Here is a 121896-nt window from a genome sequence, read left to right on the forward strand (position 1 = left end):
TGCTGCTAAGCAATTGTTCAAAGTACTTGTACCAGGTCAGACTCCCACGGCAGCTTGTGAGAATCCCTGTTGCTTCACATCACTGGTAGTACTTGTATATAATAATTTTTGTCCCATTATATCCATTCTGTTGGTTACTAGCAATATGTTATTGAGACTTTAATTTGCACAACTGTTTCTCATTTAATAAACTGCTATCCACTAAGCTTACTAAATTCAGTTATTAATTCTAGTACTCTGCCTGTAAATCCTTTTGTTTTTTTCCCCACATACACCATCCTATCTGAAAATAATGGTAGTTTTATTTCTTCCTTTCACTACTACATGCTTTTAAATTTTTTTCTTGCTAGAACTCCTTGTTCAGTGATGGGAGAAGTGGTGACAGCTGGTCCACGGTCTCATTCGCAGTCACAGAAGGAAAGCCTTCGGTACTTCAGCGGGAAGTATGGTGGATGCTGGGAGCTTTTTGTAGACGCTTTCTTTGAGATTAAGAAGTTTTCGTTCTATTCCTAGTTTCCAACAGTTTGTTTAATCATGAATAGGTGTTACTTGTTATCAAATGTGCTTTTCTAGATCATACAACCATGAGATGATCATACAACTATTCTCCTCCCCAGCATTAAACATTCCTGGAATAAAACCCATTTAGACATAACGTATGCCCTTGTCGTGCATAACTTGATATGCTGTTATTTTGTCTCCTTCAATTCCCTATTGAATTTTTAAGAGTGAATTCATATGTTATGTTTAAGTCTCTTTGAATGTTCTTTTTTATGCACTTATGCTGGAGTTACCATCTGGGCCTGTTTAGAAATAGCTCTCCGTCACTAGGCCCTGCAAGCTCAGTGCGTTCTGTTGCATCCATAGTGTCCTCTTTTGCTCCTTTGTGGCTCTCATCATCCCAAGGGGCTCAGACCCAGCCCCCAATGTGCCATAAGCAACAGTTCTGTGCAGGAGCTGGAGTAACTTCTTCCCTGGTGGCAAATTGGCCGTTCCCTGTGCACATGGAGATGTCTATTTTCTCCTAGTCTTCTCAGCTGCAAGGTCATTGCTTTCCCAGCTTTGGAATTTGGGCGGGTTCAGCCCAACTCTGCTCTTTCTCTGGAGGTTCTTAGCAGAAGAATCACGAGCAGGTAATCCTAAGAAAAGCCACGTGTCTTCCGCCTCACGGGTCTGTGGATCTGCTCAAGCCATACTCTTTCCATGAGCCCGTTTTTCCAGACCATCTCGCACTCTCCCCTATTGGCCCTCAGACTGTCTTGTAGACCAGTGGTGGGGGAAAGCTGGCACAGTTCCCAGCCCTGTGCTGCCTGGCAGATCCCAAGGCCCTTTCAGCATATCAAGGCAAACCATGGAAGTCTGGACAACCAGCAGCTATTTTGCTCAAAAGAAGTCTTAGGAGAGGAGGGTGTCAGGGCTGCATTTAGGTCACCATCTTCCCAGAACGCATCCTACCAGCATGTTTTTTTTTTTTTTCCTACCAGCATGTTTTAATGCAACTGCTGAATTTTTTATTTTAAAAAGATTTTATTTATTTACTTGAAAGAAGAGAAAGAGCATGAGCAGAGGGAGAGCGAGAAGCAGATTCCCTGTGCAGTGCTGAGCCTGACGTGGGGCTCGATTCCAAGACTCTGGGCTCTTGACCTGAGCCCAAGGTAGAAGCTTAACCTACTGAACCATCCAGGCGCCCTGGACCTACTGAGTCATGAAGGATTCAGACGAATCACCCTCCCAGATGACTTTCCCTATTCATATCCCATAAATAATACACAGTAGCATTTTCTTCCAGATCACATCACAACATTTCTTCGCCATGATCACGTACCGTCAAATCTCTTAAATTTTTTCCATCTAATGAATGTTAAATGGTATCTCATTGTATCTCTCCTTATTTATTTTTTTTAATTAATTTCTTTTATTTTAATAAACATATAATGTATTTTTATCCCCAGGGGTACAGGTCTGTGAATTGCCAGGTTTACACATTTCACAGCACTCATCATAGCACATACCCTCCCCAATGTCCATTTCCCCACCACCCTCTCCCGTCCCCCCTCCCCCCAGCAATCCTCAGTCTGTTTTTTGAGATTGAGTCTTTTATGGTTTGTCTCCCTCCCAATCCCATCTTTTCATTTTTTCTTTTCCTACCTCCTCCCAAACCCCCCCACCTTGCATCTCCACTTCCTCATATCAAAGAGATCATATGATAGTTGTCTTTCTCCGATTGACTTATTTCACTAAGCATGATACCCTCTAGTTCCATCCACGTCGTCGCAAATGGCAAGATTTCATGTCTTTTGATGGCTGCATAGTATTCCATTGTGTATATATACCACCTCTTCTTTATCCATTCATCTGTTGATGGACATCTAGGCTCTTTCCACAGTTTGGCTATTGTGGACATTGCTGCTATAAACATTCGGGTGCACGTGCCCCTTCGGAGTACCACGTTTGTATCTTTAGGATATATACCCAGTAGTGCAATTGCTGGGTCGTAGGGTAGCTCTATTTTCAGTTTTTTGAGGAACCTCCACACTGTTTTCCAGAGTGGTTGCACCAGCTTGCATTCCCACCAGCAGTGTAGGAGGGTTCCCCTCTCTCCGCATCCTCGCCAGCATCTGTCATTTCTTGACTTGTTAATTTTAGCCATTCTGACTGGTGTGAGGTGGTATCTCATTGTGGTTTTGATTTGTATTTCCCTGATGCCGAGTGATGTGGAGCATTTTTTCATGTGTCTGTTGGCCATCTGGATGTCTTCTTTGCAGAAATGTTTGTTCATGTCCTCTGCCCATTTCTTGACTGGATTATTTGTTCTTTGGGTATTGAGTTTGCTAAGCTCTTTATAGATTTTGGATACTAGCCCTTTATCTGATATGTCGTTTGCAAAAATCTTCTCCCATTCTGTCAGTTGTCTTTTGGTTTTGTTAACTGTTTCCTTTGCTGTGCAAAAGCTTTTGATCTTGATGAAATCCCAATAGTTCATTTTTGCCCTTGCTTCTGTTGCCTTTGGCGATGTTCCTAGGAAGAAGTTGCTGCGGTTGAGGTCAAAGAGGTTGCTGCCTGCATTCTCCTCAAGGATTTTGATAGATTCCTTTCTCACATTGAGGTCCTTCATCCATTTTGAGTCTATTTTCGTGTGTGGTGTAAGGAAATAGTCCAATTTCATTTTTCTGCATGTGGCTGTCCAATTTTCCCAGCACCATTTGTTGAAGAGGCTGTCTTTTTTCCATTGGATATTCTTTCCTGCTTTGTCGACAATTAGTTGACCATAGAGTTGAGGGTCTATTTCTGGGCTCTCTATTCTGTTCCATTGGTCTATATGTCTGTTTTTGTGCCAGTACCATACTGTCTTGATGATGACAGCTTTGTAATAGAGCTTGAAATCTGGAATTGTGATGCCACCGACTTTGGCTTTCTTTGTCAATATTCCTTTGGCTATTCGAGGTCTTTTCTGGTTCCATATAAATTTTAGGATTATTTGTTCTATTTCTTTAAAAAAATGGATGGGATTTTGATAGGGATTGCATTAAATGTGTAGATTGCTTTAGGTAGAATAGACATTTTCACAATATTTGTTCTTCCAATCCATGAGCATGGAATATTTTTCCATTTCTTTGTGTCTTCCTCAATTTCTTTCATGAGGACTTTATAGTTTTCTGAGTATAGATTCTTTGCCTCTTTGGTTAGATTTATTCCTAGGTATCTTATGGTTTTGGGTGCTATTGTAAATGGGATTGATTCCTCAATTTCTCTTTCTTCTGTCTTGTTGTTAGTGTAAAGAAATGCGACTGATTTCTGTGCATTGACTTTATATCCTGACACTTTACTGAATTCCTGTATAAGTTCTAGCAGTTTTGGAGTGGAGCCTTTTGGGTTTTCCACATATAGTATCATATCATCTGCAAAGAGTGATAGTTTGACTTCTTCTTTGCCAATTTGGATGCCTTTAATTTCTTTTTGTTGTCTGATTGCTGAGGCTAGGACTTCTAGTACTATGTTGAACAGCAGTGGTGATAACGGACATCCCTGCCGTGTTCCTGACCTTAGCGGAAAAGCTTTCAGCTTTTCTCCATTGAGAATGATATTTGCGGTGGGTTTTTCATGGATGGCTTTGATAATATTGAGGTATGTGACTTTTATCCCTACACTTTGAAGAGTTTTAATCAGGAAGGGATGCTGCACTTTGTCAAACGCTTTTTCGGCATCTATTGAGAGTATCATATGGTTCTTACTCTTTCTTTTATTAATGTATTGTATCACATTGATGGATTTGCGGATGTTGAACCAAACTTGCGGCCCTGGAATAAATCCCACTTGGTCGTGGTGAATAATCCTTTTAATGTACTGTTGGATCCTATTGGCCAGTATTTTGGTGAGAATTTTCGCATCTGTGTTCATCAGGGATGTTGGTCTGTAATTCTCTTTTTCTGTGGGATCCTTGTCTGGTTTTGGGATCAAGGTGATGCTGGCTTCATAGAATGAGTTTGGAAGTCTTCCTTCCATTTCTATTTTTTGGAACAGTTTCAGGAGAATAGGAATTAATTCTTCTTTAAATGTTTGGTAGAATTCCCCTGGGAAGCCATCTGGTCCTGGACTTTTGTTTGTTTGGAGATTTTTTTTTTTAAAGATTTTATTTATTTATTTGACAGACAGAAATCACAAGCAGGCAGAGGCAGGCAGAGAGAGGAGGAAGCAGGCTCCCCACTGAGCAGAGAGCCCGATGCGGGGCTCGATCCCAGGACCCTGGGATCATGACCCGAGCCGAAGGCAGAGGCCTTAACCCACTGAGCCACCCAGGTGCCCCTGTTTGGAGATTTTTGATGACTGTTTCAATCTCCTTACTGGTTATGGGTCTGTTCAGGTTATCTATTTCTTCCTGGTTCAGTTGTGGTAGTTTATATATCTCTAGAAATGTATCCATTTCTTCCAGATTGTCAAATTTGTTGGCGTAGAGTTGCTCGTAGTATGTTCTTATAATTGTTTGTATTTCTTTGGTGTTGGTTGTGATCTCTCCTCTTTCATTCATGATTTTATTTATTTGGGTCCTTTCTCTTTTCTTTTTGATAAGTCTTGCCAGGGGTTTGTCAATCTTATTAACTCTTTCAAAGAACCAGCTCCTAGTTTCATTGATTTGTTCTATTGTTTTTTTAGTTTCTATTTCATTGATTTCTGCTCTGATCTTTATGATTTCTCTTCTCCTGCTGGGTTTAGGCTTTCTTTGTTGTTCTCTCTCCAGCTCCTTTAGGTGTAGGATTAGGTTGTGTATTTGAGACCTTTCTTGTTTCTTGAGAAAGGCTTGCACCGCTATATATTTTCCTCTCAGGACTGCCTTTGTTGTGTCCCACAGATTTTGAACCGTTGTGTTTTCATTATCATTTGTTTCCATGAATTTTTTCAATTCTTCTTTAATTTCCTGGTTGACCCACTCATTTTTTAGAAGGATGCTGTTTAGTCTCCATGTATTTGCGTTCTTTCCAAATTTCCTCCTGTGATTGAATTCTAGCTTCAGAGCATTATGGTCTGAAAATATGCAGGGAATGATCTCAGTCTTTTGGTACCGATTGAGACCTGATTTATGACCCAGGATGTGGTCTATTCTGGAGAATGTTCCATGTGCACTAGAGAAGAATGTATATTCTGTTGCTTTGGGATGGAATGTTCTGAATATATCTGTGAAGTCCATCTGGTCCAGTGTGTCATTTAAGGCCTTTATTTCCTTGTTGATCTTTTGCTTAGATGATCTGTCCATTTCAGTGAGGGGAGTGTTAAAGTCCCCTGCTATTATTGTATTACTGTCGATGTATTTCTTTGATTTTGTTATTAATTGGTTTATATAGTTGGCTGCTCCCATGTTAGGGGCATAGATATTTAAGATTGTTAGGTCTTCTTGTTGGACAGACCCTTTGAGTATGATATAGTGTCCTTTGTCATCTCTTATTATAGTCTTTGGCTTAAAATCTAATTGATCTGATATAAGGATTGCCACCCCAGCTTTCTTCTGATGTCCATTAGCATGGTACATTGTTTTCCATCCCCTCACTTTAAATCTGGAGGTGTCTTCGGGTCTAAAATGAGTTTCTTGTAGGCAGCATATTGATGGGTTTTGTTTTTTTATCCATTCTGATACCCTGTGTTTTTTGATTGGGGCATTTAGCCCATTAACATTCAGGGTAACTATTGAGAGATATGAATTTAGTGCCATTGTATTGCCTGTAAGGTGACTGTTACTGTATATTGTCTCTGTTTCTTTCTGATCTACTACTTTTAGGGTCTATCTTTGCTTAGAGGACCCCTTTCAATATTTCCTGTAGAGCTGGTTTGGTGTTTGCAAATTCTTTCAGCTTCTGTTTGTCCTGGAAGCTCTTTATCTCTCCTATTTTCAATGATAGCCTAGCCAGATATAGTATTCTTGGCTGCATGTTTTTCTCGTTTAGTGCTCTGAATATATCATGCCAGTTCTTTCTGGCCTGCCAGGTCTCTGTGGATAGGTCCACTGCCAATCTAATGTTTTTACCCTTGTATGTTACAGACTTCTTTTCCCGGGCTGCTTTCAGGATTTTCTCTTTGTCACTAAGACTTGTAAATTTTACTATCAGGTGACGGGGTGTGGACCTATTTTTATTGATTTTGAGGGGCGTTCCTAGCATCTCCTGGATTTTGATGTTTGTTCCCTTTGCCATATTAGGGAAATTCTCTCCAATAATTGTCTCCAATATACCTTCTGCTCCCCTCTCTCTTTCTTCTTCTTCTGGAATCCCAATTATTCTAATGTTGTGTCGTCTTATGGTGTCGCTTATCTCTCAAATTCTCTCCTCGTGGTCCAGTATTTGTTTGTCTCTCTTTTGCTCAGCTTCTTTATTCTCTGTCATTTGGTCTTCTATGTCACTAATTCTTTCTTCTGCCTCATTTATCCTAGCAGTGAAAGCTTCCATTTTTTATTGCACCTCATTAATAGCTTTTTTGATTTCAACTTGGTTAGATTTTAGTTCTTTTATTTCTCCAGAAAGGGCTTTTATCTCTCCGGAGAGGTTTTCTCTAATATCTTCTATGCCTTTTTCGAGCCCGGCTAGAACCTTGAGAATTGTCATTCTGAACTCTAGATCTGTCATGTTACCAATGTCCGTATTGATTAGGTCTCCAGCCTTCGGTACGGCCTCCTGTTCTTTTTTTTGAGGTGAGTTTTTCCGCCTTGTCATTTTGTCCAGGTAGGATTTGCTTTCTCCTGCTGTGGAATTCCGCTGTTCTTGGTGAGCGAAGTTGGTTTTGGATCGGTTTCTTGTTGATCTTCTGGGGGAGGGGCCTGTTGTAGTGATTCTCAAGTGTCTTTGCCGCAGGCGGAATTGCACCGCCCTTGCCAGGGGCCGGGCTAAGGAATCCGCTCGGGTTTGCTTTCGGGAGCTTTTGTTCCCTGAGCGCTTTCCGTAGAGTTCCGGAGGACGGGAATGAAGATGGCGGCCTCCCAATCTCTCGGCCCAGAGGAGCCGAGAGCTTGGGGTTCCGCTCCTCAGTGCGCTCTCAGAGCAAAGCGCCCACCGCCCCGCCTCCCTGGCTTGCGGTCGCGCCTCGAGGAAAGCAGTCAATTGCTGGAACCTGGAGAAAAGCGCCGGGTCGCTTCCGTCTCCGTGGCCTCCGGCCGCGCTCCGAGCCCACCCAGCCTGCGACCGGCACAAGGTAACCCCGGGCTTAGAGCTCACTCCTCGGCTTTGTCACTGTAGCCGGCTTCCCCGCTCTAATACCTGCGAGCTCTGCGGCACTCAGACACCCCCGGTCCTTCTGTGACCCCACGGGACCTGGGATTATGCTGACCCCACCGGGGTTTCCCCCCGGTTTAGCCTCTGCAGCGATGTCTCCCAGTGGAGCCGACTTTTAAAAGTCCCGATTTTGTGCTCCGTCGCTCCGCCGCTTGCCGGGTGCCGGCCCCTCCCCCCGGGGACTATCTTCCCGTCGCTTTGGATTCACTTCTCCGCAGGTCCTACCTTTCAGAAAGTGATCGATTTTCTGTTTCTGGAATTGTTGCTCTTCTTCTCTTCGATTTCCCGTTGGATTTGTAGGTGTTCGCAATGGTTAGATAAGCTGTCTAGCTGATCTCCTGCCACCCGCTGTCGTCTCAGCTGCTACTTCTCCGCCATCTTGACTCCTCCCCCTGTATCTCTCTTTAAATAGCTGTATTGAAATACAGTTGAAGACAATAAACCACCTAACCTTAAAGGGTATAGTTTTCTAAGTTTGACTTATTTATGCACAAACATGATAACGAGCATATGCATCACTCCCAAAGTTCCCTTGTGCTGCTCTCTGACCGCCTCCCCCGCCATGTCCTCCTCAGCCACCTGGGCCCCATTCTGCAGAGAACTGCTGATCTGCTCTCTGATACTATAGACTGGTCTGGTTTTTGTAAGAGTTTTATATAAATAAATGGCACAATTATTTTGAGAATCGTTCATGATGTAACATGTATCAGTCACTCACTCCTTATTGCTAAGCCATACTCTGTTGTATAGATATACCATGATTTGTTTATCCACCTACCATTTCTAGATCCATGTTATGTTCAGTTTTTGGCAATATGAACAAAATTGCTATGAGCATTCATGTACAAATCTTTGTATGGACATATTCTTTCATTCCACTTACATAAATACCTAAGTGAATGGCTGGGCCTTACGATAGGCCTATGTTAAACATTTTAAGAAATTGCCAAATTATTTTCTAAAGTAATTGTATATTTTATATTCCCATCAGCAATGTGTGAGAATTCCAGCTCCCCCACATACTCAGCAACACTTGGTACTATCAGTCTTAAATTTTAGCCGTTATAATAAGTGCTTAGTGGTATTTCTTGGTTTGAGTTTTGCTTAATTAATGACAAATGATTTTGAGCAAAATTTCATGTGCTTATTTGCTATCAGTTTATCTTCTTTGGTAAAATGTGTTCAAGTCTTTTGTGCATTTTTTACTTCATTGTTTTCCTATTATTGAGTTTTGAGAGTTGCATTTTATAGAACATTTTGCAGAACTGGATATGTCTTTTATCACATGCTTGCTTTGCTAATATGTTCTTTCATTCCAGGCTTGTATCTAATTATTCTAGTGTCTTACAAAGAACAGAACACTGAGAGTTGCATCTCTTAAGATTTTAACCTTCCTTTTTATCATAATTGGTCCCAGGTTTTGGTTCTAGATAGAGATATGTGTAAAGATCTCTTTTGACAGATGTAATGTGCCAATCTTGGACTTTCTGCCTCTTAGCTCCAAATTCAGCCTTTCTTGACTGCTGTGAAAATGTATGTGAGTCCTCTATAAAATTTTCCTTTGTCCGCTGGGCTAGTACTGAGGTTTGTCAGTAGAGAGTGCAGGAGGAAAGGGTTTTACCCCCTCATTCAGGTGCGGCCTGGCAGTCCAGCGGACTTCCCCGGGGCCCAGCTCCCACACAGCCTGCAGCTTCTCCTGTGCTCTGCAGGCAGGGCATGTACTGGGAGGTCTGGCACCAGCGGCATCCAACAGAAGCTCCCCCTAGAACACTTGGGCAGTTTTGTGGCTCAGTCCTTCCCTCCAAACAGCTTTCTGCGGCACCCTCTAGGGCAGATTTCCAACGAATACGACCAGTAGGACAACATTAGGACAACTCTTCTGCTGTCCAGTAAACCACAGTCAGCTGTGTCTTCTCATAAAAATCTGGACCTCAGCCCTGTGGGTGTGTGGGTGAGGAGCATGGGAGGGAGTCTCATCCCAGCTCTCAGTGTCATGGCTGCTCCTTATATTTGCTGTTTCTATATTCTTCAGGGTTCTTTTCTTGGTAGCCAGTGCTGTATTATTCCAATCCCCTGTGATAGTTATTAATTCCTTACATTTAACTTTTCCTTGTTAAATTACTGTATGGTTTCTTTCTTTTTTTTGGACCCAAGTGGAAACAGGGACCAGCAAATGTCCCTTTCAAAAAGTATCTTAAATTTATATTTTTCTAATAATGTATAATTAATGTTGCTGGTGTGGCTGCTTTTACATCTGGATGTCCGGTAGGGATTTCTGTGTTCTGTGCTTGTATTTCCCATCCCATAAGAGCCAAAGGGGATGGTTCTGGTCAGGAAGAGGTGATATAGAGAAGTGACGGTGCTCTTGGGGACTCACACACCCAACTCCTATGAACTGTATGTCACTGTGACCAATGGTTATGTCCAATGGGCAAAGGGACACAGCCTCCACTTCAATGCACAACCTAAGGTGTGGGACTTATGACTTCTCTGATGTGACCAACAAGTACACCCCTTTTGAAAACTGCTATTAATTACTCTTGGGCTCTGATTGAATGCACACCTAACTCATGAAGGCTGTGTGACCTGATATCCCCGTCACAGGGTGGGTAAACTCAGACTCAGTGACTAACACAGCGGGAAGAACCCAACAAATCTCACTTGAAAAATGGCATCTGGCCAGCCTGACCCCAGCAGCACCTTGGCTTTATAGGAAAAGGTGGCTTCTAGTCCCCTGAGTAAAATGTTATCGCCCACTTCACCACTGAAGCAAGCCTTCTGGCTCTGTAGGGCCCTCAACTCACAAAGGGGCACAATTAGGGGGATAAGAAGCATAAAATCATTTAATTCACTCAATGAATTGAATATATGAGAGAGCTAGAGAGAGAGACTTAGGTCATTGGACATCACTGGAAGTACCAGAGCCCCAATTTCTTCATCTGAAAATTGGCAATTAGAAGGAAAGAATTAAGCACTCACTTTCAGAATAATCACATAGCCCTAGTCGAAGAGAGAAAGTTCTTGCTTACAGAAATTTCAGCTAATAATTGTAAGAAATGATAAAATCAGAAAATCATCATCACTTTGTCACCCTTAATGAAATAACTGAGTCATGCAACAATCATCAAAAGATATTATCACATGATCAAAGATTGGTAGAAAGCTATAATGGAGAGATCAGGCTGTTACCACCCGAACCCTTTGATCAATCTTAACATCACTAAAAATAGAAACCAGGTGCCTCCTGGTGTAATTCAATATGAAAAACACAGCACCAACTGTCATATATTCTTGCCAAAAAAAAAAAAAAAAAAAGTTAAACCTGATCTAGTCAATTCTCCTCGGTGAGCAGGAGGAAACACAGGGGATGGAGAAGAAAGTCAAGTAAAATCACAAGGCAGCAAAGAAATGAATCGGAATGTGGGACATTCCATGGGGCAACTGATCTAACTTACTGAATAAGCTGTGGCAGGAGAAAGGGCAGAGAGGGGGATCTCCGTTTGATTAAAAGAGACTAAGAAAGCACAATAACCAAGTAAAACGAGTGGACCTTGATTCCGTCCTCATTTGAATAAACAATCTGTACAAATATTTTTGAGACAATTGGAAGAATCTGATCGTGGTCTTATTATAAAATGATTCTGAAGAATTATTGCTAATTTTATTAAACGTGATAATAACATTGGGGTTAAGGAAGATAAAGTTCTTATATATTAGAGACTGAAATATGTGGGATGGAAACGACATGTTGCCTAGAATTTTCTTGAAAATAACAAAGAAAGAGGAAAATGGAAATAACATGAGACAAAAGTGGGAAATCTCAGTGGCTGCTGAACCTGGGTGAATGCTACGTAGGGATTCATCGTACCGTTCTCTGTAATTTTGTGCATATTTTATGACAAAATGATTCAAAGCCTTTTAGACACTAGATTAAAAAACATTACAAAATAGAAATTAGAAACCATGAAAATGAACAGCAAGGGAACCAAATGTCAAAATTTGGGGGGATGTGGAAAATAGTCACAGGAAACCTTGTGGCCTTAAATGCTACAGTTATGAAAAAAAAAAGCAAATAGTGAGAAAAATAAATAGGCAATTAAATGAAAAACTTAGGAAAAGGCATTCTTCTGCAGCTGGCCAAGACCGAGTAACAAGGAGCTGGATTTGCCCTTCTGCCTGAAACAATGAGTGGCTGCCAAAATATTGAGCATCAGGCCATAAAAAATAGTAATCCCAGAGAGACAGCAACCAAAGACATGAGCGCTGTGATTAACCCAGCTCACTTCCTGCATCCGACTTCTAGGCTGTAGGGAAGGGAGAGGGACCTGGGAGGAACAGTGCTCCCCCCCCCCCACACACACCCCATCACCCAGTCTCCATGAGTTGAAGAGACAGTTGTCATTGTTGCAGACAAGATAGCCAAAGCTCAAAGAACAGAGAGCCAAGAGAGAAGAGAGTGCTGCTTGGAGCTGGCGGGGAACAAATAAAGCACCCACATCCGTTCTCTCAGAGCAGGCAAAAGAGGGTGAATTTGAAGCCAAGAGGCAGAAAGTCCATGATCCACACAACGTATCTGCTGAAAGGGATCTTTTCTTGTATCTCTATCTTCAAAAAGTACGCAGGAACAAATATCATAAAAGGTTAAGTTAACATTCTAAGTGGTGGGACTTTTGGTGTTTGTGATATCAGCCTTGTAACTTTCCATATATTTCAAGTTAAGCAAGGAAGTCTTGGTGAAAAAAAGGGATTGATATATTATTTAAGCTTGAGAAAAGCTGAGCTGGTAGTTCAATCCCCCTACCTCTAAAGAAAGTGATCTACCTCGACTGTTTACACTTGTGTGATCTGAAATGTGTTGAAGAAATAAGAAAGTTCTTTCCAGCGTTCACACATACATTCATTTACTCATCAAACAGGGAATGAGTATCTTCTCAACGCCAATGATCAGACCAAGTACAGCCTCTCTACCCTCAAGTTCCTCACAGTCTAGTGGACAAGACAAAAATCGCAGACAGTTGAACTAGACCATAACCAAAGAGAATGTAAGTGAGATATTTACTGGGAAGGGGTTCTAGAAGTCTTCCTGGTTCAGGGATTTCTGAGCTGTGCTGAAGGAGAGAGGTAGATAGACGCAGGAATGATTTTTCAGAGACAAAAACTGTTTGAAAAAATAAAAAGTCGAGTTCAATTTTCACCTATCAAATAATTAAACCAAGAGAATGGAAAAAGTGAGACCCTATGTAAGAAATGTCTGTAAGAAAAAGCTATCTTCTAAATAAAGAATTTTGATGGAGTTAAGGCATTTATAAATAACCTGTAATCCTACACTTCTCCCTGTGCCCACAGAGTTTTTAAAAAACCTGTATTGGGGGCACAGTTAATTTTCTGGCTCTCTGCGATGCTGAAGGTTTTAAGCGGTCAGTATAACTCGGCATGCGTTTCAGACTGGAATCAACGTATTCTGGGACAGGTGACACAGATATTGTTCATGAAATGTACATTTCAGCACCTTCGTTTTTTCTTAACTAAAAATAGTACAATCCTTGCGTGTTCTCTCCTGTTTATCCTGGGATTTTCGAAGAGATACTGCAACATAAGTTGTTGTTTTCCATGTATGTGCAACTGAGTATTTCTGATCTCATTGTCTATGTGTTAAGGCATGCTGCAACTCTCTCCTTTGGGAGAAGTCACTGTGTTGTTCCAATACCTGAAGTGATTCACATGGCTGGAATGACAAGATGATCCCGTATTGGTGCCACCGATAATGCCATCGTGATTGCTGTGCTGGGCAGACAACCAAGCCGGTAACTAAATCAGCTAACCTTTGACAAATGTGTAAAGCACTTAAGCTACCCTGCAATTCAGGGTTTCAACTTGCACTGACCTGACGACTGAATTCTGATTTCCACTCAGGGTTTTCTATTAACGTTGTGAGAAGCAATTGTAAAAGACTGACTCGTTAAATGTTTTCTCATGAAACTAACATGGAACCCACCCTAGTGATCATAATTAAAGTCTCTTAACTCATGTTATATCTGGAGGATTTCTGCTGCCATTTACTTTTACTAATTAGTAATTTGGGGGGTACTTTTAGGTTCACAGCAAAATTAAATGGCAAGTACATGGAGTTCCCATATACTCCTGTCCCCACAGGTGCGTTGACTCTCCTACTGTTACCATCCCCACAGAGGGTTATGTCTGCTACAATGGACGAGTCTACATCCACCCATCATTACCACCCAAAGCCCACAGTTTACATGCTTGCTGTTGCACATCCCATGGGTTCCAACAAACATATCGTGGCATGTACCCATCATTGTAGCATCATACAGAATAGTCCCATTGTCCTAAAAATCCTCTGCCCTCAGCCTTGTCCTCCAACCCCTGGCAACCAGTGTTTTTTTTTTTGTTGTTGTTGTTGTTGTTGTTGTTGTTGTTTTTTTTACTGTCTCTATAGTTTTGCCTTTTCTAGAATTCATGTAGTGGGAATCATGATAAGTAGCCTTTCAGACTTTCAGCTTCCTTTACTAAGGAATAAACATTTAATGTTCCTCCATGGCTTTTTATGGCTTTGTTCACAGGTCATTTTTCTTTACTGCTGAATAATATTCCATTGTCTGGATGTTTGTCCATTCACCTACGGAAGGACACCTAGGATGCTTCCAGGTTTCAGCAATAATGAGTTTATGAGTAAAATTTCTATATGTACCTGCAGGTTTTGTGTGGACACGTGTTCAACACCTTTGGGTAAATACCAGGGAGCACTAGCAGATGGTTAGCATGGTAAGAATACGTTTTGTAAGAAACACCACACTGTCTTCCAAAGTGGCTGCACCATTTTGCATTCCCAGGGCTCCTGTTGTTCCACAGTCTGTCCAGCACGTGGATTTTGGCCCTTCTCATTGATGTGTGGTGATATCTCATGCATAGTGGTTCTAGTGATCATTTCCCTGATGACATCTGGTGTGGAGTGTCTTGTCATATGCTCATTTGCCATCTATATATCTTCTTTGGTGAGGTGACTGTTTAAACTCTTTGGCTCATTTTTAATCGAGTTGGGTTTTTTGGTTGTTTTGATTGTTAAGAGTTTTTTTGAATATTTTGGGTAACAGTCCTTTATCAGATATGTCTTTTCCAAATATTTGCTTCAGTCTATCATCTGTCATATTTCTTGACATATATTTGTCTTTTGCAGGGTAGAATTTTTAATTTTAGTGAACTCCGGCTTATTAATTATTTCATTCATGTTTGGAATTTGTCTTTATTTGACTAGTTATTTTCCTTTTTACTCTAACAAAGATTACTGCCCTGTAAGTATCCTGCTGCCCTCACAGAGATGACTAACTGAAAATTTCCTCCTCTTCTTTCCCCTAGTATCAATGCTGATGCCTTTTCTGTAGATCCAACAAAATTGTTCTTAGCATTAGCTGAGAGGTTTATGAATAGATTTTGAAAAATGAAAGGAGCTGTACACATCAGGCGGCATGAGCTGTCTCTTGAAAAGGCACACACACTGACACGCAGGTACACACATGCACACACAAGCACACACACACATTTTTTCCTTTCATGGCACCAATTAAAAAGAGACTGGCTTCTGGGGGTGGGTAGGTCCAAGATGGCAGAGTAGAAGAACTAAATTTCATCTGGTCCCAGGAATTCAGCTAGATAGTTATCAAACCATTCTGAATACCTACAAACTCAACAGGAGATAGAAGCAAAGAATAGCAACAATTCTATGAACAGAAAAGCAGCCACTTTCTAGAAGGTAGGACATGTGGAGAAGTGAATAGGAGGCAATATATGGGAAGATAGACCACAGTGGGAGGGCACCTTGGTCTGCTGGCTCCCAGCAAGCGGAAGAGCAGTGGAGCACAAAAACAGAACTTTTAGAACTTGGCTCCATGGAGTGACATTGCTCCAGAGGCTAGGCAGGGGGTGGAATCCCTGCTGGGACAGTGTGGTCTCAGGACCCTCAGGGGTTACAGAAAGGCTGGGGGTGCCAGAGTGTGCCAGAGTTCCTAGGTATTGGAGCAGGGAAGCAGGCTGCAGACACAGAGCTGAGGAGTGGGCTCTCAGCTTGGGTTTGCCTTAAATCATGAACTGAGGCACAGTTGGGCCACTGCTCTTTGAGCAGGGACCCCACAAGCAGCAGATCTGGGAAGACCCCATCCCCCGTTTCTCCACCAGGAAGAGCAGCAGGGGAGCACACCACAGGAATCTGCTGGGTTTGGAGACTCCAAATGGGACCAGGCGCCAGAGACAGAGACACTTGATCACAGGCCAGGAGAGCACAGAGTGTGGCCAGAGACCAGGGAGACAGGAGTGATTGACTGCTTTTCTCTGAGGGCTTACTGAGGAGGGGGGCTCCCAAGCTCTCAGCTCCTCTGGGGCCAGAAATTGGGAAGCCACCATTTTCACTCCCATCCTCCAAAGCTGTATGGAAAGTGTTCAGGGAACAAAAGCTACCGAGAGCAAACCCTAGCAGATTACTTAGCCTGGCCCCTGGCAAGGGTGGTGCAATTCCACCTCAAGCAAAGACACTTAAGAATCACTGCAACAGGCCCCTCCCCCAGAAGATCAACAAGAACATCCAGCCCAGGCCAAGTTTACTATAAATGAAAACTCCAAAACTCCTGTGTAAGGGAATATAGCACACGGAATTCATAGCTTTCCCCCATGATTTTTTAGTCTTTCAAAGTTAATTTTTTAAATTTTATTTTTTTCTTTGAATTTTTCTTCTTTCCTATTTTAACCAACATCCTATCTTATCAATTCCTTTTTAAAAACCTTTTTAAATTTTCATTTTTAACTTATATTCCATCTCTTCATTGTATTTAACCTATTTTTGTATATATGTTTTTTATTTCAAAAATTTGGGAGGCAGTTCCCTCTAACAGACCAAAATATGCCCAAAGTCTAGTGTATCTGTTTTATTCACCAGCCTGATCATATTCTTTTTTTTTTCTTTTTCTTTCCCCCTAGTTTCAGCTCTCTTCTGATCTGTTTAATGTATATTTCTCAGGGGTCATTATTACCCTTTCAGCATTTTGTTCTCTCATTCATCTATTCCTCCCTGGACAAAATGACAAAACAGAAAAACTCACCTGAAAAAAAAGAACAAGAGGCAGTACCAACTGCCAGGGACCTAATCAATATGGACATTAACAGGATGTCAAAACTAGAGTTCAGAATAATGATTATAAAGATACTAGCTGGGCTTGGAAAAAAGCACAGAAGACACTAGAGAATACTTTTCTGGAGAAGTAAAATCTAACCAAGTTGAAATCTAAAAGGTTATTAATGAGGTATAATAAAAAATGGAGGCTCTAACTGCAGGATAAATGAGACAGAAGAGAGAGTTAGTGATATAGAAGTCCAAATGATGGAGAATAGGCAAGCTGAGAAAAAGAGAGATAAACAACTACTGGATCATGATGGGGAGAATTCAAGAGATAAATCATAGCATAAAGTGAAACAATATTAGAATAATTGGGATCCCAGAAAAGGAAGAAAGAGAGATAGGGGCAGATGTACATTGGAGCAAATTATAGCAGAGAACTTCCCTTATTTGGGGAAGGAAACAGGCATCAAAATCCAGGAGGTACAGAGAACCCCCCTCAAAATCAATAAAAATAGGTCAACACCCTGTCATCTAACAGTAAAGCATACAAATCTCAGAGACAAAGAGAAAATCCTGAAAGCAGCTCAGGACAAGAGGTACGTTCCCTATAATGGTAGAAACAGATTGGCAGCAGACCTATCTAGAGAGACCTGGCAGACCAGAAAGAATCAAAGTAATATATTCAAAGTACTAAATGAGAAAAATATGCAGCCAAGAATACTGTATCCAGCTAGGCTGTCAATGAAAACAGAAGGAGAAATAAAAAGCTTCCAGGACAAACAGAAACTAAAAGAACCTGTGATCACCAAACCAGCCCTACAAGAAATATGGAGAGGGGTCCTTTAAGCAAAGAGAGAACCTAAAAATAACATAGACCAGAAAGGAACAGAGACAATATACAGTAACAGTCACCTTACAGGCAATACAATAGCACTGAATTCATATCTTTCAATAGTTACCCTGAATGTAAATGGGCTAAACGTAAAAAGGCTAAATGCCCCAATCAAAAGACACAGGGTATAATACTGGATAAAAAAAGCAAGACCCATCGATACTCTGTCTGCAAGAGACTCATTTTAGACCCAAAGATGCCTCCAGATTTAAAGTTAGGGTGTGGAAAACCATTTACCATGCTAATGGCCATCAAAAGAAAGCTGGGTGGCAATCCTTATATCAGACAAATTAGATTCTAAACCAAGGACTGCAATAAGAGATGAGGAAGGACACTATATCATACCTAAAGGGTCTAATCAACAAGATCTAACAATAGTAAATATCTATGCCCCTAACATGGGACCAGCCAATTATATAAGCCAATTAATAACAAAATCAAAGAAACACATCAACAATAATACAATAATAGTAGGGGACTTTAACATCCCCTTCACTGAAATGGACAGAGCATCTAAGCAATATATCAACAAGGAAATAAGGGCTTTATTTTTTTATTTTTTTTTTAAAGATTTTATTTATTTGACAGAGATCACAAGTAGGCAGAGAGGCAGACAGAGAGAGAGAGAGGGAAGCAGGCTCCCCGCTGAGCAGAGAGCCCGATGCGGGACTCGATCCCAGGACCCTGAGACCATGACCTGAGCCGAAGACAGCGGCCCAACCCACTGAGCCACCCAGGCACCCAGGAAATAAGGGCTTTAAATGTCACACTTGGACCAGATGGACTTCACAGATATATTCAGAACATTCCATCCCAAAGCAACAGAATACACATTCTTCTCTAATGCACATGGAACATTCTCCAGAATAGATCACATCCTAGGTCACAAATCAGGTCTCTACTGGTACGAAAGGATTGGGATCATTCCCTGCATATATTCAGATCACAATGCTTTGAAACTGGAACTCAGTCACAAGAGAAAACTTGGAAAAAACTCAAATACACGGAGGCTAAAGAACATCCTACTAAAGAATGAATGGGTTAACCAGGAAATTGAAGAATTTATATAATTCATGGAAACATATGAAAATGAAAACACAACTGTTCAAAATCTTTGGGATGCAGCAAAGGCAGTCCTAAGAGGGAAGTATACAGCAATACAAACCTTTCTCTAGAAACAAGAAAGATCTCAAATACACAACCTAACCCTATACCTAAAGGAGCTGGAAAAAGAACAACAAATAAAGCCTAAACCCAGTAGGAGAAGAGAAATAATAAAGATCAGCGCAGAAATCAATGAAATAGAAACCAAAAGAACAGTAGAACAGATCAATGAAACTAGGAGTTGGTTCCTTGAAAGAACTAGCAAGATTGATAAACCCTTGGCCAGACTTATCAAAAAGAAAAGAGAAAGGACCCAAATAAATAAAATCATGAATGAAAGAGGAGAGATCACAACCAACACCAAAGAAATACAAATAATTTTAAGAACATATTATGAGCAACTAAATGCCAACAAATTAGACAATCTGGAAGAAATGGATGCATTCCTAAAGATGATAGACTACCAAAACTGAACCAGGAAGAAACAGAAAACCTGAGCAGACCCATAACCAGCAAGGAAAATTAAACAGTAATCAAAAATCCCCCAACAAACAAGAACCAAGGGCCAGATGACCTCCCAGCAGAACTCTACCAAACATTTGAAGAATTAATACCAATTCTTCTGAAACTGTTCCAAAAATAAAAATGGAAGGAAAACTTCCAAACTCATTTTATAAGCCCAGCATTATCTTGATTCCAAAACCAGACAATGACCCCACCAAAAGGTGAGTTATACACCAATATCCCTGATGAACATGAATGCAGAAGTTCTCTACAAAATACTAGCCAATAGGATCCAACAGTACAATAATTAAAAGGATTATTCATCATGACCAAGTGGGATTTATTCCTGGGCTGCAAGGTTGGTTCAACATCCACAAATCAATCAATGTGACACACTACATTAATAAAAGAAAGGACAAGAACCATATGGTACTCTCATAGTTGCAGAAAAAGCATTTTACAAAGTATAGCATCCTTTCTTGACTAAAACTCTTCACAGTGTAGGGAATAGAGGGTACATACCTCAAAATCATAAAAGCCACCTATGAAAAACCCACAGTGAATATCCTTCTCAATGTGAAAAACTGAGAACTTTTCCCCTAAGGTCAGGAACATGGTAGGGATGTCCACGATCACCACTCCTGTTCAACATACATATTCATAGAAGTCCTAGCCTCAGCCATCAGACAACAAAATAAATAAAAGGCATCTGAATTGGCAAAGAATAAGTCAAAGTCTCACTCTTCACATATGATCTGATACTTTATGTGGACAACCCAAAAGACTCCACCCCAAAACTGCTAGAACTCATAAAGGAATTCAGTAAAGTGGCAGGATATAAAATCAATGCACAGAAATCAGTTGCATTTCTATACACATTACAAATTATGGGTTGTAAAGATAAAGAAAGTTCATCAAAGTATCACTAGTTACAATAAATTTAAATTAACCATGACAATAGAAAAAAACTTCATTTATGGTTTATCTTTCCTACAGAAATAGGATAATATGTTGTTTCCATATAAAGTAATCAAAAAGTAGGGGGCCAGTATTTTAGGAAATAATATTTTTAAAGCACTGCAGAAAGTTAATTGATACAACATTTAAAATACTATTATAGGGGCACCTGGGTGGCTCAGTGGGTTAAAGCCTCTGCCTTCGGCTCGGGTCATGATCCCAGGGTCCTGGGATCGAGCCCTACGTCGGGCTCTCTGCTCGGCGGGGAGAGCCTGCTTCCTCCTCTCTCTGCCTGCCTCTCTGCTGACTTGTGATCTCTGTCTGTCAAATGAATAAATAAAATCTTTTAAAAAAATAATAAAATACTATTATATAATAATTGTTATATTGTAATAATCATGTGATACAGCTATAATAATTATTTGGTAATATGTTATTAACATTATTTTTAAAATATAATTTTGTATCTTTCAAAATTTTATTTTTTATTATTTCTCATCTTAAATAAATATTACTTGTGTATCCAATTCTGCACTTGTAATTTAATTTTTTTTCTTTAAAGAGGATACTCCCTGCAGGTTTATATAAATTTCAGACTTCCCAAACCTGAATTAACTTTGGCCCTAGATCTCATGTCCTGTCAACCCAAGGACGTATCTTTTGTCCTCCAAGTGCACCAAAATCCCAAAGACTTTGGATTCCAGAGCCCCAACCCAAATCTAATACACCCCAGGCTTGTGGTGACATGAACTCATTCACTCACTAATGTGGCTCTAATTCTCTCTTCTTTCATGGTACCTAGGGCCTTCCCTCCTTTCAAGACTGGACAAATATTTTTTTATGTCAATTTATTTTTTAAATTTCTTTTTTAATATAAACTCAGTTAACATATAATGTATTATTAGCTTCAGAGGTAGAGGTCAGTGATTCGTCAGTCTTATCTAATATCCAGTGCTCATTACACCACGTGCCCTCCTTAATGTCCATCACCCTACCCTTCTTACCCTATTCCCCCACCTCCCTCCTCCAGCAACCCTCAGTTTATTTCCTGTGCTTTAGAGTCTCCTATGGTTTGTCTCCCTCTATGATTTTGTCTTGTTTTGTTTTTTCCTCTCTTCCCCTATGATCTGTTTTATTTCTTAAATTCCAGATATGAGTGAGATTATATAATAATTGTCTCTCTGATTGACTTATTTCACTTAGCCTTATACCCTCTAGTTCCATCCTTGTCGTTGCAAATGGCAAGAGTTTATTTTTTTTATGGCTGAGTCATATTCCATTGTGTATACATACCACATCTTCTTTATCCATTCATCTGTCAATGGACATCTAGGACATCTTTCCATAGTTTGGCTATTATAGACATTGCTGCTATAAACACTGGGGTGCAGGCACCCCTTTGGATCACTACATTTGTATCTTTGGGGTAAATACCCAGTAGTGCAATTGCTGGGTCATAGTGTAGCTCTATTTTCAACTTTTTGAAGAACCTCCATACCGTCTTCCAGAGTGGCTGCACCAGCTGGCATTCCCACTCGCAGTGTAAGAGGTTTCCCCTTTCTCTACATCCTCGCCAACATCTCTCCATTCCTGACTTGTTAATTTTAGCCATTCTGACTGGTGTGAGGTGGTATCTTGTTGTGGTTTTGATTTGTATTTTCCTGACGCCGAGTGATATGGAGCACCTTTTCATGTGTCTGTTGGCCATCTGGATGTCTTCTTTACAGACATGTCTGTCCATGTCTTCTGTCCACTTCTTGATTGGATTATTTGTTCCTTGGGTGTTGAGCTGGATAAGTTCTTTATAGATTTTGGATACTAGCCCTTTATCTGATAAGACATTTGCAAGTATCTTCTCCTGTGCTGGACATGCATTTTTAAAGCATATTTGAAAACACTTTACCCAGTACCTTATGTGTTCAGAGTGGGAAGGAACATCTGTATCAGCTTTGTCAGCAAACATGGATGGAGTGAACTTTTATTTTCTTCTGTAACTTTATGGATGCACACATATCCTAGGGTCCAAATTCCTCTCAGATGAACTAATGATAACGTCAACACGGTCCCTGTAATGTCCAAAAGCGTTTCATGTGCTCTGCCTCACGTGACCTTTAAGAGAACCTGGGGCATGGTAGAGGTGTTCTCACCTCCCCCCCAACAGACCAAGGCAACAGAGCCTGGAGATGTGGCTTCCGTGCGATCCCCCAACTGGAGCCCAAGAGGGCGGGTTTCCCATGGAGCTGCCCTGCCCTCTCTGCTGCTTTCTACCCGGACTGAGACTGAGATACTTCCACATGTTTTCCCCCATCCATGACACCACAGCTGCAGATGAAAACACGCATTTCTCAGATGAGCCCGCCCTGGAATGGGGGGAAAGAATGAAAGGAATTCCCCCTTTGTGCTGCATCCCAGAATAGGGCCACCAGGTAAACATTCTTTCCTAATAGAAATCTGTTGGGGAAACATTATTACCTTCCTGAATGCCAGTCAACTGCTGTTGCTAAAATCGGAGCATGATTCGTTACCACTAAGTCCCTCTAAAAAGTGCCATTTCCAAGCAGCTGATGGCCATGTGGAAGGGACAGCTGGCGTTGGAGGCGCCGGCCTCTGGGGGAGGGCAGCTGTCAGGCTCCTCTCGGTCACCACTGGTGCCTGGTGGGCCTGACTGGGACCCTGGAACCGAGGGGCTGCTTCTCGCCCTCGCTCTCCAAGTTCAATCACTGTGAGACTGGTTTTCTATACAGATAGATTCATTTGGTTCCCTAAGCCGTTATTTATTACATTTTAAATTAGGAGGAATGTTATTCGCCAACTAGCCCCAAATTCCTAGACGTTCCAATGTCAGAATCCGTTATCTAAGCCCGTTTCCCAAGTGTGACATTCCTCCCTGTAATTAATATCACAGGCTTATTACTCAGCTCCAAGGCGTTCTTGGCTGTGTTGACGACATGACCCCTGGCCATTACCAATTGTGATTTACACATGGCGGCAGGGAAAGATGCTTCGAAAATAACAAGACGTTTTCTTTGAGGGTGAAATCTGGTTTGAGAACTGGCTTGGGAAAAAATTAAAAATAGCAACAAATAACTAAGTTCACCTGCTCTCCAAAAGGCAGGTAAGGCCCTGGAGGCTGTTCCCAGGCATCCAGTGAGAGCCGCTCTATAAGGCAGGTGATTTATGGACCGCTGCGTCTCTCCGTGTGGCTGGTGTGGGGAGCAGCCATGTGCTATTTTTAAGATGAAATGACTACAACCTCACTTGCTCTTTCCAAACAGGTTGGATTCTTCCACTCGTGTTCTCCTCCCTCCCTGGTAACGTGGATCATTATGTAGAAGGTGTTTAAAAGGAAAAGGAAGGAAATTCTTCTATGTCCACAAGACTGGCAAAACTTAAGTGGTGCTTGAATGGTTTCTGAACACCGACTATAAAATTTCTGATGGTGGTCTTTCTTTAGCACGAGGGGAAGCCATCGTGTTCACAGCCCAGCCAAACCCCGACAAGAAGAGTTGCATTCTATGCCACCACACGGGCAGGCTGTCCGTGTGCGCGCGCCCGCGCTGCCGGGGGCTCTAAGTCCTTTCATCCCCCTGGCAGCACTGGTGGACGCTCTCCCCTGGCATCTCAGGGGCGGCCCCCGGTGTCTGGCCAAGGAGGGGTGTTGAAGCAGCCTAAAATCATTTGACAGAAAGGATTATGAACTTGGAGCCGCTGTGTTAGCAGAGAGTTGAGGGACCATAAATTAAGGAATTAGGTTTCACTCTGACCAAACACACGGGAAATCCCACGCATCCCTGAGTGCTGGTTACCAGGGTGTTTAGAAAACATCCAGTTCTGCAATGAATCCCCAGCCCCCCGGAAGGGAGTCCTCACACCGTCTCCCCCGTAAGTAAGTACGGTGGACACATCTTCTATTTGCCCGACCAGCAATCTTTCCTTTGTAGAATTTTGGTGACAGTCATGTGAAAAGCAGTGCGCCTCCCCTTCCCGGTCCCGGGGAGCAGCCAATTAGGTTCTTGTCCGCGGTCACCTGGGAGCACGTGCCCACTGAGGGGGAGGCATGAACCTCGGCTGGTGCTTCCGAGTTAGAGAGCAGTAGCTCCGCTCCCTCCAGAGGCGATGGCCAGTAAGACTTAGGCCACCCTCCATCCTAGAGAGGACGGGCGTCCCTTTTGAAATTGTGTTGATGGAAATAAGAATGTACACACGGGGTGGCCAGGATGGGGAAGAAAGCCATCCAGTACGCTGGCTCGTTGTGGGGCCAGCACTCCTCCTTCAGCTCCCAACCCTATTCCTCATGATTTGGTGGGTCTCACATGCTCCAGCCCTACCTAGAGGATCTTGAAGCCGTTGGGCATCGCTCACCCCTCTCGGACGCATCGCCATCCTCCAGCTGCTGGTTTCTGCCTCCGTGCGCTGTGGTGCCGGAAGCCTCCGGAAGCCCTTTGAACCTGGAATGGGATAATTCTGAGCTGTGTGTTTCGCCTCATCTCCCAGCCTTGCCCCACGGGTGCAAGTTGTCTTGCCCCGGCAGCAGCTGACTGGGCAGAACACCCCTTGCCGGCCGCCCACACTTTCCCTGGATGATTCTTCTTCTCCTCCCCCTCCCTGCACCCCCCAATCCTTTCTCAAATCCTTGACTCTGGGTCTGCTCCCAGGAGGAACCTGTTGGAGCCAGAGGGTGTCTTATTGGCTTTATCTATAGGACAGTCTGGAAACACTAATCCTCGCATCTTATGGGTGAGGACACTGAGGCGAAGGAGGCAGTGATCACCCAGCTCATAGACGGTGTGTGTAGGATGGAAATTAGAATTGATCCTGTGGCCCCTGGCTGGCTCATGCGGTAGAGCAGGTGAGTCTTGATCTCAAGGTCATGAGTTTGAGCCCCACACTGTGGGTAGTTTACTTACCAAAAAAAAAAAAAAAAAAAAAAAAGGTGTCCTGAGAATTCACCCCACAACTCTTATCCTGCACAAGACAAGGGTTTCTCAGGCTCAGCCTGGGTGACATTTTGGGCAGGATTGCTCTGTGCTGTGAAGGGTTGTCTTGTGTAACGCAGAGTGTTTGGTAGCCCCCTCTACCCCCACCTCGGCCTCTATGCACTAAATAACAATTGCTCTCTGCCCTCGCTATGATGAGCAACAAGATCTCCAAACTGCCAAGGGTCCCTGGGAGGAGGGATGGATTCCTCCATGGTGAGGACCACTGGCTGAGAGAGTTAGGTTCAGTTGGAAAAATGTTGTGAGAGATCAGAGGTCTACACCTCTGAAGAAAGGCAGACAGACCGCACCTGGCCTGTTTATTGACCCTGTATAAACCTTTGGTCCAATCTGGTGTCTTCTAACTCCAGGTCTGGCCCATTTTCCATTATGCTGGCTCCCTGAGATCAATTGTTCCATTGTTCTGCTTGTTAAAAAGTTCTTTCCTGTTGAGACCAAATGTCCTTCCCAGGCACTTACTTCATCCATGTGTCCTCCAGAGCCATGCCCGAAGCCTAATCCCTTGTCATGGGCTGACATTTCAACTATGTGAGAGTCGGTCATGTGTCCCCTGCCCTATAGATTGGCACCAGCCATGAGCCAGCTGCTGAAAACACATAGGGGGACGGCTGTGGGACTTGGAGTTCAAACCTCTAGGCTCTCTCCCAACCTTTGAGCCAGAATTTCCAGAAGCCCGGAGTCTATGTGTTCTAAAGCTTCCAGGTAATTCTGACATAGCCAGTGTTTAGGGACACATTCATGTACACTGCAATCAGTTTTTAGAAGTTATTTATACAATTGTAATGATGACCACCTTTTTGCTACTTCTAATATCTAGGGGTGCTTACATAGCGGTGGTGACCCCTGGTGGAAACCAGTTACCCAAGTGACACATCAGAGGGCTGGACCACTTGGGGAGGACAACAGCATCCTTATGACAGATTTGAGCAAGGCTCCGGGTCACCTCCCCTCGTTTAGGGAGAGCAAACCTAATGGACATGGGATCACAGTGCGTTCAGATGAGGATCCTAACTTCAAAGAAATGCACATAAAGAAAAAAAAAATGACAGCAGCGAAGAGAGTACCAGGGTGGAGTAAAAACATAAAAATAGGCTCTTGTATCCACTCAAGCTCAGTCACTATTCACTCAGTCTCCCACAAACACGAGTGATTGTTTAATTCCCATCTTCTAAGGTTTTAATGAACGTGCCCTATATTCTATTTTAAGGGTTCCCAGGCTTCCCAAATGAGCACACGATTTTCCTCCTTTTTAAACTGCCCTTTTCCTCAATGAAAGAAATTGCAAAGGCTTCCTTTTTTCTTGGAAGAGTTTTTTGGGTTTCCTGTTCATTGTTGCACCGGCTAAAAACTCCTCAAGCAAGCTGAAGCCTTTACCTCACGTGCCTTCTAGTTAGGTGTTCTCCTGTCTTATCCGGTAGAGTCCTGTGCTCCTTCCGGCTGCTCGGGGCAGGGTCCGGGACCGTCCACGGCAGGCACAACTCCTCCCTTTGGCCGCAGCAGTCCCGCTGATGAGCACAGAGGAAGTCTGCGCGTCTGTAGACAGCCCAGCCGGCCCCACCCCCACTTCTTTTTAAAGTGAAATGTGTCTACATTTTAAACTCCATCGTGGCAACCGGACACCGTAGAGGAGAGCCTCGGTTCCGCTGGAGGCATTTTCTGGATCTTCTGTGATTCCGTTCCACGTTGCAAGGATTGCGTGTGAGTATGTAGGAAAGAGAGAGAGAGAGAACATTGAGAATTGAGAGAGGGAGAGAGAACGAATATTCTAGCAAAGTAACGTGCCCGAGTCCTGGTGGGTCATGCTACCCTAAATAACTTGGGCTTGCACTGGCTGGCTTTTGTCCATAAAATGTTAATCCTTTCAGGTGCGGATCTATATAAAACACCGGGGATTTAAGGGTGCACAGAAATCTCACCCTCTCTTCTGCTATGTAAGGTAATGTGTAAACTAACAGTTTGCAAGGATTTCGAGGGGACTAACCTTTGAAAAACTTCCTGAAGTTTTATCAAATACTAACACGTGCCATATGGCACATGCTACATCAGACTAAGGGCGCCAGGCAGAGGGCACTGTCACTGTCTTCTAGATCGCCTTTCAAGGCACACGTGTCAGGGGAAAAGTTACTTTCTCACATCACCTATGACGATGGGGGATGGAGTCGTTTGCTTTCATAAGGAAAAGCGCACCTGGTATTGGAAAAATAATTCTCCTTCGCTTGCAGGCAAAACGAGGAAATGTCTGAAATGTAATGCCCAGGGTCCCCTGGTGTGGGAGGAGTGTGGCTTGCATGGCTGCCCTCCTGGCTTCGGACAGAACGGTCGCCGCTGTGCGTGAGATGCTTTGCATGGCTTCCCTCCCCTCGCTCCCGCAACCGCCGCAGGAGGGAGGTATCCCCGCGATCTCCATCCTCCACGAGGAACGCACACGGCGGAGCTAAGATTCAGAGGCAGGGTCCTCCCCACGGCGTGGAGGTTTCCTTCCTGAAGACGCTGTTTACTCATCAACAACCAGGCTGCCATCTTTCAGGGGAGCAGTTAACTTCCTGGAGTCGGGGGATGCTCGAAAGGAATGAATGGGTAAGGATCTGCCAGAGAGAGAACTTCTGCGCGAAGCACAGACCCGCGAGGCCCTCTGGCTGGTTTGCTGAGTTGCAGAAGGGGGGGCAAGTATTTGATCATTCCATTCTAGAGCCGATGAAAAGGTTAAATTGCTTTCACAGCGATCTCAGTTGTTTGCAGTCCTGTTGAGAATTAACGTGAGGGACACGCGACCTGTCCAGGTGTGCAGTGGAGTGACATTTGCTTCGGGGGCTGTGCCTTCTTGCGTTTTGTCTGTTCGCTCACTGGAGTAAGCCAGTGCCCGAATGGCTTTTGGTCATCTGGGCAGTGGCGGAACGGCCGGCGTGTCTGGTTGCTCTCCCCGCTTGGCTGGAGAGATGGGATGGGGCGACTCTGGGGTGTAGAGACTGAGGATGGTAAACACAGGGGTGGAAAATCATTCACATTTTGTAAACAAACAAACAAAAAACTAGGAAACATCACGGTGGTGGCTAAGCATTTTGAGTCATTTCAGAGGCAAGTAGGCAAGGGAACCCACGGCTGCCCAAGCCCACCCAAGGTGCACCTGCCGGCCGGGTAAGAATGTAGGTTCTGCAGCTGGACCTCCTGGCTTTGGCTCCGCCACTGTCTTGGGCTGCTTTTCGAGCTCTCTGTGCCTGGGTTGCTCGCATCTGAGAAGAGGCATAATAATAGGTTCTATTTCATAGGGGCGATTGCTGGGACTAGATGAATCGATACACTTACGGCAGCAGACCAGGGTTTGGCAACGGTACCCGGCCTGCGGTGATGTCATATGTTACTATTTTGGTACAGATCAGTGATCCCCACAGCCAGGTCTCCTTCTCTAAATCAGGTGGTTTTCCTCACTTTCACTCTCCTGTTTCCCACTGTGTCCCTGGGAAGTGGAAAGATACTATATTATCCCTTTTTGCTGATGAAGAAATGGCGCAAGGAGATTAAGTGAGTTGCCAAGGGCCCCAGTGGGGAGCCACGTCAGCCTCCTGGCTCAGCCCCCAGCACTTTCTATGATCTTGCAATAAAGCCTCAGATGAGAAGGGAGCAGCCCTGTGTTTGGTCCAAATCCTGCCTTCTCATCCACGAGATCATTAATTCCCTCCATCCACACGGTGTCCCCCTGATGGTAGGATGTGTTCCTGGATCAGAGTCCCTTCATTAAGATTCATTTCCCATTAGACATTAGACATAAGCTATTAGACATTTTAAACCCCAGCCACGTCGTGCCTGTCCTCTGGCAATGCTTGCTCTGTTTTTGCATATCTTGATGCCTAGAACAGGTGCGATGTTGTTTAATGGTCCCCCTCCCCTTTGCTCTGCAAAACTAGGATGGCAGCTCCTTGGGTAGCTGCTTTGCTAACCGGGGGGAAACTAAGCTGAAAAGCAGGGGTTCTTTTCGGCTCAGCAGATGCTAAGGCGATAAGCTGCACCTTTTAGAGCCTCTGGGAGGCTCAGCCAGCCTGTCCGGTTCTCTGCTCTCCAGCGGCTGCGGTTATGGACGTGTGTCTACACTCCGGGCAGCAGCAGCCCAGGCGCCTGCGGGAAGCACGATGCACCCCAGATGGGGGCTTAGAGCCGGAGGTGGCGGAGGGAGCTCTCCAGGAGGATGGCACCGGCAGACCCCCAGGAGGTAACCTGCGTCCTCACCAGGACACCTTGTCACTTGCTTTCCTGGCCGTGGCATTTATCAGTTAACTTCAGTGACAAGATTTCCCATCTCCTTTTAATTCTAGATTGTTCCTATGAGTGAAGCTTAGTAGAAAAGTGCCTTTAGGCAAGCGTGAGCAGAGCATTAAATGTAATCCCTATTTTTTCATTATTTGCTTATCTAAATTTGTCTTGTCCTGTGTATAAATCTCAAATGGTTATATTTTTGTCACAAGAACTTTTAAAAAGGAACAAAATCTTGATTCACGTCGTTTTTCGCCGATATGTTTCTGGCAGCTGTGTCGTATGCGGATTGCATTTCTGGACAGGGGCGCAGTAGTAATAAACAATAAACCTAACAAATAATGTCAGAAAAGCCGACGTATGGCATTTCAAACATTTATCATCATTGAACACGGTAAAATTATATTCCAATTCACTAAGACAGGATGCTATCTATTTTTACTAAACTAGTTTACATAAAAGGCAATTCTATCTCTAAAATCTGATCTCTCTAAAACTCTCAGACTAACATCGATAAATGAAAACATTGTGTGTAATAAGCATACATTTCTTTATCTTTATCAAACATAGAAGGGTCTTATGGGAGAATATTTATGTGCCCACGTTTCTTTATAACGTGGGTTGGGAAAATAGATCAGCTCCCTTGCCTGTAAAATGATGAGCCATTCCAGATCAGCCCATTGACTTCTTCTACCGTCTTGAGAGAAAAATAGGTCCCCAGCTGGTGCGCTGTGGAAGGGAAGAAGGACCCGACGGAGCCACGGTAGGGGAGGGACGTCTGGAGGGGATGGCACAGGTCCCGGCTGGCCTGGCTGCAGCGGGTCACCTACCCCAGTGAGGAAACCTCAGAGGAAAAGGGAGCAGCCCTGTCCCAATTCCTTGCCCCGACCAGCCTGCCCCAGCCCTTGAATTTCAGGGACTTTTTTGTGAGGGTTGTTGTTAAACATGGCCATTATTGAAATGTAAGTTATGGAAACTCACCACTAAATAGATGATACAAAAGGCAAAGGTATATTTAAAAACCAAGGCGATGAATACTCACAACTCATCATGACTTACTTTACTCCGTTTTGAGGTTGTCTTTATGGCGCACACGCGCTTCTGCTTCCTGGCGGCTGCTGCCCTGCCCGGTGGAGAGCGGGGGGAAGGCACCCGTCTCGGTGGGCAGCCCGTGTCTTTCCCGGGTACGTGCGTGGGCAGTTTGGAATGGGAGCACCCCCACCGTGGTGATCTTCAACCCCTACAAACCAGTGCTTCTTCCCCTCGTCCCGAGCTGGTGGTTGAACATTTCCCGGCCGCTGTCTATTCCTCTGCCTTCTGCCCGTCTCTCCAACGGGTCTGTCAGCCTCTCAGCTCGAGGGCACAGGCTAGGGCCTCTTTGGTCATTCACAGAGAATGAGTTGGTGGTACGAGATGTTAGGAGCTTCCCCTAAGACGAGGTGGGTGAGGGCCAGAGGTCTCCCTCCCGCCCCTCCCGCACAATGTCTCCCGTCTGACTTGCTCACTGTTTATTAGCAGGTTCCTGCAAGGTCGGTGAAGTCCCAGGTGTCTGGAAGCTCACCTTTTAGGTCAGGGCCCAGAATTCTCCCCCGCGGGTAGATCTCACACTGCCTTACACCAGTGGGGGGTAGGGGAGGGCGGCAGCTGCACCTGGAGAGCTGCGGACATCCGTCGCGCTCCCTGACGACCCTGTCGCTGTGCTCAAAGACCGTTTCTCAATTTGCCGCACAAGGACACTTTTTGGGTAAAATACAACAAAAATTCACTTCTAGAAAAACCCGATGAAAATGCTTGCGAAGACAAAACACAAGCCCCGTGTTTCGGGAACTGGACGGGTCAGATTGCTGGAACCATTTCTAGGAGTGGACTCCGGATGTCTGCTCCTCTGCGAACCCGTGCGGGTGTGCAGACCCGCAGCGCAGGATGGCTCTCGCGCCGGTGCTAATCAGCGACCCCCGAAATTGCCTGCCCCCCAATAGGCTTCTGCAGACACCCTCCACCCCCACCCCGGATTTGTGCCCCAGCCCACCTCCTCCTCTAACGCCTCGAGGGGACATTTCTGATTAGAGCAGCTCCAAGGTGAACCGACCACTCCTTGTGGCCGTGTTCCGGAGCCCACACTCCACCTGCGGCTACAGAGGACCCCGGTGGGTCTCAGGGAGCAAAGGCAGGGTTCCTGCCAGTTTCCCTCCCGCTCCTCCCTGCCCATTCCTTCCCACCGCACGACCCGCGGCTTCTCTTCTGCTGACCGCCCTGGTGTGCTTGTGCCCGCGTGCCCACCCCTGACATTTTCACGCGCTGCTCGTCTTATCCTGAAAGACTCAGCAAAACCGGCACAGTCTGCCCTTCTGTGATGTCAGCCGCCATCAGGTGCTCTTTTCCACCCATTTTACGTGCTATTTGAGAGCTGCTCATGAGTTTAAAGGGTATTTAAAGCAAGTGTAACTTAATAGGCCGGGCTCATCTGACCGCCTCCCCCAGGACCGCGGAGCCGGCTCGTCTTTGGGTGACCTGCACCTTTTGAGGAGCAGTTGTAGGAAGGGTTTAAGGAACACACTCCAGCCAACGTGTGGGAATGTTACTTCGCTTCAAGACCTAAAAATAGTCAGGTCTGTGTTTGCCCAGGGCCTCCGCCAGACGGCTCATCGGCTCATCGGCTCATTCCTGCCCTGCTGCTGGCCGGCTGGTTTTCTCCGGCCGGACAGAGGGCTGGGGATGGAGCCGCACCTCTCTGGCCTCTGCCACGCAGCCCATCGGACCCAGAGCATCCCCTGCTGTCTCACCATCTCAAAGAAACATCACACCTGAACTTCGTGTCCCTGTCGCCCCGTGTCACTGTTTTGTGCTAATTTGCAGCCACGGTCACTGCCGGCGTCACCCTGTCTCTGTGGGAAAACCCAGTCCCTCCCCATCTTACCAGTTGTGCCCACTGTGTGCTTGATCTGGATCAACAAATCACGGAACCTGTTTTATTTTCTGCCCCCGCCCCCACAGATTCTAACAAGATAGAACCATCTCTTCGTAGCCTCCAGAAATTTGTTCCCACCGATTACGCCAGCTACACGCAGGAGCACTACCTGTTTGCAGGCACAGAGATCGTCATCCAAGAATCCATAGAGAGCTACGGAGCCGTGGTGTGGCCAGGGGTGAGACAGCCATTACCTTTGGGATGTCGGGGCTTCTGGGCCGACCGTTCCTCAAGGCGGGGCTGCCATGGACAGGCTGCCGAGTGCTCTCGAGACTTTGGGCTTCTGCAGGGGCGGGTAACTTGTTGGCCCGGGAGTTGGGGGTTCACTTGGCTTCGCAAAACCCCAGCATCTCTCCCAGAAGCCATCATCCCCTCTGGGTCATGTTTCCTGAAACATTATTTTTTTACATTACGATCAGCTTGACTATGTCAGGAAGATGAAAAATTCATACGGATTTTGAGAAAAAAGCCAATCAGAGCCATGTGCTGGCTTCCCTTCCCCACTGGGGGTGTTCCCAGGGAAGCAGGTAGGAAGTCGCCTCCCTCTCCTCCCCGCAGCAGCCCCACGAGGGGGAGGGGCACGGAAATGGGAAGAGGGTCTGTATCGGGGGTCAGTCTGCTAGTTTGGGCTGCTGGCTTCGCCTCCCTGACCTTTGTTTCCCTATGGGGGACAGTGGGCGGTGTGAGCCCTCGTGGAAACGCTGCGCATCACGCCCACCACCTGGGATACTAACACACACTGCACCTGCCCGCGGGGAGGTGGGGGCTCAGAAATGTTGAGTCATTTGGGAGAGCTGTGCCACCGGGTTTGGGACAGCGGCCCTCCGATGCCAGCTCTGCTGTTCTTTGAGAAGCTTCGGATCCAAGCTGCTCTGTCGTTGGTGGGGGATGGCCTGGGGTTGGGGTTCAAATACAGACAGGGGACTCGGAGGTGCTGCCACTCTCGGGGTGGGGGTGAGGGGCAGACGTGCCATGGAGCTCCGGGGGCCTTGCGGCCTGGGTACCAGTGGCAGGTGCTGGGGGACAAGGAGGGTGGATGACGGGGAGGAGCAGACAAAGGGCTCCAGCTCCTAGAGCCGCAATCCGCCCCCCCCGTCTCCCCGCAGCATGTCCCCCTTTGCAGGTAAGTAGGATTTCCTTCGCGGGGAAATCCTCTTGGGGTAGTAACGAGTCTGGAAACCCCCAAAGTGCTCCCAGCTTCCTGTTGTCAGAGATTCGGCGAATCGACGACCATAGCAGGTGCCAGGTCGGGAACGGAAGAGTATTTGTCCACGGGACGGTTTTGTTCTCACGGAGGCCTCATCGCTCACGCCCCAAACCCCGGCCTCTCCTGGCACCTCAGTGTCGCGACAGCTGCGAGGGAAGGGCTGACGCGAAGTGGGAAGACGCCCTTCGTCGGCGGCTCCGAGGGCAGCTGTCTGAGGAGGACATCGCTCTCCGCCGTCTGCTCCCCGGCCGGGAAGGTGGGGGTGTTCGCAGGGCCCTGGCTCCGGAGAAAAGCTTTGTCTCCAGGCCGCTCACCAGGCACCACGGATGCGAGTTTGGGAAAAGCCCTCGAAGCGCGTCTTCTTGGCGGCTCCAGGCGACGCGCTTCCTCCTACGGAAACCCGCGGCATCACGGATCACTAGCCTTTCTCTCCCCCCAGAAGCCCCTTCCCAGCGCCGAGCTCTCGGCGATGCTGCTTGGTTCGGCCCCCGCCCCCCATCCCCACCCTCCAGGCGCAGCGCCTCATCCTTCAGCGCCCAGGACACCCCTCGCCGCCCCCCCACCCCCCCGCAGCGTGTGCCTCCTTGACGCCCCTCCCCTGGCTGAGCGTCGGCCCCTCGCCAGCCCGGCTCAGCCCCCCGGAGAGGACGCGCGCCTGCCCGGTCTCGGGGCCTGTGGACTCTCCGCTGCGAGCACGCGGGGATGAGCGGCAGCACGGGCGGCCGCGGCTCCTGCGGCCCCAGCCCCGCCCCCCCCGCCCCCCCCCCGTCCGCCACGTGGCGTCCCCACAAGTTCAGAGCAGCCACGAGAAGACGGGAAGCCGGAGCGCGCACGGGCCAGAGTCCGGCTGGCTTGGTCCCCTGAGGATTCCCGTCCTCCTGCCGACCCCTCCCGGCTCGCTCCCCCGCGGCGCCGCTGAGACCCACCGGCACGGACGTGCGCGCCCCACGAGTCAGCGCAAATCCACGGCCGCCGTCTCTCCGGAGAAAGGTCAGGAGAAGGCGGAGGCGGAAGAGAATGAAGGGAGAAGGAAAGAACGTCTGCGCTTCTGTCTACAAAGTTATCTTAATTCGTGCACAGCAGGTCGGCCATGGCCCGGGGGGGCTGTAGAAGCGCCTTCTGGAACCCCCCTCCCCCGCTGCGCCCCACTGCCCCCAAGTGTGCGCACCCCTCGCAGCCCTGTATTGCTAGGCCGTGTGGATAGAGGACCGCCTAAAGGAATAAACTGCCCAGCTGTCCAGGGTAGCAGACAAAACTGTAACCCACTTGAACTTCGAGGAAGGAGTCGGGAGGGAAGTGGTGAAGATGTACAGCGGGGTTCTGGAAGCAGGTGGCAGCCGGTGAGACCAAACCAGAGCAAGAGGCTGCTGTTCTCAGGCCTCCTTCCCGGACTTGGAAGAGCCGAGGGCACCTTCCTCTTCCTGGACCCCCACCCAGAGCCTTCGGCTGGAGGCGAGTTAGCGAGTCTGTGTCTCCGGTTCCTCTGCTGCGGATCATGCCTTTCCTACGCCAGAGGTCCGAATAGGGCACTGAGGGCATATCTTCTCATGAGCCCCTCAATAAACTGCAACTATTATTAACCTCTCTCGTAGTATTTCGCTTGGGGTAGGGAAGGGGGGCTCCGGTCGCCACTATTTTCCAGTGTTTCAATGGTCAGGTGACAACTGCAAATATTTTGTTTTAGGCTACGGCTTTGTGCCAGTATTTGGAGGAACATACAGAGGAACTGAATCTCCAAGATGCTAAGATTCTTGAGATTGGTGCTGGACCAGGCCTCGTCTCCACTGTGGCCAGTATTTTAGGTTTGTCTCTTTACTCCTGACTTTGTTTCAAAACACGCTGGCTTTGACAGCCTTCTGTCTGGCCTGCTGCGACTCGGGTGCTTGGCCATGATTTCACTCATGGAATTGCCCAAAGTGTCATGAGCTAGGAATTAGTACTGTTAGCCCAAAAATAAGGTAATCCCACGTGAGAGAGTGGCTAGGAGACCTGCCTGGCCCAGCAGGGACCGAGGAAACTGACATTCGGGAACTGTGACTTTCCTGTTGTAAACAGCTACGTTATGCTGTCTCCTGGTTTTCGTTGTGAATATTAGAACTAACATTTTGAAGAAAAATGAGTGAGTTAATCCGAGGTGAAGACAGATTTATACACCAGATGCAGGTTGCGGGCAAGAGGTGGGTACAGATGAGGCATACTCGTGCCTACACTATTACAGAGCTTCTAGCAGAGCTAGAAATGGGCTGGTCTGCTTTGTGAACTCTCGTCACTAGCTTCAAAATGCCTAACAATGAACACATTTAGGTTGGAGACAGGCAGTCCTACAAAACAGATCAAGTCTTCAGATAAAGAGAGTTTTAGAAGGAAAAACATGATGAATTATTAAGCAGCTAATTATCCTGAAATCTCCCAACACCACTCAACCGTTTCTTAAAAAATGGTAACATTATTCTGTTTCAGTGGTTCTCTGCCAAAGGTGATTTTGCCCCATAAAGGACATTTGGCCACATCTAGAGACATTTTTGAGCGCCATGAGCTGGGGGTGGAGTCAGAGGGGAGAGACTGGGGACACTGTCACACATCGGACAGCGCACAGGGCAGAGCTCCCGTGGGAAGTTATCCAGCAGGATTGGGTCAAGGATGCCCAGCCCACATGTCAATTCGGACAAAGCTGAGAAGCCCAGTTCCGTTTCTTGTGTCTCCCTGAGCATCTATGTCCCCTATGCTGCCTGCACGTTTCCAGGTAATAAATACAATTTTTCTCTCTATGTCTTAGGAGCTCAAGTCACAGCAACGGATTTGCCTGATGTCCTAGGAAACCTGCAACACAATCTTCTGAAGAACACGTTAAAGCGCGCGGCGCACCTGCCGGAAGTGAGAGAGCTGGTCTGGGGGGAGAGCCTGGAGCAGCACTTGCCCAGGTCCACGTTTTATTACGACTATGTTCTGGCCTCGGACGTGGTCTACCACCACTACTTCCTGGACAAGCTGCTCGCCACCATGGCACACCTTTGTCAGCCAGGGACAGTATTGCTTTGGGCAAACAAATTCAGGTTCAGCACCGATTACGAATTCCTAGATAAATTCAAGCAAGTTTTTGACACAACACTCTTGGCTGAATTTCCAGAGTCTTCAGTCAAAATTTTCAAAGGAATGCTAAAATGGGATTAAATTAAACAGAGTGCCTTTCAAAACATCGGTGTGTCTTTGAGCGGTGTTAGAAATCATACTGTTAACAAAGGACTTTCTGTGAGATGGGGAAGGTGGTGCGTAATAACGACCTGTATGCCAAGAACAAACATAATTTTGTATTATGGCAGCTTTCTAAAATAACCTGCTTAGGATTATCTGGTTCATCTAAACATCTACAAAGAGTAATACGAAAACTTCAAAGTAGCTGTGTTGGCTTCCAAAAAGTCTCGATTGTTTGGCAGACTTTACGTGAATAAATTCATAAACAAGTGGATTTCCCCCTTGTTCTTTCTACTGCAAATCTGTCAGTACTATACTTTGGCCAAGTGCTTTTTGAAACTAAGCTTGAAAGGGTTCTTCTGTCTTAATTTTGAAGAATCTACTTACACAAATTTTAGCTGTAGCAAAAGGAGAGGCTATTGAGTGACAGAAAACAGTAACATGGACTAAAAGTGAAAAATATGGGAACGGTACTAGAATATGGAAATTGTCAAGGATGTTGTCTTGGAACCTCCTAGGAGAATCCACTCTACGAATACCCTGCTTCCACGCCAATGAATTGTTGGGATCATTTCAAGTTAGATTTCTGGATTGTCTGTCCCCCCCGCCCCAGACTTATGATTAAAATTTCTAGAAAAGTAGGAAAGAATGGAATTTTTGTTTGTTCTGATAAAGGAAGGCTACAAAAAATCTAAAGCATCATGATTATAAAACATGAAAAGCTTCTTCTCTGATAGGGGAAAACAACAAATAATTCAGCTACCACCATTTCTCAGCATTATACTTGAAGATTTAGCCAATGTGGGAAAGCAAAGGAATAAATCATACACATTTAGAATGCAAGAAAAGGGACACTATTTGTGGATGATAAGACTGTTGAATGTAAGCCAGGGTCAGCAAACCTTTTCTGTAAAGGGCCAGCTCATAAATATCCTCAGGCCACATACTGTTTCTACACAATATGTGTATTATATACATATTTACAGCCAATTACAAAAATTCAAGACCTACTCTTAGCTTGCGGACCCTGCAAAAAACCGGCTATGGATTGGATTACATGGTGGAGGCTCTGGATTGCTGACCCCTGGGACTGTGGATAAGCTACAGTGGCATTACTGGAACTCATGAGTTTAGCAAGGTTGTCCAGTGTCAATGTATAAAGCTCAGTGAATCATTAGAGCACGGGACCTGACCCTTAAATCTCTTCTTAGAATTATAAGTGGATTTCTTTCACATTTCCAGGACAAAAGGATATGATGATCATATGCTTATTTCATTATGTTCTAAATGGATACAGGCCTGCCCTTTTAGAAAAGCCAGATTGATTATAATCATAGAGACTCTTTGTCTTCAAACTTTTATAGGAAAGTTTAAATATATTGAAGGTAGATGAATCGTACACTTAAAACATGTGCAGTTTACTGTGCAGCAACTACAGTTCAATAATGCTGCTGAAGTAAGTAGATGAAAAAACATGAACCACCCCCCAGCCCCGCCATGGATTTTAAACTCCTGGCAAATCTTATTTTATCTATACCGCCACCTACTTCTCCAAATCTGTGTTAATTTGAAGGAAATAATAGATATACTTTCTTCTGTAGATTTGGCATATATATATATATATATATATATATATATATGACATAACCGTAATAATCACCCTAAAAATGTTTTATGTCATATGAAATTTTATACTAAGTAATTTAGTATTACATATGAATATTTTTTAAAAGCCGGGGTTCCAATTCCCATTTGTCTCTTAAATGCCATGACGTTAGTTTTAGAGTTTGTCTGAATCGGGCCCCAGATGAGGTCCACGTTGGACGCACTGGTTGGCTGGCGTGTGTCTGAAGTCTCTTTCAACCTGTAGCTTCTCCCTCCCTCTTGCTTTTCCCTCTGGCCATTTATCTGCTGAAGAATCCGAGCTGTCCGTCCTGGAGCACTTCTACCAGCTGCGCTATGCTGACGGCGTCCCCAGAGTATCTTTCAAGATGTCCCTCCACCCTGTCTTTCCCGTAAATTGTACATTTTAATGACTCAGCTTTGGGACCACCCAGACCAAGCCCAGCTTGGACCAAACTCCAGCCAAGTTGGACTCATGAGTGAAAAGAAATGTTGCTAGAAGCCACCGAGTTTTGAGGTAGCTTGGTAGATCACGGAGGCATATAGGTTAGTACCTTTTAGAATCACAAATGAAATGAAAATGATAGAAGATATTTCCAGCTGCTTTATATTCTACTCACATTTTGGATAGGACTTGGCATAATCAGATTCTAGAACTTTCATGTGATGACTGGAAATGCAGGCAGTCCTGGACATCTGTCCTTGATCCTGGAACTGTAATTATTCATGTTTGACCCTTGAGAAGACATGGCTCCAATAAATTATACACTTGCTTATTGAGTTTTTGGAATCCTCTCACAAAAGCGGGGGTTCTAAGCGACACTGACAAGAGACCTTCGGAGGGGGGGTGCAGCTGGCCTGCTGCCATGCAGTGCGCAGCGCGGTAGACTGTCTCTGCCCCTCACCCTGCCTGCCGCCTGCCCTTGGGCTCCGGGAAGGCCGCTGCCGTGGCTGAGACACCCCGGGTGCTTCATCGGAGAGCGGTACTTCCACCTCCCCCTTCCCTCCTAGCCTCCTGCTTCAGTTAGGATTAATGCAGTTTTTCCCCTCTTGTTAACCATGTTCAGGCTAATAAAGTACAGATCTTATTCTTATTTTCTTATTCCTTAAGGAAGTCTCTGTTCAAGAGTGTTTTTGAAGATTGGGGGAATGAAAAGGACCCCTCCTTTCCATCTCTGCAGGCTTCTCTTAGCTCCTACAGAGAAAGACAAAAACGTACCTTTTAATGCTGGGCCGCTGAGGGCAGGGAACGAAAACACTGCAGGGGAAGGCTCAAGTTAATTCAGATTCAGTCAATTTTGGGTTGGAACAGACACACTGAATATACTGCCTGAATTTTCTGGATGAGACCCATGAAGGTCTAGTGATGGGGCACAGCAGGGCCTGAGCCAGGACAGAGAGCAGAGACACAGATTGGCAACCCAGACATCTGACCGTCAGAGTGGGGAAGGAGCGGACCGGGCTGTGCTTTTCCAGGGTGAAGACAAGTTATCCGAGGGAGGGGTGAGAAATCCCATGATGGCAAAGCTCCTGCTGATGACAACTAGGGAGCTGTCATTGGGAAGGCGCCAGAGACCTGTGCCGAGCACACGCTCTGTACCATCTTGAATGTTTCTTTAAGAAGTACCTATTTCGTTATCTTCAGTGGATGTGGTACAAAAATTGGCCGCTATTACTGGAAACAGGAAAACTGTCCCAGGTTTTCTTTCCTTTTTTTTTAAAGATTTTATTTATTTATTTGAGAGAGAGACCATGCACACGAGAGAGAGAGCAGAGTAGGAGAGAGGGGCTGAGAGAGAAGCAGGCTCCCCACTCACCAGGGAGCCTGGATGTGGGGTCCCATCCCAAGACTCTGGGATCATGACCTGAGCTGAAGGCAGAAGCTTAACCAACTGAGCCAGCCAGGCGCCCCTGTCCCTGGCTTTTTTGAGTACTGTTTTACAACCAATCTTAACAGTAATGATTTTATTGAGGACATTTTCTTCTAGAGCCTATTCAGGTACAGCTGTCATCATGGAGGCAGCATGATAAGGACAGAAGCAGAGGCTGACAATAGCCAAACTATGAAAAGAACTTAGATGCCCATCAACAGAGGAATGGATAAAGACACGGAAAAAAAAAAAAAAAAAGACACACACACACACACAGATGGAATACTATGCAGCCATCAAAAGAAATGAAATCTTGCCATTTGCAACGACGTGGATGGAACTAGAGGGCATTATGCTGAGTGAAATAAATCAGAGAAAGATAATGATCATATGATCTCTCTGATATGAGGAATTTGAGAGGCAGGGCTGGGGGTCGGGGGGTTAGGGAGGGAAAAAATGAAACAAGATGGGACTGGGAAAGGAGACAAACCGTAAGAGACTCTTAATCTCAGGAAACAAACTGAGGGTTGCTGGGGGGGTCGGGGGGTAGGGCTAGGGTGGCTGGGTTATGGACACTGGGGAAGGTATGTGCTATGGTGAGTGCTGTGAAGTGTGTAAACCTGACGATTCACAGACCTGTACCCCTGGGGCAAATAATACATTACATGTTAATAAGAAAAAAAAAAAAAAGCAGAGGCTGGTAAGACAGGCGCTGAGTCAGGGCCTCTCACCACGGGCTCCACTGATGGAGCTGATCTTTCCAGATCAAAGCAGATTTTGCATATGCAACTTCTGCAGCAAACGAACCAGTCTTCATTCTAAAATTTGTCATCTGTGCAAGACTTTGGTCCCAGAAGAGACAGGTAGTAATTAAAGAGAGAAGCTTTTGTCACAACCGAGAACTAGGAAGTGGCTTCTTGAGCCTTTAAAACAAAACAAAAAACTTGCCTGAAAATATTCACGCTTTACCAACTGTACTATTAAAAAGCTCCATTATTTCACTACCTCCGCCTGAAAACACAGCTCACTTGTTTGCTTTTCAGTACCAGAGAGGGGGGGTACCGGGAGGCCACCGACTCAAGGCATCACATACACGCAGGGGGCCACTAGCTGGCCTGTGGGGAGGGCCAGCTGTTCCCTATACCTGGAGCTCCACACCGTTCTTGACGAGTGTCTCCAAAATCCACCAGCGGATGAATTCTTCCACATTAAAAAATTTAGCACAGGGGCGCCTGGGTGGCTCAGTGGGTTAAGCCTCTGCCTTCGGCTCAGGTCATGATCTCAGGGTCCTGGGATCGAGCCCCGCATCGGGCTCTCTGCTCAGGGGGAAGCCTGCTTCCTCCTCTCTCTCTGCCTGCCTCTCTGCCTACTTATGATCTCTTGTCTGTCAGATAAATAAATAAAATCTTAAAAAAAAAAAACCTAAAAAAAAAACCCTGAAAAAATAAAAAATTTAGCACAAAGACCAAAACCTGACGTAGTAAGTAAGAAATCAGGGAGCTCTGGAACAATGGTGTTTTTATAAGTCGTATTTGAAGGATCCTAGAATTAATTGTATCTTCACCTAACTCAGAAGATAGTCTTTCAAAATAAATGTACTACCAGAAAGTTTCTAACCTTAAATTTATGTTAAAATTGGATGCTACATTCATGCGCTTAAGAAAAAGTGTGATGTTCTAGAAAATGGGGGACCCGGAGTGTCAGTGATAAAGCACTTGTAAAGATTTTCTACTTCCTAAAGAGTAATGAGAAAACTGGCAGAAGTTCTCAAAGGCAACTCTTTTCAGAAGTGTGGAACTGGGACGCCTGGGTGGCTCAGTTGGTTACACGGCTGCCTTTGGCTCGGGTTGTGACCCCAGGGTCCTGGGATCAAGTCCCATATTGGGCTCCCTGCTTGGCGGGGAACCTGTTTCCCCCTCTCCCCTCTGCCTGCTGCTCCCCCTGCTTGTACTCTCTCTCTCTCTCTGAAATAAATAAATAGTCTTAAAAAAGAAAATAAGAAGAAGAAGAAGTGTGGGAACCAACCAAAGGCCTAGAGCAAGCCGAGGGGAGCTGACTCAAGAAAGATGGCCGGACCTCAGAAGAACAGCACACTTGGACGTTCCCAACTGTCCTGTTCCATCCCATCTCCAGCTCCACGTTGCCTGGAAATCCCCCAGCCTGGCCGTCACCGGAGGGAGCCCAGCAGGAGCGGGAGCTCCTCCCAAGCTTGTAATGGTTGTTCCCTAGAAAACCTCATGGGCAAGGCCACCTTCATCTTACTAGACTCAGCTCTCTCTCAGGCTGAGGGGCCTTTTCCGCAAGGGGTGTTTGTCTAGACGATTACAGGCAACTGTGTAATTTTGTGGCTACCCGAGATGGTGAACAGTTGGGGCTAAGCCAAAGGCTTACAAGGAAAAGCTGGGAAATGAGACGCTCGCAGGGGCTTTGAAACCTGACATCCAGAAGGCCACGCACATCCTAGGGCGACACACTTCCTCACGAAGAACCTAAGAAGGACCCAAGCTTTCACCTGCGGCTGCCCGAGGGGCTCCGTGTGAGCAGGCGGCACTCACTAGGAACGGCAAAACCTGCGTTATGAAACAGATTCTATAATTAATAACCGACCAGTCAGTCAGTCGTCCTTCCCTTTCTAAGCCTCTCAACTTCCTGACTGGGTGAACATGTATACATGGGAACCTGCTGACCGAGGATGAAAGTACGTGTGTTTGTGAGAGAACATACGTGTGGTTGTTCATGGACGGGCTTTAAATTCTAGAACGCTCAGAAACTGTATGCAAAATGCTGGCATACATATCTGTATTTTTTCATAAAGGTTCTAATGTTTTTAGCATCTAAAGGGGTCAACTAACACAAAAAACAGTTATGAGAGACTAGATAAGATTAACTGGGAGGTCTTTTATAACAGCAAATTCTAAGGGAACAAGATTTAAAAACCATACACACATATGAACACGTTTGCTGTCAGTGAGTAGAGGCTTTGCAATATTATCTACGTGTGTCTTTTTATTTTATGGAGGAAGGATGATAGAAGCAAGTATAGTAGCCAGAAAAAAAATAATAAAAAGCCAAAAACATACACAAAAGTTAATCACATGAGAACTGGCGATATATTCAAATAATTGCACGCCTATAGGAAATATAAAATAAATTACCTCACACTGAATTTTTTGTCTATTGATTTAATATATTATTTGTTCTAACCCCATATCTTATTTATGAAAAATTAAGACCAACTTTAAGAAGCTTCAATATTCACTTTTATTATTTGTAAAAAAAATTAAGGTATCAGAATGCATATGGTATATACTGTGATCGTGGTTTTGCACATTTATTCACGTGTTTTACATTATTTCAACTTTAATAAACATACCATATGTGTATCTTTACAATACCTGATAAAGATTCAGCTGTCTGGCACTTATACATGTATTATTAGTTCATTCTGATGCTCTGCATGTCAAGAGGATGTTAAAAATGATTGACCTGAAATAACGCCAAGATGAAGATTTAGATTTAGTGAAGCAGTTACGCTCCAGCAACTGCCACACATTTATTTGTGCCGGTTTTATTTTTTACCCCCAACTGAGTGTAAATTTTTGCCAAAAAAAAGAAAGAAAGAAAGAAAGAAAAAGATAAAAGAAAATTAAAAGTAAAATCTGGAAATGGAAGTTGTGTTACGTTTTAGTCCAATAAATAATTTTAGCTACGCTTAATGTAGCTTTTTAAGGCCTTCATACAATTGAAAAAATTAAAGTAGAGCATGTTAAAACCCTGTTCATTTATAAAATAAAAAATAGAATTTTACAGGTTTGCAGTTAAAAGTCACTGTTCAAAACTGATCATGCATGTATTAGCTGCAACCCAACTGAAAGTCCTTGGTGCCGGCAGTCAGGGCACAGCCTGCTGCCAGCGATGTGAGGCATTAAAAAAACACCATGATGTCAGAGGTCTAGACTTACATGTATTAAGCCACACGCCAGCAAATTCTCTGATAAATACACATCATTTTAATAATCAGTATTTGATAGCGGATCAAAACATGCATTAGACTAAAAATGCCACAAATTTGTTTTTATATCCATTCACTATAAAACTTTCTTTTTTAAAATTTAAAGTCTTGGTTCCTATTTTAGAATACACAATAATCAGGAGGATACATGATGGGGAGCCAGTTTTCAGTAAAAGATGCACAATGGGTCCATCCAAGTAACTTCATCAGCTATAACGAAACACAAAAACATATTATTAAAGAACAGATTTTTTAAGCTCAATATTGAGGGTAAATTCTGCATTTAATAATAATAAAGTGGTAGCATGCAAAACGTTCCTTCCATCCAACCCATCCACCAACCACACTTCTACCAACTGATCTTCCTTACCGTCAACTAACCCACCCAGTTTCCTACCCAACCAACCTCTACATGTGATTATGACCATTTTGGCCAACCTTCCTTCTCTCCTGTCTTTCTACTAACCTTCCTGTTTTCCTTTCTTTCTTCCTTCTGCCTAACTTGCTCCCTTTCTTCCTATCAAACCAGTTGCCTTTCTTCCTTCCTTCCTTCCTTCCTTCCTTCCTTTCTTTCTTTCTCAGTCTGACTGTAAGCCAAACACTGTTCTAGACATCAGGAAAACAGCACTGAACAAACTCACTTCCCACTTGCAGGACAGTTGTGTTCTATTCAGGGGAACCAAAGAATAAATAAGCAAATCAATGAACAGATGAACAAAGGAGTATGTAATTAAGCTGTATATATCAAGTATACAGTAAGAATAAAACCTGATGAGAACCAGAGCCATTAGGAAATGAGACGGTCAAGAACGGGCTCTCCGGAGAAGTGATATTTATGGGGTAATTTGGAAAAGAAGAAACCTTCTATAAAAATCGGGGACGAGCTCTCCATACAGCTGGACTAGTCAGGTTCCTGGCAGAAAAGGGCAGGAAGGGGCATGGTGGCTGTTTCAGCCAAGCAGAGGAGGCACATGGGAGGGAAACAGAGTCAGTCTGGCAAGTGTGACAAGGGATGCAGCTGGGAAGAAACGCAGGAGCCGGATCCTGTGGGGCCTTATGGGCCAAGGAAGGAGTCTGGATTTTAATCCAGACTTAATGTGATGGGGCTTCACCAGGAGGTGTCTTAAAGCCCTCGTTTCCAGCTGTGGAGTGAAGAACAGACAGGACAGGAACAGAGTGGAGGGGACACCAATTACAAAACCCCCTGATAGGAACATCTGGGGCAGTCACTGGTTTTACCAATGTAAGAGCTCACAGATCACAGTCGACACGACGAGAATCACACGATACACATTAACAATTAGTTCCAGAAAGAGTTCTCTCAACCTATTCAAAGATCCGAAGATGCTAATTTAAAATGTCTTACAATCTGAACGGACCGGTGCAGGTACACAGGAAAGGTCTAGGAGGGAAGATAACCTATAGTTTACTCTAATTAGAAAATATTTCCCCAGGAACTTACTGATTACTTTTACATCCAAAGAATAACCTTAAATATAGAGACCAGACCTTGGCCACATTTGCCATGACAGAGCTGCCCACCCAATCTCATATGCCCTTTAGGCACAAACTGTGAATGTCCAGAGACAAGATGAGGCTACGATGATTTCTGTGGCGTTCATTAAGTTTTTATACTTGACAATTAACTTGTACAGAGAGACTAGAATTTCTTATCTAGTGTTTCTAACATCAACCACAGAATTTCTCTCCATGTGATAAGGGATGGTGTAAAAATCACAAAATGGCCTATCATTTCAAATGAAGAATAAAATCAAATATAAACTCTAAAAGTTCAAAAATTTTAGAATTGAGCCAACATGTATTTGAAAGGAATGATTTCTGTCTCCTTCAGAAAGAAAACTCAGTCTTCTGACTGTAATTCTAAACTTCCTAACGTACTTTTTGCCTACATCGAAAACATTTGAGGCTAAGTTTAGGTTCTCTGGACAGGAATTTTAAAAATTTAATAATAAGAAAAGTTTAAAAAATGTAAGGAGCTTACTGGTTGTCTCTCATGCTTTTATTTTATAATTCACATTACATGAATGAGAGCAGGAATCAGTCATCGTAAAGTCAGTATCGCTAAATCACTACAATAAGGCTTTTAGCTATCAGATCACTATGTGATATTGAGGTGACATGTAACAGTGAAAATTTAATACCACTTACTTGAATACAATTTTTCCAGTTTTCTTTTGTTGGTTTTTCTTCCACAAGTTTAGTTGCAAATTTAAGGCTTCTCCCATACAATTTATGTACTAATGCATGCTTGTATGCAAATGTTAAAACCTATAATGTAAAACAAGATAAGGCTTATCTATGAAATATTTACATTTTATGGCTTATAGCTTTAATAATGAAAAAATTAAGGCCTTAATAGAAGTGTAGCTTTTAAAATGAACATTTTACATCATGCAAATTTTAAAGATGCCTTGAAAGAACAAAAGCTGAATATCGCAGCAATCAGCCTACCTGGGGGGAAAAATTAAAGTGTGATAAATCACTAGCTCTTGGACTCTATACCAAAACACCTCTTTATGCAAAGGAGAGCTAACATAAGTGATCATAAAAATGCAAATAAGGATAGAAGTACAAGACTATAAAGAGTCATTATAAATTACCAAAACTGCAAAAGGGGACAAAGTAAAAAAAAAAAAAAAAAAAATTTAAAAATTATATCATATAAGCGTACTCTGACCCTAACTCCCTATCTTCAGCATTAGCATGACTACACTGGGGTGGGAAAACCTCAAGCATACAGGAAACCTTTTCTCCCTTCTCAGAGGTCTTTACTACAAATTATCGTAGTTCATCTAGAAAACAAGCATCTGTCTGTAAGACAAAACTAATCGCTTATGCTGGGTTAGGAGAATTCTATTTTCTTTATCTTCAGAAGAAAGGAAGATTGACAAAAACTTGTACTTACATAATCCCTACTGTAAGAATTATAGTAGAGAGCTAAAAGAGATTTGACATTTTTATATAACCCAAATCCAAAAAGTTCGTCAATGTTCCCTTTTCTAAACTGGGTCTGAAAACTGATGAGCTATAAATCCAAATGATAATTTTTTAAAAGTCAAAGAGCTCTGAGAAAAATAACATCTAAAGTAACCAGAATGCCCCCCCCCCCAACAAATCAGTACATAAACAGATATGGGAAGGCATAAACGCAATTTCTAGATGTTCTTAATTCTAGCTTCATACATAACCGGCTTAACCAAAAGGCCACTACACACATTCTCAAACTGTTTTCCAAATTAGTCTGGCTAAAGAGCCACTGTGCAGACAGAGAATATGATAGTAAAATGGTTCTAAAACAGGTAAGACAAAGGAGATCTCACTAAACACAATGTCTTCTTCAGAGCCCAGCTTAGCCACACTCCATATATTTTCTTCCTCTTCTGGCCAGGGAGCTGGGAAACAGTAAAGAGCAGGCAATGGGGCACAAAGGAGGTTTGTGAAGTAACCCCCAAGAACTGTGCCGGAGCAAGAAGCACAAAGATTACCTTATTGTCAAAAAGATCAGTCCATTTTGTAGTTTCCCAAAAAGTTTCCATCACAGAATCGAGAGTATTTTCTCTTTCCTCCTCTCTTCCTTCGGTATCGCTTGAAACAGCCCCATCTTGATCTTGGGCGTGAAGAAGGTGGTCGGCGAGGGCGCATCCTTTTCTACAAAGAGCGTCCACGAGGGTAGACTTCTGTTTGTCCATGTCACTGTGCGCCAAATCAAAAAGCAATGACCAGATCGGTAAAATTCCTTAAGAAGTAGGCTTGTCTGAAACTAATAAACTCATGCATTCTTTGCCTCAGATTTACAATGCAGAAATATTATTGTATATCAAATAAGATTCCTTATTTGTAACAAACACCAAATGAGCCACTAGCTCACACATAGAGATTAAATGCGTTAGGACAGCCGTATGTAGTTGAAACAGAATGCCATAAAGCAAAAGAAGGGAAAGTCTGTTCAGCTCTCAATTCCGTCAGCTAAGGACCTCTTCCTCAGAGCAGCATCGTTTAGAAAGTATTTAGATTTCTCATAAAGAGCAATCATCACATATTTATGCACCGATGTAGACAAGTTCTTTCAGCAGTGAACGTAATTTTGACTTACAAACACTGTAAGTCACTTACAAACACTGTAAGATGCTTCCTCCGTGCCAGAAACTGCTCTAGCACTTTTACATGTTAACTCATTTACAGTCAAGACAGGTCCGAGAAAGATGCTATTAATCATCCCCATCTGCAAAGGAGGAAGTTGAGGCACACAGAGATTCGTCCGAGGTCCAATGGTCAGGAAGCAGCAGATCCGGGTACAGTCTGCTTCTAGAATCCCTGCTCTTAATCGCTATGGAAAAACTGCCTTGCAGCAGGGCAGGAATCTGTGTTCTGATGTATCCCAAGTGCCCAGACAATGCCTGGCACGGGACAGAAACTCAGTACCTCACTGCGGAATGAAATGCAGTAACAACCTGCACTCCAGGGGACAGCGTTACTCGTTAGGACACTTGCTTATCTGAGGCATTTTGTCCAACTCATGTCCCACACGTGTGAAGACAATGAGGATTAGAAGTGCGGAGAAGGTGCCCACGGGGCACTTAGACACGGATGAACAGACTAACAGCACGAATGATTCTGAAGGACTCGGGACTGGAAAACGCACATATGAAATCTGCCGGCACTACAAAATCAACAATTTGTACAAAAGATAATGAAAATGAGAAAACAACAACTTGTTACAACCCAACAAAATTACCCACCTTAATACGTTTGCAACATAGATAAATTTAGGCCAAAAAAGAGGCGTGAGATTTTTAGCAAAGAGTTTCAAAGCCTGAAAGAACCAATTTCATTCTCTTTTGGGGGAAATGTGTCAGGGAACTGCTTGGTTACTTTGGACTCAGGAACAAAAGAATTTCCGAGTTGAAGGACATGTGCACGGCTTCTCATTTACTGAGCGCCGCCCCGCCCCACCCCACCTTTTAGATGCCAGCCACCTTCTGAAATGTCTTACCAGTACTTCACTTACACATTACAGCAGAAACCCCAGGAGTTGGACACAATTATTGTCCCCATTCTGTGAGGAAGAAGGCGCGGCCTTGCAACAGAACTGGATTGGCAGGGCAGGTCTGATCACTCACGGCAGCTGACTGGTCCTAGCTGCCCAGAGAAGGGCCGGGAGGACGCAGAACTTAGAGGGCGACATAAGTGTGCTGTCCACGCCAGTCCTCGATCCAACTACCTGCCAAATCCCATAACCCAGTTCTCGGATCCAGTAACCTAAATTCCACATATCTGGAATATTCCTTCCCTACCCTCATCTAACTCAGAACGGATCAGCTCAGATCAAATATTTTACCAATCCACGAGGCTTTCTCCGGTCAAATGAAATCAGCTCTTCCTACGGGCTTTCACAATTTAAAATATTTATCGCAACTCTTCATCACATCCTAGGCAGCACCTTCGCCTTCCGCAAAAGAGCATGCGCTTCCTAAGAGTAGACCACGTCCTGCTCCATTTTTTCCATTCCTCTCGGTGATACTTCACCTACAGTGTTTGCTCAATAAACATCCGAATCAAATCTAGTTAGAGGTACTGATCAAAGTGGTAATAGCCGTATTTTAGGAAGAGCCTCAATCAGATACTTTAGTGGCCTAAATAAACCGCAGTTCAGTTTAACGAAAACTTGATACTAGATCACGTGCAAAAGCTACTATCACATTTAAGATTACAAAGCGGCCGTCAGAACTTCCGACGCACGAGCGACTAGCGGGAAAGCAGCCTTGCCCGGAGACGAGAAACAGACGCTCCACGGCGGCTCCTGGTCAACGGACGCCGCCTCCAACGAACGCCAGCGCCCCCAGAGACCACCTCGCCCCAGAACAGCAGCTCCAGGCCCGCACGGGGCCTTCTGCCCAGCACAGACAGCCGAGCCCACGCCGGCTGGGCCAAAGGCAGGCCCGCGGCAAACACCTTCGCCGTGAGTGCAGACAAACCGCGCCAGCGTGGCCCAAACCGGACTAGCTTCTCTCGGCATTTTCAGGCGTCCGACAGCCCCTTTCTAGATTTCTGCCAGCGTCTCTGACCGTCTCTGCAGCCAGAATCTTTAAAGCCAGGGCCCCATGGTACCGTTATTTTTCGACAGCCACCGGAGTCAGGTTCGGGAGAAGAACTGTGAGGGGAAAAGGGACTAGTGAGATGGACAACGCAGCGCACCGCCGTCTGCGGCTCCCTTTAACCCGGACTGCAGAACCTCCTCTGTGGCCGGAAGACTCAGGAAAGACAAGCCAGAACACCAGCACCGCCGGACGGACCTTCACACTTACCGACCTTTCGAATGTTACTTCCTAGACAGGTGAGTCTGAAGACACGACACTGATTTCACAAACTAAGAAGTAACAGAGCTAGAAGGGACGCGGCAGCCACCGGCGGAGGCCGCGGTGAGGTCAAGGCAGCCTCAGAGAGGCCGCCGCTTCCGGCCCTGAGTTTCTCACGGGCCATGAAGCCCGGACTCCTCCGCCTGCAGCAGGATTAACACGGAATGGAATTCAGGAAGGAAGCGCAGTGTAGACTGCTCCAGCGAGAAGCCACGGGCCCCCCAGGGGCCAGATGTATGAAAATGACTGTGGGCTGAGGCGGAGACTCGGAAGACCGGGAGAAAGGGGCCTGTCCGCGGAGGGCGGCTACGGAGAGGACGACTCAGGCTGAGACAAAGGTTGGCCTCGGAGAGGGGTCTCTGCCCCCTCGGACACGAAGGACAGCATGACGACGGGCAAGGCGGAGCGGAAGCCCTATTCGTCTGTGAGAAAGAACTGAGGCAGGGGAATCCTCTCGAGATGGGCAGGAACGCAAGGGGCTGCTTACAAGAAAGGAAAGCCCCAGCTCGGACGGACCCGGCATGAATCCGGCTCTCCCGTTTGCTCTTCAGCAGACGGGGGTAAAAATGCCCCTACTTGGCACGTTATTTAGAAGGTTCAGTTGAAATGAGATCATATATTCAAAACATCCCAAATAATTCCTTGCAAGTAACTGGCATGTCACACGTGGACGACAACGAGACAGCCACGTTTGAATGATTCCCTCAGAGGGTGGGGGAGGGTGCAGGTCACGCCAACAAGCCAATCTGAACACATTTCATTCTGCTTGAAAACTACTACTCGCAGATTCCTAAGAGCTACGGTGCTAGCACGAACAACACGACGCCCGGAGCTTCAGCGGTTCAGAATCAAGGACTCCACAGAGAAGCAACCGACTGAGGCCGAGGGAATCGCTGCAGCGGCTCCAAGAGGAGGCGATGTTTCTACCCTCGCAGGTGACGGCCTCTGAGTGAAAATAAACCAGGGGCAGGAGGGAAAGCTGCTCTCGGGAGAGCTCCCATGGTACGGTCCCGGGAATTCAAGGAAGGCGGAGGCTCCGGTGGCTGAGGGACTGTCCCGCTGCGCGCGGAGCCCCAGGCCCGCCCACCCGCAGCCAGCGGCGCCGCTCCGCTCCCCGTCTGCGCTGGGTTTCCTAAAGCTCAATCATGACCCCCTTCCCCTCACCCCCTGCAATACCGTGACACCGGTTCCTAACTCAAGTTGCAAGGTGACGGTTTCCACCTGACTTTATTTCTATTTGTGTTGCCGGACATTACGAACTAAATCTGGGCTTTTCATGCTATTGGCCAATGAACAGTTTAGAAATTAATCTTTTTGGCCTTCTCCGTACGTCCAGCTCCCACAAATCCCCAAGTGGCGGGACTGTATGATCACAGCTACTCAAGTCTCTCCACACAACGGACCTGGCGGCCGAGAAAGCAAGCTTCTTCTCTTCTGCTTCATCTCAAACAACTAAGAAAACGACCATGAAATATCTAAGGGTGGAACTCCAGGGACAGAACAAGCCGGAATAGAAGAATATTCTCATTAATTTTAAAAAGTAACTAAGAATGAGATGCAAGAAAGATTATTTACTGGTTAGGTACTTTTTTATAGTAGCTGCATCGGGCCTGGGGTCAGTCTTCATGGCCATATGAACGGCTAGGGCCGTTTGGTCTATATGAGAAATAACAGCGTCTGCAGCCTCCACAATTTCATTCAGTCTTTTCATCCGTTCCTAGGGAGGGAAAAAAGAAGAAATAAGAAATGGATGTTTCGGAGCGCCTGGGTGACTGTCGTTAAGCATCTGCCTTTGGCTCAGGTCATGATCCCGGGGTCCTAGGACTGAGCCCCGCGTCGGGCTCCCTGCTCCGCGAGAAGCCTGCTTCTCCCTCTCCCACTCCCCCTGCTTGTGATCCCTCTCTCGCTGTGTCTCTGTCAAATAAATAAATAAAATCTTTAAAAAAAAAAAAGAAAAGAAATGGATGTATCAATGAGTACACCAAAGTACCTTCATTTCTGTCAGCCCAACCGTGACAGTCACAACCCAGCAGAGGGGGCGGGGCAGTCTGCTCACAGCCCAGGGCGCTCCGTGCTGCCCCTACTGTGACTGCCACAACATCGGCATCACCAGAAAACCTGAGCTCTGATGGGAAAATACCTAAGACACATTCCCCATTGATACCAGATGGCGAGGGTAAGCAAGATAAAGGTTCCCAGAAATGCAGTGTTTGCTACCAAGGCAACTCCTTTTCTGGGCATCTTAGAAACCCGATTGGCTAGATGACTCCAGTCACACACCACATGGCAACAGAAGGGAAAAAAGCACCCGCAGATGAACATTCTCCCTAGTTTATTATTAAAACCACGAAGATGAGAGCAGACAAGAAGAGACCCAGCGGAGTCTAACTACGATCACCGTGGTGCTTGTGGTGCTCCTCTCGTGAATCTTGGAGGTTTCCTTTCAGCCTTCAAGTTCACTCTGAACCCCTGATCATTTCTAATTGTTTATGGCTTGCACTTCCCTATGTTATTAATGAGAGCTGTTAAGACAGTTTGGAACGATGGCCAATTCTTGAAAATTAGCACCAGTAACAAAGTTAATGCAAAGTAGGAGTTGTTCCTCTGCTGCAGGTGTTTACACCTGCCGCAGGCCAGGACCCCTGCCCTGGAGGTGAGTGTCAGAAAAGCAACCCTGGGTATATCTTCCCTGCTACTCCTCCCACTGACCAAAATTAGGAGCGGGAATTCTAAGCTGAACTCATAGTAATAGCTAAGTTCTATATTTACCTTAATGAGAATAGTTAATAGAACATTCAGTTTGACGGAATGTTTGCGTTTGGCAAGAACACAAGACAAATATAAGGCTGCACTTTTATTCAACGTATAAACTTTATCTAATGTTACAAACAAAATGAAATACTCAAATATTAAGAATGAACATGTCCCACCTTTTCAGCATCCAACTGATGAAGTCTTGCAACATACAGAGGAAGATAATTAGGATATGTTTCTTTCAATTCATTATAAATGTCACTAGAATCCAGCCTATGTATATAAGAAAGAGAGAAATGTTACATTTCGTTTCTGTTAGAAAGAAAACAATTTCCGTCTTCCCTATTATTTAACATTGCTTTGAAGTTCCAGTCCATAACATAAAGCATCAGTCTGAAATACAAGTTTCTTTACTGACAAGTATTATCATTATTTGCAAGTAGTATAAATATGCTTAACCTAGGGAAAAAAAATCAAACTGGAGGCATCAAGTTTTCATATATGCCAGGTATAAATGTATAAAGAGGAGGAAAAAACAATCAAATAGCAAAAAAGATGAAAAGCTCTAGAAATGTCTATAATGTATAAGAAAAATGTATACTTTTCTGAAAAATCTGAAGTTTCAGATGAATGAAGAGACATTCCATGTTCCTGAATGGGGCAGCTGATTAAGCTGACGACATGGGTGAGGGGAGCAGTAGCCCAGGCTCTCCCAGGCTTCCCTTGCCTGCCCTGAAGCCACCATTTCCTGGGCTGGGGTGACCGGGGCCCTAGTGGTCTCAGCAGTGCCATACCTAAGGCAGGCCCTCTGCTCCCCGCAACCCCAAACATCCGCTCATCACTCCGGAGCTCTTGGCGTGAGGCTCCCACATGCACAGCAGCTCCTCCCCAGAAGAGGAGCCGAGGGGCGAGGGAGCCCCGTGTTCCGGCTGCAAGTGGCCTGTCCCTGAGCTGCGGTGGGGAAGCAGGGAGCGGCCTGGGCTCAAGTACCACAGACTCTCACTTTTCTCCCTGAACTACAGATGTTCCTGAACAGATGTTTCTTCATCCTTTGCTGCATGCCCTGACATCAACTCTGGAGGTTTTAAAAGGCTGATTTAAAAAAAAAAAAAAAAAAAAAAGATTTTCACTAGTTTCCAGGGAAGTGGGCTCCTGGGACTCCTCACACTGCCGTGCCAGAAGTCAACTCTGCCATTTCGCTTTTGAAGGATTTACACTGTATTTTCAGCTGTTTACAACATCCTACAATCGATCAGAGACCGACCGACAGACTTTGGTTTCTGGTGGAGATACAGCCTAGTTTTAAGTGCAAAGGTCAGCCTGAATGTAGACAGACCCTGGAACTGTTCAATCCCTGGGAATTATCTTCATGACACGATGACGTCTGTTCTCTAGCAGAGCTCAGGACTGCAAGGACGCACACATGTTCAGCTGACGAGGACTCCCACAGGAACGCGGTGGTGACAGAAATACCGCATAACACAAATGGAAAAAGCAACCCCTATGACTCCAGAGAATAAATTTCTACCATGTAAAAAGTAAGCTAAAAGGCAAAAAATAAGCTGGGGGAAAGAAAATGTGTACAAGTACAGCAAAACATTAATATCTTTTATGTTAAAAAGTTAAAAGAAAAATCTTGACGTTCCAATAGAAAAATAGTACAGGACATGTTCAACTGACAAGAATGCAGTGACAGTTTTTAAAAGCCTCAAATTTCGTAACTTAAGAAATGCAACTTAAGACCACGATAATGGCCTTTTCTTTTATCGCCATCAATCAGCAAAGGCCTCGTTTCCAATTCCACGGCATTACAGGCTCTGCCAGACACCACTGGAGGGAGTAGAAATTGTGATATTCCCTCTAGAAGGCAATATGACAAAACATAGCAAGGCAATTTTTAAGTGTTAATAATACTGATTCTCAATAATTATACTTTGAAGATGTGATCTGATGGATATTTAAAGAACCTACATGTGTAAAAATGTCCATCACAGCACCACAGAGAAAAGCTATAAACGTGAATGTCAAATAAAGTATTTAAGCCGGTTACATTTTGTTAACAGGACTGCAAACCACATAGTCATTAAAATGGTATTTTAAAGGACTATTAAATGACCTAAGAAATGCCAAAAATCACATAGTAATTGGAAAACTAGGACACAACATCATTCACACTGCTACATGCATAAATACAGAGAAATAATCATAGGACAATGATTACCTCTGGAGAGTAGGCAAAAAGGTGATTTTTATTTTTTTCTTTATGCTTTCCAGTAAAATTCTCTTCCAAGAGCAAATCAGGAAGAATTAAGTGGTTAAAATAAAAACCCCTGTAGCCCTACCACCCACTGTTAACATTCTGAATATAGTCCAGGCACATACACACCACACTGCTTTAACTGGGAAAATAAAAGTAAATAGAGGCCTAAAATCCACTAAAACTTACTTTGTCATCCACTGAATTTTAAGATCTCGTAATGCTTCAGTGAACTCTTCTTTTAAATCTTTCTCCTTTTCTGAATCTTTTTCTTTGTCTTTGCTGCCGTTCTTAGTCTTTGTCGGTGGAGGTATTAGGTAGTAATGAACAGGGATCACATCCTATGAATGTGGAGAGAGTCTCAGATTAACACACTTAATTTTACATATTTTAAAATCATCTTCATTACTGAGTATCTCAGAACACAGGCTGCCCTGAACTGTGCTACATCATATTCCAGATCCTAAGGGCTACAATACATGAAAAATCCCAATCTGTGATCAAAGGAATTTTCTCCCAAACTTTAAAGTACTGATGCTTTTAAATGTTCTTTAAAATAAAGATTTATGTCAGGGGCATCTGGCTGGCTCAGTCGGTGGAGTGTGCAACTCTTGATCTGGGAATTGTGAGTTCGAGCCCCACACTGGGTGTAGAGATTACTTAAAAATAAAACCTTAAAAAAATAAAAGTGGAGGTGAGAACTTTCCTCCATGAGTGTATGCGGTATTCTTAGCTTTACTTGCCAGACTGCATTACAGAAAGTACTACCTACCAAAGACTACTACCAAGCTTTCACTTGTTCTACTTGAGAAAGGAAGGAAATAACTTAGAATTTTAAAAAAGATCCTCTTTTCTACATAAATTTAAAGGGAAATTTCTTCATTCAATCAAGAGGACTTACTGAGGGCCTGAGACATGCCAGGTAATGCTCTAAGAGGTGAAGAGAGCCGAGCAGACAAGGCCCTCTCTCGCCCCCGGGAACACATCCTAGTGGGGGCAGACAGACAACATCCAGGTAGCGCACCGGTCTCGGGAGACAGCGCGGGCTGTGCGGGAAGCGGACCGGAATGCAGGGACAGAGAGGGGCGACTCGGGGAGGTGGGGCACAACGCGGGCAAAGTGGTGCTGGGAATTCCCGCTGAACAGGGAATATGCGACCTAAGTGAACCTCCCCGACCTGAATGAACGAGCCTCCGTGGACCTAATTAACCAAACGGAGGAGAGGAAGCGTGCGAAGACGGCAGACGGGCACATGCGCAGCCCTGAGCTGGAGGACACGGCAAGCGCGGCCGGACGCACTGGGCACGTGGGCGGCAACCACAGGGGGCGGGGCTGAGAATATGGGACCAAAATACAGATTTTATTCCAAATGCAGGGGAGTTGTAGGCAAGGCAGGGAACATGATTCAAGATTTCTGCTTTTTGTTTCATGACTCTGGATGCTCATTTGTTTTTAATCATTCTTCCTACGATTTGGAGAATGGACGGTAGAGGGCAGAAGGCGAGGAGGAGGAAGACAAGTGAGGCAGTGAGCCTAGACTCCCAACACTGCTCTGACGTTAGAACAGCCTGTACAAGAGGAGGAAATGGACGGATCTAGAAATCCATGAAGGCAGAGTCGACACTGCTTGCTGATGGTGTTTAAAACGAGGGGTCAAATAAAACCGGGCAGGACAGGGGAGGGGAAGAGGAAGCCCAGGCTTCGAGGCAAAGCATTCCGTGGTCTCAGAGGATGCTGGGGAGCGAAGGCGACGGACACCAGAGGGGCTCGTTGGACAAGCCAATGGTAAGAAAGAGGAGTGATCAACCAGTGACAATAGCGGAGGTGGTGCCAGGGGCAGGACGCGGCCGCAGAACTGTGCAGCAGCGGCTAGTCCCCACGAGGAGAGACGTGCAGTCTCCGTGGACAGTGGGGGTGAGGGCCGACCAAGAAAGAGATGCACAGAGAACAGGAAGTAAAGCAGCATAGACAGCACCTTTGAGAAGTTCTGCTTTGAAAAGAGCAGAGAAATGTGTATTTATATCTAATTTATATCTAATTACATCTATTTTGATCTATTCTATTAAGTTAAATCTATTAAAGCACGTTAAGTCTCCGCTTGCGAAAACTAAGGCAGTATCAGACTGGCCAGCTCTGGTTCTGGCACAATAACCAGCTGCCCTTAATTAAAAGACAAAGTCAATTTCACCAATTCTAGCTTCAAGTTTATATTAAAAATGCTTAATTAAAACCTTTTTTGTTTAAATTAACATTTCTGAAATGGGGAAAAATATATTACCAAAACTTTTACTTTCCTAATGATAGTAATTTCAGAAAAAAGCTTTATACAGGTTGAGACAAAAAAATAATATTGTAAGCCCCACCTTGCCCTAAACAGGATTTTTAGGTGTAAAAACAATGTACATATGCCCATGTTAACAATTTTCACAACTAAATTTTATTTTTTATAATTATAATAGCAAATATAAGGAACCACTGATGCAGTAGTTCTGATAGCATTCCCCCATCAAACAGTAACTGTTTCTTCGGTATGACTCGGGTAAAGCGCCCATAAAACCTCTCATGTGCCGGAACCACACAAACCCACTTTCAGCCATCTCGGCACCATGCTCTGTCTGAGGCCAGGAGCCAGGGCGCCTGCAAGCCAAGGTCGCATGTGCGGCGTGGGACGGGGCAAAAGCAGTCGGGTTCTGCCTGGACAAGCTCCTCAGGACCCTGCTACCCATCCTTCTTCCTTCCTCTTGAGTTCACTTTTCTAGGTGGGCACTGCTGGGGTGAAAAGCGTCTGCAAAATCAGAGTTGCTAAAGAACCACAAAGCTCTTACGGGAACAGATCGTTTCAGTATCATCTGTGCAGCAGAGATAATATACTGAAGAATTCGAGGGGCAGAGACAGCCCCCAACATTTACCCTCTGTTCACACAGTCCTGTACTTCCACTGTACTTAAGTGGGGTGACGCCTGCCTGGAGGAGGAATCCCGGCAATCCATGCTGATTCTAACCTAACATGGGCCTCCGTTAGTTCCCCCTCCTCCTTGACTGATTAGGGAGAGAGGCAACTTTCAGGATGGGAAGGAAGTCTCTGTTGTGAGGCAATGCCTCTTCTGAAGCTCAAAGGTAAGGCATTTGCTATTATGTCTGAGTACAGAAGAGAGAAAACAGAACCGAATTTAAAATAAGCAATCCACTAAACTTAATTTATGATTAACAATAAACTCTAAGAAAGATCTATAAACAGAAAGAAAACCTGTACCATGATGATCATAAACTATCACTAAAAATTAAAAGCACAAGAGACAGGGAGAGTTTGTGATGAATGATCTTAGGGGTGGAAATCAAGGTTTTGTGACCAGCATTTTATATATTAAATATCTCAAATTAGCAATTATAAGTGTTACTATAATCCTAAAAATATTTGAAGACAGTAACTTCATTACTATTCAAAATTACAAACATGGTAATTTTAACTCCTAATCAAAAGAAAAATGGAGTTATTTTTTATCATGTTCGCCTGTTTTTTTGGTCAGTATTTTTTCAACTTGCTTCTCAAGGACTTAGTGCAGGGTCAATTTAATGGAAATCATTTTGTACCATTATGTCATGAGAAACCTTGATTACGATTTAAAAAGCGAGTCAAGAGCAATCTTTGGATCGGAAATGCTGAAGTTCTTTATAGTAGATACTTAATAGTAAGTTTTTCTAAAAAACATATTATTTCCGCTATTCACCACGTATTTTGACAGTGTCTGAACAATATCCTTTAAAGTCAAATCTACTTGCAAAACTCATCATTATTCTTTGGATAACATACTGCCATTTAAATTTTGGTTCAGAAATTACAATTTCCTTAGTTCTTAAATTATTAACTAAATTCAAAACTTTAATACCTTTATACAAACTAAAATAGCTATTTTAAAGATCAAAATCATACTGGAATGCTATTTATCATCTGTTAAAAGTAACTATATTCTTTCATATGAAAATAAACTTAAAAAAGGTAACCTGCATTTTCCAAATGAAAAGTCACTGAGACCCAAAGGACAAATCCATTGAGGATTATGCACCAAAAGCTGGTTGGTATTTTGTTCTGGCAATAAATTAATATATAGATTTTTTTGGTAATGAGACTATAAGACCAGGAGAACTGGGAAGAGGTAACTCTAGTTGCCCAAGTTTGTTATATATAAAGCTTTCCTAACCATCAAATAATAACTTTCTTATTCACTTAATAGTTTCCTATCTTATACAACCTGATCCAAACAAAATCCACCAAAACTCCCCAAAAGATCAACCCCAAAATATATACAATAGGAAGAAAAAATCCCAGCAATGCTTTTGTGATAAGCACCTTCTATTTTTAATGGGCTCCTAGAAAACCTTTTCTTCATTTTCTAAAGCAGTGGCTTTCAAGCTATTTTTAGGATGACCCAAAGATAAACAATCTATAAATAAAAATAAATTTGTTTTATGAGTCTGATGAATGACATTTACTACTTTATTTTGTTTTCATGTTAAAGCTGGTTATATTTCACTAAATGAATGTACATGGCCCAGAAACAGGCCACAATGCTCAGCGCACAGTGAAGCAGATATTCCTTTAACTGGAAAGATGACTCCCAGTGGGGCATTTTATCTGAATAAAGTGTTTACAATTACATAACAATACAGACATTACAGAAGTTCTCTTTAATAAAGGAACTCCATCTGTTCTAAAATGGTGATCCCTAGTTTCACATCACTGCGAATTAAGAAAGAGCTATCTTTTATTTGTACCTTAAAACACAAAATCTTACAATGCTTCTCGTCTGAACAGGAGAGATCAGTAACATGCTGAATGATGCCGGACAGCTGAGTATGTATATCCCTTCCACTAAGTATCTAAGAAATAGAATTCTGCTTTTGTTTTGAGTGAAATTTGGCTCTCACAGTCAATCAGAGATTGTCTAGTAAGTTGTAGGGAAGTTATGGTCTTAAGCCTGTTCCTATTCTTAGAGTCGATTTTAACCTGGGGTGGAAAGTCCTTATTTCTGTTCCCACTGCCCACTGCTCTGTCTCTGCTCCTCCAGCATGATGACACAAGAGCAGGGAGGAAACTTTTTTTCAAATTCCTTCATAGTATTTTAACAATCAAATCATCCAATTTAAGAATGTTTTGAGGGCGCCTGGGTGGCTCAGTGGGTTAAGCCTCTGCCTTTGGCTCAGGTCATGATCTCAGGGTCCTGGGATCGAGTCCCGCATTGGGCTCTCTGCTCGGCAGGGAGCCTGCTTCCCCCCTCTCTCTCTGCCAAATAAATAAATAAAAATCTTCAAAAAACATGTTTTGGACTTTAAAAAGAATTAAGAAAAAAATTACATTCATTTCTCTGTAAGATTTTAGATATGTAAAATTTCAAATATTACTATTTGGCATATCTGTAGCTAAGAAATGAATAGCATTACATTTTTTTTCTAGACACATATAAAACAGGGGTCCTTCCAGCAGTTTATGGCAGGAAAAAAGTGTCAGGAAAGCAGTATGTCAACACTGACAAGCTAAAAGCACTATACTGCAGAACTTAAAGAAAGGAAACTAAGGGAGAGATGTTTTTAAAAAGATTTATAATAGGTGACAGAAAAAAAGTTTCACTAATACGCAAATAAGGCTTTAAGACATCTTTTTCAAGAACTGACAATCAGTACCTTTTTAAATTTTCCTTGTCGTTTTGCTGCAGACTGCCCCTGGGAGTTAGAAGGACATTCTGTAAGAAAACATGCACAATCTACACGGGATGGAGACAGCGCCTCTGTCTAATTGTCTTCCAGTTTATGTCCCACCTGCATTTGTCTCCGTAAGAAGGGTCAGGTCTACGATCAAAATGGCAGGCTTTTAAAGAAAGCGACGTGGCCACTTTCATTTTAATAAAAATGTAATCAAATAGGTTATTCCTAAGGGCAAATGTTTTCAACTCTGTATTTAAAAAATTGAGCACAGCAAAATCTGTTAGTTATCAAAACGCTTTTAAAAACATTAAATTGTAGTTGACAGTCCAGAGTCTGATTTCAAGGACGTCGCAACAATCACAATGCCTGGGCGTCATCACATTCAAGGTGACCATGAAAGGCAGAAGTAAAACAACACTCACCTTCCCAACTACCAACCCGGTGAGAAATGCACAATATGAGGTAAGATTAAACCAACAAGGTGCTGACAAGGGTAATAAACTCTATGCCTTTAGGTTTCGCTCTCTCTCAAGAAAATCTACCTGGTAAGTAGTCACCTGGTAAATAGCAACTACAGTTAATCCCGTTCTTTTATAGTTTATGCCTCTGTAAGAACACTAGGAAGTAGTAACTACCTCTAGAATTGCTAAAAGTGCACTTTGAGTGACAATGCTTTTCTGTCATAACCATCACAAGAAGGAGACACCTGAGAAGAGTTATCTGGGTGAGAACGCCATCTCCCCATCTCCCCATCCGGGGAGCCCACAGTTGGAAGCAGCCCTGCTGCCCAGGAAGTGAAGCCTACAAAAAAAGACCAGGACTTCTTAAATCCATGCGTCTATGAATTCCAGTGTCGTTGACTACTGATTAACTTCAAACGACGCTAAAGTGTATCTATAAATAAGTACAGTTGACCCCTAGACAACATGGGGGCTGGGGACACTACTGTCCCACCCAGTTGAAAATCCTTGTACAGACTCCCCCAAAACTTAACTACAAACAGCCTACTGTTGCCTGGAAGCCATAACAATACATACACAGTCAAATAACATATTATTTCATATATATTCTGAGATTAACAGTAAGCTAGAGAAAATGTTATTGAGAAAATCACATGGAAGAGAAAATATATTTACAGTACGCTACTGTATCTACTGGAAAAAAGACCCCACATATAAGTTGATGTGCAGTTCAAACCCGTGTTATTCATGGGTCAACTGCAGTATTGACTGAAATGACAATCAGGGCAAACAATTTTTTCAAAGCACAGAATTCCTAAGTTACGCCTCTAAGACAGCGGTAAGTGACCTCTGGTTCAATAGTGGCAAGAAGTATACTTGTTAAGATGCAAGAAATCTATTCATCTTGGTAAGGGCATTTATGATTCCAGCATCAGGTGGGAGACCACTATGTAAGATCTGATGCTAAGGAGAAATGTAAAACCGTAAGAATGACAACTTCTATCCGCATTGAGCTAGCATGATGACAACGTGACAGATCCACATTAACACTATTCTCATAATAAACTTGCAATGAAAACAGATGGAAAAGTTAAAATAAGTACCTATCCAGTTGTAATGTTTATCTCTAATATGTAACAACCAGAAACATATTTTTAATGGTATAATTTTAAAGCTATAAAAAAGGCAATGCCAAAAGAAGTATCTCCTAATTATCTACACAATTACGCAAAATTCCAGCTAAGAGAAAGGTCTGTGCAAGTGAGAAAAATACTGCTCATTAGAAATGTCTTACTTGAAGTAACCCAAGACCTGACTTATTTTTATATCCACAATATTATGTTGGTTAAAATTCCATAAAATGTTTTAATTTCAAACATCCCATTCGCTTAAGCCAAGTTTAATCTGGACCTACATGTTTCAAAGGGAGTTCAAGTATATTATTAGCCATGCAAGGTAGGACCAGTTCAGAGTCCAAGTACTTAGGCCTGGGGAAAAAAAATGCTAAATATTTTAAAATACAATCAAATATTAATTGACCTTTGGGAAAAAACTACTCAATTTTTTTCCCCAGGAAAAGCTTCTCTTTTATGCATTCTTTAAGTGTGGGATTAATTCCCATCTTTTAAAGGAATGGAAATTTTGGAATAGGTAATTTCGGTGTTTAAAAAAAAAAGGATACTTACAGCTTTCTTCCCAAGTTCAGTCTTCGATAATGTTAAGGATCCTGCAAGGTAGCATCCAGGTCCCGCCCCTTTAGGTATTCTAATAAGAAAGTTCAAAAGAGAAATAAAAGGAACTAAAGAGAAAGTCTCAGAAAGATAATCAAGGGGCAAAACATCAAAACAATTGCATTCTGAAATAATTCCATAGCTCGGTTTTCAAAAATCAAAGGGAAAAATAATCTTACTCTAAAATGGTTAAGTAATAACATAAATAAATTTAGCCCAATGTAATGAGCTCGCATGAAAAGATTACAGTAGATATACATTAAGTGTAAGCAACACCATCACTTACTTGTCATCTGGTAAGGAAGTAACAAAGAATGGTTGGTTATATTTGGGTGGTAATGTCAAATTACTTGATTTCTTCTTTCCTAGAAGTGCAAGACTATGATTTTCATGAATATCTAAGCTCAAGGTATTAGACAACCTATGAGAAACAATGAATGGAAGATCTTTAAGACGTTCCAAATCACTGATCTGCTCATGACGAATCTGTAGTCGAATTGTATAATCTCCTTTCTCCAGTTTCAAAGAATACTAAAAGAGACAAAGAACATTTGGAAAAAGAAAAGTCAACAGAAATTATAGCCAAGTCAATAGAAATTATAGTAAGAGGATAAACAGGAACAGTTACCACGTACAGAGCACTTACACTATGTGAGGAACAGTGTGCGTGTACATGCGCACGCACACACGCACACACCTACACACAAGGGCCTGAACGTGCAGGTGAGGAAGCAGGCCCAGGAACATCACGCGAACTGTCCAAGGCCCCGTGCAGAATCAAGGATAAAGGAGCTGAACGCAGGTATGGCTCCCGAGCCCTCAATTTCCCACATTAGGCTACGCCTATACTCTCAGCTAAATCAGTGTCTGCTCAAGACTGATAAAAGCAATGATCTTCTAGTTCGTGAGTCTTCAGAAACATGTATAAACCATCACCAAAGGGGTGCCCAGGTGGTTCAGTCATTAAGCACCTGCCTTCGGCTCAGGTCATGATGCCAGGGTCCTAGGCTCGAGGTCCACATTGGGGTCCCTGCTCCTCCCGCTCCCACTCTCCCTGCTTGTGTTCCCAATCTCTGTGTCTCTCTCTGTCAAATAAATAAATAGTATCTTTGGAAAAAAAAAAAAACACCACCCAAACTAGCAAAATTGAAGTGCCATATAACACCCAAGACAAATATATACATGTGTGTATACACAACTGGTCATCTTTATGTCACAACCAAAGCACCACACCTCTTTATCACAGACAGGAAAAACGGAACCAGCAGAGATGAAGGAGTACAAACCTACTCGGCTCCTCCTAGCTAACCTGCTCCGGAGCACGGCACGCTGTTTCCTCTGAGATTTTAAAAGCAACAAGGTAATGGCACTGCAATAACTCAGTCTGTACTGAGATGTGACTTGGCTTGAAGGAATCATTCCCTGACTAGTTAGCTGAAAAAAACCTGCACAAATTATTTTCTCTATTTGGCATAAAATTATACATGTTCCAGGAAATACCTCATTTCTTTGTAACAATGTATTAATCAGGGATGAAACGTCTATAAACTGCATGATTAAGGGGCACCTGTGTGGCTCAGTTAGTTGAGTATCTGCCTTCGGCTCACATCAGGATCCCAAGGTCCTGGGATCAAGCCCCGCACCGGGCTCCCTGCTCAGTGGCAAACCTGCTTCTCCCTCTTCCTCTGCCCCCTCTGCTCGTGATCTCTCTCTCACTCACTCACTTTCTCTCTCAAACAAATAAAATCTTAAAAACAAACAAAAAAAAACCCTACGTGATACAAAGTTTTTCTCCCTTTCATACAACAGTGCCAAGCACTGTGTTGAGTACGTACAGCTGTCTCAGGAAGAAATAAATTTGAAAGTTCTAATAAACACTTGGCACTGCCATACAGTGCTTTTCATCCAGTTCAGACCTTGGATCATTTCAAGATGCTAATATCATCTTAGATGATTCGCTCTCAGCCTTCATGTGGTGGAAGTAGTGGGGAGGAGGAAGAAATAATTAAAATTAAAAGCTACACCACGGGTGTCTGGGTGGCACTGTCGGTGAGCGTCTGACTCTGGGTTTCAGCTTGGACCTGATCTTGGGGTCAGGAGACTGAGCCCTGTGTTGGGCTCTGCGCTCAGTGCATAGTTTGCGTGAGTTTCTCTCTCCCTCTGCTCACCCTCTCAAATAAGTCTTTAAAAAAAAAAAAAGGCAGCTATACTGCCTAGTGCTCACAAGCTTCATCCATCCACTCCTCTATTCCAAAACTTGATGTAGCTGACTTACATAGCTGAGAGGCTGTCAAGACAACTAACTGAGCTTCTAGTAGTTGTCAAAGAACCAAATACAAAACTATAGCATTAAAACAAACAAACAAACAAACAAACAAAACCTCGGGGTGCCTGGGTGGCTCAGGGGGTTAAAGCCTCTGCCTTCAGCTCAGGTCACGATCCCAGGGTCCTGGGACCGAGTCCCGCATCGGGCTCTCTGCTCAAGAGGGAGCCTGTTTCCCCCTCTCTCTCTGCCTGCCTCTCTGCCTACTTGTGATCTCTCCCTCTGTCAAATAAAGAAATGAAAATCTTAAAAACAAAAAAAAACCCTGCTAAACGCCGCAAAAACAAAAATGATCATAAGTAAGAAATCAGAGATTCATTAGTTCAGGAAATAGCCTCAGTTAATTCCAAAAATCACTGCCAATTTTATACCTGATGTGGATAGGCATCTCCTGAACCCATCTGTCTTTTGTTCTGGTCAAATATAATCCACAGTTGGCTGTCAAATTCTGATTCATATAACAGTTCACAAAGTAGCGGACAGCTTGGAGTTACTTCCCCACTCTTGGGCTATAAAAAAATAATAAATACTTGATATGATACATATGATTTCTAATGTAGATTTGTAATACTGTTATTGATGAGATTTTTACAAGTATTAAAAATATTTTCTTCTGGTAACCAATTTTAAAAACGCAGAACATCCAATAACTTTGGCATTAATTAAAGGTATTTTTCTTTCACAAGATTTTAAAAATACAAACCTAGCTGTTTTTAAGCATTAATAAATATATATTCTTCAGAACCCTAATTACTTCCTAAAATTGAAATTTGACAATTCACTGAAATCAATCATCTCAACATTAAAACCAAATTCATATTATGCTTCAATGAATTTCACCGGAATCTTACTGATCCTACATAAACTTTTGGATTCTACATTTACAAGTAGCCTCAACTACCTTTACTGCTCATTCAATTCAAGGGTTATTCTGACTTCTCTTTGTTTTAATGCCTGCTTCAGAGAAAAACAACCAGACCCACTAACGTACTCAGACAGCATCTGGCACTGATGAGACATCGACCACCGGACAGTTAATACTGGACAGGTACCGCTGAATAGGCAGTACAAAAACTAAGGCTCAAAGGCCAAAGGCCCAAAGGCCAGGTCACCACTAAATTAGAGTCAATGACTTCAGACCCGAATAGTTCCCGGACCATCAGAAATGATAATTTCCCAAAGACTAATTCCAAATTAACCAGTGTTCATTACTTGGTTCTATTTTATACATATACACACACACACACCTATACTAAATTCCTTATCCTTCTGTTTTTGACTTTATGATTCATGAACAAAATACAGATGTTCATTTTGAGGTTATTCTTTCTTACATAAACACCGACCTGATGAAAGTTGTATGTCAGGACCATCTCATAAAGCTGACGATTATTTGGCAAAATATCTCGTGAGCCTAAAGGTTTTGTTTTTGCACTCAGTGGGCTGTAATTAGACAAACGCATAAGTAATTTGATTCAGGAGTTCATTTACTGAGAGAAATAAACATAATCAACGAAATCTATAACATAGCACAGTAAGTGACAACGTGCATCTTTAAGCTCTGTCCTTTTCGGTAGATTTTATAATATTTTAATCATTAGCTTCCAGAATTCTTTACTGACTGAACCATGGCAATACGTCATCTTTAGTTTAAATTCTGCAATATTATGGAAACATTTTCAAGTGTCAACAAACAGCTCTTAACATAACTGGATCCCAACATTAGGGGAACAACCGCTAACAGTGTTAAGGCCAGGCAGGTTTTGACTTGCAGCCTCCTGTCCACAAACTGCAGATGGCAATGACATGTCACAGGAGGGGTCGTGCAGATGCCACACTGAGAGCTTCACGTACATGCCACCTAAGGCTCGCAGCTACTGCTGGGGCTGCGTCCCAGAGAGCTGCCAGGATGCCTAGGCTGCGAGTCAGAAACTGCATTTTCATCTCCAGCACTGAGATGATTTAAAGAGCGTAAGAGTGTAAGAGACGTCCCCACTCCCACCATGCCGATGCTCAACACTTGCAGCCCTAAAACGTGAATATGGTACCGCAGCGTCTGGACCCAGCTCTTCAGAGTGATGCAGGGAGCCAGATCTTCGTACTTCAAGGAGGACTGAACATCGAAACGATTGATTCCTTCCGATGCATGCTACAAAGGATAGTTATCAAATTAGGTTCTCAAACTTTATTGATAACATACCACATTTTATTTTTAAAACGTTTGGACCTAAAATAAACTTCTCTAATGCCAAGTTTATAAGCGTCCATGAGCAAACATTACTGTTATTTCAGAACCACTGCCCATTAATGTTTAAATAAAACCAGTGAGATTATTTTTCAGTAACACCAATAACGGACATTAAAAATGATGGAAATGTGGAACTTACAATGTTTAACTGAGGAGCAGTACACACTATTCCATGGAAAGAAATGGTATAATCAATGTTGACATCACTAAGACTTGCCCACCAACGAGCAATGCAAAACTCAATTGCTTTCCCACCCTGTAAAGAACAATAAAAATTACAAATGTGTAAATCCATTTTCTCATTTTCCTTCAAATTACAGAACGTAAATAGTAACTGTTCTAAAGCAATTCCAGCTTTCAGACTTTTCCTATTTGTACAGCTGTGCGTGGAGTTATACAATTACAGTTGCAAAGACAGAGTACAGGCGCTTAAATACATAGCCATCTACTCAGACTCCTACGGTGCCTGTCATAGAAGATCAGAGGCAGCTTTTGGGAGCGCACAACAAAACAACAGTGAAAACAAACTGGAATAAAAACTTCAGACCAAAGGAAAAATGATAAGAACAACAACGATAAGAAAAGGTGTACTACAGTTCCGTAAGGCACAGTCAACACCTATAGCTGAGCTTGGGGCTCAGAGCTGCCCGGCAAGCAAAGCAAAATGAAACTATGCTCATTTACATCTTTCTCCCTATTACAAACATTAAAAACAAAAACTGTTTTTAGTACTGAGTTTTAAATTAGGTTTTGTAGTAATCAGTACATTATAAAGTTTGAAGACGGGTCAGAGGACACTAACAGACAAGAGCACGAGCAGCAGTCATCAGAGACCTAAAAGACACAGGAAAGATGCGAGCACTGCGTGACCACATGAACCAGCAGGCTTAAGAAAGAACATGAGGGGCGCCTGGAGGCTCAGTTGGTTAAAGCCTCTGCCTTTGGCTCAGGTCATGATCTCAGGGTCCTGGGATCGAACCCCGCATCGGGCTCTCTGCTCCGCAGGGAGCCTGCTTCCCGCCCCCCCACCCCCGCCTGCCTCTCTGCCTACTTGTGATCTCTCTGTCAAATAAATAAATAAAATCTTTAAAAAAAAAAAAAAAAGAAAGAAAGAACATCAGTGCATTCCACTCCCATGAAGGAAGAATACAACCCAGGAAAGGGTGGGGACCCGCCATACAGAGGCCATTCTGGTGGGAAGCAGTGGCGGCTTTACCTAGACAGCAGAACAGCCTCCAGCAGTCTTGACAGCTGGGCATTAGTAAGTAGAACAATCTTAAACAAGGAAATAATCTCCTGTGTGATGAGGAAACAGTTCCAATCAAGCTTCATAGTGTAAGCCATCACAATCTAGCAGACCAGCACTTTCCTTTGACTACATTTATTGAAGAGTTCAAATGATTAATATTTACCTCCGACTTGGTCTCAAGTATCCCACTGAGACTACCCACCTTCCTACTTCGCTTATTCAGCATTAATAAAAATATCCAGGGCACCTGGGTGGCTCAGTTGGTTAAGCAACTGCCTTCAGCTCTGGTCATGATCCTGGAGTCCCAGGATCGAGTCCCACATCGGGCTCCCAGCTCCATGCGGAGTCTGCTTCTCCCTCTGACCTTCTCCCCTCTCATGCTCTCTCTCTCAAATAAATAAATAAAATCTTTAAAAAAAAAAAAAAATCCAGCCCCAGTACAGTCTGAATATACAAACTGTAAAATCAAATTCCAATACTCAGTCTTAGCCCATACCAAAAATAAAAGAAAGAAATCATTTTGGGGATTTCAAATTGGTAATTAAAATTCAAATTAGTAATTAAAAACTTACTAAGACAGGAAAAGCTTCAGTCAGTGTTCCTTTTTCTGGAAGGGAACAGAACTTATAGAACTCATGACTTCGATATGCTCTTTGCTTCACGAGCTGTACTGCATGAAGAACAAACTTGGCTGACACCTCAGAGGAACACGAACACACGGTGACTTCTAAAATGAGGGGAGGAAGCCAAGTTGTAAACGGACACATGACTGTTTGCATACCAACTCTTTAGAAAGCAACATCTCAAGAATAAAATGATATATTCAAAAGAAATCTGCATATTTCCTTAAAAACAAAGAATCAACAAAACATTAATCACAATGAAAGGGTAGGAAGATAAACAAATCAGTATTAAAATTAACAACCGCTATGCTGCAAACACCACAGAACAGCAGGTATCCATGGACAGACACAGTGACCCTAATCAGGTCATTTTTAAAACCCTTTGCCCCTCTGTGCTATGGGGAAATTTGCTTTTAGCTAGAAACCAACCAATTCCTAATAAAAGAGGATGCCTAAATTCTGTGTCTATTTATTTAATTTCATTGAAAACTTCCTAGTCTCTCCCTCCTGTCTACTTCTAGAAAGTATGACCATCAACTACACATTCTCAGCTTTATTCTGAGACCGAGCTGGAGGCAAAACCAGTGAAGCAGAATCAGCATCTTATCTAATGCACACCCACTCTAATACAGGGAACTTAAAGCAAGGCTTACGTCTCTGGTTCACAAGGTCAAGTGGGCGCAGAGCTCTGTGAACCTAATCAATTGCTAAGAATAAAAAATCTAGTGTTAGGACAGTATTTCTAATTATTTGAAATAGGATACATCTGTAGTACATTTTTTTTTTTTTTGCTTTATATCCCCCATTTTACTGACACACAACTGACAAATAATGTTCCATAAGCTTAAGGTGTATACTGTGAAGATTTGATATATACATAGATATTGTAAAATGATTACTATAGTAAGGCTAGTTAACACATCCATCACTTTGCATACTTACACCAATCTTTTTTGGTGGTGAATCTATTTCAGATCTGACTTTCAGCAAATTTCAAACACATAATACAGAATAGTTAACTACAGTCACCATGCTGGACATTAGAGTCCTCGAACTTACTCACTTTCTAAGTCAAAGTCTCTACCCTCTGAACCAATCTTCCCATTTCCTCCCCCTCTCCCGGTACATTTCTAATCTAAGACTGCTGAAAGCTCTGAGCTACTTCCATTCTAGATTATTCTATAAATTCCTATTTTAAAAAAACTAATTATTTTCAATACCAACCAAGTCATAATTAGAGCATTATAATTACCAGCATTTACTGTTGAAAAGATATCAGATTCAATATTAATTAATCATAGATTTTCCTTTAGTATTCTTTGTGTACATTTTATCAGAGCTCACTGTTCAACAATTCCATGGGGCCCTAAATGCATTAGGTAGCCCAGAGTTGTTCAACAATACAACTCTGACTCTGATCATTAACAGATAAGGTATTATTCTAAATTAAGTTAAAACCTTGAATATTAAAACATCTTAAGATAGCTTGGATGATTTGATGTATGAACCAGAGCAAAGGAGTATGAGATCTTATAATATTTCAAACTTAACAGCACATACAGGGTGTCAGATATAGTACTGTTATGACAAAAGCACAGATTAGAGACATATAAACTTCCTGTGGTCATAATCTTAGCAGAGATAGAAGGCAGATAAAGAAAGTGGTCAGGACAGACTCAAATGTTACTTACCAGCCCATGTTGCACCCTCAGGAACCTCAATAAAATGCCTTCGAATTTGACCAGGTTTAAAATGTACATCTGTCAAAGCTAGATCATAATGTGATGATTCACTTACTCTGAAAATTAAAAAAAATGGCTAAATGAGAAGCTGTCACCCAAAAAGGCTTTATTATCACAAGCCCACTGGTACTCTAGATCTTACCAGTTGATCAGAAACAAACACAGGGATTTAAAAGTTGGTTACAAAACAGCATGCACAGCATTATCTCATTTTTGCAACACGTCAGCAGTGATATAAGTTCTGGCTAGCCCAGTGTAGATGAATTTTCTTTTTACTTGTCTATGTTACAATTTGTCTAAAAGACACAATTTACAGCTCCCTCATTCACAGGATTTCCCTGTTGGAATCTGAACTATCATGAGTCCTAAATATTACAATCAAAGGTAATGTTTCATGTCACTGATACTGTCTTCCAGCTCCGAGACTGGCATTAAACCCCTTGCACAGCTCCAGAACACCCCGTGCCATAAATGACACAGGAAAGAAAACTATTTTCATAGCACTTTTGTAAGAAACCATTGACACATAAAGGTCAAATGTGTAATGTTCTACTACGAAAACCTAGAGAATATGCAAAGGACAAATTCTAATCAGTATGACAAACATTTAATGAGCGCCTGTTGTTTACATGAGGCACTGTTAAGAGCTACAAATACAACACACGACAAATACAACATACAGCACAAATACATACACAACATATACAAATACAACAAATACAACACAAATACAAATACAACATTCTCCTCTGCCCTGGCCAGTTTCACGAGGACAGAAAACCACCAGAAACATTTAAAGTAATATGCTCTGGGTGGACAGGAAGTGTTCGTGGAAAAGACATAAAAGGTACTTGGTTCGTGGAAAGGTTCCTGAAGGAGATGATATCTCAGCAGATTCCTGAATCTTAAAAATTATCTTGTCTAATATCCTACTGGACTTCAGGAAAAATCTGCCTGAGAATTTAAGCATTCTACAATTTCTCCACGTGTGTATGTCACTCTTTATCTCCTGAATTTCACCCCACGTTTCTTACGGGCTGACACCTGCTGCACGATGATTATTTTCCAGCTCACTCACTCAGGACTGACCATTAACTGAGAACTCCCCATTGTCCTCGGAATTCTCATCTCACTCTCGTCCTTCACCTACTGAACAGTCTAGTTTGTTCTGAAGATACTGTATAATGGGCTCCACGGAGGAAATGGTAGGACACGGGCCCTGAGCCTTGAGCGGCCCCACACGTGGGGTAAACCAAACCTGACAACGTCCCGGCTCAAGTCGGTGCCACTGGCATGTACGAAGCGCCATGAGGAGCAAGAAGGGACTCCCTTCTTCATTGGGGAGGACTGGGAGCGAGCCGGCCTGAGGAAGCCTGAGTGCCAGCACCAGTCGCTGAGTGCAAAGGTGCAGTCTGGCGGCCGGGTGACAGGAAATGCTGGCTCTCAGGGACCGATGTTCACCATCTGAGAGCTCACGATCCTGGGCAGGATATACTTTAAACAGGAAGCAGTACGACAGAGCAGAGTTTCTCGGTCCCGGGGCGGAAGACCAGATGGGAAGGGAGAGTCTGGAAATCGACAGGAGAAGTGGAAGAACCCGAGAAAACAGCGATCCCAGAGACAGGGGTTATGACGGTGGAGGGGGGTAGGGGATGGAAGAGGGACGAAGTACTACTGTCCAATACTGCAGACGGCCAGGCGGTTGGGGGCACCGTCGGCTCCGTGGAGTTTCGGCGCAGGCACAGGGCATGGGAGATGCCTCCAGGGATTCTCACAGTCAAAAAGCAATACAAAGACCACATGGCACCTTGAACTTTGTAAGCAAGAAGCAGAACGAAAGCCCAGTTACCTGATTCTGCTCTAGCCATCTTTAAAAGTTCACACTATTTCCATAAATAGCCACTAAAAAATTGCACGTGACAGTAAGCTGTTGGCAACTCGTTACTTACTTGGTTGCTATAACGGCAGTGATTGGAACTCTGAACAGAGGACCTGCATTGGGGGATGCTATATCGTAGCCACAGACCTTGAAAAAAGAGTAAGTTTCAGTACCCACACACTTTTACGAGAGAAAAAAAAAAGTGAAACCTATTCACAGAGTAAGTTAATCTAACATTAAAATGTAAAGGTCTTCGACACAAGTTTCTGGCGTTGGGTCACGTGTTTAACAGCACATAAACAAATGCATGCATAACTACCCCTGACCAATTCAGACCGACGGGGAAACAGACTGCCTGCCATACAAGGTACTTTCACACACTTTAAAGAGTATTTAGAAAGTAGCAACGAAGATGCTCCGATACCTCTGTGTAATGTAATCCTTCTCTTAAGCCCCTGGGATCCACACGTATGTTGATGTGTCTACATTGATTCATGAGTTCCAAATGGCTGGGACACTGAACCCAAGATGAATTTGAAGTTAAAGCTAAATGAAGCTGAAGGGATATTTTTTCGGCATTTTCTAGCATGAAAAAGACCAAAAATTAAAGATTAGTACTTTTTTCCTTTTCTTCCATTTTAAAAAAGTTCAATCCTCTCCTAAAATCTAGCAGATGAGTTCAATCAGCTGTAAAATGTACTAGGGCCCGGGGTTCCAAAACACAGCTTAAATAAAGCAGTCACAGAACCTTCCCTACACCTTAGGGCACTTGTGACCCATTCACACGTTTATCCAACATGGCTGCAGCCTTAAAATAAGGCGTTTTCATGAGTATCTGTCATTACTGCATGCAGATAACAGCATCTGACTGAAAGGAAGATGCCAAGTACGCAGTGGTGACTACTTTGCTTACACCCCCTTGAGCTGTGGCTCTCCCTGGCTGCTTCTACTTCCCAGTCTCCAACCAAAACTCTCTCTTACACCCAAGTAGTGAGAGTGGCAAAGAAAAGGAACTGGACGTTTTACTACCCCAAATTCGGTAAAACCCTAGGTCACTGACAGCCCAGGTACTGTTTTCCTCAGTGGTTACCAGGCTGAGCTGCGACGACACTGGGATCCCTATTTTGCTACCACATCCATCCCCCTTAAACTATGTATGATTTTAAAATAATATTGTCGACTCATGTTTCTCTATAGAACATCAACTCAAATGGCATTTCTCTTATACCACAGAATTCACTCAAACCACAAATGTGAGCACTTCAGCTTACGTCCACTTATTACTCACCAGTATTTTCTGGAAATACAGGTTCAATGCCAACACCATGATCTGAAGGTGCAGCCACCTGAACAGGGTCTCGGAGGTAGATGCCGCGGTTATTTCCAACAGTAACAGTGAAACCTAATTTATTAGCAAATGATGTATTCTGCACGAGGTAGTCATAGGCTTTATCAACCTAATTAAAAGTACACAAACAATAAAATATCAATGGTTGGGTCAAGAAAACATTGCTATAAATTACTAGTTTGATTTCAGTTGTAAAAAAGTACAGGTGAAAAGCTAGTTTCTACATTTGCCTCTAAACATGGTAACCCCAAGTAAGAGGGCAATTCTACCTTTTCAAACAAAACACCAGCCCAACCACTCACCCCTACCTCTACCCTCTAGATTCACGCGGCTAGTCCCAAGTGACCAAAGTCAGGAACTGCTCCATACACCATGAGATTCACAGGTTTTGCCCTCGACATCTTCGCTTTGAATTTCTGCCCTCCACACGTCTTAGGTCTATTGTAGTTTTCTCTTACTGAAACAAATTTGTTTTAACTACAAAATTGGATTTCATATCCTCTTTGCTTACCAGTTCAGAAACTATTATGGTCATATAATGTAAAATTAGATAAACTCAATCACCATTGTAACAAGAAGTATTATCAAGTAATAGCTAAGACTGAATCTTGATGATTAATCCATTTTTCATAAAAACAACACTACCTGAATAATACCATGTCCTTGGGCAAACACTTCTATATTGTCAGCCTTTACTGCAGTGTTTTCTAGAGCTCTTCTGACTGAATGAACCGTGTAGTTAACATTATTAGCTTTCAGACCTGAAATTAAAAAGCAAAAACAAGAAAGGAGTATTGGAGAGTTTGCTCCTTGAAACCTTTTTCCCCGCACCAGCTGAGATAACATGTACATTCTCTGGCTTTAACATCCTGTTTCAACCCTCATTTCTTAATGTTTTTGGAAAAACTGAACTATACAACAGCCCGACTCAAACTGCTGGCATCGCACAAGGATTTCATTAAACAAAAATCGCTGCGTGCCCATTACCTAAGGGCATTAGTGAGCGCTCTGCAAAGGTGATGGAGACGTGTGAAGCAGATACCTGAAGGCATTCAAATGACATTTTCCTTAAAAACACTGCTAGTCAAGGGGGCACCTGGCTGGCTTGGATGGTAGAACATGTGACTCTCGATCTTGGGGTTGTAAGTTTGAGCCCCACGTTGGGTGTGGAGATTACTTAAAATCTTAAAAACGTGGCTGGTCAAATGATATGGTCGCCGCCTACTAATCAACCTGGCTCTGCCACAGACACCAGGGGAACCAGAACCAGCAAAAAAGATGCCAAGGCCCGACCACGACTTAATTAATTCAGCATCTCTGAGACTGAATCCCAGGACGGATACTGATTAAAAGCTTCCTGGGTGATGCCGGGAGTAGCCAGAATGGGAATGACTATTCTGTGGGAAAGATGTGGAAGCCACCAATTTGTCAACTGTGTTGAACACCGTTGTTAGAGATAAAAGATGAGGAATACCGCATTCCTGTCCACTCCAGAGTGTATCAAATGCGTGCACACTTATGATACTGTAAGAAATGAACAAAATAAACATGAAACTATGGTGCTTTACGGTCAATCAAGAAAGTGGCCAATTTTGTCGGTGAGAATCCGAAAGAAGGTGATGCTCTATCAGGGAAGGAACAGGAGTCTAATCTTACCAGAATGCACAGGAGTTTGCAAGGCCAAAAAATGGCACAAAAGAACTCTAGGCAGAGAGACTGAGCTGTACAAGGATGGGAGCAGGGAGCAACCCTGAGACCTGGTGAGGTTTAGGAGAACCAGAAATGAAGGCAGAGAGTCCTGGGACCTCACGAGAGGAATGTTCCTAAGGTGGAGTCTCTGCAACAGCCTGGTGACCGTGACTGAGTTCTGGTCAACGCCGGTGCCACCTGATCAATACCGTGAGCCTCCGGCACAACACCCCAGAAACTCCCACCTCCCTTCCCACCTTAGTCATCCCCACAGCATATTCACTGCCTTTTAACATGTGATATAAACTAATCTTAAATTCTATTCACAATCTGTCTCCCACAGCTATGATAAATTCCACATGGGCAGGTACTTTCGAGCCAAAATAATGCTTGAGAGTCATTAACAGCAGATAAACGTATTTGTTAAATGAATGAATACACATTCAAATCCTTATTATCACATAATTATTCTCCATCTTAAACTTTACTTTGAGCCAGGACATGACCAATTCCACACATCTTCTTACCAGGAGAACTTCAGAAAACACAAATATCTGTCTGCAATAAGGTAAGAGAAATCTATTCAATTATTTTTCATGGCTACTGCCTGACTTCACATTATGCTATAAACTGAAAATTCACCATCTGTTTCCCGGAATTTAGAAACAGCAGTAAGTCAGACCAAGTAGAGCGCTAAGCAGTGTCCCTACCTGAAAGTATCAGGGCGATGCCTCCACATGCGTTGGGAGAAGACATGGATGTCCCGTTCATTAGCTGAGTCCCTCTCAATGTCCAGTTGGGAACAGAAGCGATGGCTCCGCCTGGGGCACTGATACTTACTCCAAGGGCCCCATCAGCACTGAATGAAAAGCCATTGAAGTTTGCTTACGAAGGTAAGAACTGGATAAACACGGGCATTCATAAAAAGGCCACCGGTCACATAGATTACAGTACAATACCATGGATAATTTGCAGTACTGCAATCAGTTAGAAAAAAACCCCATTATGTAGTGATTATCTTCCTTAAAAGAGAACAGAATCTTGTAAGTATGTTTCTATAATACACGCAAAAGGTATCAGGTATATTTTTGGAGGGAAAAATAAATAAATGTCATTGCTTAGATTCCTTGATGAATCCACTTTATCTTGTCTGCAATAAGCAGAAGCTTTGCCTTTGTCTAAAGTTTAACATAGCATCGTCTGATAGAAATACGTGGGATACAGAGGGCATTTATTTTTTAAAAGATTTAATTTATTTGGGAGAAAGAGCAGGCGCTTACATGTGTGCATTGCTCAACAGGGGGAGTGGCAGAGGAATAAGCAGACACCCTGCTGAATGCAGAGCCCAACTTGGGGCTCCATCCCAGGACCGTAAGATCATGACCTGAGCCCAAGGCTTAATCAACTGAGCCACCCAGACGCCCCAAGAGGGCATTTAAAAGTTTCCAATAGCCACATTTAAAAAAAGCGAATGAGAAACTGGTAAAACTTATTTTAATAATGTTTTTTATTTAACACAAAATAGCCAAAATATAATTTCAATATGTAACTAGTAGAAAAAATGAGTTAATTTATATTCTTTTTTGTACTAGTCTTAAATATGTGATGTACATTTCATACTTAGAGCACATCTCAAATCAGACTAACCTCACGTGACTCACGGCTGTCATACTGGATGGCTCAAGTCCACAAGTCCCCCTCGTTGAGGGCTCTTGACTCCATAGGGCTAATGGGATAATGTCCACAAAGGACATCACCATTTTAGTCACCCAACACAAGCTCTGCCCTCTGCCCAAAGTAAAGGAGTAAGATGACGACATACTAACTTCATCCTCCCTGAAGAGTGGCTGAAAGTTCCCCACAAAAGCTGTTGGTCTCTCCCTTCTACCACTCTTCTCCAACTAACTGGACTGCTCTTATTACTGGCTAAGAATACTAGTGCAATTTGGTTTCAGATTTTCACAGAGAGCTGAAAGCAATGTAAATAAGATACTCCTCCTGCAATGGGTTGGTGGCACACCATTTAGTGACTATCTTAAAATAAACACTGTTAAAAATATGTTGACCTATAAAGATTTTCATACAGTATTACTGAGTGACAAAAGGTTACAAAGGTGGGGCACCTGGGTGGCTCAGTGGGTTAAGCCTCTGCCTTCGGCTCAGGTCATGGTCTCAGGGCCCTGGGATCAAGCCCCTCATCGGGCTCTCTGCTCAGCAGGGAGCCTGCTTCCTCCTCTCTCTCTGCCTGCCTCTCTGCCTACTTGTGATGTCTGTCATTCAAGTAAATAAATAAATAAAAATCTTAAAAAAAAAAAAAAGGTTACAATGGTGCCTGAATAGTGTGATCTCCCATTTATGCACAGGAGAATGCCTAAAAGAATGTGCACCAAAATGTCACTCAAACACATCACAGACAATGAGATTTAGGGTAATGTTTAAAAAAGATTTTATTTATTTATTTGAGAGAGACAGAAGGATCACAAGTAGGCAGAGAGGCAGGCAGACAGAGAGCGGGAAGCAGGCTCCCCGCTGAGTAGAGATCCCGATGAGGGGCTCGATCCCAGGACCCTAAGATCATGACCTGAGCCGAAGGCAGAGGCTTAACCCACTGAGCCGCCCAGGTGCCCCTAGGGTAATTTTTACTTTCTTCTTTGCACCATCTGTCTTGTCTACCAACGTTCACAATAAGCACGTGGTAGCTTGTAACTGGAAGAGTCGTAAATCCTAAATGACTACCTCCCATTGCTCTTTATTCATTTTACTCTATTAGTGATTAATCAAAAGCATTTACTAAGTGCTCTAAAAAGGGTTCCATGATATATAATGTTTATTAAAAAATAAAATTTGGGGGTTATTGGCTGGCTCAGTCGACAGAGCCGTGACTCAATCTCAGTCTGTGAGTTCAAGTCCCATGCTGGGCATGAAGCCTACTTTAAAAAAGTCATAATATATAATTTAAAAATTTCCTTACATATACCTCTCATATTCCTTGTTAAAAAACTTTACATAAGCATTATGTAAGTTTCCTTAAAAAAGCTAATGATGTTCTTCTTCTAACAGTATGTAAAAAAATTCCAAACATGCTTATGTAGATAGTATTTGGCAATCTGTCTTTAAGAACTATGCCATACTTGTAAATACCAGGAAGTCAAGTAAATTCTGTATGTCTGACAGTCTTTCCTGACAAAGAGGATTTTTCAAATAGTACACAGAATATGCTCTGTTCAGTGATCACTAGTCAAAGTTTTATACCCTAATAATTAAACCTAATAATTACACCATGTATTTGCAATAATACTCCATGTTTATGGCACGGTAAACATGAACAAATTATCTCAGTTCCTAGAATAACTGGCTTGTGAACCACTATCTCCTTAATCCAAGCTTCCCCCATAATTCATGAACTCATTTTTCTTGAAATAAATTCTTTAAATGTTCTATGGGCAAGTAAGACTAACAAATGCTGGTTTAAACATCTTCTGACACTTTGTGCTTATATTGACTATAGATAAAATATTTCAAAATCAATTTTAGAAGAGAATCAACAAATTTAATAATTAATACTTTGATTAACTGAATCTAAAACTTGTAGAACGTTGCCAGCTTTGACTCTGAATCCTGGCCACTCTTATTCAGATGTGGAGTTTTAGGCAATTAGTTGGGCTGATGTGGGCAGTATATGGTGCTGATATAGGCAAGACTTGATGATCCACAAGGAGATCTATAGCCTCAATGCTTTCAATAACAGTTACAGTAAACTACTGAAATAAGTTTATTTTTTAGGAAATTATCTAGGAAGGAGTAGAGGCTACTGTAACTCAGAGGATTAAATTTGGCATTACCATATAAGACCTGATTCCAACCAATTTCTCTAATCTCCCCCCTTTTTTTAAGATTTTATTTGTTTATGTGGCAGAGAGAGAGAGCAAGCACAAGCGGGGATAGTGGCAGGCAGAGGTAGAGAGGGAGAAACAGACTCCCTGCTGAGTAGGGAGCCCGATATGGGGATGGATCCCAGGGTCTGGAGATTAGGACCTAAACCAAAGACACACACTCAACCAACTGGGCCACCCAGGTGTCCCAATTTTTCTATCCTTATAGTCAGAACAGTTACATCATACCTCTAACAATAAAATATCTAATTTATTCCTTTAACTATATTTCCCTGAAATTAGATTGTTCAAAATGAAAATGTTGAAAAGTAAAAACCAAAAAGTACCTGGTAAAGTTACCAAAACTTTGTCCCTCCCCACCATGAGTTGCAAAAGACCCACGTACTACTCTCAACCTACCTGGGGCCCCTTGAAGACCATGTGTACTGATTTGCCGGTAATTTCTCTCTCAGAGAATACTCAGCAACCATCATATCGGGAGAAACATAAGCACCAACACCTGTGGGATGAATTTAATCATGAACAAAAGAAATAAAATTAGATCCTATTTCTAAATCCACTGTTCACTCAGCTGTGTGACTGTGGGCAAATCACTCAATCACCCGGTACTACAGTCCTTGTTCATAAATGGAAAGAAAGAAAATTTAGTAAGCAAGGAAAGTTTACTATGTACCAGACATTAAACTAGGTACTTTGGTTTTGAATATAAAAGCATCTACCAGGATTATCATGTAGATTAAATATAAACACATACCTCAAACTCTGTGTGTAAAAGAAAAAGAAATGTGTTTTAAACTATAAAATATAACTTTAGGAAAATAAAGGAATTGGTTTGCCTTCATTCTTAAATACCACTGTATCCAAAATTCTACCCATAAAGTAGGCAGTATCCCTCTTGCCCGAAATAGCTGTAAAAACAAGCAAAGAGCAAAGACATTTAACATGCCGCAGTCTTCCCGATAAATATGTAAAGGCAGACCAGCCGAAGGGACTCTAAATTCACAGACTTACAGGGATCAAACTCAGTTTCTTCATTCTAGAAATCTGGAAACAGGGCCCAGAAAGGGCTGAAAAAATGTACTAAGTGCACAGTGACTGGCAGAGAGAAGACTTAGAATCCAGGTCCACCGGCTCCTAATTCTTTACAACATCCACACATGCAGAAGAGACCGGAAGAAACACACGAACCGCGAGGATTCAGGTGAGCGCTGCAGCCACATTTAAACTGTAATCATTTTGTACAAGGTAGTTTCCATTTTTCAGTGAGTCTGGAGATAAGAAAATGCTAAAATACTGAGTAATGTGGCAGAGGGGTAGATTTTGATCTTCAGGTACCTTTCAGTCCTATTTTCTGTTTCATTTTAATTTGTGTATCTAAAGTATCTAGAGAACTGAAACACAAAGGACAGATGACTGGTAGGCACTGTTGTCTCAACACACGATTTAACAGAACCACTTCAGCGCAAGGTTTTAAATTATACAAAGCAAGCTACACCTTGCTTGAGACTCAGAAGCTATAAATAAAAGTATGCCCTATAAGCTAAGATCACTGTTATTTAAATTTTTTAAAGGACCAGTTTTCTAAACTTGGATACCCAAATGTTATTACGTATCTGTAACAGCTACAATATCTATATGCCTTTAATAATTACTATAATATGTATACATTCAAGCAGTTATTGATGAACACACCAGAAAAATTATTTGGGACCAAACAGCGTTTCCTGTCATGCATCCAATTACAAATGGTAAGAGGTTGTAGCCTTACCTTGCTCTCAAACTTAAAAATAAAGGCAAAAATGCTAGTAGGCATCATCAATTATTACCTATTTGTTCTCTCAGTTCATTACCCTCCTCATTCATGCCTCGTATTAAAAAAACAGGGGTGGGTGTTATGTTTTGTGGGTGTTTTCGCACAAGTTGGCAGCCACAGCTAATTTTATCGTTTTCATACTACGTGCGCAACTCATTCTGATTTCCCTTCACTCTTGTTGCCGGGGCCCTTCCCCACTGAGTACCGTGAAACGGACAACACAGCATCTCACCCTCCAGACCAAACAGTGGAAGAGAAGCCACGTTCACAGAGTAAATGTGTTTCAACTGCTTTTCTTCTCATTAGTAAAGCTCCCTTTCTTGACATCTGACTTTCTCTGTATGTCCCAAGAGAAATTAAAGGAGGGAACTTTATTATAAATAAATAGTCATATACTATAAATAAAAAGTGAGGCAAGTATCTGTGTTTACGTTGCTCACTTAGTCTGGAAAACTCCTTCCTTTTTCATTTCTACCTACCTAAATCCTCACGGGCACTTCTTTCAGGAAGCCTCGCCTGGAGTCCTGAGTCAGAAGCAGCCGCGCTTCTGCACACGCAGACCGGCCCCAGCCCCGCCTTACACCCCCTTCCCCCGGTCCGCTTCAGGCCAGCAGCCCTCCACTAGACTTCGCCTATGGGCACACACTTAAGGTTCACAAGGGCTTGCATACAGTAAAGACACAATTAACATCAGATTCATGGAGCTTCCTGTTTGCTTGTTTTCAAACAAGTCTATTTCTAAAGCAGGAAACTAACCTATGACACTGGATGTCGTGCCACCTGGACAGCCGACTGTGGAAAGGCAGGGACCGTTATTCCCGGCACTTGAGACGTAAATGATGTTATGCTTCCACACGGCCTCACTGATGACTTCACAAATTCTCCTGAAAGACAGAGAGAAGTTCTTTGAACACACAACACAGTGCCGTTTTTCAAAACATGCATTATTATACTGTGAAGCGATTTTCAAATATGGCTTTCATAAGGACTAAATGGGTTCTACGTAGGAGAACTGAAACAGTGGCTGCAAGTAAGAGGCTGCAAGTAAGAGGCGTGCGTTAGAAGCCGGGGACAGTCACAGACTGTAAATGCTCAGCCTTATTCCCTTATTCGAACGTGTGGCTGAGTACACTTTGGCACATGCACCACTGGTGGAACATGACCCAGCCAAGCCAAGAGATATACCTCAGCTGGGTTTCAGTGTCAGGAAGGAGTCATGAGACCAAGGTCAATGTGGGAAGAATGCTAGATTCCACATGGAATGTACACAGGCAAAAGAAACCACAAAGGACCCAAAGCAAATACTGAAATATTTGCTTTGAAATACTGATCACATTAGTGGGGAACAGACAGTTTGACTTGCACCATCCCCTTACTACAATGTATTTAGAAATGACTCTGCAGAGGATTTCCTATTCCTACATATATTTATTCCTACATATATTTATGATTAGTGGCAAAGATGAAGGGGAACTAAGGCAACAGGAAGAACTCCAGAGTAGGATTTAAAATACAGACTCTGGTTAGAAGGTGACAGCAAACAAGAAATGTACTGGTATTAAATAAAGGAGATGAAGTTAGACCATCGAGAAAATGCAGTCAACAGAAAAAAGGCACATGGTCAAGAACACCCCAATCCTGAGTGTGAAGGGAAAAATATTAGGGAAAGATGACCTTAAAACGTCAAAGGAAGAGAGAAAGAAACACACTTAGGTAAAAAAGGTACTGAAGCAAGGGAAGAGGGCAAGATTACATTCACGAAAGAAATGAGTGAGGACGACAGGGTCATTGCCACAAGGGCAAGAAAGCGATGTATCCCAAGAAACCTAGTACCAGTCATCTGAGAAAATTTAGTTATTTGAAAACAGCAAACTATAGGGCCTGGCTTGGTAAAATTTTCGTTTAGGCAGGGCTTTATTAAAGAGCTTCAGAAACTGGGTGACAGGTAGATATGGATGGCCAAGTGGGAATGCAGGAGAGGTGGGAGTCACTACTAAGTAAACACACTAAATGAAGTAATTTCAGTTATTCTTATGAAGAAAAAAAGGTGAAGTAACATGATTTCAAGGCTGAGCCCCTGAATTTAGCAGCAGGAGGACACCATGACACAGACAGGCAGGGAGTCGTGTGACACTCATCAAAATGCACCAAGGAGCCCCGGAAACGGTGACTACGCCAACCAACCATGCTCGCTGGGAAAACGAGGGAAAGCGGCGTGAAAGGAAGCGCTCTGTCTGTCTGGGAGCAGTGTTTAAGGAGAGGAAATGGCAAACCAGATAACCAGTGCATGAGTGACTTTTAACCTTGAGCACTTCACTTATTTTTTTTAATTTTTAAAGATTTTATCCATCTATTTATTTGAGAGAGAGAGAGTGTGTGTGCATGTGTGCGTTTGAGTGCGGGATGGGGGGTTAGGGAGGGGCAGGTTGGTCGAAGGGGAGGGAGAGAAAGAGGCAGAGACTCTCAAGCAGACTCTGTGCTGAGCGCAGAGCCCAATGCGGGGCTCCATCCCAGGACCCTGAGATCGTGACCTGAGGTGAAACCAAGCATTGGACACTTAACCAGCGGGGCCACCCAGACGCCGCCACAAACACTTCATTTATTACACAAGAAGGGAAGGCAGAGAAGGGGTTGTAGGTTGTAGGAAGTAGGCTGTAGGTTGTAGGAAGGTCAGGAGCCCCTGTGAGGGCTTTTATCTTCTCTGGGAAAGGAAGAGGTGAGAACACCAGCTGAGGGAAGGAAAGGAGAAGTCGCGGAAGGTCTTCGAGGAGAAAAGGTGGCGTAAATGGCCATACAGGAGCGAAAGAGCCAACGCAGATGATGGAAAGCAATGCTGAGCGCGTATCTGAGATTCCCGCTCACGGACTTAGAGTGCAGCGTGAGTGTGTGTCTGCAGCTACCAAGTTCAGGAGGCTGCGTGGGATCGCCGCAGGGGTCAGCAGGCTGCCGCAAGTCTACGCTCTGTCAGGTCGCTGCACCTGCCAGAGTTCAGGCCGCTTGTAAACAAGGACCTGTAACGAGGGAAGGGCCAGCGAGTCTTCCTGGCTACGAGGGAATCACGACATCACAGACAGGATGGTGGGAACGGGGGGCTGGAGGTCCACGAGATACACACTATCGTCTAAGCGTGGCACTGCTCGTTTTCAGTTGTGGTGTACAATCCAGTTATAAACATGCTCTGTACTCGCCATCAGCTAAGTACCCGGGAACACTCACCCAGAATTTGGCCAGTGAGTTGCTTCTCCATAGCTGTAGTTGACAAGATCACACTTATGATTTATGACTTCTATCATCTATCAAAAAGATGAAGAGTCTAGTTTAGGCAGCAGTTTATAGAAAGACTGGCCAGTAAAATAAAGGCATGGAATCCCAGTTTCTTAACCAATCATCTTCTATTTCAAATCCAAATGTAATGTTACTTTCAACTTTTAAATTGGAAAACTTAAAAAAAAGCAGAGACATAGAGTATAATAAGTAGTCAATAAAAAACACAAATAGCATGTGCAAAACGGAATGTTTCTTACTAAATTCTAAAATCACTGAAGTTAAAGTAAAATCTAATTCATACATTAAAATGAAATGCAGACTGTAAGTTAAATTCTTCCTAGACTGACGAAGCAAGCTGGCTAAAAGGTCGGTTTGGGGTTTTTTAAAGTATCTCAAAATAGTGTGCCAGGGGCTTAACAGAAATGAGAAGTATAATATAATATTTTCATATTTTCTTAAAAATTACATCTTAATAATTTTTAATAAAAATAATTTAAAACTGCATTAAGAGTTTTTGCTTCCTAAAACAAAGCCCAGTATACCAAATACAGTCCAATATTTTCTTAGTAAAGTCAAGAACACTTCGTAAACCTAGAACTATCCACAGTTACCCATCATTTATCTTCTAAATCAACACCTCCCGAACACTCACAGCGCGTATAAGGCCCGTGCCTGTTTCCATTGTGCTCAGTCGGGTATCACCAATCTTGATGGAAAGAATTTGAGCACCGGGAGCCACACCATTCCGTTCAGGTTCTTCTGGAAAATGCCCAGCAGCTATACTAGCTACATGGGTTCCATGAGCTCCTTGAGGCGAAAAGAGGGGAACACGACAGCATATTTTCAGACAAAGTTTTAATCATTCAATTTACATATTATTAAGCATGATAAAAATAATCTAATAAAAACATTCCCTCACTTTAACCCTACCTGTGTATTAGTAAGTCTCATCAATAATTCACACAAAAAATGAAACTTTCTGAACTACATACACCATCCTGCTACCCTGGATTCTGTCCTGTTCATTGAAAGCACAATGCAAGTTACAGAGGCGACAGTATCTGCAACACACACAACTGACAAAGAGCTTATATCCAGAATATATGCTTCCCAACGCAAGAGCGAGAACCCAGAAGAAAAGTGGGTAAAACACTTAAAAAGCATTTCACAGAAGGGGATAACCAAATAGCAAATAAACATATGAAAAGATGTTCAACTTCATTAGTCATCTGGGGAAGGCAAATCAAAGCCACGGTGAGACAGCTCAGCACACTTTCAGAACGGCTGCACCTTTATGGCTGATAATGGCAGCTGCGCAGGAGGCGTGCACGCGCTCCTACACTACTGGTCGTAGAGACCAGCACTGTGGAAAGCTGAACACAGGTGTACCCTACGAGCCAGCAAGTCCACTCCTAGCCTTACACCCAGCAGAGAAGAGCGCACATGTACGCTAAAAGATACGTGCAAAAACATTCACAGCAGCCATCACTTGCAGAATTCAAAACTTGAAACAACCCCAGGATCCATCAATAGTAAATAGGCATATGGTGCATTTGTGGATTAATATGATACAACAATAAACAGGAACTACTTCTAAACATTATGGATGCACACAAAAATAAGGTTTATCTAAAGAATTCACAAACAGAAGGATTATCTATAACTCCATGTATATAAATGGAAACACAGCACCTTGGGTTGAACTATGTGAAAGTGCCCCTATTTAATCATTTCTGACCTATAAAAACAGCATTCTTATTGGATGGTTCAAACTAATGCAGTCACAGAAATCAGGACCATAATTAACTCTGGGAGGACTGAGGGTAGATGTGTTCAGGAAGAGGCAAGATGGGGCTCTGACAATGTTTTATCTCTTGGTTATACAAAAGTATCCATTTTGTGAGAATTCAATGTGTATACAATTTGTGATTTGCATACTTTTCTATAGAATGTCATATTATCAATAAAGCAAAAGCAAAACAAAACAGCCAGGGTTTCTTTTTTTAAGTGAAGAAGTTTTTTAAAAGACAGGGGTGGACAGAAATCTCCCACTACTGTCAGATAAATAGTCAACACCTACTGGTGCTGGGCCCTGATGTTTGGGTGACAACAGAGTCATCATAGCTCCAGAAGAAATGGGAGCACAGGACCCTTCTGTCTGCTGCCACGCTCAGAGTCCCACGCTCTAGACAACTGCTGTCACATAAGAATATGGACCCAATGCTGCCAATTCTTCCTTTCTTATTTTTTCCAATGAAAAAGAGGGAAGCTGGATTTTAATGTCATCCCCATCCCCCAGACTACTTGCCACCACCAGCTACCAGTCCGAGGGGCGAAATGTGGAGCTCTGGAGTGCTCGCACTTGGCTGGTGGCATGTAAAAGGGTGCAGCCACTATGTTTCTTTAAAGGTTAAATACGTACCTACCACATCCAGCCAGTTCTCCTAGATACCAGTCCAAATTAAACAAAAACATACTTGCACTCAGAGACTTGGACCCAAATGTTGGAACAATGCAAATGTCCACCGACAGGTGAGTGGGTAAATAAAACCTGGTGCAGCCACACAGTGAAATATGACCCAGCAATAAGGGACAAGCAATTTATAACCATAATAGGGATGAATTTCATATCATAACTATTCTACTTATACAGAATTCCAGAAAATGCAGAACCTAGACTGACAGAAAGCAGTTCAAGAGCTACCTGGGGCTGCACGTGCAGACAGGGCTGGATCAGAAAGGAAGACAAGCAGACTTACAGGGGTGATGGGTATGTTCATTATCTTGACTGGGATAATGGTTTCCCGGGCGTACACATCGATCAAAACTTATCAAATCGTGTGTATATGAATGTAGTTTATTGTACGCAACTATAACTCAGTAACACTGGGACAGGGAGTGATAAGAGTTAAAGCCATCCTTGCTTCCCCCCTAGAAGTAACCACTATCCGGAAGCTGGTGTGTATATTCCTTCCATCTATATTCTTTAGCATACAAACACACACATCCATGAATACTTATAGTATAATTTAGCATGTTTTACAATGTTACACAAATGTTTTATCAACATGTTTCACTAAAATTTTGTGTTTGAGATTTATAAATAAAGGTATATGTAGATTTATTCATTTTGTTTGTTATATAATATTCCACAATGAATACAACACAGTTTTAAATTAGCCTGTTCTTTTGTTAATGGATATTTGGATAGTTCCCAGCTTTTTTGAAATGACACTGAATGCCACATGAGGAGCTTTTTACCTGACTTTGTATTTGGAGGTGAACTGCTTAAGAGGTAGTATGTGGAAGTAAAATTCCTTCCAAAGGAATTTTCATAAAATGAATTATACTGATTTTTTAAAAAAATATTTTTATTTACTTGACAGAGATCACAAATAGGCAGAGCTGGGGGTGGGGGGGGGAAGCAGGCTCCCTGCTGAGCAGAGAGCCCAATGCAGGGCTCGATCCCAGGACTCTGAGATCATGACCTGAGCCGAAGGCAGAGGCTTATTTAACCCACTAAGCCACCCAGGTGCCCCTATATTGGTTTTTCTTTTTGGTGGCTGGACCATGCTTGTACTCTTGGAATGGATCCTGCATAGTTTTTTTTTTGGTTTTTTTTTTTTAGATTTTATTTATTTGTCAGAGAGAGAGAGAGAGAGAGAGCACTGGCAGACGGAGGCAGAGGGAGAAGCGGGCTCCCCGCCGAGCAAGGAGCCCGATGTGGGACTCGATCTCAGGACGCTAGGATCGCGACCTGAGCCAAAGGCAGCTGCCCAACCAACTGAGCCACCCAGGCGTTCCGGATCCTGCATAGTTATGACTTTAAAGAAAACAATACCTTACTAAGGGGATCAAATCCTATTTATTATCCCATACCTAGTTCTTTAGATAGAATTGCTGAGTTAAACTCTCCATAAGGGTACTTTATGGCTATAGTAGCAACACCTTGCCATGTCAGTAACTAGTAAATCTGAAACAGAATACCTCCACTGGTCACAATGGAGAGCAGGTTTCCATCATCATATATATTAACAGAGTAATTTAACATCTCAGCTGTGCCAAAGGAACCGTATTCTTGGGCCTCTTTGTAGTTTCTTAATGCCGTAGATTTACTCAAATCCCCATCTTCATTTGAATCAATGCAGGCTCTGTAAATTGAGAACAGATAGTGAAATTTATCTATTTTCTTTGGCTTTCTAAAAATAACATTGTATGGTTTATCAGGTGCCTTCTTACCGCCTTGTTTATTTTGTCACCACGAACGCAGTAACTGCCGAGTCCTCTGTTTCAGAGTCACCAGTAAAGATCAGGAAAGAAGCTTAAAGGACCAGCCTTTAAATGAAGGCATGTATAAAGGACTTTAGGAACACCATCCACCACAAAACTCCAGGCAGAAAACCATCTAGTCACTTAAGAAATTAGACCAAAGCTTAGCTTCCAGCTTTAGACTAATTCAGGATGATTACGACACACAGCCTAGGCCTTACTCCTTTCTGCTTCTTTTAAAATTTGTTTCATGAATCCAACAGTGTGTGCAGCCTCCTTGAAACTAGATGAACTATAGACGGTGTCTCACTCCCACAGTTGTAACAGCCTCAGGCAAACATTGTTTACAAAAGTACTTTCTACATAGTTTTATGGTTATCCTCCTGTTGGTTCTTTCCCCATGTTATTACTGCTATAATTTTTAAAATATATATTCCAAATACTACGAAGTATCTGATTAAAGCTAAATAAATCTAAAATAAAAATCATAAATGGAATGCACATCACTTAAAGGTCCACATTATGTTTTTAGCTACTGGGTCTTTGTGCAGATTTGCTAGATAAGAAAAACTGTTTTTAACAAGTAGATGTCAATCACAATTGCTACAGTGAGTTAATGGAAGCCCACTAGAATAGAGAGAGCATTTCTTATAAATGCTATCTCATTAACAAACTATGACAGTTGGGACAGAAGGATCTCTGAAACTGTTCATTTGATTATGCCCTAATCAATTTGGGGCTAAAATGATTCATGGCATTTCAAAAAAAGACATACAATATAGGGAAATATAGGAGACTGACCACTAAGGGGAAAATGAGACAAACAGAAAACGCGTAGCGTATCAGATGGAATTAGGACGGAGATTAACAGGTTAAGATGTATTCCACCAGACCTCCCCATCTGCTAGACGGAGCAGCACTTTTGTTCCTGAAAGCATTAAACGGGCCGGTATCCATCCTGGCCATCATCTCTGAGGTCCTTGGTTTCTTTCATCCAGCCCATCAGATACTTAAAATTCCTGGCAGTCCCTCCAACATCCTCTTGACGTTCTCCTCTACCCTAAACCCTGTCCCCACCCTCTCTGCTACTTGAGCTGATCCTTCAACGAAATCTTTCATGATGCTTCTGAGATGGGCTCAGATGTTCTCATACTTGCTTCCGCAGTCTAGAGTCCACGGAATAGCTTCTCTACAGTCTACCTGGTACAAAGAAGGTACAAATATTTGCCAAAGGATGAAACAATGAAGGAATCAACATCATTCTCACAGCAAATACACGGACATAGTCCAAGATCAGTTTCCTGTAACCACCATCAATATGAAATGACTCAACATTCAAGCGCTGTATCAAAATACCAATAGAGAATTGAGTGACTTCCCTCAGTAACTCGACAGAGGGCAAGTATGCATATGGTACAAGAGCATGACTTTCTGAAGGTGGCTGGCTTAGTTTAAGGACAAATGTCAGAATACCAGAAAGGGAACATGGAAATGAGGTTCAAGGGTAGGATTTGAGTACCTGTGTGAGGGGGTACAGAACAGGGAGATTGGGCTATAAATTCCCAGACTTTGTAATACATTTTTTTGTCCAATTTTCTGTGGAAAAAATCCACAGCTTTCATCAAACTCAAAGGAAATTTGAGATAACAAGGTCAAAAACCAATGAAAAGAAACCAGTTAATGGCCTTTTCTTCATGTAATCCTCTATAAATATTGGCTTCTCAACCAGTCTTTGCTCCATATTGAGAGTGAGTTTGACCCTTATACGTCCTGACAAATACTTAAGAGTAGGGTTATGCTAGGTTATGGGCTAAGTGCAGTGATATGGGTTTAACGGAGGACAGTCTTTGTAAAAACAAAAGTCAAGGCACTTAAGGTCACTTTACCTCCCCTCAGAAACAGCTGGCATTTCTGCAATGACAGTGCGTAGATTTGCCCTAAGTAATTTGGGATCTTTAAGATTCTCCTCAAAATATTCTGGCTCTGAGTTTATCTTTGTGTATGGTGTAAGAGAATGGTCGAGTTGTAGTAAAAAGAAGGGCCATCTGTACCCCAATGTTCATAGCAGCACTGGCCACAGTTGCCAAACTGTGGAAAGAACCAAGATGCCCTTCAACGGCTGAATGGATAAGGAAGATGTGGTCCATATATACTATGGAGTATTATGCCTCCATCAGAAAGGATGAATACCCAACTTTTGTATCAACACGGACGGGACTAGAGGAGATTATGCTGAGTGAAATAAGTCAAGCAGAGAGAGTCAAGTATCATAGGGTTTCACTTACTTGTGGAGCATAAGGAATAACACAGAGGACATGGGGAGTTGGAGAGGAGAAGGGAGTTGGGGGAAATCAGAGTGGGAGATGAACCATGAGAGACTGTGGACTCTGAGAAACAAGGTGAGGGTTTTGGAGGGGAGGTGGGTGGGAGGTTGGGTGAGTCTGGTGGTGGGTATTAAGAAGGGCACATATTGCATGGAGCACTGGGTGTGGTGGATAAACAATGAATTCTGGAACACTGAAAAGAAATTAAAAAAAAATTTAAAAAATAAAAAAAAAAAGAAGAAGAAGAAAAAAAATATTCTGGCTCTGAGATGGGGTGGGGGAATCAAAGCCCCACACAGTATACAGTATCATGTAAACAAAAGTTAATTTCCAGTAATACCTGACAGTGTAATTCTGCTGCATTTTTCAGGGATTATAACATTTTCTAAATCGTTACCCCAGTAACTTCAGCTTTTATTTCCTTTGAGTTTCATTTCCAATGCAAAAATTCTAAAAGTTGTCTTAGAAGACTGCTGACAATCTGTTGCAGTGTATCCCTTGCTTTTTCAACCGTCTTAAAGATTTTGAAAACACATACTGCCACCCTGGACATCCTGACCCAAATTCCTTTCCCTTAGGGCAAAATTGGCAGTGTTTTCAACTCAGGTAGGAAACCTTCTAATTGAAACCACCTATTGCCCCACTACCCTATCCCTGCTAACATTAGAGTATCTCTTTAAGCCCTTGTGGTGTATTTGCCCAGTTATACTCATTTTTGTGTCTAGTACTCTCCTCACATTTAACCTTAACCTTGCGTCCTCTCCAACGCTAAAACTCACCTAAGGCTTATCACTGGGAATGACTATATCATCTTACGCCATGTGGTGGATATACCAAATTTGCTAAACCATGCATCTTTTTACACTTGATCTTAGCCAAAAGGCCGAGAAGCGATTGAACACTTTTTAATATTATACTCTGATCCAAGCTTTCTGCGAAGTTTTTAAAGAAAAATAAAATAGTTCACAGACATGTGCACACCTGCATCTATACAAAAAAAACATACCCAAATACATGCAAAAAAATGCATTAATATTTAATATCATATGGATCAGAATGTTGCTATATGCAAATTATCTTATTAATATTTTCAGTTCTGAATGGAATGGGGATTTCTCATTCAGCTGAAAATGTTATATACCCATTATCAGAGATGAATCAGCACCCACATCCATGGGAGGAAAGCTCTCCTTTAAGAATGGTGCACTGCAATGTAAATGATCTGAGAAAAGTAATCAAGTCATTACATCTTGTTCTGTGTTTGCCACATCTTGGGAAACAATCCTCTGTGTATGAGCAGAGGCTCCAACTTACAAAAAAAACTGCTTGTTGATTTCAAGTTTCAGGGAGGAGTCTCTGATTTATTGTGGAAACCCTTTTAAAACATGTATGGCTAAAGACCTGTATTAAGACCATACTCCCACTTCCACGCAGACAGTAATGCAAGAAGACATTTACTAGCCAAATACAAGAAACATGCCTGCTGTGTACAATGCACAGAGAAAGAGAACAACAGGTGTACATGACAGGTAACCTGGTCCACACCATCGCTATTAGGAGTAACAATGGTAGCAGCGGGGGGAAGAGCTGACATTTAGCAGGTGTATTATGTGTATAGAAACATCACATTTAATTTTCCCAAAACCCTCAAGAAGGCACTACTATTAGTCTAATTAATAGACGAGGAACAGGCTTGGAGGGGTAGGCAGTGTTCAAGGTCACACAGCTAGGATTCCATCCCAGAGACTGAGCTCTTCACAAATGTATTCTACTGCCCTACTTCAACTTAGCTACCTGGTCTCTATTTGAGAAATCTTCACTCAACTGTACTCCTTTGCCCTTAAAACATTAATAGCAGATGCTCGGCAGAACTCTCTTGCAGTTGCTTTTCAAACTGCCCTGCCCCAATCAGGAACATCCCTATGTCTACAAATAATCAACCTGTTAATGTCTGGTTAACAGTTACTGTCTGTTAATGTAACAAGCTTCTTTAAAACACATAAGGGCCAGGTTTACTATCTAAGATACCAAGAAGTTCAAAGGGTTTATCCAAAACTACCCAGAAGCCAATTTGGCTCTCAAATATTTCTGATTGGGGATATTAATGTCACTTAAACAACTCTCTGGACAGTTCTGGGAGCTTAATGTTCTTCAGTGTAGATAAAAGCACTTTTTAAGTGAAGATCAATACATGAAGCTTACCTCCAGGTTTCACCATCATGCCACACCAAGCAGTCATACACAGGGCCAGGATCACTATATTTTTTCTCAAACGAATTTAGCAATTCCACTTGACTTTGAAGTTCCTCCTTGATTAGTTTATTTGCCTAGTCAATTAGAAAATATATTAATATTAGTACATTTTGTGCGCTTGAAAAGTTCTATTAACATATAACCAAAGACACAGTGTGACCAAAAGTCAAGCCATTTTACCCTGGAAAAATGTAAAAAAAAGTTTTCTTTTTATATCTATGCAACTTGTAGTTCAATTTAATGATGCAGATATCAATTAATATATCAAACATTTTAAGAATACTACTACTTTTAGTCAATCTCTCATTTATTTATTTATTCTACCCACTTTGGGAAAGACACTGTACTATGCATTGATTTTATCATTTGGCCAAGATGTGTTACTCACCTATCTATAATCTATAACTAATTTCCAAAAATAACTCTAAAATTACTACAAAGTAGATTATCTATTGACTTTAAGATTTTTTGAGAACTGTTTCCATTTAAATCTGTTTAAGAATCTAAGTAAGACAAATCGTGAATTATCTTCTGCCCTTTAGAATATGTTAATAAGTGAAAATACACACTATATTCATGACCTTGTACAGATAAGCTGCTATTTAACTATTTTGATCCAAAACAATGGGAATTGTGTACACTCCAACCTGTTTTTTTTCCCAACTACATGCTACATCAGACTGCTCTACATTCACCTGAATAGTCCTATTGAATTAAAACTTAATTTCCACATTCCAAAAGTCTTATTACACTTCATTTTTGTTATTCAATATTCATTCCTCCTTAAAGGAAAAAAGACAATGATATAGAGATTTTTGGTAAACAAAATGAAATAAAATGGATAATTAAGTCCAGACCCCTCCTGCTATAAAACTGGCTGTACATATAGCACCTGAAATACGACACTTAACGTTGTCTAGTAAGAGGCTAAAGGACAAACAGTGATCTAACAGAAAATAATACAGCTCAAGAGGATGAATTACACAGTTAAAGAGATGCTGTACACAGATTAAATAAATGCAAGTTAAATGTGTATGTAGAACTATTCAGGCCAGGAGTTCTCAACCCTAACTGTGCATTAATTAAAGCTCCTGGGAGCTTTTAAAAATGCCAGCCTTCCTGCAAGGCTTTGATTTAATTCCTCTCTAGGGCATAAGCACTGGCGGTTTAAAGCTCTTCATGTGATTCTAATATGGAACCAGGGTTGAAAACCACCAATACCATTCCACTTTTGATTTTAAAAAGGTATATGCATGCATTAAAAGAAAGATTTAGAAGGATAAACATCAAGTTGTTGGTACCATCCCTGGGGTGGGGGAGTAGCATTTTAGAGGCTCTCAATTGCTATTTTGTATGCCCGTGTGATCCAGAAATTTCTGCAACAAGCATGTACTATTTTTATAAAAAAATTATCTTCATTTTATTCACTGATTTAAAAAAATGTAACAGCTAGGGCACTTGGGTGGCTCATTCGGTTAAGTGTCCGACTCTTGATTTTGGCTCGAGTCATGAGCTCAGGATTGTGGGATCGAGCCCCATGTCGGGCTCAGCACTCAGTGGGGAGTCTGCCTGAGATCTTCTCCCTCTTCCTCTGTGCCCCCTCCCTTGTATTCCTTCATTCTCTCTGTTGCTCAAATAAATAAATCTTAAAAAAAAAATGCAGCAGCTATTTAAGGATGTGGAACCATGGGAGCTCTCACAGTGCTTCTCGCAAAAATAGGAATGGGTAGTACCACTTTGTGCCCCACCAAAAACATGCATGAGAATGTTCAAAATAGCATCTTCCATAAGGGCCAAGAACTGAAAACTAGGCAAATGCTGATCTGGAGAATGGACACATCGATGGTGGTGCAAACATCATACAGCAACAAGAGTGGACAAACTACAACATCCACACACGGACGAATCTCGCCAACACAGGGCTGAGTGAAAACAGCTACTCATGAGAGAACACACTGCTGAATTCCACTCTACAAATTCCAAACAGGCAAAATCTTTCAACAGTGTTAAGTCACAATGGTGGTCGCTTTTGGAGGAGGCAGAGAGCAATGATTAGGAAGGGGTATGGGAGGGAGTGTTCATTTTGTGCTAACTCATGACTACACACACTTAGCATTTATGCACTTTTACATACATGTACGTTCACTGAGAAGTTTTGAAAACTAAATATGAAAGTTGATTTCGGAATAAAAGAAAAATTAATAAAATTAAACAATTTAAAACTTGTGAAAAAAAAAACCAGTCTGTTAACTCTCTAAGAACTCTATGATAATACAGTTCTGTGGCAATGTTTAAATAAAAGCGACTAGCACCAACTTGAGAAGGGCAATTGTTGGCAACATCAAATTCTTCTTGTCTTCTACAGGCTTCTGCAAGGGCCACCCTGTGAACAGGATCCCAGATTTTTTCCTTCCGTTCTTTCTGCAAAGACAGAAAAGTTACCTTACAATGAGGATGACAAACATCCTGGTAAACTAAACCCGGACAGTCATGTATACACAGACCTAGCTGTTACCAGTGTGATGCCACACAATTTTCACATAGGAGCTAAAGAATCATTTATAATCAAGTAGATAAAGCAATGGATCAAATATTAACAACTAATTAACTCAGTGCACCTGGGTTCTTTCTTTTTTTTTTTTTTAAGATTTTATTTATTTATTTCACAGACCGAGATCACGAGTAGGCAGAGAGGCAGGCAGAGAGAGAGGGAGAAGCAGGCTCCCTGCCGAGCAGAGAGCCCGATGCGGGGCTCGATCCCAGGACCCTGGGATCATGACCTGAGCCGAAGACAGAGGCTTTAACCCACTGAGCCACCCAGGCGCCCCATTGTGCACCTGGGTTTTAAGAGAACACATGTACCAAGGCACATCCAAATGTATTTTGATACATATGCCCCAATTTTAACCCATCCAAGAATAAAAATAATAGTGTGTTGTACAACAAATTGAATTCCCAGTCACTTACAACAAAAGCAAATACTGTGCTGTGGGCCCTTACGCAACTGAGAACGGCCTCAAGCCACATGCAAGTGGACGGCAGGGCTAAGACTCGCTGTAAGGAGGGACATGCAGGCTTCCTCAACTTCCTCCCTTTCGGGCTTATTTCTTCCCTATCCTCTTTCATTTAACAGAGTTCTTTGTTACTGAAAATTGGTTTTACCTTCATCTCTATCTTTAACCCATAGTGCCACCAAGTGGAGGTCTGCTAGATACAAAGAAAATCCTTTCCAATAAAACAACTCCACTGAGCTAAGGAGGGGGCAGACATTAACATACTCTATTTGCATGTTCATTTGCACTTTATCATACAGTGGATGAAATTTAATATGGTGCATAAAAATACTATGCTATGTGTACATCAGCCTGAAATTTTAAAAATAAAATAGCATCCATAAGTTATATGCATTTTTTGTCATTTTATTTTTTTTGCAGAATGATTAGAATCTGACGAAAAAGTAAAGGTTCTATATGCAGTGTGCTGAGTAGCTCTTACGGTGCAGACCCCTGGAGAAGCAAGTAACAGGGTTATGGTTAGAGGGAAGCACCCACAGGTCTTACCCTTTGGGCTCATTTTCAAGGATCACATTATCTTTTACAGTTGAAACTCTGAACCTGTGTCAGCTACTAGCGGGACAGCAATCCTCTAAATTTGGTACCGGCAAATATGGGAGCCACGTGTTGCTGTTTAGATTTCAATTTTAAAATATTACATAAAGTTAAAATTTCACATGAGTCACATTTCAAGTTCTCAACAGTACTGGTCACCGGTGACTACCATAACGGGCAGAGAGAACATGTCCATCATCCCCGAGAGTCTACTCAGCAGCGCTGCTTTAAAGAAACCTCGTTAAACAGTACAAAAAATGGGACAAATCATCACAGAAGCTATAAAACTGGGAACAATTAAGTTAGCCAGGACTTTACATCAACTTTAAATAGTCTTTAGCCTTTTGGAGGTAAAAAAAAAAAAAGGTCCCTCAAAAATCCAATGAAAGCTATATTCCAACTCCCAGAAAAACACACATATACAAAAACTTGAAGATAATTTCAATGTATTCACAGATTTTCTAAACTTATCCATGTACACAAGATTAAGAACTGTCACTTTAAATGGCGAACATTCCGCTGAACAGAGCCTTGAAACAGTCATTGTCTGAAAGTCTCCCAGCTTCCACAATAATTAAGAGTTCATGGGATCTTATGAAAAATGTTTTTCTTTGGTCGGGAACACATTTGAGGAAGAAGTCATTGATTCTAGATTGTACATTACCTGTATCCTTTCCTTGAGTGCCTTTGGATAGAAGTCATAGCCATTTTTAATGCCAATATGATATTTGCCTGAGGGATTTGTCCAGCTCACAGGAATCTATAGAAAAAAAGCAAATTGTCAACTCACTAATTTCAATGATTTACTACTAGGGAAAAAGGCTATTTCACTTCTATTCCGATGGCTCAACTTGGATGAGCAAGGTTCGGTAGTAGAGCAATATTTCTAATATTCTAAGGTGCCACTTAGTATCTGTCTGGCTTTTCTTTTCATCCATAAATAAGGTGGTTCACCTGGGATACCTTTCATTTACACAATGCTTCATAGTTTATAAAGTGCTTTCAACATTCGCTACCTCACTAAACTACTACAATCTTGAGTTCTCAAGCATCCAAGGACACATCACCTCTCCCTTCTCAGACCTACTGCCAAACTAGGGGTGAGCGGAAGAGGTTTACAGACCCTCTGGATGACCCTTAGATTTCCTGTTAAGAAATGCATTCCCTATAATCAACAGGGATAATGCCTAGATACTTAAAATAGCTCTTTAAGAAAAAAGTTCTATAAAATCACGTTAATTATATATAACATCTTATAATAGTCTTTCCAAATATCAAGTATTTTAAAGCTTCTAATTACAGAATGATGTAAAGAGCATGCCCAGTGTAGAAACAGAAAGAGCAAAAAAACAAGAAGAAATCAACCTGCTCGTCCAAACTGCAGGAAGGGTGAAAAGAAAGCTAGAATCTAACTCTATCACAGATACCAAAAAATTCAGTGTAAAGGTCATGTGCCGTAGGTAAACCTGGCTGTGAATCCAAACTCTCCCATTAACCAAAGGGGACCCACAGGTTCCTACTTCATGTAAAAGAAAGAAAATAATCCCTACCTTATGATTTGCACAGATGCACTGAGGATCAATCAACTTCAAATGTCCACCAAGAAAATGTGGAATATTCACTCTCTTTGTAATCACAGGACCCGCGATCATTAAAAACAGCTTTCAAATGTGTATAAAACATGAGGCTGAACTATCAACCACTCAGACTTAGATGACTCATCAATTCTCACTTGTGCAGTATTTTTAACTGGCTCACCTCCATGTCCCTCATCAAATTATTCCCCAGGTAAGAAACTTACGGATGAAATTTTCTTACAACTAAGTAGAGATAAAAATGCCATTCACAGAACTTCAAAGATCTACTGATTTTTTAAAAGCCTGCCTATATCAATAATCATTTCTGGAATCAAATGGATGTCTGGAGTATGTGAAATATTACGTATGTTGGCATATAAACTACTGCTTTTCACTCAAAACTTACCAACCTCTTTTAGAGAACTATCCCTGTTCTCTAACTCTAATGTCCCTGCCACAGCCTGTAACATAACAACAATACAAAACAACAAAAAGCCTAAGTAGTCACTAGCTGGCACATTCAAAGACTACTTCACCACAGGTGTCCCACTACACGGGTCACGTAACCCTAGGCTAGTGGCAACTTCTTTGTACAAGGGGATTATAAAAGGCTGTGAAATGCTGAAGGATTAAATGGAATAACTCATTAAAATAAGTGTAAGATAAGCAGGTGCTAATACATATTTAACCACAATTACTTACAATATATATAATACAATGAAAATAATCCATGGGACATATGAATATATAAATAGAAAATATAATATAAATATAATATAAAAATACATATAAATAATGTATATTTAATTATAAATGAGATAAAAATCTCTAGGGTCCACATACCCAGATACTTCTCAAATCACTACTATGTATTTTCCTCATAGTAAAGGCAGACTGGTTGGTCACAAAAAATTAAACAAAGGAAAATCAAAAAATAAATGTTATAATCACGGTTCAGCTATCTAGCATTAACCAAATTTGAGTAAAGGTAATTTTACTCTATGAGGCAATTATGGAATATGTCATTTTGCCTATTTGACTATTTCATACACACAAACTTATTTTCAGTCTCTTTTAAGTATCAAAGCTTTATATTTTGACCATCTTAAATGGATATCTTTAAAATGATTTGATTACATGGTAATGATTAAAATCATTTTAAAATGATTTTATTACATGGTAACTACTGTGAAAATCGATGAAAAGAAATCTTGGTTCGAATACAGTCAGCACCGGCCAGCAGGGGGCGCTCTCATGCTCTACCCTCCTCATCAGTTCCAGACCCAAGAGAAAGAGAGAGACCTTGCTAGTGGATACTACATTACCACAAGAACGGGAGGCAGTGAACTCCAATGGACTTTCTGTTTGTAAAAGCTGTTTCACCTCCCCTGCTTTCCTCTGTCCTCTGTATAAAACAGTGGTCCTCTCTTTCGTTCTGGGTGGGCACTTGCCTATGACTTTGCCACAGGCTGTTACAGACTGCAATTCTCTGCTATTCCTCAATAAACTCATGTTTGCTGGTAAAATAACTGGCAGTTTTAAGGTTAATATTACAATCGAATCAGCGGACTTTCATATGAGAAACAGAATTTTTATTACTAATTACATCTCTTTTCCCCGACTCTTTTAAAGAGGGGATGCCTCATGAATTGAGCATTTTCTTAACAAGACAAATGCCATCATGAGTGTTAATGTTCCAGGCAGTAATTTGTTTTGTTTTGTTTTTCTTGACTTCAAACTATGTTTCAGCCTGTCAGTTTCATGGTAAAGCCAGCACACTCCTTTAGCTACCCCTGCATCTAAATATGGGACCAAATTCAGTCAAGTCGTTCTCTATGCCTGGACTTGATTTTTATATGTAAGACTAAATATTGATGATTTAAAAACCAACTTTAAGTTGAATGTGGTAGAATTTTAAAAAGCACCATGCTCCCTTCCAAATGTCTACTAAAATTAGAGTAAGGAAAAGGAGAAAAAAAAAAAACAACACCCAAAGGGCACAGAGAACTGGAAATGATACTCAGAAGCTGTATCAACCCCATTTTAAAGGTTGCTAAGTAAAAGGCACACTGAAAATTTATGGAAAATTGTGGTGGTGGGTGTTGGGGCAACTGGTCTTCAGATGGAAAAGAGGATCCAGGATTCCTGTTTTGAACTAAGACTAAAACCAATTCCAGTGAATTCTGGAACATGAAATGAAATATGGTAAAAATATTCAGAAATGATAGAGGAGCACATCTTCATGCTATTGGGGTTAGAAGGATGTCTTAAGACATAAAAAGTCCTCACCAAAAGGCAAAGACTAATATCCAAATACATTAAATTTAAGAACGTCTACTTATCCAAGGACACCATAAGGGAAGTGAAAATAGATGTACAGAATGGGAAAAGATACCAGAAACATCCCATCAGAGGACAGGTACTTAGAATGTGTAATGGAATCCTACAATTTAGTGAGAAAGAAAACAACTCAGGAGGGGGACAAAGAGGGCAAATGGACTTAACAGGCACTTTACCAAAGAGGAAATCCAAATGTCTAATCAACATAGGGAAAGCAGCTCAATCTTATTAGTAACTAAAAAAATAAATATTAAAACCACAACATCATATACCCAGATTCCCAGCATATTCTCAAAGATTAAAAAGCCTAAGAATACGAAGTGTTAGCTGTGCAACTATTAAAATTCTTTTATATTGCTAGTGGAAATGCATTTTAAGTGCAAATACTTGGAAAATCTGTTAGGCATCACCTGGTCAAGTTGTATCTCTATGAGTCAGCAATTCCACTCCTAGGTACACATCCTGGAATTACCTATACACATATGCACAAAACATGCACACAAGAGTACCCTCTAAAGAGCTGTTAGTGCCTCCCGAACTGGAAACAGCTAGCTGTTCACCAGCAGCAGAGTGGACGGAAGGCGGTACAGACAAACCACGGCATCTTGCACAGCAATGAAATGAAACAAATCACTACTACATGCAGTGTCATGGCTGAATGGGGAGAACCTTGCAAATACCTGAGGTACAAGGATTTATAAATGTATTCATTCATGAAAGTTCACAAATAGGCAAAACTAATGATATATTTCAGGTATCCACACAGGGGTCGTAAACCGATAAAGCAAAGCACAGAAATGATTATCGCAAAAGTCAAATTAATTAGGTTGTGATCTGGGAGAACACAGGAATCTTCGGAGGTATGGTGATATTCTTTGTCCCATCTGGGTAGTGGGTAAAATGGTGCTCACTTTTTATTCATCAAGGTGTACATAGGTGTTTTATGCAATTTCCTTTATGTCTGTACATTTCACCATAAAAGATTTTAAACTTCTGTTCACTTTTGTGCTTCTACCTGCTCATGGGAGTGTCACTGGCCAAAGTAACTGACCACCAGTTTCTCAAGAAGCCCTACGAATAGCATCTTTAGAGAATGAGATTACTGGAATGTTCGAAGCACTTAACTAGTAGTTCATCTGAAACTGGGAGAAGTATAAGACATTTGCCATCAGTAATTTATAGGCTATTTCGAAGAAACTGAAATACAAATATTTAATTTTTCTTAAAGCATCAGTAAGTCAAAGAAACCTGAAAACTCTACTATGTTGCTATCTGAAAACTGTGCTCCAGAGTTCTGAGAGAACTAGCCAGAATCCCAGCAACTAATAACAGTCTTCTTCTTAATGACCACTGTAAAATACCTGAACAGCCGCACATCCTTGAAAAAAATGAGCTGAACACATATGTGGGTGTGTTGTGTACAGATGGAGATGGGAGCTAACACAGAAAGACTGGGGGAAAGAAAGTCTGTATGAGGAACAATCAGACTCCTGCAGCCCGTCCCACATCCTGCACAAACCTGACCAGCCAGGCAACTGGACACGGAACCAGAGACACGTTGAAATGTCAGCTTTCTAGAGAGGGTCACACAGCAGAGGGGCGAGGAGAGACATACAGAAGATTCTGCAAGAGATCTCCTGGGCACTAAGTGTGAGCCCCTGAATATAGCCAGGCTTCTCTCTCACTCTCTCCTCAAATCCCAGGCCAGACACGCTAAGGTCCTCTTGGGAGATAACTGCACATCCCACTGGGAATGTGGGATGTGTAACTAAGGGTCCGCCACGACAGCACCACTGCCCTCACCCCAAGACCCTGCACAAATGGAGAGCACTTCCATCACCATCACATGCCCTGCTAACCAAGGGTCAGACAGGATAGCTACATACCGTGGCAAAAGCTCTCAGGTAGAAAGCAGAGCGCAAGGAAGGGGGAGAGGCAGAGGAAGGAGGAGGCAAAGAGGAGGAGGAGAAAGGGAAGAGGGAAGAGGTAAAGAAAGAAGGAGAAAAGGAAAGGGAAAAAGAGAACGGGGGGAAGAGAAAGCTGCATAAAAAGGAAACTAGAAAAAAAACTTTAGACCATATTCTCACAGATAAAACGTTGCATACATGACACAAAAATATGCTAAGTGAATACAAGCGGAATTGCATTTAAAAATAATAGGCAAAATTTCACAAAATTCAGTATGAGGGCTAGAAAAGAACCCTGAGAAATCTCAGAAATCTTTCAGGAAGGAAAAAAGCAAATGAAAGCCATGAAGAAAAGGTGGAAAACCCTAAGAAAATTGGAAGACCAACTCAAGAGGTCCACTGCCCAATTAACAGGAGTTCTAGAGAGAAGAACGGCAAAAGCAGTGGGAGAAACCAACCCGAGAAAACAGCAGACGCAGGAAGACGCGAGATTCTTCCTGACTTGCAGGCGCAGTTTTCTCACTGTGTCTTCACGCGGCAGAGAAAAGAAAGCAGAGACTAACTGCCTCATGAGAGCCTCACCCTCATGACCTCATCCAACCCTAACACCATCTCCAGATACCATCAAATCGGGTGTCAGAGCTTCAACATATGACTTTTGGGGTCATACAAACAATTTAGTCCGTAACACATGGAAAAGGAAGCAAAACCTGGATATTAATGCCTGCTTCCTGCCCGTGGTAGGCAGATTCTAAAGATAACCCATGCCCTTGTCCTCTCCCCTCAGTGAAGGCAGAGTCTATGACTATTGGAACTGTGACTGTGTTATGATAAGTAATATAGGAAAGGTGAAGGGATTTTGAAGATACAATTAAGGTCTCTAATCAGGTGACCGATTTAATCAAAGAGGACATTACCCTGGTGGGCCTGACCTAATCAGGTGAGCTCCTTAAAAGAGAGACTAGGGCCATCCCAAAGGTCAAAGAGATTCTCTAGCTGGCCTTAAAGCAAGCTGTTTTCAGTTCTACGGGTGCAAGAAAAATGATTTCTTCCAACAATCAAAATGAACTTGGAAGAGGATCCTGAGCCTCAGTAGAGAGAGACCACAGTTTCAAACAACACCTCATTCCAGTCTTCTGAGACACAGCAGAGAGCCATGAAAAGCCAGATTCCTGACCCAAGGAAACAGCAAGATAATGAACGCAGGATTGCATGTGGCTTTAAGGCACTAAATTTGTGTTAACTCATGACGTAGCACAGAAAACTAACCTGCTGCCCCAACAATCTCAGCCAGAAGACAACGCCTAAGCATGATTCAGATAGATGGTAAAAGGTGGGTCGTTTCATACAGCTCTTTGGACAGAGATAAACACAAATTCACCTTCCAAACTAATTCTGCTTATTGGTTTAGAAGATAAAGAGTACTGAATCACAATCAAATTTTTGACATCTAACAAGCTCATTAGCTAACATCTCATCAACTGTTTTTATTTTTATTTTTTTTTAAAGATTTTATTTATTTATTTGACAGACAGAGATCACAATTAGGCAGAGAGGCAGGCAGAGAGAGAGAGAGAGCGGAGGAAGCAGGCTCCCCGCTGAGCAGAGAGCCTGATGCAGGGCTCAATCCCAGGATCCTGGGATCGTGACCTGAGCCGAAGGCAGAGGCTTTAACCCACTGAGCCACCCAGGCGTCCCTCATCAACTGCTCTTAGTATCCTTATCATTTTTCACATTAGCTTAACTTTCTACCCAGGTCTTTCTACCAAGTACAAAGAGTAACACAAAGCCAGTCACTTAAGTCCACGATTATTAAAGCCTAAATATTTCATGTTCCTACTTCTCAGAAGGACCAGGAAAAGATGAAGGCAAAACTACAATCGGTCAGTTTTCCTACCTTTCTATCCGAAACTTAAAGCTTTTAGAATTTGGCAATTGCATTGAAAAATATATCCCAATTTTAAGCTCACTATCAAACAAACAAACAAACAAACAAAACAAATTTTTCTAAGATGGCCCCAATGATCTCCACTTCTTGGTATTCATGCTCTCAGTTAAATCCCCTTCCTCTTAAGCATGTGCTGCACCTCATGGCTCATTTCTACTGAAAACAAAATGGCAGATGTGATGGGATGTCAATTCCAAGATTAATTTGTGAAAAGACCATGGCCTCCATCTTGGGCACTCTTTTTCTTGGATTACTCACCCAGGGGGAAGACAGCTGCATGGTATGACACAGCCCCATGGAAAGGAACCGAAGCCTATCAACAATTACCTGAGCAAGTTTGGAACAGACTCCCCTTCCCCACTCAGGCTGAGCCTTCTGATGAAACCCCAGCCCTGGCCTACGGTAACCTCAGGAGAGATCTTAAACAAGAGGCGCCCAGCTAAGTCACACCCAAATTACGGACTCACAGAAACTGTGAGATAATAAATATTTGTTATTTTAAACCATGAAGTTTTGGGGGTAATTTATTAAAGAACAAGCTAACATAAGCTAAACATAAGCTAAAACATAAGACACCAAACATAAGCTAAAACCATAAGACACTTTGAGGCAACAGTATAAAAGAAGGTAAAAAAAAATTCGATAAAAAGATTAAAGTTCTAACCTTGAGCACTCTTCCTGAAAGACCAACAATCTCACCATCTTTGGGTTCTACTACTGTAGCAGTATTCACATCACCACTTCCTGTTGTATCAATGATATCAATGATTTTTGGTTTTCCATCAGTTGTAACCTGAAAATTAAGATAATTGAAACAGAAATTATAGATTTAATTTTTTAATCCTTAAAAAAGCAACGCTAACCCCCATATAGGTGCAATGTGCATACACATACATAAAATATCCTATGAAATCTGCATCAATTAAAAAAGAAAACTAAATTGTTTTAAGTCAAAAGTGGGACAGATACTTACAAAAAATTTAGTCATGGAAAGCATCACAGAATCCTTCAAGTGATTTTATATATTCAGTTGATAAATATTTACTAACCATTTACTAAGGCCGCTGTAGGGACACACACAGAAGTGACCAATACACAGAAGTCCCTGATCTCACAGATCTTATATTCTACTCAGTCAATAAACATGTCAAATACATAACATGCCAGATGGTGATAATTACTATGGAGAAAAATCAGGCAGAAAAAGGAGGTAGTGTGGGATTTCAACTTTCACTAGGTTGGTCAAGAAAGAGCTCACTGAAAGTAACATTCGAGAAAAGATCTGAAGAAGGTGAGCTTTGGGCCAGAGAAGTACAAAACTTTAGGGAAAAAATATGTAGTAACATACGTAGTAATTATAGGATGTTACACTAGCATTCAGACTTAGTCCAAAGGTCAAACTTAATATTCAAACTTATTTCTCTCAAGGCTTTGTCATCTCAGGAACTGATACGTTCCCAGTTGCTCAAACCAGAAAGTTAAAAGTCCTTCTTCTCTGATTCTTTACTCTAGTTTACTCCTTACATCAAATCTGTCAGGAAGTCATCTTCATTCTACCTCTAAAATACAGTTCAAGTCCATCTTCTCCCCTTGATTTTCACCACCAGTATCCTGACTCTCTCCCCACCACCACCCCCTTGCCTTCGTAATGGTGATGCTCCTTCCAGGTCTCCCAGGGTCCCTTCTTGGCCCCCACCCAAAGCAAGTCAAACAAGCGGTACAATGCCCGTTTTCCACGTGGTCCCCTGCAACGGATCCCAACACATTCGCTGCAAAAGCCTCTGAGAGACCTGGCCTGCCACGTCCGGTCCTGTACCACTCTAACCACACTGGCCTCCTTTCAATTCCTGCCACGTGTGAGACTCTTCTCTGCCTCCCAACTTTGCACGCACAGTCCTTTCGCTTGGAATCCTATGGCCCTTCAGCTGTTCCACAGACATCCCAATCTCATCTTTCAGTTTTCTACTAAAATTGTCACTCTTCAGAAAGGCCTCCCTGATGACCTCTTCTGTAGCTGCCATCCTAAACATGAATCTTATTCTTTCTCACCACACCTTGTTTCCTTCACAGAATTTGTAATTATACAGCCAGCTGACTTCTGATGTGTTTCCACTATTAGAAGATAAGCTCTTTTAAGGGGAAGGACTATGTCCATGTTACTCACCAAATTCCCCCAAACCTAGCACTGCCTAGTTGGTACCTAATACATATTCAATGCCTAAATGATCTGATACTAATTTATAGTATTAAGAGTGGTTTTCTTATGGCATGGTTTATTGGTCAGTCCTCAAATTTTCATTTGGGCCACGCTGACTGCTATAGGTAACAGCAGTACTATATTTTCATACTGCTTTTGTTGGAAAAATCACTTCTGGGCTAGCCTTGCAAAGGGAGTATCTAGCATTCAAGATATATATATATACTGAATTATTAGCAGGAAATCAGGCATGGAGACACAAAGACTGAGAAAAGACGACCAAGAAGACCCTTACCCTCAAGGAAAAAAAAGGCAATGGAGAAAATGCCGAGAGTATCATAAAAGCACAGGGTCTTCCAACTCCTTTTCCGCCTGGAGAACTCACACTCCCAAGATCAAGCTTAGTGTCCCTTTCTGTGTCTTCCCAGGCGTCGCTTCCTCCTACCCACACCCCTCAAATGCAGTGTCCTTAGAGCTCTGCAGTTTAAGGGTTACCCAAGAGGGGAAGAGGGAAAGTCACCATGTGGAGGAAACAAAGGCAAACATGTTTTTCTTTATGAGGCAGAAGCAAAGGGGTTCTTGATGGGTCCCAAAATCTTATTCCAATAACACTGTCATAGAACCACCAGGGGTCATAAAGGCCTTCCAGGCACAGCTGTTTTTTGTTTCTAATGTATAGTAATTTTTATCTAATGTCTATACCAGTAACAAAGTAAGTACTATATTCAGGAGGCTCAAAATCATCACCAAAAAAATTATTGTGGCAGTCATACCAAACTCTGATAAGATTATGATAAAACTTAAATCAGTTCCTGATTTTGAAGGGATTGGCTAAGTATCTTTAGAAATAAAATAATGAAGGAAAATGTAAGAAAATCTACCAAAATAAAAAATGGAAACAAGAGGAAGCTAATATTCCCCCATAAAATTAAAACTGGCTAAAGCATGTACTCAGAATTTAAGAAAACAACTGAGTTTAAAAAGTACTCCAAGGTAGTATGTAATTTGAAAGCTAGGCCACAGTACTATGAACACAATCACCTATCTCCATCTCCTCATTCAATGAGCAAACAACTTCAGTGACTTGAGATCAAGAATCACGAGAGATCACTAACAAGCCAGACATAAATCTCTCTCATTAGAAACCTCATTATCAGTGTGTGAGCAAAGGAAGAAAGCCTAACGGGACTTAGTGACTTATTTACTATCCATTATTGCCACAAGCTTTACTTGTTAGCATCTCTCTTTTGTTAAAAATCCTTATATATGCAATTTTCTATCACTATGCCTCTTTCTTCACCATTAGGTAAAGGCAACCACTCCACTGGAGACAGTAAGACAGAAGAGGGAGTTTGGGATTAGGAAGAAGAGGTTTTTAAAAAGCCAAATCAGCTGAGGATTTTGCAATGGAGCTTTGGGAGAAGGAAACTGAACTACTACCACCCAGAACGAAATCCCTCATCTTTCGGGGGGGGGGTGGGGGGTAGCAGGGGGAGGGGGGTTGTATTACAAGGCAAAGAGGGACTGAACCACTGCCAGAGTTGTGAGTAGAGCTAAGGTAGTAATACAGTCCGTGTACCGGGGTGGGGCACTGAGAAGTGCTTACAGGGCTATGCTGGCTGGACAAAACAGAAACTGCCCAAAGGTTTTCCCCAAATGTCAAGAATCTGAATTACTTTGTGTCTCCACTGAATTGATTACGGTCCAGGTGCTGGTGAGGTGGGTGAGAAACAGTCATTAAACATTAGAGGGTCAAAAGAAGGGGGGGGAGGGGAACTGCAAATCATCCCAAACAAAACGAAGTGAATGTGTAAGTATTTACCTGAAAATATTATTTTAATCAAGGGAAGATATTTCTTAAGCAAATACTATTGTATGACTATTATTCTATTATTCTCAATAACAGTCTATCATCAGCGCATGCCTGATGAATGAATCAGACAGGCTCTATTTTCAGGAAGCTTACAGTCTAGTTAGAAAACAAATTAGTAAAGCGATAACTACAACATAGGACAATAAATAAAAAAGGTAGGGACAGTATCTATGAAAACATTAGGACATAAAATGCAGCTTGGGGGAATTCAGGAAGACTAACCAAGAGAAAGGTAATAAAAATTAAAATCAACTGCATAGCACCTAATATTAGCAACCAATTATATATATGTGATAACTTACTTACTGTGCTCAAGTATTTTACTAAATGTAAAAACAGAAAAATTTTTATAGAACCACTTGTAACCTTCTTCCCCAAAACATTTTTTCTCCATGAGGAAATTACATATACTGTGCACACATACAGACTTTTTTCCATTCAGCAAAAGTATTTAATGTTGTAAGTACATTTCATACAAAATGAATCTGGATATATGCTGTCAAAGAATTTTAACTCATGCATGAAAAGAGGTTATATAAACAGAAATACTAAAATGGAATATTTTAGGTGATGTGTGGAGGAATCTGAACACATTGCTACAAGAGCAAAAAAGAAAAACGCACAACTAACTTTGGGCAAGACTGACCCTATTCATCCTGAACCTCAGGGCCTAACACAGTGGTGGACACACACATGTAAATATATGCTGGGGGTCTGAATTCAATCAGCAGATATCCCAAAAACTAATAGGGCCAAAACCCAGGTGGGTTTTAAAGGATTAAGCAGGAGTTTGGAGGTGATGGTGGAAGTCTTGCAGGCAGATTAACTTATACGTTGCGGAAAGGGTGGACTGTTCAAGGTGGAAGCAAAGGGTTAACAGTGGGGTGGACAGAAGTGGGGAGAGGCAGAACCAAGGAGGTCAAGCTGGAGGGTGAAGGGCTACACAAAATTCAGATTTTGGAATGTTTAAGCAAAGGCAACGAAGACATCAAAATTTTAAAAGGTTTGTTTTGTATTAAACAAGGGTGTTACAAAAAAAAAAAAACAAAAAAAACAAGGGTGTTACAGAAGGTGTTTCTTTTCTTTTTTTTTTTTTTTAAAGGAAAATAATTTGGTCATGTAAAGGATGGAGCAAAGAGAAAACTCGAGGCAGGGAACCAACTGGCTGCTGCATATTCTTTCCAGGGGCAATGTAAGTCCCACCCTGGCCTCGAAGCCAGCTCTCACTACTCCCCCCCCTCCCCCAGTCTTGGTGACACTTGCAGAGGACATCCTTTAACTCAACCTTAGACACCTGGCAGGTGCCTGGATATTTGCTGAGGAAAGATGTAATCATTTATCTGCTTATTACTCCTTTCATGCTGTCCCCCCTCTACTTTTAACAAGCCCAGGCGGCTGTCACAAAAGAGCACTGGGCCCAAAGCAGTCACCGAAGAATGACACCCCACTGCCTTTTCTCTCAAGTGTTTAATTGTGCCTTGAGTCCTCTCCGAAGACCCATCTGGCTTTCCAAAAGTCCGCTTTGGCCTCCTCTTTTTTTTCATTCTTTCCTTCCCTTTTATTTCTATCCACCTTCTGATCTTAATAATGTGTACAGAGAGCTACAAAATACATTTGCTAAAGCAGGAAAAAAAACCTTAAAAATTCCCTCACATGTGCAATCCACCTTACTAAATTTCAACTGGCCATATTTATGTCAATATCTTCGTTACAGTTGTTAGAAGAGCTATATTTTCATTTTATTTCAGTATTTTATTGCTTGAACATTTGTTATTACATGCAAATACCTAATGTATATTTATCCTTTAGACAGCTGATTTAAATTCCAGCATCAACTCTTTCTAAATAAACCTGCTTAAAGAAAAATTAGTGTTTACTTAACACTTTCCTTAAGCACTTTTTTTTTTTTTTTTAAGATTTTATCCATTCATTTGACAGACAGCACAAGCATGGGGAACCCCAGGCAGGAGAGGGAGAAGCTGGCTCCCCACTGAGCAAAGAGCCCGAAGCCGGACTCGATCGATCCCAGGACCCCATGACCATGACCCAAGCTGAAGGTGAGCGGAAGGCAGACACGCAACCCACTGAGGCACCCAGGCGCCCCTCTTGAGCACTTCAAAAAATCACATGTAAATAATCTTCTCAATCAATTTTCAAAGCAACACTGTGGATGAGACCTGCAACCACTTTACAGAGAATAATGGGACAATATGAAATGCAGATTGGGAAGTTCTACAAAAGTATTTTTATGGAGACACTCCTCCTCCAAACTCTCCCGATCCTCTTATTATCCTGACAAAAGAACCGGTAAACACTTACCCCAGCTGTTCTCCTCCCACTTATCCCTATAAAAAGTAAACATACACTACAACAGAATGGAAGCCATTACTACTCTGTAATAAAGGCTCAGTGAGGTGATAGCTGTCACTGTTTTTAAGCCTTCAGTGTTATTAATACAACTGTACCACTAGAGCTACCGGCAAGGAATACATCACTTGCTATTCTGATTCACCAAAGCTTCCTGGCCTTGCCATCCTGAGGTGTGTGGCACTCCAGAGTGCCGCTGAAGAATTAAGAGGCGGAAGCAAGATTCCTACACGGATTCTATACCCTCAGCCAGAGTGGTTCCCTTTTTCCCCCCAGCATGACATCCTAACCTCTAAAAATGCTACCTCAATTATTAGAAAGCACAATAAAGGATCCAGAGGCCAGAGGGTATTGGGGGAGGAAGAGAGTTATTAAACTTAAGCGTTTAGTGTAGAAAGGAGGGTAAGATACACAGACGAAGGACTGACAAAAAGGAGAGCAGCGTACCATAGGATTAGCCAGGTTAGATTTTTTAAGAGAGGGATCTTCAACGACGGTGATATTTTATGACTGTGTCTCACTAAGAGGCGAAGGCTAAATTTACAAGTCAAACTCTGAAGACTTAGAATACTTTTAATCAAGAGACACATTTTTTTTCAAGTTACCTTTTGACACGGTACTTTATAAAGATTTCAAAAGGTGCCTAAGGCAAAATTAAGCAATTTTTTAAAACCGTAAAGTGTGCTGTCTTACACTTTGAGGCTAAAAAAAAATACAGAAGCCTAATTTAATAATGCCTGAAGAGTTCGCCAAAAACAAACTAAATTAGGTTCTTATGTAAAACAAAGACTAAGCCATGCGTTTCAATGACCCTAAACAAGTACACTGCAGAAGAAGGTTTAAAAATAGAACACATAAAACTACCAGAGGAAACAATTCCGGAAGTTGACCGAGTTATCTTCTTGAAACCCGGCTTCCATGTGGAACACAAACAATTCTCCCCAAAACCAAATCTCCCGAACGACACCAATAAAAATGAGGTTCTGATAGGTCATCTGCCCCTTCTCTGTTTCCTCCCCACCCCCATCCCCACCAATACTAAAAACTGTAAAAATCCCCGCTTGAAAATAGCAGGCAGGGACCGGTGCCCGAGACACGAGGGACCTGCGGAGGAAGGCGGCGTGGTGGAAAGGGGCCCGAGGGCCCGGGCCTGGCAGCACCTGAGCAGGAAGGGGATTCCTGGGCAAGAGGCGGACCCAGGCGCCCCGGCCAGCCGCGCCAGGCACGCCGCTTTTGTCTGGGCCGGGATGACGGCTCAACGCGAGCCCCCCGCCCGCCCTGCCCTCCGCCTCCTCCCGGTGCCGGCTCCCGCTCGACCGCAGAGCGGGATTTGGCCTGGCCTGCGGGGCTCCGAGGCTGCGTCCCCTCCGCGTCCCCGGCCGACCCGCCGCCCGCGCCCCCGCGCCCGGGCCCTCGGCGGCTGCCGCACCTGCATGCCCGGAGCCCCCGGGTCGACCCCTGTGTCCAGGACCGCGATGAGCACCCCCCGCCCGTCATACTCCGGGTAGCGACAGAGGAAGGAGGCGGCCCCGGTCTCTTTCTTGGGCAGGAGGCCGTGGAAGGGGAAAGGCTCCTCGGCCGCGGCGGTGGCCATGGACGCAGGCTGGAGGACGAGGAAGAGGCAAACTGCCAAGCTGCGCGCGGACGAGCGGCGCGAGGACACCCGGGCAGCCGCGGGCCTGGGCGGGGGCGAGGGGCGGGGCCGGACGCCGACCAATCCCGGCCCGCCAGGGGAAGGCGACCAATCACGTTACCGCTACGTAAGCCAAAGGCGCCGCTCTTAGGAGCTGGGCCCGGGTGTTGCCCTGGCCGCAGTGAAGGAGGCGGAGTCAGAATATCGTGGTGGAGATTTCGGTTCTGGAACCTGGGGGTGTTGAGGAGCGGAACGCGCTGCGCGTGAGGGCTCCGTGGGTCCCGAGCGAGGCAACAGGGGACGTCTCCGAGGGACGGGCAAGGAAGGGAGCCGCCAGCCTGGAGTAGCTGGAACTCGCTTGGGGCAAGTGATGGTTTCCGAACTTGAAGTCGTGGACGAAAGTTTTGGGTCACCTGCTGCAGGAGCCCCCGCTGACCCGAGGAGAGGAGGCGGGCTCTCGAACGCTGGAGTCCCTGGAGCCGTGGGGTATCGGCGATTTGCCCAGACGTAGATTTTTTGAAAGACCGTTTCTTTGAGTCAGTGGTGTAGGGTTTGGGTTTCCCTGCATGTCTTCCTGTTTACCCCTTTGATCGCAGCTCGGTGGGGTGGGGATAGACCCGAGCTTCGGGCAACAGGAAGTGGGTTCTTGGGCGTTCAGTTGGCCTCGTAGGCAGTTGACAAAGTGGGAGGCTGAAGTGGGCCCCTCCTATCCTCACTGATTACTTACCTTTGACTTCTGAGATTTCTAAAAAAAACAATTTTACGTCTTAAATGGAAGTTCCTCGTTGTTCCTTTAGGGTTCACTCAATTATCGAGCCGTAATTTGCAGTTTTTCAGGTGGACAGGGACTCAGTTGCTCCCTGCCGCACTAGTGGGGTTCCTTAATGATCTGTATGTCTATATTCACGCCCGAGTAATCTTTAGCCTTTTCGCCTGTGCCAAACAGAGACTCTTTTGGCAATCTGGTGAAGCTTCGGGCCCCCTTCCCAGCTGTGTTTTTAAACAGATAAAACGAAACACATAGGAGTACAAAGAACATTATGTTGACATATAGTTATCAGAAATATTAAAACCAAGAGCAGTACTTTTATATATGTGTGTATATAGTTATAACATATGTGCTTCCTTTCATGAAATAACAGGAACTAGCGCAGCAAGCGAATAAGCTCCCATAATTTCAAAATGGTGAAGAGCATAAACGGTATTTTGAGATATCTCAACTAACTACTATGATAAGAAACTGACTTGTATTAGTGAGAAAGTTACAAACAGTAACTGCTAATACTACTCTGTTTATTGCCTACATCTATAATTGAAGAAAACAAATTTAAGAGGTTAGTAAAATAAAGATAATATATTTTTTTTCTTTTTCGACACAAGTTTTTGTACCCCTTGGATTCTACCATGGACCCCAGGTTTAAAATGCCTGATGGAAAGGGAAGCCCTGTTTTTGGCAGTTTCCAATCCGCAGGATTTAGGAAATCCTCCATGCACTCCCAGAAATGACTGTAATGGCTGTGGGATTGTTGTAATGATTACTTGACCATTCACTCATTTCAAAAATCTCAGAGAACCGTGTTCTCTTTAATAGAGAGGAAAAGGAGAATAGTCAATGCTTTCTTTCCTATTCCCAACTGTGTTTATGGTGCCTCTAGGGAAGAACTTCAAATTAATAGGAAAGAAAAGGGACAAACCCTAAGAAGATAACCCATGTAGAGCATATAGTGACAGAATGAAATAGCCCCATTTAAAATGAACCGCAGTCTAGTCATGTCCTTTTACAAATGAGCAAACAAAGCCGGACAAGTTAACTGACTGCAGTGCGTTACAAAAAGAGTTCATGATGGGATGCCAGGAAGGCTCAGTCCATCGAGCATCCCACTCTTGATCTTGGCTCAGGTTGTGATCTCGGGGTCCTGGGATTGAGCCCCACATGGGCCTCCATGCTCAGTGTGGAGTCCACTTGAGATTCTCTCTCTCCCTCTGTCCCTCCCCCTGCTCGCTCACACATACTCTCTCTGAAATAAATTTAAAAGTCTAAAAAAAAATTAAAAAAAAAAACAGTTTGTGAAAAAGCTGGCTTTCTGTTCTCACAGTCCCCAGTATTTTCTACCCTATCACACTGGGCTCTGCTTTAGCACCCATCAAATGGATTAGGCTCCTGTAACAGTGTTCTTTAAATTTTTTTTCTTATGGATCCCATAAAAATGTTTTAGAAAGATTATGTATCCTCTTGTACAATTTTAAGATGTTGAAAATTTGTCATAAGTTTAAGAAATTATGAACAATATAATATCTGGCATGTGAGAATATTGGCATTCTTTTAATTTATGATCTATAACAAAAATGTGTGTTAAAAAAATGTGTGTTAATATTTAACTTTAAAAATTTTCCTGGGATCAAAGTGTTAACATTTTTCTTTTAGATTAACTTACCTCTTAATTATTAGAAAGCTGATCAAAACACTGTGGGTAAATCTTAAACTTTAATTACAAATTACAGAACAGAAAGAAAAAACTTACTTAAAATGTGGCTTTTAAAAAGATGCATGAGATTCACATAGGGCTTTTATTAAAGATAGTTTTACTGACAATATTCCAAATTGTCCCTTTATTTGATGCCCCAGGAGCTCTTTCACCTGCAGACGGTAAACAATAGTAAGATGCCCTTTTTGCGAAAAAGGGGGAAACCCAGATGTGACAGGTGCAAAGGAGAGTAGGTATATCCTTCCAACACACACATGTCTTTAAGAGGATTAGTTTAGAAAAGAGTAGATATGACATTGAATGTCTGGATATTCATTATCTGTGACTTCGTACCACGGTTTTAACCACTATTTCTTATAACCCCTGAAATCACTTTTAACTCATAATGAAGCCCTTTATTCTTTGTTTTCAAACCATAGTATTCACACTCTGTGTTTACATTCTTCCTCCTTCGATTTAATGACATTGTCCGCTAAGAGGAATCTTTCAATGCTGAGTCAGTTTGCGAAACTTGATGAACAGCTTGACGGTTCTTTGGATATGGGAAGGAAACAAATAGAGGATACTTGGAGGGAACAATGAAGATACAAATAAATAAAACAAGAGCTTAGGAATGGGAGGAGGAGGTGGTGGAGGAAGGGGGGGGGAGGATACAACAGGATTGCACAAAGGCGTCACCTACCCTATCTGGGGCAAAGTAATAGGCTGGACACATGAAACCTTCCCACACAGCATTGTTCAAAGTTCAAAGTGCTGATCCAGGTGTCCTTGATGTCCACCTCCCATTCCATCACCTGCCCATTTGAGGATGCCAGCCAGTGCAAAGGGGCCGGGAGAGGCAATAGCTTCCCACGAGTCACCTTCTTTGCAACTATTGTGGCACCACATCATTTAAAGAATATTTTTTAATTGGGTTTCCAAAACCATGTAGGAATTTTGAAAGCTGCTCCTCCCAGGGACCCAAACTTGGAGTGCCAGAAAAACATGTTAGACTTAGGGTCCCGATGAAAGGCTAAACCTAACAATGATCCTGAGTATCCTGACTTGAGCAAGAGAGGCAGAGAGTATGCTAGTAAAAGCACTTAGAAGTTAAGGCAGTTTGTCCTTTAGGACTAGTTCTGCCACTAATTAGCTTCATGACCTTTAACAAAACCTCAGGGTACTCAACTACAAATCTGGGGGTTTTATCAGAACTGGATGGGAAAAAGTATCTCTCACAGTGGTAATCAAGGATTGCTGTTAGTATCGTGTAGCTGGTATGCAGTAGAGATTCAGTGCATTAGGGCTCTTCATCTCATTTGGTGTCCTACTCCCTAAAGTTCAGACTTAGATAAAGTAGACAAAGTGATATTTTTCAAAGAATTATTTAGTTTGCAAAAAATCAATTTAGCATATAGTGAAACATTAAAGCCTGTTTCCTTGAGATAAAGAGATCAAGCAGTTTGTGAATTTGGGAAACATAATATGGACAGATAAGCTTTTACTATTTCTAGGACTTGATATTTTAAACAAAATATATCTCTGGTCTTGTTGAACTATTCCTTTTCCTTTAATAAGAGGATACAAATGGAGAACGGTTTATAATAATCTCTATGTGTATGTGTATACGTATGTGTGTGTGTGTGCGCGCGCACATGCACCCACATATATTGGGGTGGTAGTGTTTTGAGGTGGCAAACTGATAATTCTCTGAAGTCTTCTGAAACTGACTAAAATCTTCTGGGGGAAGAAAAGCTTTTCAATAAACCATAAAGCATGTTTGCTCTTCCGGGCTAGCTTTGGGGAACATAAAAGGCATTAAGAAGTAAGAAGGAAGAAGAGACTTTGTAAAAAATGAAAGTCTTTCAACCCATGGAATGGGAGAAGATATTTGCAAATGACATAACAAATGAGGGCTGGTATCCAAGATCTATAAAGAACTTCTCAAACTTAACACCCCCAAAACAAATAATCCAGTCAATAAATGGGCAGAAGATATGAATGACACTTCCCCAAAGAAGACATACAAACGGCTAACAGACACATAAAAAATGTTCAACATCACTAAACATCATGTTTAGCTGGGGGTACCCATGAGAATTTGTATTTTTAGTAAAGGCCCAGGTGATTCTTCTCATCAGGATGTTTGGGAAACTACTCTTCAGTGCAGACTTGCCTACTCCGTTCTAAGATAGCTCTGTAGTGCAGAGAACTGAAACTGGAAAGTTTCTTTAAGATGTCTGTTCCACTGGGTAAGGGGCTAGCTATCAGTGTAGTGGCGCTCAGGTTCACGCCCACCCTGCTCTGCCTTGCGTTGTGATACAGGAGCTGGAACCCAGAAGTATGTCTCCCTTGCCGGTTGCCATAGTTTTAAGCCTTGCCAGATTTCTAGTTTGTCGTCTCCAAGTTAAGTCCTCCCATATTCTCAGGAACTCACTAGGATTAGGACCCCCCATCTTTGAAACTGTACATTCAAGGACCTCCACGATGCTAATCGAAGGTAGATTCTTATCTTTTTACTTGACCATTATCAGCAATATTCAACACAGCTGACTATGCTTTCCTAGGGACAGACTTTGGTTTGGTCCTTCTTGTTTTCTGGCTTCTCTCTGTGTCTCCTTTGCTGGATCCTTCTTTGCTCCTGACCGCTGGCTTAGAGAGACCCGACAACTCAGCCCATGGACTTCTCTTTTCTAACTGTACTGAACTCCCTTGATGATGAAATCTTGTGGCATGGCTTTCAATATCATCTTTTCACTGAAGAGTCCCAAATTTGAGTTGCCAGCTTGGCTCTTTCTCCTAAATTCCATCTGCCTGTTTGATACCTAACATCTGATACCTACTTGGTTATAGAATACAAACATTAAAACTTTACATGCCCCCGAACTTAATTGCTGGTCTTACCAGACCGATTCTTTTCCCAGTGATCCTCTTCTCATTTCTGGAAGCGTCATGCTTCTAGTTGCCCAGGTCAGAAATCTTGGGATCTTCCTTGTCTCCTCACTCTTCATCACACAACCAGTAACCCGGCAAGCTCTGTTGGCTCTCTCCTCCAAATGCACCCAGAATCTGAGCCCTCCCGTCACTTCCATTGCTAACTCCTTCATCCAAGCCAACGGGATGTTTTGTCCAGGTTGTACAATCGGCTCCTCTATCATGATAAGCTAGATTATGCTATTGTCATCCTGTCCTCATCTGTTCAGGACGCTATGACAAAATAACAGAATACCACTGGCTGGATGGCTAAGAACTGTCTCTGGTACTGGCAATGGTTGCAATGCTGGGGTAGTGGCATCACACTTAGTGGATGCTTAGAGCTCATCGAGAGGAGAAAGTGTCACTATTGGCAGTGTGACTCTCCTCTAGCCTGGCAGTCTAACCATCCACAGAAAATGCTTTACTCTGAGTTAGATGCTGCACGTAAAGCAAGACCACATTACCTGATAGGTAATAGGTGCTCAGCCAATGGTAGTTATTACTAATGAGGAAGTTAGAACTGAAACCTACACCCTGCTTTCTACCGTCACTCCATGTGAGCCACCCTAAACATCTCATTTAGAGCTGCTGAGAGGGTCAGGCCTTTCGACAAATATTACAGACCATCGACCATATCAAATGTTCCATTAGACACAGCAGGGAACACGACAGTTCCTGTCCTCAGTTTCATGTTTCCTGCCATACGATGTGAGGGATCTGGGGCTGTGAACCAAATACACTGTTCAGCAAGACAGAGTACTTTTCCTTCCTTCTGTCTCGGCCATCAGAAGGTTCTCTGTGAGACGGCTCTAGGAACAAACTGAAGGTGCTCTAGACGAGCTCCAGAGAGCGGCTCAACTGTCTTACCAAATTCAAGAACTATATTGTACAGCACATCCCTGGAACATAGGCCTCTTGAACAGCTGTAACTTTGTATCTACTGAACAATAGCTCCTCACATCCTCCTACACCATCTTGTAACCACCTTTCTACTGCTTGCTTCTCTGCCCTTTGACTCTTTCAGCTGCGTTATCCGAGAGGACCCATGCACTCCTGCAGTATTTGTCTCCCTGTGGTTGACTTAGTTCCTTTGGCACAGTATCTGCCAGGTCCATCCTGGAAATGACAAAATGCAAGTGACAGAATTTCCTTCTTTTTAAAGGTTGAACTATATTCCATTGTATGTACATATTATATTTTCTTTGCCCATTCATCTGTCAATGGACATTTTGGTCATTTCCATATCTCAGCTGTTGTCAATAATGCTGCAGTGAACATGGGAGTGGAGACATGTCTTTAAGAAACTTATCTTAGTTCTTTTGGATCTATACCCAGAAGTGGGATTCCTGGGTCAGATGGTGGCTCTATTTTTAGTTATTTTGGGGACTCTCTGTACTGTTTTCTGTAGTGACTGCGGCATTTAACATCTCCATCAAGAGTGTACACGGGTCCCATCATCCTGCGCCGCTGGTGGGATGCAAACTGGTGCAGCCACTGTGGAAAACAGCATGGAGGTCCCTCAAAAAATTAAAAACAGAATTTCCATACACCCAGTAATTCTACTACAGGGTACTTTCCAAGAATACAAAAACACTAATTTGAAAAGAGATAAGCACACCTATAATTTGCAGCATTATTTACAATAGCCAAAATATGGAAGCAATCCAAGTGCCCATCAATAGATGATTGGGTAAAGAAGAAGTGGTATGCATATACGATGGAATATTACTCGGCCATAAAAAGGATGAAATAATGTCATTAGCAACAACATGGATGCATCTAGAAGGTATAGTGCTAAGTGAAATAAGTCAGTCAGAGAAAGACAAATACCATATGATTTCACTCGTATGTGGAATTTAAGAAACAAAACAAAAAAGAGACAAACAAACAAACAAAAAAACCCCAGACTAAACTAGAGAGAACAAATTGATGGTTTCCAGAGGGGAGGCCAGTGCAGGAGGTGTGGAATGGATGAAATAGGTGCAGGCAATTAAGAGTGCACTTGCCGTGATGAACGCTGAGTAACATAGACTTGTTGAATCACTATATTGTACACCTGACACTAACATAACACTATACATTGATTATGCTGAATTTAGAAGAATAAAATAAAATTCTAAGAAATGAAAGAGTATACACTGGTTCCAACTTCTCACCATCTTGCCAACACTTATCTTTTTTTTTTTTTTTAATATCCCAACAGGGTTGAGATGATACCTCATTGTGATTTTGACTATAATGAAAAGGATCCTAATTCCATTTCTCTGAAATAGAACCCAATGACCAAAATTAGACTTCCTCTGTTTCCAGAATCTCGTATACAAACTTTTCACTTAACATTATATTATTCACATTTTCA

At 42.6% G+C, this 121896-nt stretch overlaps 2 protein-coding genes across 7 annotated transcripts; one reads left to right on the top strand and one right to left on the bottom strand.

Moving 5' to 3' along the window:
• The first annotated feature begins 26794 nt into the window (after positions 1-26794).
• Positions 26795-37569, top strand: METTL21C (methyltransferase 21C, AARS1 lysine). Of its 3 annotated transcripts, none has more exons than XM_080798336.1 (6): positions 26795-27027; positions 27195-27265; positions 29387-29533; positions 32569-32720; positions 35434-35551; positions 36526-37569. In XM_080798336.1, the coding sequence occupies exons 3-6, from the start codon at positions 29398-29400 to the stop codon at positions 36918-36920; spliced, it is 801 nt and encodes a 266-aa protein (XP_080654462.1). In that variant the 5' UTR covers positions 26795-27027; positions 27195-27265; positions 29387-29397; the 3' UTR covers positions 36921-37569. The 3 variants fall into 3 exon arrangements, with proteins under 3 accessions (XP_080654462.1, XP_080654461.1, XP_080654463.1); XM_080798335.1 differs by lacking the exon at positions 26795-27027 and adding an exon at positions 27842-27906 and having other exon boundaries at positions 27233-27265; XM_080798337.1 differs by lacking the exons at positions 26795-27027; positions 27195-27265 and adding an exon at positions 28050-28109.
• Positions 37570-43425: 5856 nt separating this feature from the next.
• Positions 43426-114110, bottom strand: TPP2 (tripeptidyl peptidase 2). Of its 4 annotated transcripts, none has more exons than XM_080798326.1 (30): positions 113893-114072; positions 106691-106819; positions 98919-99014; positions 96963-97067; positions 94596-94720; positions 89788-89951; positions 86453-86607; positions 85750-85826; positions 83290-83417; positions 81120-81219; positions 77538-77686; positions 75784-75899; positions 75079-75247; positions 74215-74372; positions 73861-73937; positions 71861-71967; positions 70119-70273; positions 68437-68553; positions 68098-68198; positions 67396-67492; positions 66421-66558; positions 64013-64257; positions 63682-63760; positions 61515-61553; positions 56025-56176; positions 53755-53851; positions 52411-52541; positions 47954-48161; positions 46617-46736; positions 43426-44657 (listed from the first exon to the last, which is right to left on the bottom strand). In XM_080798326.1, exons 1-30 carry the CDS (start codon positions 114055-114057, stop codon positions 44568-44570), a joined length of 3789 nt encoding a protein of 1262 aa, XP_080654452.1. In that variant the 5' UTR covers positions 114058-114072; the 3' UTR covers positions 43426-44567. The 4 variants fall into 4 exon arrangements, 2 of the variants coding, with proteins under 2 accessions (XP_080654452.1, XP_080654453.1); XR_013966535.1 differs by having other exon boundaries at positions 43428-44657; positions 52400-52541; XM_080798327.1 differs by lacking the exon at positions 61515-61553 and having other exon boundaries at positions 113893-114110.
• Positions 114111-121896: the final 7786 nt, after the last annotated feature.

Source organism: Martes martes, assembly GCF_963455335.1.
Source record: "Martes martes genome assembly, chromosome: 3".
Taxonomy (NCBI): Eukaryota; Metazoa; Chordata; class Mammalia; order Carnivora; family Mustelidae; genus Martes; species Martes martes.

Coding starts and splice junctions, on each gene's coding strand:
- METTL21C (XM_080798335.1), top strand. Junction 29,534..32,568: donor CACCGGCAGACCCCCAGGAG/GTAACCTGCGTC, acceptor CCGCCCCCACAG/ATTCTAACAAGATAGAACCA. Junction 35,552..36,525: donor CACTGTGGCCAGTATTTTAG/GTTTGTCTCTTT, acceptor TCTATGTCTTAG/GAGCTCAAGTCACAGCAACG.
- TPP2 (XM_080798326.1), bottom strand. CDS start 114,057: ATGGCCACCGCCGCGGCCGAGGAGCCTTTCCCCTTCCACGGCCTCCTG. Junction 71,968..73,860: donor ACTGCCGTTATAGCAACCAA/GTAAGTAACGAG, acceptor TTTAATTTTCAG/AGTAAGTGAATCATCACATT. Junction 68,199..68,436: donor CTGCTCCTCAGTTAAACATT/GTAAGTTCCACA, acceptor TATCCTTTGTAG/CATGCATCGGAAGGAATCAA.